At 39.4% G+C, this 120,137-nt stretch overlaps 4 protein-coding genes across 6 annotated transcripts in view; 3 read left to right on the top strand and 1 right to left on the bottom strand.

Annotated features, from left to right (window-relative positions):
• The window catches only part of LOC124152053 (toll-like receptor 4), a 12,695-nt gene extending 11,326 nt beyond the window's left edge, over nucleotides 1-1,369 (top strand). Inside the window, exon 2 of the mRNA XM_046524797.2 lies at nucleotides 1-1,369. This exon is cut by the window's left edge and continues 3,079 nt beyond it. The gene's annotated coding sequence lies outside the window, so the exon portion shown is untranslated.
• Nucleotides 1,370-40,645: 39,276 nt separating this feature from the next.
• Nucleotides 40,646-96,116, bottom strand: LOC124152039 (UBX domain-containing protein 8-like). Of its 2 annotated transcripts, XM_048392332.1 has the most exons (8): nucleotides 96,014-96,116; nucleotides 88,058-88,192; nucleotides 74,750-74,823; nucleotides 73,827-73,946; nucleotides 73,099-73,242; nucleotides 70,671-70,787; nucleotides 65,871-65,929; nucleotides 45,819-45,952 (listed from the first exon to the last, which is right to left on the bottom strand). In XM_048392332.1, exons 1-7 carry the CDS (start codon nucleotides 96,021-96,023, stop codon nucleotides 65,903-65,905), a joined length of 627 nt encoding a protein of 208 aa, XP_048248289.1. In that variant the 5' UTR covers nucleotides 96,024-96,116; the 3' UTR covers nucleotides 45,819-45,952; nucleotides 65,871-65,902. The 2 variants fall into 2 exon arrangements, with proteins under 2 accessions (XP_046380735.1, XP_048248289.1); XM_046524779.2 differs by lacking the exon at nucleotides 65,871-65,929 and having other exon boundaries at nucleotides 40,646-45,952.
• A 214-nt stretch (nucleotides 96,117-96,330) lies between these two features.
• LOC124152038 (S-adenosylmethionine synthase) lies at nucleotides 96,331-104,992 on the top strand. Its single transcript, XM_046524778.2, has 8 exons — nucleotides 96,331-96,513; nucleotides 99,797-99,997; nucleotides 100,765-100,877; nucleotides 101,420-101,563; nucleotides 102,010-102,228; nucleotides 102,719-102,901; nucleotides 103,363-103,496; nucleotides 103,694-104,992. The coding sequence occupies exons 1-8, from the start codon at nucleotides 96,402-96,404 to the stop codon at nucleotides 103,794-103,796; spliced, it is 1,209 nt and encodes a 402-aa protein (XP_046380734.2). The 5' UTR covers nucleotides 96,331-96,401; the 3' UTR covers nucleotides 103,797-104,992.
• A 10,677-nt stretch (nucleotides 104,993-115,669) lies between these two features.
• LOC124152036 (S-adenosylmethionine synthase-like) overlaps nucleotides 115,670-120,137 on the top strand; it is a 19,419-nt gene continuing 14,951 nt past the window's right edge. The window contains exon 1 of one of the 2 annotated variants that reach the window (XM_046524777.2): nucleotides 115,670-115,844. Coding sequence is in view for 1 of the 2 variants with exons in the window: in XM_046524775.2 (XP_046380731.1) it covers nucleotides 118,344-118,452 (109 nt within the window). In the remaining variant the exon portion in view is untranslated. Of the gene's footprint in view, nucleotides 115,845-118,307; nucleotides 118,453-120,137 lie in introns of those variants that run through there. The other variant, XM_046524775.2, reaches the window with a different exon arrangement.

Genomic DNA, 120,137 nt, shown 5'->3' on the forward strand with positions numbered 1-120,137 from the left:
TAGCATATGTGGTGTCGCCTTGCGCGAGTGATTTTGTTCGAATTGTGCCTCTATCAACCCAGCAGTGAATGAGTACCCGGTAGGATGATATGGTAAATATGGCATATATGGTAATGTGGTTGTTAATCTTCTAGCGCCCAACAGGTAGCTTTGGTTGTATACTCCACAGGGAGCTGAACATGATTGTTCAATGCACACTGATCCATTGACCGGGGTAATAAATGTCTGTTCGCTTAGAGTATGCTTATGCATGGAGTACAGCGGCATATAAAATGGACTACTACTACTACTACTACTATTATGATGATGGTGATGATGATGATGATGATGATGATGACTTGTTATAGTGTGTGAGAATATGTGGAGACCATTTCTGGTGTCCCCCCGCCTTGATATTGCTGGAGTGTTGCTAAAAGCTGGCATCAGATCACTCACTCAGTCACGAATAAAGTGAGTTAGTGAGTCATGGTACGTCGTATCAGCTTGATGTGAGGAAAAAGCCCGAAAGGGCAGGTCGTTTAGTTGAAACCCACAAGCGGGGTGCTAACAACGAGAAACACAATCAGAGCGAACCCGGGTTACGAACCACTCTTTCTTGTTCGCCTAAGGGACGCAACTCTGCATGGCCCGTGTCTTACATGTAAAGAGGTAATGGGACGTGTGAGTTACTACAAAGCCTTTTGTTAGTATCAGGGGCTTGTGTTTTGTAATTGTAACTGCAGCCAGACATAATATTACTAATCACGATGTATTCATACGTATGCAATTATTATTTTCGAGTTGACTGACTTTTTCATGGTCGTATATTTGTGTTTCACGCATTTGCTTTATGATTCTGAAAAACGTATTCATGATGGGTCGGAATCGTACACTGCTTTTGGGACAGATTTCTTATAATTAGGGAAATATTTTTGTCGCTTTTAATGTATAAAAATTATTTGCTTTTTTCGTTAATATTTAAAATACGTTTACCCTTAATGGTAGAAGTTTGGTCACGGAAACCATTAGTATTGTGAAGTAAATATATTGAGGCTTTCAGGTACGTTGAGTAAGTTTTTAAATCAGAAGAAAGAATTTATTCAGCACAACCAGACCGCCTGCGTGTGTCATGTTTAGCCACAACTTATAAGTGTTTCAAAATTTAGGTCAACATTTTATTTTTACCCATCTCGATGTATCATTAATCAGTCTCCCTCTGATGCATGTACATGTAGAAATCTTGGAATTTAGGTGCTTCATGCAATGATTTTGAGAAAATGTAAATTGCATGAACATAACATGTATTACTCTCTCCATCTCTCAAATGTGACATTTTTCAGCACATGCGATGGCCTCCTCGCATTTCTTGAATAAACCACTTCTTCTACAATGTAGTAAGTTTATGTGTTTTTTTAATACTGGTAATAAGTCGCTACAGCAGCTGTCTGAAATATAGGGTGTGCGTAGTTGATTACCTAATTTTTTCTATTACCTGTCCATTGTACCTAAAGAAGAAGGAGAAAAAGAAATAGAAAAAGAAGAAGAAAAGATAAGAAGAAGAAGAAGAAGAAGAAATCCATTTATAATTCGCCAGATTCTATTCACCTAGTTAATTCTCATAGCGCTTCACATGTTTTTGCATCTGTTGCTAGTCAAAGTAGAGTGGAACTGGACTGGATAGTGTAGTTTGAAGAGATATGTTTTCAGATGTGCCCTATGAGATGAGTGTAACGATGGCAATTGGAAATCTGGTGACAATTTTTGTCAATGATAAAGCACAGTATTGAAACCATCAATGACCTAAATGTCTTCGGCCGCATTTCTGAAACCTTTCGGAACGGAGGCGTTGCGGTCTTAGATTGTGGCTGTTTCATGGTAGCATGTGAATACCAGTGCTGGGATCTTGAATTCAATTCAGGCTTTGTGAGGTAACCAGTGCAAGTGTTACAGGTGTCCATAGTGAAGTTCTTGCAACCATACACACCACTGTATTCTGTAAATGAATTAGCCTTTATAGTGGTTCAGTCGAGGGGTTGGCCATTAGACCGTTGTAGAAGTTAAGCCATGACATGCATGACCTTTTAGGCATGGCCTCCGTTTCGTTGAGTCATTTGAAAGGTCATGTTCTCCAAAATTCAAAACTGCAGTTATCGATATATTTGGATATTTTAATAATACGTTCAATAAATATGAAATTATGTTTAGTGACAACTCAATAATATTATCACAAGCAGATCTCTCAGTCACCATTTTAAATTAACCCAAGCATAAAACAAAAATATATCCCGACGTTTTCAGAGAATTTATGTCAACGAAGACTCACCATACCAAAGTGTTGGATGGTATGGATTTAGGACACATGACGTGGTCTGGCACAGCCTCTCCTCTCAAGTTTTATATCACTAAATAAATCTAAGCTTCTGTACCGCTGATTGCCTGGTCCATTCTCTTCGGCTAAATGTAATGCTATGAGGTTGAAATGGCTTCGCAAAATCTAAGAACATTCATGCTAAATACCGGATACCTTTTCTATAGTTTCGATGGTCTGTTGTCCATTCATTGTGGAATCTGTAGATAATCAAAACTGTTAATACGCTGGAGTTGATGTTCTGAGCTAAGTCTACATTTGGTGTAGTGGTTGAAAGACTGACCTTCATAAAAGTTTATGCGAGTATCAAACATTATGTTGCCTTATGTGTTGTACGCTTGAGCGACGGTACCTGGATGTTTGTCTCGGACTTTGAGAACCTGGCATTATATGCGAACCTCAGATTAGCGTCTTGCTACACGGTACGCCAAGGTTCCTTGGCTCCCCCCAAAGTTGTGTCAAGGCCTTTTAAGTATAACTAAAACGTATGAATATCTGGATGACCAGAATTGGAGTCCTCACACCTATAAAACGCTTTTATATAATGTACAGGCATTACAGTTAGCATGTCTCATGTTGTCCCAGCCAAATGTCATCCAAAGTCTAAGCGTCCCACAAGAAAATTTGTAGTTGTTCCCACTGACAAGTTCTCAAATAACATAACCGTTATATGTGAGCATCATTACATAACTTGTTTGGTCAGAGAACTTGGTATAAATGACATATCAAATCTCAAAAATTAACTGTTATCCTTAATAAAATCCAGGAATGATGTTTTTATATTCACCAAAGAATATTTGAGACAAGTTGAATCAATACCATGTGGATCCTAAAAAACTCCAGCAGGTTCAATTTTCAAATCAAGACATTTTATTTTTCATTTTGTGTACCACTATCCCACACGACAAACATAAGGGAAAACCTCAGTGGCCAGTATCAAATACAAACATACAATGGTGATAGCAAAAATCAGTGATAATAAAATATATTCACCCAGCGGTACAGTGGTCAAGCTTCCCTTATGGGCTCGGCAGGGAATCAGGGAAGATGAGCGTTCCTCACATGAAAGCTGGTCTTGGCGTGATGGAATGCGTGAGAGATGAAATGTGTGAGAGATGCGTGAGGCATGCTCTTGTCCCCTTATATACTATCCAACTAGCTCCCTCATTTTCTAGACAGTGCTATAAGTCTCTGTACAATGCTTGACGAGTCTCGCCTTTTCCGGAAGTTACAACACCACTCTATCATCTAAATATAGTAACTTAGTGACGAGTGCTTGCCTGAAATAGAATTACAATCCTGACGACTAATCACTATCCAAAAACAATGCAATGAGCGTTTACCGAAGCTCTACAGAAACAATGTAACACAGTTACAACAATACAATACACTGCCATATAACAATAGATATAGTTACATATCTTTCTTCAAAGGTTCGGGGCAAATGAAAGCTAATGCCGTCTGAAGTTTACTGAGAAAACAATACGTGAAATGCCTTACTTTCTGATTGATAACGTACATGTAAAATTTGGGGGTAAGACATTGAGGCAAGAAGTAGGCATCCCCATGGGCACCAATTGTGCTCCCTTTCTTTCTGATCCTTTTCTGTATGCCCATGAATCGAACTTTCTGCTCGAATTGGCAAAGTCAATACAAGGAAATTTGGCCATGACGTTTAACGTATAAAGCTTCAGGCATATCGATGATCTGACATCGTTCAATAAACATCAAATAGCCAATTCCCTTCCACTGATTTACCCACCTGAACTAGAAATAAAGGAGACCAGTGAGACCGCCTCATCTCTTTCATATTTAGATCTTCGCATAAAGATGACAAAGCACTCTCAACAAGACTGTATGACAAGAGGGACGACTTCAACTTTCCCATAGTCAATTTGTCCTTTATGTCGAGCAATATTCCAGCTCTAGCCCTTGGTGTCTACATGTCACGACTTTTGAGGTACAATAGAGCATGCTCTTTGTACCAAGATTTCACAGAGCATCATACAACTCTTTTCGCCTACACCTGATATCATCACTATTAGGGATTCCTTAACATATGCCCATAGTCGGATATAGTCGGATTCGAACAATCGACTCTGTTTTGATCAGATATATCTTATGAATACAAAGGGTTTTGTCGCTTTTATTTACTTTTATTTAAAATATTCCGGTGTCAAATGTCGACGCTTTTTCGGCGCAATATAAACGCTTGAAAAGCGCAAAACCCATCAAAAAACTTTCAAAATTGGGTGAAAAGGACGTTTTAGTGTTTGCAGTGTATCACAAAATCCCTAGGAAGCCTGGAAATACACACCATCATGAATGTTTCACGCTTCAACAAAAGTTACCGAGACGTGCTTCATCTGAATATTGCAATTTGAGTGTCATTTTGGTTTCAATACCCAGGGCATTCTCCCATTCTCCACAAAATGCATGTTTATCACATACAACTTGCGATTTTACACCAAATCATGTTAAGCTACCACGGTTGTATCGAGTTTAAACGCCCCATAAAATTACCCGCAAAAAATGTGAAAAAAGGGGGTACCAGTAACTTTGTTTTTGAGTATAGAGGAAGCCACACATACATGGAACAATCGATACATTTCGGTCTATTGTGTTATGACTACATTTAAACAACGCTGCAATGGTATTGAACTTCTAAATTTGGCATTGTAATAAATCAAATTCTTCTTTCTTGCAAGAATATGCTTCATACATCGCCACTTGTACCAGACAGATCTCTTTACAACTCTGTGTAGATTTCACTGCCTAGCTCATAACCCGAATATACAAAACACATAGTTGAATATAACTATAAAGCCAATCACTTGGTGCATGTACGAAATGTAACCTTTCAGAAATGGAAAATGGTTTACTATCCGTTCTATCTACCAAAGACAATCTATTCAAATTGTGCAGAGTTGCGTCCCTTGGGGACGCCAGAAACCTATGATTGTGGGTTCGAATCCCAATTGGCCCCGATTGTGTTTCTAGGTTTGTCAGCACCATACCAGTGCTCGTGGGTTTCAGCGAAGTGGTTAACGTCTGAGACCTGCATCACTTCGGGCTTTCCTCACACATTAAGCTGACACGCCGCGATATAACTGTAATACTGTTAAAAGCGGCGTTAAACCCAACTCAATCACTCACTCAAAAGCAATCCTTGTTAATATGTTTTTTTAAGGAGACCATCCCATGTCGCGTACTATCAAATAGCATGCATATATCCTTATTCGGCGATAATATGATAGTCAAATGAATAAGTATTAAATTTAGAAATGTTCATGTTTAAAAATGCGGATTCAAATATACCAAGTTAAATACCCATTGCAAACGTCAGCAAAAGCGACCTGGAACGAACTATCAACAGATTCCATCGCCTCGCTTTGGACTTCAGGTTTGGTATTTGCTGCTTACCACTTGTCCCAATGTAATCATTCCTGACGTATCTGTCAATCACGGAACGTATGTTTCAGTACATGGCAATAGATCATTGTTTAGGCGAAACGATATGGATTGCCTAAAAGTCTGGCCAAGACGGGCCAAAGTTTAAGGCTAATTACTCCATTATCGGTGGCCATACCTACATATTATTGATGCAACATACACACATGACATTAATGAACAATCGCCAACCAGAAACGTGCACCATAATTAGGTGATTCGGCGTAAATCACTTGAAAAACAGAAAGTGGAGCTGTGTGTAAGCGTCGCTGAAATAGGTAACATGTAAAAGAGCAATCGTTAAACGAAATAGGATTTGAAACGTATTTATAGGATAGAACTATATCTTACTAAATACCACTTATTAATGTCACTGTTCATCGTATTAAAGCAGACACGTTGGTTAAAGTAGCCAACCTCGCCCGATTAGAACAAGACATCAAAATGGACCAACTAAACCGACAATACACAGTAGGCATATTTCTAGACTTCTCTAAAGCTTTCGATATGGTATGGCATAACGGGCTAATACAAAAGCTAAAAATAGCAGGATTTATAGGCCAAATTATAAACTATATCCATGACTTCCAAACTAATCGCAAAATAACCGTGGGTGTCGACCAAACCCTATCGGACCAGTGTCACTTAGAAAATGGCACACCCCAAGGTAGCATTCTAAGCCCAACAATCTTCAACTTTATGATTAATGACCTATTCGAGGGAATACCCAAAAAAAATTAAACCTTCCAAATACGCGGATGATGGAGCCCTCTGGATCCGCACAAGAAGCATAAATATGGCTAAAACATTCCTGCAGAAATGCATAAAATAAAATTCAAATATAGGCAGATAAATTGGGTTTCTCACTAAATGCCAAAATAACCACAGGGATAGTATTCAAACACGGAAATATGTGTGCAAACATCCCCAAACTACAACTAAACCAAAAAAAAATACAATTCCAAAAAGAAACCAAATTTCTTGGACTAATCTTTCATGAACACCTCACCTGGAGTGCTCACATTAAAAACCTAACAAATAGATGCACTAAAGACCTAAACACACTACGCTGCCTGACAGGTTCCAACTGGGGGGCCTCCACGGAGACCCTACTATCACTTTACAAAGCACTAATTAGATCAAAAATGGACTATGGGTGCCAAATATACAACACCTTAAACTCCTCATTAAGCGATAAACTAAACCCAATTCAATATCAAGCACTCAAGATAATTACACGCACTCAGCATGGCACGCCGCGCATATCGCTACCGGCACTAACAAGCGAAATACCCCTGGATCTACGCCGAGAACATCTAACAATAAATTACTGGGCCTCAGCCCGTACCAAAACTAACAAATCCAACAGGTCCTTAAAACTAACATAAGCCCCAGACTCCAAGCTCTCGCTCGCAAAAACCCTCAATTAACACCAATCTCTCAACGCATAATAAATTACCTAGGTACACACAACCTAAATAATTTACAATTAAACACAGCACCAAATAACACCTTCACACCAAAACTCAAAACTCCCAAAATCGACATATCTCTCTGCACCAGACTAAATAAACAAACTGATCCAAATACCGCTAAATCCATCAAACTAGCATACATTCACGAAAAATGGCCAAACTGGTGTCACATTTACACAGACGGGTCCTTTGACCCGGGCTCAAAACGCACAGGAATCGGCATCCATATCAACAAACTCCAAAAAGAAACACAATCCTAATGATCAGTAAATTTTCACAGCCGAATTAATGGGGGTAGTAACAGCCCTGCACAGCGATCATATAAATAGACAAAACCCTAATCCTTTCAGACTCATTAAGTGGGCTACAGGCCATAAAAAACAAAAACACAAAAAAGCGCCCAAAACTAATACAACAGACAATTAAAAGCGCCAACAATCTACGTAAACTAGGTAAAGACATAGAAATATTTTGGATCCCTGCCCACGTTGGAGCGTTTGGCAACGAACATGCAGACAAAGCAGCCAAATCAGCACTAAAATAAGAAGAAGTAAGCATCAACCTACCAATATAAAAAAACGAAATTAAAAGTATCACAAAGGAGACAATCTTCCAAAAGTGGCAAAATAACCATCAGAAATCTGATTGCAAACTAAAACACCTGCTACAAAAGCCACTCAAAAAAACAAAAATCCATCATAAAACCAAACAAATTGACAGAGTAATAACTAAACTACAAACAGGCCACACGTAAATGCCCCCACGCAACTTAAAAGAAACGCCTGAACACATAATGCTACATTGCACACATTACCAGCAACACAGAACGACACTCCAATCCACACTAAACTGCAACAATCAAATGACACTAGCAACGTAACTAAACCCCCTAAATGACTTACAAACCTGTAAAGCACTAGGTATATATCTAATCAAAACAGGCCTACTTGGCCGCATTTAAAAAAAAGTACAACAAACAAGCTGCCAATTAACCCTAAAATTCTAAACCTATAAAAAACATACAAACTCCTTTAGTCACATAACTGGAATGTTGCTTTAAACAACAAACAAAGAAAACAAAGGAAGAATTGGAACCTTAGGTTAACCCAAGGCTCGGACAACAAGAACAACCAACCCACCACCAACACCTTATCTACCCACCCCACACAACTACCTTTGTTTTGTCACTTATCAATTCGCCGTTTTATTCATTTAATCAGATTACAAATTCGATCAAAATCTGAGGCAATTACCCTTTAGTAAGTACATGTAACTGTGGAATGCATAGGCGCCCAGGGCAGTCTTATGAAATCCTATGACACTATATTCACACTGCAGACGTTGCAACGGTTATACAATTAATTACCAAGCGGTTTATGACGTACTGGAACATATTATCTTGGTGACCTGCTTGGATTGAGATATTTGACACGTGTTTAATTCCTCGGCTACCTGTGAATGTGAATAGGATATCATAAACAGTGTTATGTTCCACGTCACTTCCACCATTACTAACAAATCCAGCTCAATCAAACTGTCAACCTGCAGCACTTGTATCATATGAATTTATCGCACCTCCATGTCACAATGTTGAGATCTGATTGGTTCACGTGATTTTGATAAAAAAAACCTTTTAGGTTAATCACGCCTGGGAGGAAACACATTCTGAGTGCTGGAATAAATCAATACCCGCTCCGAAGTAAAAAGTCACACGTGGTTTACGAGTAAATTAAAATCACCTGTCACAACATAAGTAAAGCTCAGCTCAATCTAACTGTTGTTTTTATCAATTTTTCAATTTTTTTGTTTTTTTGTATGACAACAGATGTCGGTAAGATAAATTCGTTGTAGCGGTATCACTTGAGTGGCTGGCTATCACTAGCCCGTTTTTAGCCTGTATTGTTTTGTATCGTATCTTTGTTCAGATCCATACAAGTTTTATGTCCACATCTGTGATAATCTAGTTTGATTTACTGTCTTTTGTTGACAGGGTTTATATAGTCAACTGTGTTTAGTATCACTGTAGGGGTGGTCGGGTAGCCTAGTGGTTAAAGCGTTCGCTCGTCACGCCGAAGACCCGGGTTCGATTCCCGACATGGGTACAATGTGTGAAGCCCATTTCTGGTGTCCCCCGCCGTGATACTGCTGGAATATTGCTAAAAGCGGCGTAAAACCAAACTCACTCACTAGTATCACTGTATATATTGATCTCGTCACGATATGGCTGAACTATTGCCGATGTGACGTTAAATCTTAACTCACTCACTCACAGTATCACTCGGGATATATGTGGTTTAATGTGTCCCTTGTTAGGTTTATAACACTCGCCTCCAACTGCATCTTATATATCTGCTGTCCTATTTTATAGGATTGTTAGTTCGGTTCTTACCTGCAATTTATTCGTTGTGAATTGTTGGAACGGGCGTGACCTCCTCTCGACTTGAAACTGGACATCAACAATATGTCTCTGTCCGCTATATTCTCTTACACAGGCAGTATGTGTATCTCTATATCCGCTATATTCTCTTACACAGGCAGGATGTGTATCTCTATATCCGCTATATTCTCTTACACAGGCAGTATCTTTCCTCTATATTCCCTATATTCTCTTACACAGGCAGTATGTGTATCTCTATATCCGCTATATTCTCTTACACAGACAGTATGTGTTTCTGTATTTCCGCTATATTCTCTTACACATACAGTATGTGTATCTCTATATCCGCTATATTCTCTTACACAGGCAGTATGTGTATCTCTATATCCGCTATATTCTCTTACACAGGCAGTATGTGTATCTCTATATCCGTTATATTCTCTTACACAGGCAGTATGTTTCCTCTATATTCCTTATATTCTCTTACACAGGCAGTATGTGTATCTCTATATCCGCTTTATTCTCTTACACAGGCAGTATGTGTATCTCTATATCCGCTATATTCTCTTACACAGGCAGTATGTTTCCTCTATATTCCTTATATTCTCTTACACAGGCAGTATGTGTATCTCTATATCCGCTATATTCTCTTACACAGACAGTATGTGTATCTCTATATCCGCTATATTGTCTTACACAGGCAGTATGTTTCTTCTATATTCCTTATATTCTCTTACACAGGCAGTATGTGTATCTCTATATCCGCTATATTCTCTTACACAGGCGGTATCTGTATCTCTATATCCGCTATATTCTCTTACACAGGCAGTATGTTTCCTCTATATTCCTTATATTCTCTTACACAGGCAGTATGTGTATCTCTATATCCGCTATATTCTCTTACACAGGCAGTATGTGTATCTCTATATCCGCTATATTCTCTTACACAGGCAGTATGTTTCCTCTATATTCCTTATATTCTCTTACACAGGCAGTATGTGTATCTCTATATCCGCTATATTCTCTTACACAGGCAGTATGTGTATCTCTATATCCGCTTTATTCTCTTACACAGACAGTATGTGTATCTCTATATCCGCTATATTCTCTTACACAGGCAGTATGTTTCCTCTATATTCCTTATATTCTCTTACACAGGCAGTATGTGTATCTCTATATCCGCTATATTCTCTTACACAGACAGTATGTGTATCTCTATATCCGCTATATTCTCTTACACAGACAGTATGTGTATCTCTATATCCGCTATATTCTCTTACACAGACAGTATGTGTATCTCTATATCCACTATATTCTCTTACACAGACAGTATGTGTATCTCTCTGTCCGCTATATTCTCTTACACAGACAGTATGTATTTCTGTATATCCGCTATATTCTCTTACACAGGCAGTATTTGTTTCTGTATTTCCGCTATATACTCTTACACAGACGGTATGTGTATCTCTCTGTCCGCTATATTCTCTTACACAGGCAGTATATGTATCTCTATTGCCGCTATATTCTCTTACACAGACGGTATGTGTCTCTCTATATCCGCTATATTATCTTACACGGGCATTGTGTGTATCTCTAGTTCCGCTGTATTCTCTTACACAGGCGGTATGTGTATCTCTCTGTCCGCTATATTCTCTTACACAGACGGTATGTGTATCTCTATATCCGCTATATTCTCTTACACAGACAGTATGTGTATCTCTATATCCGCTATATTCTCTTACACAGGCGGTATGTGTATCTCTCTGTCCGCTATATTCTCTTACACAGACAGTATGTGTTTCTGTATTTCCGGTATATTCTCTTACACAGACGGTATCTGTCTCTCTATATCCGCTATATTCTCTTACACAGGCAGTATGTGTATCTCTATATCCGCTATATTCTCTTACACAGGCGGTATGTGTATCTCTATATCCGCTATATTCTCTAACACAGGCAGTATGTTTCCTCTATATTCCTTATATTCTCTTACACAGGCAGTATGTGTATCTCTATATCCGCTATATTCTCTTACACAGGCAGTATGTGTTTCTCTTTATCCGCTATATTCTCTTACGCAGGCGGTATCTGTATCTCTATATCCGCTATATTCTCTTACACAGGCAGTATGTTTCCTCTATATTCCTTATATTCTCTTACACAGGCAGTATGTGTATCTCTATATCCGCTATATTCTCTTACACAGGCAGTATGTGTATCTCTTTATCCGCTTTATTCTCTTACACAGGCAGTATGTGTATCTCTATATCCGCTATATTCTCTTACACAGGCAGTATGTTTCCTCTATATTCCTTATATTCTCTTACACAGGCAGTATGTGTATCTCTATATCCGCTATATTCTCTTACACGGACAGTATGTGTATCTCTATATCCGCTATATTCTCTTACACAGACATTATGTGTATCTCTATATCCGCTATATTCTCTTACACAGACAGTATGTGTATCTCTATATCCACTATATTCTCTTACACAGACAGTATGTGTATCTCTCTGTCCGCTATATTCTCTTACACAGACAGTATGTGTTTTTTGTATATCCGCTATATTCTCTTACACAGGCAGTATTTGTTTCTGTATTTCCGCTATATACTCTTACACAGACGGTATGTGTATCTCTCTGTCCGCTATATTCTCTTACACAGGCAGTATATGTATCTCTATTGCCGCTATATTCTCTTACACAGACGGTATGTGTCTCTCTATATCCGCTATATTATCTTACACGGGCATTGTGTGTATCTCTAGTTCCGCTATATTCTCTTACACAGGCGGTATCTGTATCTCTCTGTCCGCTATATTCTCTTACACAGACGGTATGTGTTTCTGTATTTCCGCTATATGCTCTTACACAGACAGTATGTGTATCTCTATATCCGCTATATTCTCTTACACAGACGGTATGTGTATCTCTCTGTCCGCTATATTCTCTTACACAGACGGTATGTGTTTCTGTATATCCGCTATATTCTCTTACACAGACAGTATGTGTATCTCTATATCCGCTATATTCTCTTACACAGACGGTATGTGTTTCTGTATATCCGCTATATTCTCTTACACATACAGTATGTGTATCTCTCTGTCCGCTATATTCTCTTACACAGACGGTATGTGTATCTCTCTGTCCGCTATGTTCTCTTACACAGACGGTATGTGTTTCTGTATATCCGCTATATTCTCTTACACATACAGTATGTGTATCTCTCTGTCCGCTATATTCTCTTACACAGACAGTATGTGTTTCTGTATATCCGCTATATTCTCTTACACAGGCAGTATTTGTTTCTGTATTTCCGCTATATACTCTTACACAGACGGTATGTGTATCTCTCTGTCCGCTATATTCTCTTACACAGGCAGTATATGTATCTCTATTGCCGCTATATTCTCTTACACAGACGGTATGTGTCTCTCTATATCCGCTATATTATCTTACACGGGCATTATGTGTATCTCTAGTTCCGCTGTATTCTCTTACACAGGCGGTATGTGTATCTCTATATCCGCTATATTCTATTACACAGGCAGTATGTTTCCTCTATATTCCTTATATTCTCTTACACAGACAGTATGTGTATCTCTATATCCGCTATATTCTCTTACACAGGCGGTATGTGTATCTCTATATCCGCTATATTCTCTTACACAGGCAGTATGTGTATCTCTATATCCGCTATATTCTCTTACATAGAGCGGGATGTGTATCTCTCTGTCCGCTATATTCTCTTACACAGACGGTATGTGTATTTCTATATCCGCTATATTCTCTTACACTGGCGGTATGTGTATCTCTATATCCGCTTTTCTCTTACATAGACGGTATGTGTATCTCTCTGTCCGCTATATTCTCTTACACAGGCAGTATGTGTATCTCTATATCCGCTATATTCTCTTTCACAGGCAGTATATGTTTCCTCTATATTCCTTATATTCTCTTACACAGGCAGTATGTGTATCTCTATATCCGCTATATTCTCTTACATGGAGCGGGATGTGTATCTCTCTGTCCGCGATATTCTCTTACACAGACGGTATGTGTATTTCTATATCCGCTATATTCTCTTACACTGGCGGTATGTGTATCTCTATATCCGCTTTTCTCTTACATAGACGGTATGTGTATCTCTCTGTCCGCTATATTCTCTTACACAGGCAGTATGTGTATCTCTCTGTCCGCTATATTCTCTTACACAGGCAGTATATGTATCTCTATTGCCGCTATATTCTCTTACACAGACGGTATGTGTCTCTCTATATCCGCTATATTATCTTACACGGGCATTATGTGTATCTCTAGTTCCGCTGTATTCTCTTACACAGGCGGTATGTGTATCTCTATATCCGCTATATTCTATTACACAGGCAGTATGTTTCCTCTATATTCCTTATATTCTCTTACACAGACAGTATGTGTTTCTGTATTTCCGCTATATTCTCTTACACATACAGTATGTGTATCTCTATATCCGCTATATTCTCTTACACAGGCAGTATGTGTATCTCTATATCCGTTATATTCTCTTACACAGGCAGTATGTTTCCTCTATATTCCTTATATTCTCTTACACAGGCAGTATGTGTATCTCTATATCCGCTTTATTCTCTTACACAGGCAGTATGTGTATCTCTATATCCGCTATATTCTCTTACACAGGCAGTATGTTTCCTCTATATTCCTTATATTCTCTTACACAGGCAGTATGTGTATCTCTATATCCGCTATATTCTCTTACACAGGCAGTATGTGTATCTCTCTGTCCGCTATATTCTCTTACACAGGCAGTATGTGTATCTCTATATCCGCTATATTATCTTACACAGGCAGTATGTGTATCTCTATATCTGCTATATTCTCTTACACAGACAGTATGTGTATCTCTATATCCGCTATATTCTCTTACACAGGCGGTATGTGTATCTCTATATCCGCTATATTCTCTTACACAGGCAGTATGTTTACTCTATATTCCTTATATTCTCTTACACAGGGAGTATGTGTATCTCTTTATCCGCTATATTCTCTTACACTGGCGGTATGTGTATCTCTATATCCGCTATATTCTCTTACACTGGCAGTATGTGTCTCTCTATGTCCGCTATATTCTCTTATACTGGCGGTATGTGTATCTCTATATCCGCTATATTCTCTTACACTGGCGGTATGTGTATCTCTATATCCGCTATATTCTCTTACACAGGCAGTATGTTTCCTCTATATTCCTTATATTCTCTTACACAGGCAGTATGTGTATCTCTATATCCGCTATATTCTCTTAGACTGGCGGTATGTGTATCTCTATATCCGCTATATTCTCTTACACTGGCAGTATGTGTCTCTCTATGTCCGCTATATTCTCTTATACTGGCGGTATGTGTATCTCTATATCCGCTATATTCTCTTACACTGGCGGTATGTGTATCTCTATATCCGCTATATTCCCTTACACTGGCAGTATGTGTCTCTCTATGTCCGCTATATTCTCTTATACTGGCGGTATGTGTCTCTCTATGTCCGCTATATTCTCTTATACTGGCGGTATGTGTATCTCTATATCCGCTATATTCTCTTACACTGGCGGTATGTGTATCTCTCTGTCCGCTATATTCTCTTACACAGACGGTATGTGTTTCTCTTTATCCGCTATATTCTCTTACGCAGGCGGTATCTGTATCTCTATATCCGCTATATTCTCTTACACAGGCAGTATGTTTCCTCTATATTCCTTATATTCTCTTACACAGGCAGTATGTGTATCTCTATATCCGCTATATTCTCTTACACAGGCAGTATGTGTATCTCTATATCCGCTTTATTCTCTTACACAGGCAGTATGTGTATCTCTATATCCGCTATATTCTCTTACACAGGCAGTATGTTTCCTCTATATTCCTTATATTCTCTTACACAGGCAGTATGTGTATCTCTATATCCGCTATATTCTCTTACACAGACAGTATGTGTATCTCTATATCCGCTATATTCTCTTACACAGACATTATGTGTATCTCTATATCCGCTATATTCTCTTACACAGACAGTATGTGTATCTCTATATCCACTATATTCTCTTACACAGACAGTATGTGTATCTCTCTGTCCGCTATATTCTCTTACACAGACAGTATGTGTTTTTTGTATATCCGCTATATTCTCTTACACAGGCAGTATTTGTTTCTGTATTTCCGCTATATACTCTTACACAGACGGTATGTGCATCTCTCTGTCCGCTATATTCTCTTACACAGGCAGTATATGTATCTCTATTGCCGCTATATTCTCTTACACAGACGGTATGTGTCTCTCTATATCCGCTATATTATCTTACACGGGCATTGTGTGTATCTCTAGTTCCGCTATATTCTCTTACACTGGCGGTATGTGTATCTCTCTGTCCGCTATATTCTCTTACACAGACGGTATGTGTATCTCTCTGTCCGCTATATTCTCTTACACAGGCGGTATGTGTCTCTCTATATCCGCTATATTCTCTTACACAGACGGTATGTGTTTCTCTATATCCGCTATATTCTCTTACACTGGCGGTATGTGTATCTCCATATCCGCTATATTCTCTTACACAGGCAGTATGTGTATCTCTATATCCGCTATATTCTCTTACACTGGCGGTATGTGTATCTCTATATCCGCTATATTCTCTTACATAGAGCGGGATGTGTATCTCTCTGTCCGCTATATTCTCTTACTCAGACGGTATGTGTATCTCTCTGTCCGCTATATTCTCTTACACAGGCAGTATGTGTCTCTCTATGTCCGCTATATTCTCTTATACTGGCGGTATGTGTATCTCTATATCCGCTATATTCTCTTACACTGGCGGTATGTGTATCTCTATATCCGCTATATTCTCTTACACAGGCAGTATGTTTCCTCTATATTCCTTATATTCTCTTACACAGGCAGTATGTGTATCTCTATATCCGCTATATTCTCTTAGACTGGCGGTATGTGTATCTCTATATCCGCTATATTCTCTTACACTGGCAGTATGTGTCTCTCTATGTCCGCTATATTCTCTTATACTGGCGGTATGTGTATCTCTATATCCGCTATATTCTCTTACACTGGCGGTATGTGTATCTCTATATCCGCTATATTCCCTTACACTGGCAGTATGTGTCTCTCTATGTCCGCTATATTCTCTTATACTGGCGGTATGTGTCTCTCTATGTCCGCTATATTCTCTTATACTGGCGGTATGTGTATCTCTATATCCGCTATATTCTCTTACACTGGCGGTATGTGTATCTCTCTGTCCGCTATATTCTCTTACACAGACGGTATGTGTTTCTCTTTATCCGCTATATTCTCTTACGCAGGCGGTATCTGTATCTCTATATCCGCTATATTCTCTTACACAGGCAGTATGTTTCCTCTATATTCCTTATATTCTCTTACACAGGCAGTATGTGTATCTCTATATCCGCTATATTCTCTTACACAGGCAGTATGTGTATCTCTATATCCGCTTTATTCTCTTACACAGGCAGTATGTGTATCTCTATATCCGCTATATTCTCTTACACAGGCAGTATGTTTCCTCTATATTCCTTATATTCTCTTACACAGGCAGTATGTGTATCTCTATATCCGCTATATTCTCTTACACAGACAGTATGTGTATCTCTATATCCGCTATATTCTCTTACACAGACATTATGTGTATCTCTATATCCGCTATATTCTCTTACACAGACAGTATGTGTATCTCTATATCCACTATATTCTCTTACACAGACAGTATGTGTATCTCTCTGTCCGCTATATTCTCTTACACAGACAGTATGTGTTTTTTGTATATCCGCTATATTCTCTTACACAGGCAGTATTTGTTTCTGTATTTCCGCTATATACTCTTACACAGACGGTATGTGTATCTCTCTGTCCGCTATATTCTCTTACACAGGCAGTATATGTATCTCTATTGCCGCTATATTCTCTTACACAGACGGTATGTGTCTCTCTATATCCGCTATATTATCTTACACGGGCATTGTGTGTATCTCTAGTTCCGCTATATTCTCTTACACTGGCGGTATGTGTATCTCTCTGTCCGCTATATTCTCTTACACAGACGGTATGTGTATCTCTCTGTCCGCTATATTCTCTTACACAGGCGGTATGTGTCTCTCTATATCCGCTATATTCTCTTACACTGGCGGTATGTGTATCTCCATATCCGCTATATTCTCTTACACAGGCAGTATGTGTATCTCTATATCCGCTATATTCTCTTACACTGGCGGTATGTGTATCTCTATATCCGCTATATTCTCTTACATAGAGCGGGATGTGTATCTCTCTGTCCGCTATATTCTCTTACTCAGACGGTATGTGTATCTCTCTGTCCGCTATATTCTCTTACACAGGCAGTATGTGTATCTCTATATCCGCTATATTCTCTTACACTGGCGGTATGTGTATCTCTATATCCGCTTTTCTCTTACACAGACGGTATGTGTATCTCTCTGTCCGCTATATTCTCTTACACAGGCAGTATGTTTCCTCTATATTCCTTATATTCTCTTACACAGACATACTGTGTGTGTGTGTGTGTGTGTGTGTGTGTGTGTGTGTGTGTGTGTGTGTGTGTGTGTGTGTGTGTGTGTGTATCCATGTGTTTATTAGTATTTTGTTTTAAAAGCTGGACATCCGTCGAGGTATCTACCCGGTGTTCATGTCCGATTGGTTGGAACTGTTTCCAAGAGACCAAATACACGTGATTAACTTCGAAGATTATGTAAGAAATGAAAAAAGGCATCTGGTGGAAATCTACAAATTTCTTAAATTTAGTGATTATACCGTTTCTGTTGAAGTTGTGTACATTATATTAGTTTACAGACCAGTACAATGCCCTTTAAACATTGTGTCAGCTCCCTGTGGGAGGAAAGCCCCAAGTGGCGCATGTCGTAAACATTTACTACTTTGGCAAAACCCTGAAGCACGGATTTAATGCTGACAAACTAATGATCACAACGAGGGCAATTCTGGGATTCGAACCCACGATGAACAGATCCTTACACGAATAAGGGAAGCAACTCTACTTTCCGGATACTATTTTGTCTAAGAACACGACACCGTTGCAATCATTTGTTAACACGGAAACTTGTCAATACGGACAATTTAACTGGAAATTATATCGTCCAGTTTAACGGGATTTAAATTGGGTGTGATCAATCTATGTGGTTTGTGATGTAGCTTACATGTGTTGTCATACATTATTTAGGATTACGCTTAGTAGGGAAGTCTCAATGAAAAGCTAAATGTTGCAAAGACAACCATGATTTACCTGTCAAATTCTGATTGACAATAGCTGGTTTGAACAATACATGATAATGGCGATTCTATACACTACCGGGAAGCTTGAACGCCTTGGTCTTAGTGTCTTTCGGAGTTTTAGCCAAAAATTATGAGCGAGTGAGTTTAGTTTTACGCCGATTTTATAAATTAGACATAAGCTTCACACATAGCACCATGTGGCTGTTGTGTAAAATATGTATCAATAATTCAAGTTTCATCTTACAGGAAAACTGTCTGACGGAATGCTGGAAAACATAGTCAACATGAAGGCATTAAAGGAAAGGAAATATGGGGTCAAGGCTGGGGGTATGATAAACTCTACACGTGCCCTTAGCGACAGATTTTATAAACTGTATAATGAGAAACTGTCAATATTTATGGAAGACCAACCTTGGAATTGGTAATGTGTACCAAGACAGGTACCTGTTGATACCAAGAGGCCGATGGATACCGGGACTAGTTTGGGTGTGACGGAAGGACCTCTACAACACTATCGAATTAAGCTGAACTTTGAACCTGTTTGGTGCGTTGAATCGCGTACCAATACACACATTCCTATGCGTAATGGTTCAAAAGAGAACTTCAAGTGACTTAAACACCTTCTGGATAAGGTACTAGCATCAATACTGAAACGCCGGAAATGGTTGTGCACACAAAATCAGCATGATGTTTTCACGAAAGCACACATTCCGGTGTGTGATGGTTGATTGACAGTTAACACATTCACGAGTGTGATGGTTGATTGACAGTTAACACATTCACGAGTGTGATGGTTGATTGACAGTTAACACATTCCGGTGTGTGATGGTTGACAGACAGTTAACATATTCAAGTGGGCGATGGTTGATTGACAGTTAACACATTCAAGTGGGTAATCGTTAGCAGACAGTTAACACATTCAAGTGGGCGATGGTTGATTGACAGTTAACACATTCAAGTGGGTGATGGTTGATTGACAGTTAACACATTCACGTGGGTGATGCTTGATTGACAGTTAACACATTCCGGTGTGTGATGGTTGACAGACAGTTAACATTTCAAGTGGGCGATGGTTGATTGACAGTTAACACATTCAAGTGGGTAATCGTTAGCAGATAGTTTACATATTCAAGTGTGCGATGGTTGATTGACAGTTAACACATTCACGTGTGCGATGGTTGATTGACAGTTAACACATTCAAGTGGGTGATGGTTGATTGACAGTTAACACATTCAAGTGGGTGATGGTTGATTGACAGTTAACACATTCAAGTGGGTGATGGTTGATTGACAGTTAACACATTCACGTGGGTGATGGTTGACTGACAGTTAACACATTCAAGTGGGTGATGGTTGATTGACAGTTAACACATTCAAGTGGGTGATGGTTGATTGACAGTTAACACATTCAAGTGGGTGATGGTTGATTGACAGTTAACACATTCAAGTGGGCCATGGTTGATTGACAGTTAACACATTCACGTGGGTGATGGTTGATTGACAGTTAACACATTCAAGTGGGTGATGGTTGATTGACAGTTAACACATTCAAGTGGGTGATGGTTGATTGACAGTTAACACATTCAAGTGGGTGATGGTTGACTGACAGTTAACACATTCAAGTGTGCGATGGTTGATTGACAGTTAACACATTCAAGTGGGTGATGGTTGATTGACAGTTAACACATTCACGTGGGTGATGGTTGATTGACAGTTAACACATTCAAGTGGGTGATGGTTGACTGACAGTTCACACATTCGAGTGTGGTTGATTATATATGTTGATATATGTTGTAGTGTTTGCTGTAACGTACTTTAATCGCAGTTTATATTGTGCTTGGTGATATCAAACAATATCTAAGGACCGCACTATCAGTATGGAACAAAACGTTTAAGCCTTTTAATCTCTTTACCACTTATAGCATGGCTCTGTATTACTTGCTGATCCTGCACAATTGATGTCCTGGTTATAAATGCATTTTCAATCCAGTTTACTTTGTTTGGCGATAATCACAAATAATCGCCATGTTTACAAGAAACAAACGATCTTAATCTTTCTATCTACTAATAAATCGGACTTGCTACTGGCCAACCCTGCAAACTACTTATAAAATTATTTCAATCTCGCAGACCAAAAAATAACAAGCGTGACAGTGTACAGAGATTGCTTGGCGTTTTATAAATTGTGGCATTTCATGCTTTTTATGTGCAATAAATGTGCAAAATAAATATCTACCGAGAGTAGCTCTGGATCCAATAAGTTCGACAGTGTTGGTTATTTATAAAGATAAACTACCGGGCAAAAGAAAATGTACACCCATGTTTGATTGTAGCTTAAATGAACAAAAAATGGTTATTCGATAGTGATGAATTTCAGTCGGGTATTATAGATGTGTTTTGGGCCTTATATTTGCCGTGTTCGGCGACTGTTTCAGCCCAGGAACCTGTTGATGACGTTGGTAATTGTTTGTAAACTCTTTTGCCCGGCAGTAGTTTAGTTTTCTATCCGGATTCTGTTTGCTACATCTGCTGTATTGAACAGGTAATTAGGTCTCTCTCTCTCTCTCTCTCTCTCTCTCTCTCTCTCTCTCTCTCTCTCTCGCTCTCTCTCTCTCTCTCTCTCTCTCTCTCTCTCTCTCTCTCTCTCTCATCCATGTTTCCATTGCCAATGAGTAATTCTCAGAAAGCCTTCCTGAAATTACAAGAACAGATCGGTAATTGGTTCTAACATCTGCGTTCACGACAGCTTATACCAGGGAGTCTATATAGGTGTGTTCAGTCGCCCTGTAGATACATAATGTACAGAATGGTCACGACAAGGCTGTCAGTGAAAGTCATTGCGTGTCAGGATTTTAGCGCGCTTCATATGGTAAATGGAAAGAAGCAACCATATAATCATCGCCTTTCCCATTCAGATGCTTATAATTTATTTCCTTTTTACCACAATCTCATTTAAATATTTGGTTTGGTTTGTTGTTTAACGCCGCACTCACCAATATTCCAGCTATATGACGGCCGTCTGTAAGTAATCGAGTCTGGACCAGACAATCCAGCCATTGACATCATGAGCATCGATCCACGCAATTTGGATATGATGACATGCATCAACCAAGTCAGCAGCCTGACCACCCGATCACTTTAGTCGCCTTTTACGACAACCATAGTCGCCTTTTACGGCAGGCATGGGTTGCTGAAGACCTATTCTACCCCGGGTCTTCGCGGGTCCTCATTAAACTAAGATCTTTTACTCCGATACCATACTACTCCGCATGAAGATTTGTCGACCCTACACAGAAGGTTGCATCAGGTGAACCTTCTTGTCAGCGTCAAGTGTTTTTTATTTATGGGTACAATGCAGCGCTATTATATTGTGGATATTTTATACTGTCGTTTCTGAGCGCCATAACATCTACACTCAAAAGGGTTCACTATTGAGGGTATATATGTGGTTTACGGCTCCTCGCCATACTTATTGTCCTGATAAATATCAGCGGGAAAGTGGCGGATTCAAATTGCGTTTTACTTTATTCCAAAGGACCACATTGTCAGAATGTGTTCACAATAAACCAGAAAATGGCACAGACAGCATGTGAACTGTCTTTAAACATTAAACAAATATATTGAAAAAGTCATAAAAATAATATAACGGCTTCTAAACACAGTAACAGATTTCAACACCTTCACACAAAATTCCACTTTTCGACTGGCACCGTGAAGATCCGGGGTAGAATAAGTCTTCAGCAACCCATGCTTGCTGTAAAAGGCGAACATGCTTGTCGTAAGAGGCGACTAACGGGTCTTTTCAGGGACAAGCATATAACTCCTGAGTTTCAACTAATTTTACAAAAATGTTGTGACTCGGCTGTCCGTTATATAGATAAAGCAATATGTTTGTTGAGTGATTGTGTTTGTGCAGCTGATGAGTCAATGAAGAAACAGATAACGATCAAACGTAATGACTCTAAAATATGGTTTGACAAGGAATGCAATTTCTATAAATGTGAAGGTCACAGACTTCTACTGGTTCATATAGAAAGCGTCAAGATAGCGTGTCCCTCAGTCGTTATATAAGAGCAAGAAATGATTATACTTATGTATCACGGGAAAATAAAAAAAGGTATAACGATTCTATTCGTGATGAACCAACAGCCAACATAAATAATGCGAAAGAGTTTTGGAGGACTGCACGAGACATTACTGGATTTTTTGTACACAGTCCAAATATAACTATTGATGATTGATATAATCATTTTGACAATATTTTTCACAAATCAAATGGTAATATTGATGCTATTATTAATGACAACCAATTACACAAGCTGAAATGTATCAATGTATTATGGACTTAATCATCCAAATCTGCTGGATCAGATGATATTATTGCCGAATTGTTTTAACGTGCCGACGACTTGTTATTACCATACCTTGAACTCACTTTCAATATATTGTTTGATTCAGCGCACTTTCCACAATCTTAGTACAGGCATAACTATACCTTTACATTAAATTATATACATCTATATTAAACAAACGATTGACAGTTTGGTCGGAGGCATATGATTCCATTTAGTTGATAGAAATAAACTATGGCATCTTCTAAAATGTGGGGAGTTTCTTCCAAAATGTTTAATGCCTAATAATTGTGTTAAAGCATGTGTCAGAGCTAACAATATATTGTCAGACACTTTTGAATGCCCACTGGGCCTAAGACAAGAATGCATTTTAAGCCCACTATTGTTCTCAATGTTTATTAATGAACTTAGCTTAGTTCAGCTTCATCCTGAATTATTTCTGCTTTTGTTGCTGACTTTGTGGGACAATTATCACAATTATCATCCACCATTATTGGTCTTCAGAAACAGATTGATATTTTGGATAGTTTTTGTTCTGATTATAATGTGTCTGTTGATAAATTAATATAGATAAAACCAAAATACTTGGATTTAAGAATGGTGGCATTTTGTCAAGTTATGAAAAAAGGTTTTATCGTGACACACGAATAGAATGTGTTACATTATATTCGTACTTTGGAATATTATTTTCTATTTTTTTTATGGAATAAGCATGTTGCAAATGCCACGCTGCAGGCAAAGACAGTTATGTGTGGTGTATTTGGGACATTGTCAGCAATTCAACCTCTATCATATTTAACATAATTTTAATATTTTTGATAAAACATAAAATATATATATTGTGATATGATGCGTGCAAACAACAAGGCTGCCAAGCTGACTACTCCGACAGAGATGAGATAGGGTTGCGGCCGTGCCCTGTATTCATTAACTGATAATCAGTGTCTGAACAAGGTCGGTCTTGTTCTTCTGGAATATTAGCGGTTTATCTACAAAAATATGTGGTACAGACTTCATGAACTTTCTCAATACTTTTGATATATGTGGATTAACAGAAGTTTGGACAGATAACATTGATAATGACCTTTTCAGCGATTACATTACTTTTTGTGTTAATACAATTAGAACGGGTTACTCCCATATCGCCTACACACCAATTCGCCTATGCGATTGGGCACACCCCTGTGTCAAAAATAGACTGTTCCCACTTGTCATTAAAACATTTCACAGTATATTACAGAAATTGACCGTTCAAACAGCTTTATCTCACAGTAAAAAAAATTGTCCTATATTGCTTTATGGTTCAGAAATGTTGTTTTTTGACAGTTGTAAAGAAATTGAGGTGATTCATTTATTGGCAAGCAATCGTTTCTTACGCGTAAACGTATCAACTGCAAGTCATATGGTAAGGAGAAAATGTGGCAGATATCCCTTATATATATATATATATATAATGTGGACAAAAATGTTATAATATGTTGTTGTTATCTGCAAATATTGGAAAGATCAAGTGGCCATCAAAGATTAAGCACTTGCCCTTCTCCAATGGTTTTGGTTAGATTTGATACCATCAATCTGTCGGTACCGTTCTTGCTTTTATTGGGGGCACGGGAGGCCCAGTCGTCTAAGGCGCCGCGATTCGCTGTGCAGAGTTGCGTCCCTTGGGCACGCCAGAAACCTGTGATTGTGGGTTCGAATCCCTGTTCGCCCCGATTATGTTTCTAGGTTCGTCAGCACCATACCCGTGGGTTTCACCGAAGTGGTAAACGTCTGAGACCTGCATCACTTCGGGCTTTCCTCCCACATTTAGCTGACACGCCGTGATAAAACTGGAGTAATGTTAAAAGCGGCGTTAAAGCCAACTCTCTCACTCTTACTTTTATTTCAGATTTGCATTTCGATTAAAGTCTTCCTTACGAACAAAACTGGCATGACGCCCTCCAAAACAGTTAAAAAACGTATAGTAATGGCAGTTTGGCATTAGGCGGCCGGGGATCAAATCCCGGACCTTCCGCGCTCCGGGCGGAAGCTCTACCAAATAAATAGGATATTACATGTGTCCAGTGAAATATCATGTTTTTTATCTTTATTTCACCTTTTCCTCCGTCACGAAATGAGAGAAACACGATATTTCACTCGACACATGGAATATCCTATTTATTATATACTTTTTGTGCAGTTGTCTACCGGAAAATTAAACTAGTTCATTACAAATGTAAAAAAACCTTGAAACGTAAATTCTCCCTACCTGACACACAGGGACGGTTCACCACCCCTTGTATTTTCGACTTAAAAAGTAGTTTCGTGTTTGCAACATCTTAAAAATATATAAACAAAAGTATTAAAAGATATTTAGGGTCACGATAATTCTTTATCATACATTTGATATGAATAAATACAAAATCAACTTTTACAAAAGCTATTCTTAAATACTAGGAGACCGCTGAGAGAAGCGAAAGAGAGTATGCTTCGCTTTGCGAAACGAACAGTCTCGATTGACGAGTTAAATGAGAGATTTACAGTTTTTAACAAAACATTTTTCGAGTGAAGAATAAACGGCTAGAAGTGATATTAACTCAATTAATGACCATCCGTAATTATTTTGCCTTGTCAATGTGGAACTAACGTAAAATGAACCTCAACCGTTAGTGTGTATGGGCTAGTCACTTACGACAAAGGGAGACAATTAAAGGGGAAGTAACTCTTGTATGGCAATAGTTCCGTCAAAGTGTTACGTTCACTGCAGTGAAATCTCTAATCTCATTAAAATCAGATCTTAGTTCTCGCTACCGCTGAACAAAGCTTTGTTTAGCGGTAGCGAAACTAAGGTCTGATTTTAATGAGATTGTGAAATATCAACTGTTATGTTCACTGCAATGAAAATATCACTTTTCTCATCGTCAGAAAACTCAGTCTTTCACGCTGAAGTATACAATTAAACGCTATAGTAACACTATGTGATATGGGCCGCTTGTCAATAAGGCCGACTGATATGATGGCATGCAATCAACCAACTCACCAAGGATGGCCACCCAATCTATCTTACGACAAGCTTAGGTTGGTGGGGCCTTTTTACAATAATAGTTAACGATATTTTGATGTATATTCATATAGTCTGATTTTTAACCTCACCATGAACACAGGCGAGTCCATTGTCCTACCAAGGGTACTAGCACTTGTTCAACATGACTCTACCTGGTTTAAACATATTTATTTTCACAAAAGTGTGAAAATGGATTGGTAAACAAGCGAAGCGCTTATGTTAATACCGCTCCATTACACATAGGACATATTATAATGAATACATAAATGAAGGTTAGATGTAACAAATAAATTGTACATACCAAGCTAGATGTGTACATATAATAAATCTATTTGCAGTTTATTTTAAACAATCATTTAACTGAAAATCTGCCAGTTTTTAATATAAAGTGTTGAATAGAATCTAATATTAGCATTTGCTCTTCTTTACTCAAATCCGAATTTCCGCATAGCACTGTTTGTAAAGAATAACCATGTTGGTAAAAATACATTTCATTTCGAAGAGCATAGTAATTTGTACACACAAAGAGAAATGTGTACAGCATCTTCGGAATGATATCCACAGGAACAAGTTTTTGTATTACCGTATTCGACGTAATAAGCGCCACGGCGATATTTGCTGATATATTGGCTAGTGAACAAGCCCAATTTGCATCCCTTCCGATTGATCAATGTACAAAGGACTTATTTATTCGCGTAAAATACGCACTCGTGTGTTATATACACCCTTAATTATGGGCAATTAAATTCTGGAAAAATATATGTGTCGCATATAAACACTTCAGGCTGTCAGCATAAACCACGAAATTTAACTTTCATCAATGTTTTTTTACCAAAATAATATTCTAATAAGAGCCCCCTATTTCTAATTTTGAGAGCGCCCCGGGCGCTTATTACGTCGAATACGGTAAATGACTCTACCTGTCTGGGAACACGGCGGACCAGACTTTAGGACCCTTCATGTGGTATATACGCTATACATTCATCTTCCTACAAGGACACCAAAGATAGATGTCCTGTACACAGTTAACCACCTGTACCACCATAATTATGTCAGGCTTACCGCCTTGTGTTTGTCGACATACATTATTTCCAGCGGCGGTTACTGTATCCTCTCATCAGTTCATCCTCTAAGGTCTGTTGTTTTCTATATCACTCACTATGGGCTGTAGATCGTCCCGTTAGAAAGGCCTGTCAATTTGTGATGTAAGAAGCGCGTACTTCTACGTCTCCGATTGGCTACAAATAATGAAATATTTTTTATAATCAAAATATGTATCTCTTTTTTTATGGATGCGTATTAGGACCACATGGTAAAAACAATATCATCTACGTAGATGTCATTAGATGATACTACTCACATCTACGTGGACGGTATTTTCATCTTCGAAGAGATGATGATATTATAATCTACGTAGAAGAAGAAACGTGAAGATCCGGGGTAGAATAGGTCTTCAGCAACCCATGCTTGCCGTAAAAAGGCATCTGTGCTTGTCGTAAGAGGCGATTAACGGGATCAGGTGGTCAGGGTCGCTTACTTGGTTGATGCATGACATCGTATCCAAATTGCGTGGATCGATGCTCATGATGTCAATGACTGGATTGTCTGGTCCAGACTCGATCGTTTACAGACCGCCGTCATATAGCTGGAATATTGCTGAGTGCGGCGTTAAACAACAAGCAAACAACGTAGAAGAAAGTATCATCTACTATCGAATTATTGACTTTGGTAACAATACTGTCTCGAGTAGTCGACAATTGTTCCGGGTCAGTTTTTTAGAACATCTGGCTTAATTAAAAACGACCGATGTGTTTGACTTTCAACCTTCACATGTCTTTATCTAAACATTGAATAAAGTAATTCTCCATTTAAATGTATCGAAGTTACATACCAAAAGCTAGCACCAGGTCAAACTTGACCTTCCGTTTATGAAGGGCTGTTAACGGATCCACATAAACTCAAACCATTAATAATTTGTTGAGGTAAACATCCAATAACCAAACCACGACGATGTGGCTGCCGGCAGAGGGCGAGAAGGATAACGCATGCCATACCCTCTTATAAATGTTTAAAAGAGAGGAGGGTACAAAATATTCTGAAAACTACGAAGTCAACTTAGTTTTCAAATTATTCAAAAAACGGTTTTGAAATGGATGACGTCATGCTTTTGTTGTTGCACTTGGTTCTGAGCCAGGAATTCACTTTGTTAAATGAATGTATTTGTGTTTTTATTTTAGCTCTGATAATTTGAGAATTTGAAATTATCTCAGAATGTTGTCAAAATACACAAAAGGCCAAATAAATATAAACGATCAACATGGTCCAAAAATGGAAATTTTAATACATTAACAGAAATTACGTTTCTTTAACATTAAAATACTTGTATAAACTACATATAAATCCAACTAGGGTCGCAACTTTATAAGACAATATCACTGTCTGAATAAAGATACGATACGTATTTGAGTTCTATAAGTCCGGGTGTTGGAGGCCGTTCAGTGGCAATGACCCAATTTGTTTAGAGCCCTAAAGGGCTGGCTCCGCACACGAGCTTCGAATACCTGACAACCACCGACAACATTCCACCCCAGACGCGGAACAAATTATGGTTTTCTAGGAACACGTGCGACAGTAAGGTCAAGTGTCAGGAAGTACTTGTACCAGAACTGGGTTGATGGTGCAGTCCGTGACATACCTTGGCAGGAAACACGGTCAGTAGGTCCAAGGCCATGGTCACGTACCGGGCCAGACTGCAGGAAGGACCCTTGTGTATATGCTTTCACTTCATTGGAATATTACATAGACAAGGTCACTTATTGCACTATGATACTGATTTCGTCTGTCATTAAGCAGATTGTGTGTCTGATTTTCAATATAGGAGGTATATTGCCTAACATGTGCGTTTCAAGAGGTTATTCACCTTGTACTGACCTTGTACTAGAAGCCCGTTTGTGTTGTGAATAATTTATCCTACCAGAAAGAATCTCTGGCGTTTAAAGTATTGAAGTGGTATGTAGTGGTACTAAATACGAATCCACCACCACCCAAATAATTCCGCAATACGGGGGAGTGAGTGAGTATGTTTGGGGTGGAGTGAGCGAGTCGATAGTTTATTGCTCGCGTCTTTAACTCCCCATGCCATATCTGCCTAAATACGAATCCACCAACACACCAATCATTCCGCAATACCGATGAGTGAGTGAGTGGGTTTTGGGTGGGTTGAGTGAGTGAGTGAGTGAGCATTGAGTCGATAGTTTTTTACTTGTGTCTTTAAATCCCCATGCCATTATCTGCCTAAATACGAATCCACCAACACACCAATTATTCGCAATACGGGTGAGTGAGTGAGTGGGTTTTGGGTGGGTTGAGTGAGTGAGTGAGTGGGCATTGAGTCGATAGTTTATTACTTGTGTCTTTAAATCCCCATGCCAGTATCTGTCTAAATACGAATCCACCAACACACCAATCACTCCGCAATACGGGAGTGTGTGCGAGTGCATGTGATATGTGCGTGAGTGAGTGAGTGAGTGAGTGTAGCGAGTGTAACCGCCCTGTGCCTGGATGACAGATTCTACCCTTCTCCTCATTCCCCAAGTGAGTCTTCAGATACGATCAAGCGGTAACTGCTGCCACTCCCGATGCGATGCGGCTTCTAAAACTGCCACATTCTGTACTAGTGGATCCATTACCTGCAGCCGACGTCCAAGAATGTCCCAACTATCGCGGGCCAAGGCAAAGTGTCAATGGGGTGTCCTTGCAGAAATGCAGTCACAACACGAAAACGATGAAGTCTAGAGTAGTCGTCCATACACACAGGTCGAGTGGCAAGTGGATGATATGCCGTAACAACAGGATTGCGGGGTGTCCTGGATCTAACGATCGCCGTTGTGATTGCCTCGTACTCTTACCATGTCCAGCTGACAGTCAGGAGATATTGCTCCCCACACCATGACGGAGCCTCCACCATACCTCCACTATTTCTAGGGGTATACACAGTGTTTCATATGTGATGAGCAGCAAGAATTTGCTTTCATCAGGCCCATATATCCGTCGCCACGTCCTCCAATGAAATCGGGCCATAAACCAAGCCAATCGAATCTCTGATGATGAACAGTTAACAAAGGACATCTGATGACCCTTCGTGACTTCAACCCAAATGATTTTAGCCGGTTTCGGGCAGTTCTGGTGGACAGATGGCAGTTGGGAAGCCATTGCTCTTTCAGAGCTTTACTCGAAGCAAAGGGTTGTCGCCTCACAAGACGTGTGAAGACTGTCTTCCCGTGTGGACGGTCCTTCACTTCTCGTGTCTGTCGGTGTTTCTAACGAGTCTGCTGATGACAGTATGGTGACAGCCAAGTTGACGTCCAATGGCTCTGTTTGTCATACCTGTGTCACGCATGGCAATAATTTGCCAACAGAATGCCTCCTGCGTGCCATGGTTACATGTGCTGACTACACAGTCGGATAATTTCCACTTTATAGACCCTTACTTGTATCGGTATCGAAGTGCTTTTCCTGAAACTCGAGGGTATCATGCTTCACGTTCATATGCCTGTGTGTTTGGGCGACAGTCAGTTATTGTCATGACTATACTCTAGATCGACAGCCATTCTATAAATGAGTATCATTAAACTTATTTTTTTTATAAACAGGTATGTCACGGTTCTTTATTTTGCCAGGGGGTGCTTAATTAATTTCTAGGTGTATATGATGATAATATAAAGGATTAATGTAAGGAACCGCCATTTGATATTCGTTCGCTGGGTGCATGGTAGGTGTCAGGGGAATGGCTTGAGATGTATAAAAAACATAATCGTTCGCAATGTTGCTTGACAAAAAATGCTCACATCAGTGGAGATGCTTGATAGGCTGAAACTACTGTAGGTTTTTTAAACCCTTTTTGTTCCTTCTTTCAGTGAATAAAACTGGTTTGTTTTGATGCCAACGGGTCAGTAATCTCACTGTACATCTGTACGCCATCCAACGCCATTTTCGTCTCGACTTCATCTTTATCAGTTGTACCTTTGGTCATCTCCCTACAAGGTCATCAAAGACAGATGTCCTGTGCACAGGTAGCCAGCCACCCGAACCGCAATATGCCAGTCTAAACCGCCCCTTGTTTATCGACATACTTTGTGTCACACACACTACAGCCAGAGGTAACCAGTCTCGGGTGGGTCTTCCTTGTGTCGCTGACCGACTTATGTATCAGGAGATAGCTTTCTTTAAAAATGGTATTGCGTAATACTTATAGCTGCTTTTTAAAGCACATTTTTATGGATGTTGTTTACAAATGTTCCATAAAATTTATATTTTGACAACAGTATTTCCTTCTACCCGCCGACTCTGTTAAATAATTACAGTGAGTGAGTGAGTATTGTTTTACGCCGCTGTTAGCAATATTCCAGCAATATCACGGCGGGGGACACCAGAAATGGGCTTCACACATTGTACCCATGTCGGGAATCGAACCCGGGTCTTCGGCGTGACGAGCGAACGCTTTAACCACTAGGCTACCAGACCGCCCCAAATAATTACAGAAATGAAACAAAATTCAAAGAACAGCCGTGGGAACATATTAAAGTACTCGGCGACTGTATTTACAGACACACGAAACACGTATTATAACACGTGATCGAATAGACTAGACAGCCTCCAGTTTATTATAATAACGTGTAAATAATGTATCAAAGAACCCTAAACAAACAAACTAATGCCCCCCCCCCCCCCCCCAAAAAAAAAAAAAAAAAAAATGAAACATTGTTCCAAAAAGTTATTATATAGAAAGATGTTCCCAGACGTATTTATGCATTTGGAACACACTTGGATAACGAACGAATTATGTAAACCCGATGTTTCATGTCATTTTTTAAAATTCCTACTGGAAACAGTACTGCTTGCAGGTTAGTCGTCGAATGGCCTTAACCTTATGTTTAGCAAGTGACAGGACTGAAGGAACGTTAACTGCGCCGCGACTGACATTACGTTTAGTTATTTTGTTTGTTTGTTCTGTTTGCTTGTTGTTAAACGCCGCATCTGTAAATGGACCAGACAATCCAGTGATGGACAGACATCATGAGCATCAATCCACGCAATTGGGATACGATGACATGCATCAACCAAGTCAAAGAGCTTGACCACCCGATCCCGTTGGTTGCCTCTTATGACAAGCATAGTCGCCTTTTACGGCAAGCATGGGTTGCAGAAGACCTATTCTATGCCGGATCTTCACGGGTCACGTTATTTTGGGCAACATGGACAACATATGCCAACTGACCAGTATTTATATATCCTAAGACTGTAAGTCAATAAAATAACCGTTTGACTTGACTTCAAAAATCGTTTTCCATTATATATTTTTATATTATTTCACTTTCAAATCAATTAAAAAACAAGGTTTAAACATTGTATTGTTTTTTTTCACTCCGATGGATGGTCAGACTCGCTCATGATATCAATCACTGAATTGTCTGGTCAGATTCGATTATTTTCAGACCACCGACACACAGCTGGATTAGTGCTGAGTGCTGCGTTAAACAACATACATACAAACAAATCTGATGTGTCGGGATAATAATACTAAAGATGCAGATTCCTGTTTGGCAACACTATTGACTTATTTGATATACTTTTTCAGTCTTGAAATCGTGACCGAAAAGATATTCTGTCTCGAAGATCTTGACCGGTTTTGAAATGAACATAATCAACAGCGATTACCCAACAGCACGAGGCTCCTTGATAAGGGAACACGTAATGCTGTAACTCGTGTGCGTCTCACTGTCGAGTCATTGTCATCATTACGAAACGTGGTTTGGGCTCGCATGTTATCTTCCAAAAAATAGGATTTGTCGTGGCCTACAGACCTGCGTTGAGAATTCACACATGCAGCCACATACACCAGTGCAATTATCCTGTCCCATATTTCTGTATTTCCATTACCATTGACACTGGGAGCCCTCTGATGAGGGATGATTGTTCGTCAGTCTCCCCTCCCCCCGCCCCACATCAACACCTCTCACACCCCTTTAAACTTAAACTCCAGTCGCCCCCGCACCCCCTCTAAACCTCAACCCACTTCTCACCTCAATCTGTTCAAAACCACAATTTGATTTTCGTCCCTTCCTTCTAAAGCGCCGCTCTTCCCTCATCTCAGTCTGTTAAAAACCTCAACCCCATTCTCAAACCAAACTTTTCAAACTTCAACTTAATTTCGTCCCTCTCTCATTTTTCATCTTTTGCCTCTCGTCTCTAAAACTTCGCTCCGATCCAAATCTCCAGGTGCATAGACACCCGAGTAGATGTAGTTGTGTGGTGCATAGTATAGTATTTGCAAATAAGATACCATCCACCTTCCCTTTGTTTACATGTAAAATATGTGGCGGAAGCATTGGCGACCTAATAATACTATTTCACAATTAGGAGGCCTAGACCAGATGTATCCGCTTTCTGTTATCAGACAGGTCACAGTTGCCAGGTGCAGCATATCGACTATATACTACGTTGTTGACAAGTTCTGAGTCCGTGTGAAGGCCTGCCTCACCTAGATTGCAGTGCATTGAGACGGGGATGGGGTGTGGGTGGTGGGAGTGGGGGGTGTCGGTAGGGTGGATTGGGTGTGACGTCCTGACATAACCGTTCTCCGCACATTTTACTTAGTTAAAAAAAGTTAACGTAGCAAAAATAAGTTCACAGGTTCTGAGACCGTGTGAACGCCTCCCTCACCTCATTTGCAGTGCATTGTGACGGGGTTAGGTTGGTGTGTGTGTGTGTGTTTGTGTGTGTGTGGTTGGGGGGGGGGGGGGGGGGGGGGGTGGAAAGAGGGTGACGTCCTTACGTAACCGTTCTCACACGTCTGTGGTCTCGTTTCGATTCAACGCATGTAAATAATGAAATGATGTGTGTAGTCACCATGAGTAATGTAGTATTTGCATCGACTGTTGTTAAAACAGATAATACGAGCCTGACTGTCTATTACGTCTTACATATATGGTGCCCGCTATTCACCCACCCAACGCGAGTCTGTCGTGGGTCCGGGGATTTCGAGGGAAGAGAAGCTTCCCGATCAAGGTCGGATCCAGCATTTCTTAAAGGGAGGGGTGCAAGATATCAAAATACCCCCTGGACTCAACTTGGGGCTTTTCTCCAACACGAAGCTGACACTCAGTGATCTTACTGAAATATTGAATTAAACGCACTCACTTACTCACTAACACAGTATTGTGAAACATATCGTATTTCCTCTATTAGACGCCGGGCCTCTAATAGAAGCCGGTCAATTGTTCAGTGCAAAAAATAGAAGCTGGACCTCTAAAAGACGACGGGCATCTAATAGACGCCGGGTCGATCAATTGATACAATTAATTACGAACACCAAATATTTCCATTTCGTGACGATTCGGGACATTCGTGGTCATAGTGAAATGGGGGTATTAATAGAAGCCGGGCCACAAATAGACGCCGGGCCTCTAATTGACGCCGGGACAAAGGCTTGTCTGAAATATATAGAAGCCCGGGCGTCTAATAGAGGAAATACGGTAACACATCATCAACAGAACCAGGCCAGTCTGTTAAGGCACCAGCCAATGTGCCTCCCTGGTCATTACTTTTTTCGTCACTAAAACTGTAATATTTTGTTTTTTTGTTTGTTGTCTAACGCCACACTCGGCAATATCCCAGCTTTATGACAGCAGTCTGTAAAAAATCGAGTCTGGACCAGACAATCCAGTGATTGACATCATGAGCATCGATCCACGCCGTTGGGATACGATGACATGCATCAACCAAGTTAGGGAGCCCGACCACCGATCCCGTTAGTCACCTCTTACGACAAGCATAGTCGCCTGTTACCCAAGCATGGGTTGCTGAAGACCTATTTTTACCCAGGATCTTTATGGTTCCCAGCTGTTAGAACACATCGACAGTTATATGGATAATATCGTAATTTCCCATTACAATATGTTTGAAACTGGCGTATCTTGTAATAAATTACTATAAGGGTATGGATATGGTTGCAATTATGTTCAGTTATTCTAGCTCAGTATATTAATGTTTGTTGCATTCTGATTGTTATTGCCAGTTAGTAATTGTGTTCATTGTTTACGATGTTGTTTCAGAATATGACAAATTAAGGCACTGATGGAGAGTCATGGGAACTATCATTGCTGAGAGAGTGCAGCCGGGGAAGAGGAAGACACTTTTGGGATGTGACTGTGTTATCACAGAGAACTTGAGCACTGTGCGTCTCATGACATGACGTGTGCACTGTGCTTCTCATGACATGACGTGTGCACTGTGCTTCTCATGACATGTTGTGTGCACTGTGCGTCTAATTGACATGACGTGTGCACTGTGCGTCTCATGACATGACTTGTGCACTGTGCTTCTCATGACATGACGTGTGCACTGTGCGTCTAATTGACATGACGTGTGCACTGTGCGTCTAATTGACATGACGTGTGCACTGTGCGTCTCATGACATGACGTGTGCACTGTGCTTCTCATGACATGACGTGTGCACTGTGCGTCTAATTGACATGACGAGTGCACTGTGCTTCACATGACATGACGTGTGCACTGTGCTTCTCATGACATGACGTGTGCACTGTGCTTCTCATGACATGACGTGTGCACTGTGCGTCTAATTGACATGACGTGTGCACTGTGCGTCTCATGACATGATAAGTGCACTGTGCTTCTCATGACATGACGTGTGCACTGTGCTTCTCATGACATGACGTGTGCACTGTGCTTCTCATGACATGACGTGTGCACTGTGCTTCTCATGACATGACGAGTGCACTGTGCTTCTAATGACATGACGTGTGCACTGTGCTTCTCTTGACATGACGTGTGCACTGTGCGTCTAATTGACATGACGTGTGCACTGTGCGTCTCATGACATGATATGTGCACTGTGCTTCTCATGACATGACGTGTGCACTGTGCTTCTCATGACATGACGTGTGCACTGTGCTTCTCATGACATGACGTGTGCACTGTGCTTCTCATGACATGACGTGTGCACTGTGCTTCTCATGACATGACGTGTGCATTGTGCGTCTCATGACATGTCGTGTGCACTGTGCGTCTAATTGACATGACGTGTGCACTGTGCGTCTCATGACATATGTGCACTGTGCTTCTCATGACATGACGTTTGCAATGTGCGTCTCATGACATGTCGTGTGCGCTGTGCTTCTCATGACATGACGTGTGCATTGTGCTTCTCATGACATGACGTGTGCACTGTGCTTCTCATGACATGACGTGTGCATTGTGCGTCTCATGACATGCCGTGTGCACTGTGTGTCTAATTGACATGACGTGTGCATTGTGCGTCTCATGACATGACGTGTGCAGTGTGCGTCTAATTGACATGACGTGTGCACTGTGCGTCTCATGACATGATATGTGCACTGTGCTTCTCATGACATGACGTGTGCACTGTGCTTCTCATGACAGGACGTGTGCACTGTGCTTCTCATGACATGACGTGTGCACTGTGCGTCAAATTGACATGACGTGTGCACTGTGCGTCTCATGACATGATATGTGCACTGTGCGTCTCATGACATGTCGTGTGCACTGTGCTTCTAATGACATGTTGTGTGCACTGTGCGTCTCATGACATGACGTGTGCACTGTGCTTCTCATGACATGACGTGTGCACTGTGCTTCTCATGACATGACGTGTGCACTGTGCGTCTAATTGACATGACGTGTGCACTGTGCGTCTCATGACATGATAGGTGCACTGTGCTTCTCATGACATGACGTGTGCACTGTGCTTCTCATGACATGACGTGTGCACTGTGCTTCTCATGACATGACGTGTGCACTGTGCTTCTCATGACATGACGAGTGCACTGTGCTTCTAATGACATGACGTGTGCACTGTGCTTCTCTTGACATGACGTGTGCACTGTGCGTCTAATTGACATGACGTGTGCACTGTGCGTCTCATGACATGATATGTGCACTGTGCTTCTCATGACATGACGTGTGCACTGTGCTTCTCATGACATGACGTGTGCACTGTGCTTCTCATGACATGACGTGTGCACTGTGCTTCTCATGACATGACGTGTGCACTGTGCTTCTCATGACATGACGTGTGCACTGTGCTTCTCATGACATGACGTGTGCATTGTGCGTCTCATGACATGACGTGTGCACTGTGCGTCTAATTGACATGACGTGTGCACTGTGCGTCTCATGACATATGTGCACTGTGCTTCTCATGACATGACGTTTGCAATGTGCGTCTCATGACATGTCGTGTGCGCTGTGCTTCTCATGACATGACGAGTGTATTGTGCGTCTCATGACATGATATGTGCACTGTGCGTCTCATGACATGTCGTGTGCACTGTGCTTCTCATGACATGACGTGTGCACTGTGCTTCTCATGACATGTTGTGTGCACTGTGCGTCTAATTGACATGACGTGTGCACTGTGCTTCTCATGACATGACGTGTGCACTGTGCTTCTCATGACATGACGTGTGCACTGTGCGTCTAATTGACATGACGTGTGCACTGTGCGTCTCATGACATGACGTGTGCACTGTGCTTCTCATGACATGACGTGTGCACTGTGCGTCTAATTGACATGACGAGTGCACTGTGCTTCACATGACATGACGTGTGCACTGTGCTTCTCATGACATGACTTGTGCACTGTGCGTCTAATTGACATGACGTGTGCACTGTGCGTCTCATGACATGATATGTGCACTGTGCTTCTCATCACATGACGTGTGCACTGTGCTTCTCATCACATGACGTGTGCACTGTGCTTCTCATCACATGACGTGTGCACTGTGCTTCTCATGACATGACGAGTGCACTGTGCTTCTAATGACATGACGTGTGCACTGTGCTTCTAATGACATGACGTGTGCACTGTGCTTCTCATGACATGACGTGTGCACTGTGCGTCTAATTGACATGACGTGTGCACTGTGCGTCTCATGACATGTCGTGTGCACTGTGCTTCTCATGACATGACGTGTGCACTGTGCGTCTCATGACATGACGTGTGCACTGTGCTTCTCATGACATGGCGTGTGCACTGTGCTTCTCATGACATGACGTGTGCATTGTGCGTCTCATGACATGCCGTGTGCACTGTGCGTCTAATTGACATGACCTGTGCATTGTGCGTCTCATGACATGACGTGTGCACTGTACGTCTAATTGACATGACGTGTGCACTGTGCGTCTCATGACATGATATGTGCACTGTGCTTCTCATGACATGACGTGTGCACTGTGCTTCTCATGACATGACGTGTGCACTGTGCTTCTCATGACATGACGTGTGCACTGTGCTTCTCATGACATGACATGTGCACTGTGCTTCTCATGACATGACGTGTGCACTGTGCTTCTCATGACATGACGTGTGCACTGTGCTTCTCATGACATGACGTGTGCACTGTGCTTCTCATGACATGACATGTGCACTGTGCTTCTCATGACATGACGTGTGCACTGTGCTTCTCATGACATGACGTGTGCACTGTGCGTCTCATGACATGATATGTGCACTGTGCTTCTCATGACATGACGTGTGCACTGTGCTTCTCATGACATGACGTGTGCACTGTGCTTCTCATGACATGACGTGTGCACTGTGCTTCTCATGACATGACATGTGCACTGTGCTTCTCATGACATGACGTGTGCACTGTGCTTCTCATGACATGACGTGTGAATTGTGCGTCTCATGACATGTCGTGTGCACTGTGCGTCTAATTGACATGACGTGTGCACTGTGCGTATCATGACGTGTGCACTGTGCGTCTCATGACATGATATGTGCACTGTGTTTCTCATGACATGACGTGTGCACTGTGCTTCTCATGACATGACGTGTGCACTGTGCTTCTCATGACATGACGTGTGCACTGTGCTTCTCATGACATGACGTGTGCACTGTGCTTCTCATGACATGACGTGTGCACTGTGTGTCTAATTGACATGACGTGTGCACTGTGCGTCTCATGACATGATATGTGCACTGTGCGTCTCATGACATGTCGTGTGCACTGTGCTTCTCATGACATGACGTGTGCACTGTGCGTGTCATGACATGACATGTGCACTGTGCTTCTCATGACATGGCGTGTGCACTGTGCTTCTCATGACATGACGTGTGCACTGTGCTTCTCATGACATGACGTGTGCACTGTGCTTCTCATGACATGACGTGTGCACTGTGCGTCTCATGACATGATATGTGCACTGTGCTTCTCATGACATGACGTGTGCATTGTGCTTCTCATGACATGACGTGTGCACTGTGCTTCTCATGACATGACGTGTGCATTGTGCGTCTCATGACATGCCGTGTGCACTGTGTGTCTAATTGACATGACGTGTGCATTGTGCGTCTCATGACATGACGTGTGCAGTGTGCGTCTAATTGACATGACGTGTGCATCTCATGACATGATATGTGCACTGTGCTTCTCATGACATGACGTGTGCACTGTGCTTCTCATGACATGACGTGTGCACTGTGCTTCTCATGACATGACGTGTGCACTGTGCGTCAAATTGACATGACGTGTGCACTGTGCGTCTCATGACATGATATGTGCACTGTGCGTCTCATGACATGTCGTGTGCACTGTGCTTCTAATGACATGTTGTGTGCACTGTGCGTCTCATGACATGACATGTGCACTGTGCTTCTCATGACATGACGTGTGCACTGTGCTTCTCATGACATGACGTGTGCACTGTGCTTCTCATGACATGACGTGTGCACTGTGCTTCTCATGACATGACGTGTGCACTGTGGTCTCATGACATGACGTGTGCACTGTGCAAAGACATGCTTCCAATTGCTGTAACATGTATTTAAAGTGAAGTACACTCTGGCAAAAAGAGTTAACAAACGTTTTGATGTGCTACTGTGTTAAAGGAGTGTTTGTTTGTTTGTTTGTTGTTAAACGCTGCACTCAGCAATATTCCAGTTATATGATGGCGGTCTGTGAATAAACAAGTCTGGACCAGACAATCCAGTGATTGATATCATGAGCATCGCTAAACACAATTGAGATCGATGACATGCATCAACCAAGTCAGCGAGCCTGACCACCTGATCGCGTTAGTCACCTTTTACGACAAGCAAAGTCGCCTCTTACAGCAAGAATGGGTTGCTGAAGACCTGTTCCACCCCGGAATCTTCACGGGATACAGAAGCATGTTCATCCAGATTTGTTCCAGTTACAGCCTTGGTTTCCCTGCATAAATCAGGACAATAAGTGTGACATGTAAAGTTTATTTCAATAATTCATTTACAATTAAGACGTGTATAAAAATCATCATCCATGAATTGCTGAAAACAATTAATCCATTTACTGAACATGCCGTTATCTTCACATGGGTCATACAGGCTTTTGATGCCAAATTATAAATCATAATATAAACATTACATGGAGCTTACATCCACAACCACAACTCACATAGTCTCCTCCATGATGGCATCCAATACAAGAACAGGCATACGGTACTAGCACCTCGGTCAGCCATTACTTCAAACAGTGAGTCTTGGTAAAAGGCCACTTTGGAACAGTATTTCAGTTACATCACCGTTACCCATACAGATCTGGGGTAGAATAGGTCTTCAGCAACCCATGCTTGTCGTAAGAGGCGACTATGCTTGTCGAGCGGACTAACAGTATCCAGTGGTCAGGCTCGCTGTACTGGTTTGTAGAAAGCGTCAAGATAGCGTGTCCCTCGGTCCTTATATAAGAGCAAGAAATAATTATATTTACCTAACGCGGGAGAAGAAAAGAAGATATAACGAATCTATTCGTGATGAACAAACAGCCAGCATAAATAATACAAAAGAGTTTTGGAGAACTGCACGAGATATGACTAGATTTTCTGTTCACAGTCCAAATATAACTATTGATGATTGGTGTAATCATTTTGACAATATTTTTTCACAAATCAACTTGCTCGCTGACTTGGTAGATGCATATCATCGTATCCCAATTGGTTGATGCTCTTGATGTCAATCACTAGATTGTCTGGTCCAGATACTATTATTATACGTGTGTGAGTACTTGTTCTGAATTTTCAAAACGTGTGTCATTTATTTTTTTATTTCCCATACAAGAAATCACATATTTCATAAAATCAGGATACACAAACAAACATATCTTTATTATCAAACACTTTATAATTAATTGTCGTGAATATGTTGTGCCTTCTCTATTGAAAATGTTGTGGAGAAGTCAACAATGATAGGCTTTGATGTCAATTACCATTGTGACATCATAATGTATTACCTTAACAATGAGAGTGTGAAATCATTATTACGTCTGTGTTTCATAGGGACCTATATTAACTCCCTCATCCTAAACAAATGGGATGATAACAATATATACAATGTCTCTCTTGTTGACAACCACTGCCTGTCAGCTGACTCACATTTACCGAAGTACTGCACATTCAGCACTTCTACCTACATAAGTACGTAGGGAAGACTATATGCAGAATGAAACATGATACAGCACAAAATCTGACTTGTTGACCAACGTTATCAGATTGGAACAGGATTTCCTCTGTTTACAAGGATGTAACGCAAGGCACATGTCTTCAACATGTCAGCCAATAGCACATATATACTACTCAAAAAAAGTCAAGGACCACCTGATTCTTTCATACTACTGTAGTTAATCTGTCATGGTATGACAAATGAATTATAATAATATGGTATGACAGATGAACTATAGTAATGTAAAAATTGGGTGTTCCTTAACTTGTTTTAAGAAATATACATATTGAACAATTGGATTCTTTATTCTTTTATTTCTGTGTTGTAACAATGTTTGGGTGAAAACGTGACGAAACCCACTCTATGTTACTTCCAGTGCTGATTTGGTCCTATTGTTGGTATTAAAGCAAATGTGTATAGTTGCGATATTTTTATCTTTCATGAAACAAAAATGATTCTCATTATAGGTTAAGTTTATATATAAATATATCTGACATATCTGATTATCCCTATCAAAAGTTGATTAGTATTCAAAACTCATGAATGAAAATGAAACTGTGGTATTAGATAAGGAAAATAACAAAGTGTTTTCAGATCTGAGGTGTTGCTGAGGATTTAATGCACAAAATTTCATTTGGAACCAGCCATCTAAGTCAGGGGTTCAAATGATAAACTTTCCAAGCATTGAATACTTAGTTACTACTGCAAATCTATAAACAGTGACACATACACATGTCATTCTTGAATGCTATGACATCAGAACACAATAAATGACATCACATTCCTTGTCACTGGGATTTAGGCAAAAATATGATCAATTTCTTGTGAGAATTTGTTTTATAAAATAGTTATTTCAAAACAATGTTTTGATTTGCTTGGATTTGATTCATATCTGGCCCTGATGTATCTACATTGATTTGATATGAATAAATGTACAGACTACGTTTTCAACAGCAACATATACTACTCAAAAGAAGTTAAAGAACACCCAAATTTTGCAAGTGACTTTAGTTAATCTGTCATGGCCATGACAGATTAACTATAGCAACTGGAAAAATACTGGTGTTCTTTAACTTCTTTTGAGTAATATACATAAACCATATGACAAATATGTCACAAAAACTACACTGATATACTCTCAGTCACACACACAGTTATTCACATTCATGATAGAAAAATATAAAATAAGAAACATTTCATTAACTGGTACAGTGATGTCAACAAACTTACATGTATTTCACTCAGCAGGCAAAATAAACATAATGCAAAACGGTGGCCCGATATGACTTGAGGGTAATTACCACCAAAAAAAACCTTGAAATATGCATTAATCAACAGGAATACAAACAAATAAATTCCCAAAATAAATATACCAGTATTTTTAATCAACACAGCATTGTAATTTATTTTTATTACTTTACTTATGCAAATGTGTGCTGTCTCCAGAAAAAACATAAAAAACACTGGTCTAGTCTAAAAACTAATGTGGAAGTAATTGCATTAATTCATATTTATAAACCAATGTTGAACAATCCTTTCTTCAGTTTAAAATCCCTCCAAAATTTTGCAAGTCACAATTGGCTGAGTGAGTTGGGTTTTATGGCATTTCATTTACACCATACGCTACTTCACATGTAGTAGCCACTTTTATTCTATACTCTTATTATTTTTTATGCTTCACCTTTAGACATTCTTCCAACAATTAATCAACAATGAGTTATCTCCCCTGATTGGGTACTCGTGTCCTTGAACTAGGACTCTAAATGAGACCTGATATACATAAGTAATCCACTGAGTACATGATATATCTTACTTTATATTCAGGTCAATGACAACATGTTCCATTTGACTTTTGATTAATAAACTAGCCATGTTCATTCCTGCCTTACTTTACATTCAGGTCAATGACAACATCATACATTTGACTTTTGATTAATAAACTAGCTATTTTCCTTCCAAAATGAAGGGTATCATCGTGAACATGATCCTAACATTCTAAAGAAAGTTTATACATTGCATTACATGATAGCTTCACTTGTAAGGAGAATCTCATCAATGAAATTACCTCCCTTGTTTTTAAAAGGACATTGTTTTCCTGAGAAGGTCAAAATATCCGGAAGATATAAAATAATTAGGGCCCTGCCCATAGGACACCATAGTTCTTAGATCAAAACTTTTCCTTCACTGTATGTTGTATCATGGCGCAGCCCAGTTATGGTGTGGTCGCCTAATTTGTAATGTAGGGGAGACAACTCTCTTGCCAGACTACACAATGGGCTACAAGAAGTGTGATGTGTTGCGTATGCCTAACAGAGGATGTTAAACTAAACACAACACTTCCAATGTAAATAGATGCAAATATCTTGTCAAGGCCAGACATATAAAATTCAATTATTGATTTGTTGTGAAAAAATATTTCCGGGAGGTTTTACCACCAATGTCAGGTCATTTGACTGGTGAGACTATAACATTCTTTGTGTAGGAGAAACCATGTCTCCGAGGGATTACTAGAGATTGTAAACCCTCCTGCGAGGTGTTACAATCGTTGTAATACCTCCTACAAGGTGTTACCACAATTTCAAAAACTCCAAACAGCCAGTAGGTTTATAAGCCTATGGTGATAAAAGGCTCTCCATGACAGTTCCCCAGGGGAATGGAGTATAACCCGACCTGGCATCAAGTCTGCATGGACTAATGGGACTGTCATTACAAAGCATGCTTTTTAATTTCAGATGAGTTAATTGAAAAGAATCAGTGAACAATTATGATCAATGTCATGTCATGTCACATCACACTATGTACGTATTATAGCTATAGAGCAAGATATAAAAAGTGATATTTGATTAATAATATATAATGTTCGCAAATATCGGTTTATAAATGAGCTTGTGTTTGTAATAATAAAAAAAATATAAAAAGCTATCTTAATATACTACTCAACAGTTGCTATGGACCACACTTTTGACTAAAGATGACTATTTCGACCCTTATCAAAAGTTGAGTAGTATAACTTTCCTGATGGTGGTTATGGGCCTAGGGCTGTACGTAGGCCATGGAGTTAACTGACTATAAATGTCCAGTTTCCACCCTTGCCGAACTAGGCTGGAACTAAGGAGTCTATGCCAGAGGTGCAACTCGGCTGATTTTAAGTGTAACAAAACCAATTTTACGAGGGCTCGCAAGGAGGGTTTGGAGGCATGCTCACCAAGACATTTTAGAAAATTAGACGCTCTTAAACACTATTTCTTGCATTTTTGGGACTGTTTATGTTACGTTTTATTTGTAACAAATATTGGTGATGTTTTGTTATGATTTTTTATTTGTAATATATATATGTGTTCCACCAACACATTTTCGACTTTCATTCACGAAACATCTATTATGACAAATAAAATATGAACATACAAACAAATTGATAATATTACTTTTTTTGTGTTTTTACATGTTCATTCTTAGTAGGTGATGGTTATTTATTTTTTCATATTATAAAGCGAGCCAACCTGTCAATATAATGAAAATATAACTATGTGAGTGCAGTTTGCTTACCATCTACCACTAAAATCCTTAAGTGTGTAAAAATTACAATTTTCAAGTTAGACAATAAATATCACGTTCAACCCTGTAGAATTAAGAATTTACCGCATAGATGGTAAATTGAGGTTTACTAAGTGTAAGACACTGCTTTTCTACTACAATGGTAGTTTCGCCCTGTATGCATAATCCAATCAAAATCGTGAAATGAAATCGACATCCGGTTCGTAAACTGCAGTGCAGATTTCAGTCGATTGCAGGATTTGTAAAGTTTGGCAAGGGTGGAAACTGGACTTTAAATGTCAGTTAACTCCCTTGCCTCAGGAAGATGTACTAATGTTTAATGCGGTTCACTAAATACAGATGTCACTGCCTCATGTGTCCTTCTCCTCTACATTCAAGGTCACTTGTCTCTGGAAACCCATCTCCCACATCGTCTTGTTGAGGTGCTCCGATAAATTCAGCCGAGGATATGACATTGATATAGTGTAGTACGTCTGGCTGAAGCCTAGAGTCGCCATGAAGTCCAACAACACCTGAAGAGAGAATTTAGAAAAGAAATAATTTCTATCATCTGCATAGTAAACAAAAATGGGTCTTGTATTAATCGATGGCATTGTGACCAGTATGTTTAGTCTTGTGTTATCAGGGACGGGTCATTTACTATGGGGGGGCTATTGGTCTTAGGACTGTATCACGATGTAACATTAATACAAATTGTCATATAATTATAGATCCACAGTAAATAATATACTAGGATTCAGAAAAAAAATGCAGTCATAAAATATTAGTTACAGTTACAGCTTTCTAGCCAAAGGTAACAAACACCCATCTCCCAGGCAAATTATTCAATATGACAGAGAGAGTTGGGGGTTTTACGTGCGCTTTCCATCTATAAGCATATTTCCCACACAGTATTCAATATCCAATATGACAAATATTATGTCTATATAGTTCACAATCTCATTAAAATCATATCTTAGTTCTTGCTACCGCTAAACAAAGATCTGAGGACATCCCATTGCGGGTCATGTCAGAATGACCTTTAATCTGACCAATCAGAGCATCGCTTATCAGATCAGGAAAGTCGCAGTTGGAATGTGACGTTTGATCGTGCGACCTCGAAAAAAGACACACAGGGTATTCCGAACAACAGTTATGCGCTTTATGTCTGTATTCATACAATCTAGACCATCTATTAGCCATTCCAGAATGTTATTTTGTTCAGTTTTAATTCTTTAATGAAGTATATGTCCAAATATGTTTCGAAGTGTATTGGCCAGTTTGAAACTCGTGCCGATTTAGCTGCCTTCTGATTGGCTGTTGTCGACTTCTTGTTAGTCATTCCATTGGTCGGTCAAAGTTCGCGAAAGGTCGTTCTCACATGACCCGTAATGGGATGTCCTCAGATCTTTGTTTAGCAGTAGCGATAACTAAGATCTGATTTTAATGATTGATATAGTTCAATAGATCACATTGAACTATTATGTTTAAGTAAACCTATCATCACCTATATAAGAATAACATTGAGCTAATACTTCAAAGTAGGCTCATTTAAATTTAGCCCCTATACAAGCTCCTCAATTGTGATATGTTATCTTTTTCCAAGCAACCAAGAAATATGTCAATAAGATTAGTGCCAGTCCAATTAACAGGATTAAGTATTTCCCTCTGTCTAGCCATTCATAACCTTTAGGGAACACCCCATTATGTATCAATTAGCAATAACAAATAATATTCCTTATATTGTTTAAATTAAATACATGGAGAATCAAGACGACAGGCAGTAGGGTTTTGACTCTCAAATCAAGGATACTTCTCACCCACAGCCCATAGAGTTGTACTAACTCTCGGTGGCACCCTCAGCTATATTTTTGATATTGTTCATTCTGTTCTTGTAAATAAAATTGTAATAAGTGGCTTGTGACTCCGGCTCTCAGCTGACTATTTCTCCACTGTAGTGTTATCGCTTAGCATAACAGCATTACTTCAATTTTAGTGGTGACTCGTAAAGATGTATAACAGGAGTTATGTCCCTTAGTCCATGTGCGTTCGCCATATTGCTTTTTGCAAAGGAACAATTCCGATGTGTAAACATCAAGGTTAATAAAGCTTTTGTATAAACCATAAACGAACTCACTCATCTGCCCACAGTGAAGGCTTAGAAGATTAGAACCACAGTACCATAATACTTTAAATTAACAACGGTCATTCTGCTCACAATCTCACTAAAATCAGATCTTAGTTCTCGCTATAACGAAACAAAGATCTGAGGACATCCCATTAAGGGTCACGTCAGAACGACCTTCCATCCAACCAATCAGAGCGTCACTTACCAGATCATGAAAGTGACAGTTGGAATGTGTTTTCCAATCATGCAACCATGAAATATTTGACACGGGGTATTCCGAACGACAGTTACGGTTTTTATGATTATATCCATACAATCTAGGCCTTCTTTAAGCCGATTTCTTGTCAGTCTTTTCATTGGTTGGTCAAAATTCGCGAAAGGTCGTTCTGACGTGACCCGTAATGGGATGTTCTCAGATCTTTGTTTAGCGGTAGCGAGAACTAAGATCTGATTTTAATGAGATTGTTCTGCTCATGCGTTGGAGCCCTATGTCTTATCAAATTATATCCATAAAAACACCAGAAATTATTTGGCACTTTTACGCAGTGGCAACCTCCCCATTAACATTGAAAAAATGAGGTACAGTCGTCCCCCTGTCTCCCTTCAGGATATCAGCTGATTGATCAAATGTTCCAAAGACGCTTGTCACTCATTTGATTCTGTGTGCGCTTTTTTCTTCATGTATGTCATTATGCTTGCGAATTGTAGTATTTCTTCTTGTGATCAATGTTATACTTGTAATGTTTATGTTGAGTGTCGGTGAGGATAAATGCACCCCTGTGTTGTGTGTGTGTGTGTGTGTGGCGTATAATGTATGTATGGTGCATGCGTGTGGGTGCGGGTGGGGTGGGGGGTGGGGGGTGGGGGTGTGTGTTGGGGGGGTATAATGTACGTATGGTGTGTGTGTGTGTGTGTGCGTGTGTGTGGTATAATGCACATATGGTATGTGTGTGTGCGTGCGTGTGTTTGTGTGTGCGTGTACTTGTGCGTGTATGTGTGCATGTGTGTGTGGTATGGTGTGGGTTGGGTGTGCGGGTATCTACGCGTTTGTGTATGATTGCGTGCGTGACTTTATAAGTAAGTGTGCGTGAGTGTGCGAGCGTGCATGTTCATAACCCAACCTTAATTTTAAACATTGTGTTAGTATATGTCTTATTTTACCTTAACCAGATCATAATTATTAGATTATAATTTGCTTTTATGTCTAAGTGTCTCGTAGACATCCTGGTCGGATGTTATATGTCATTGTTCGTGTACGTGTTTTAGTATGAAGTGTAGATAACATGTGACACTATAATAAACATTACTCTCTCTCTCTCTCTCTCTCTCTCTCTCTCTCTCTCTCTCTCTCTCTCTCTCTCTCTCTCTCTCTCTCTCTGTAATGCTGATAATGATCACTTGCATATTCCTATATGCTCGGGGTTCTCGGCAGAAAGTGACAGAAGTGGAGCCAGTAGCTTGCAGTATATACAAGTATACAAGTAAGGAAGAGAATTTATGGAATTAATTTATATGTAAATATTATATGTAAAGGTTGTTGTGCTTACAGGTACATATATATGTTCTTTGTTTAATAGCATTTATTCATGTGATGAAAGAATAAGTATATATGTATGTTTCTTCATGATAAAGAAGCTCACATCCATAAATTATCTTCCTTAAGTGTATCACTTCTAAATGCCATTCAAAGACTTTATACAAGTAGACAGATATTTAAGAAATGTAAGCTCAAAGTGGTAGTGGTTGTTGTGTTGGTACCCTGCATCTAGCCTAACCCTTGTAAGGCTAAGGTAGAAAAAATAACAATGTTGAGGGCAAATCATGATGCCATGTCATTTTTGAATACATTGTTTTAATAATAGTAAAGGTTTTATTTCATTTAAGGAAAAAGTGGTTGTGTTTTAATCATTTTCCACACAACAGTAACAAAGAAAGTTTGATCAGAGCTAAAAAGCAATATTTTGACTTTTATAATAACATTGTTATTTTTTTCTAAAAAAGAGCAGTGAATATACGGATTGAAGACATTAATCATTTCCACAAAGTGAAATGCACTATTTGTGGCTTAATAGTTAAATTAAAAATTGTATCAGAGTTTAGTTACAATTTTAAAATATCATGAATGTTTTATTATTCATAATCTCTACACCTCTCCTGAAAATATCAGGTTCCAACCCCACTATATAAACACTATATCACAATGAATAATATATAGGTGTTTCCTAGATACCTGCAGTAAAGGCTACACACAGAGGCCCAGTGCCTCCCACAGCCTGTGGGAAAGTCCCCAGACCCAGGGCAGAGATTGTCCCAGGGTAGTGCTGGAACCTTCACTATATCCCTGTACACAGCTGTGAAGCCTTTGGCTGAGCTGGGGAGGGTGAGGGCTTGTCACATGACAAGACATGCAGGTAGCAAGACAAGTGCTTGCCAACACAATGGGGCTTAGTCCTAGGAAATGCCTTTTTGTGGTAATATTAATCTACAAGTTAGTTATTCATTTTCAAAAAGCAGCTTGTTTTGCAAATGAATATTTAGGGGCAACACGTAAGATCATGCTCCCTTCAAACACACAGGTTTGTTTTGCAAGTTAAAACAACCAAGTGCTTCACCCTCTCAAATGCGTTCTCAAAACTTTCTTTCACAACTTTTATTAATCATGTGTCGAAATAAAGATCAATATAATGTCTTTTGAAAATAATAAAAACAAGGATTTAGATACAACACAAATACATTGACATAATCAACAGAATTATTTCAAAAGCCATTTTGAAATACTTCAAGTTTGTCCATGTGGCCCTATTGTGTCCCAACAAGACAGATGCTTCCTATATTTTATCTTCTAACATGTGCTATGGCGATGACCTACAAAGGGAGACTACTTAGTCCTTACTATGCTAGCATGGCTTGTCAACCTGGCTAGAGCTCCCTACCTACTTATTCCAGTGTTGTTACATCAGCTTTTTTGCAGCGTCACTTGTATAAGTACATATAAGGAAGGGATATGCACTCAAGTGTACTGGAGTAAAAGATAATCTTTGCCATGCCTTTCAGTTTTGCCATGTACCCATTGTATCGAAGACTAGTAAAAGTGCATTATAATCTGATAACAAACATTTTTAAACAGAAAATATCGAAGACTAGTAAAAGTGTATTAAACTCTGATAACAATCATTTTTTACCAGAAAATATCGAAGACTATTAAAAGTGTATTAAACTCTGATATCAAACATGTTTTACCAGAAAATATTATTGCTATGCTTAACATGTTTGAGAAACTACTTTAGATTATTGATGTGGTGATGATAGATTTTTTAGTTCACTAACAAGATAAACTTGTTCTTGTCACAATGTTAATGTAAAGTTAATTTGTTTCTCCACTCACTAACTCACTCATTCACTCACTCACTTTGCTAAAAACAAACAACGATTGAACAACATTACAACAACTTATGTATAGAAATACTCCAGTGCCTGGCACAGGAATCATTTTGACATGAATTCAATAGTGACTCAGCAAGTTAATATGCCAGCTGGTTCAACAAAAGCCACTCAGTGCACATGATTATAGCAACAATGTTGGGTCAGAGTGTTAAACACTACTTGTTACTATGATGCAATTCATGGAAATCCTGTTACATCATCCACATGTCATGTTGTTGCTACATCCTGGTGCTGTTGTTGTTGTTGTTGTTGCTGATGTAGCAAAACATCCTGATCCATCAACAAATCCATCCACTTACACACCAGCCCTTAACTACTTAAGTCAAACCCTCGATCCACATGGTCTAGCACCCCGCCCATCAACCCTTATATTCTTACCTCAACTCCTCCACCCATCCTCCATCCACCCAACCACTCACTCTTCCATCCATCCATCTATCCACTCACTTTCCATCAACCCATCCATTCACCCAAATACTCACTCTTCCATCCACCCATCCATCCATCCACCCATCCACTCTCTTCCATCCACCCATCCATTCACCCATCCACTCATTCTTCCATCCACCCATCCATTCACCCAAACACTCACTCTTCCATCCACTCTTCCATCCATCCACCCAACCATTCACTCTTCCATCCATCCATCCATCCATCCATCCACTCACTCTTCCATCCACTCTTCCATCCACCCATCCATCCACCCATCCACTCACTCTTCCATCCACCCATCCACTCACTTTTCCATCCACCCATCCATTCACCCAAACACTCACTCTTCCATCCATCCACTCATCCATCCACTCACTCTTCGCTCCACCCATCCATTCACCCAAACACTCACTCCTCCATCCATCCACCCATCGACTCACTCTTCCATCCACCCATCCATCCAACCATCCATCCACCCAGCCACTTACTCTTCCATCCACCCAACCATTTACTCTTCCATCCATCCATCCATCCACTCACTCTTCCATCCATCCACTCACTCTTCCATCCACCCATCCATCCACCCATCCACTCACTCTTCCATCCACCCATCCATCCACCCAACCACTTACTCTTCCATCCACCCAACCACTTACTCGTCCATCCACCCATCTATCCACTCACTCTTCCATCCACCCATCCATCCAACCATCCATCCACCCAGCCACTTACTCTTCCATCCACCCAACCATTTACTCTTCCATCCATCCATCCATCCACTCACTCTTCCATCCATCCACTCACTCTTCCATCCACCCATCCATCCACCCATCCACTCACTCTTCCATCCACCCATCCATCCACCCAACCACTTACTCTTCCATCCACCCAACCACTTACTCGTCCATCCACCCATCTATCCACTCACTCTTCCATCCACCCATCCATCCAACCATCCATCCACCCAACCACTTACTCTTCCATCCACCCAACCACTTACTCATCCATCCACCCATCTATCCACTCACTCTTCCATCCACCCATCTATCCACTCACCCTTCCATCCACCCATCTATATAGAAATACTCCATTGCCTGGCACTGGAATCATGAACATTTGACATGAACTCAATAGTGACTCAGCAAGTTAATATGCCAGCTGGTTCAATAGACAACAAAAGCCACTCAGTGCACATGAATGTAGCAACAATGCTGGGTCAGAGTGTTAAACACTACTTGTTACTATGATGCAATTCATGGAAATCCTGTTACATCATCCACATGTCATGTTGTTGTTACATCCTGGTGTGCTGTTGTTGTTGTTGTTGTTGATGATGTAGCAAAACATCCTGATCCATCAACAAATCCATCCACTCACACACCAGCCCTTTACTACTTCAGTCAAACCCTCGATCCTCATGGTCTAGCACCCCGCCCATCAACCCTTATATTCTTACGTCAACTCCTCCACCCTTCCCTCCATCCACCCAATCACTCACTCTTCCATCCATCCATCTATCCACTCACTCTTCCATCAACCCATCCATTCACCCAAATACTCACTCTTCCATCCACTCTTCCATCCATCCACCCATCCACTCACTCTTCCATCCACCCATCAATGCACCCAACCATTCATTCTTCCATCCACCCATCCATCCACCCATCCACTCACTCTTCCATCCACCCATCCATTCACCCAAACACTCACTCTTCCATCCACACAACCACTCACTCTTCCATCCACCCAGCCACTCACTCTTCTATCCACCCAACCTAAACATTTCAAGCCACCCATCAAACCAATTCCCAATTTCGCCACCCTCCAACCCATATACATGTACATCCATTCATCCGTAAATGGATGAGGTGGTCATGGGTCTCTGAGTTGAATGATGGTTTCTCATCAGTAACCATGACGATTTGCAACGTCACTCACTGGTTTGTCTTGTCTAGACCAAATTATTTACAGGCCACCCTCACATCGCTGGAATATATCTGAGTACAGAGTAAAACACCAAAACACATCTGACACACATGATGTTAATTCATCAACAATCCTTTTAGCTGCCTTTTTCCATGGGTCTTTTGTTCCTTAAATAATAGAATCAGTGACACATCGGTAGATGGCAGAATGTGTTGGCGAAGACAATGTTAATATATGTACCTGTAGAATGTTCATATGCATACCAGTACACACATTATCATATTCAAAACACTTTCTGTGGCGTAGTGCGTAAATATAAAGTGCTGTGTCAGCATGAAGTGTCAGTCCCTCGCAGTTACTTCTGATACAAGAGAGACAAGCTGGTTACATGATGTTGTCATAACATGTGCTTGTTTCTAACACTGGGCTTGTTCACATGGTACACATATCTTCATGACTACAGGTTTTCCTCCTTATCTGATATAACTGATCATTTTCAAAATTGATCAACTCACTTACTTACTTTCATAGAGAATACAGTGAATAACAGTGAATACAACAGTGTATACATAACACAGTATATTAAACAATGTATAAAACAGTGAATACAGTATATACAAAACACAGTGTATACAACACTGTATGTACAACAGTGAATACAACAGCGTATGTACCAGTGTATACAACAGTGTATGTACCAGTGTAAACAACAGTGTACCACAGTGTATGTATCAGTGTATACAACAGGGTATGTACCAGTGTAAACAACAGTGTACCACAGTGTATGTACCAGTGTATGCAACAGTATATGCAGTAGTATACAACAATGTACACCACAGTATAAGCAGTAGTATACAACAATGTACACCACAGTATATGCAGTAGTACACAGCAATGTACAACACAGTATATGCAGTAGTATACAACGATGTACACCACAGTATATGCAGTAGTATACAACAATGTACACCACAGTATATGCAGTAGTATACAACAATGTACACAACAGTATATGCAGTAGTATACAACCATGTACACCACATTATATGCAGTAGTATACAACAATGTACACAACAGTACATGCAGTAGTATACAACAATGTACACAACAGTATATGCAGTAGTACACAACAATGTACACCACAGTATATCATGTATATGCAGTAGTATACAACAATGTACACAACAGTATATGCAGTAGTATACAACAATGTACACAACAGTACATGCAGTAGTATACAACAATGTACACCACAGTATATGCAGTAGTATACAACAATGTACACAACAGTATATGCAGTAGTATATAACTATGTACACCACAGTATATCATGTATATGCAGTAGTATACAACAATGTACACCACAGTATATGCAGTAGTATACAACAATGTACACAACAGTATATGCAGTAGTATACAACGATGTACACCACAGTATATGCAGTAGTATACAACAATGTACACCACAGTATATGCAGTAGTATACAACAATGTACACCACAGTATATGCAGTAGTATACAACTATGTACACCACAGTACATGCAGTAGTACACAACAATGTACACCACAGTATATGCAGTAGTATACAACAATGTACACCACAGTATATGCAGTAGTATACAACAATGTACACAACAGTATATGCAGTAGTATATAACTATGTACACAACAGTATATGCAGTAGTACACAACAATGTAAACCACAGTACATGCAGTCGTATACAACGATGTTCACCACAGTATATGCAGTAGTATACAACGATGTACACCACAGTACATGCAGTAATATACAACGATGTACACAACAGTACATGCAGTAGTATATAACTATGTACACAACAGTATATGCAGTAGTACACAACAATGTTAACCACAGTACATGCAGTCGTATACAACAATGTACACCACAGTATATGCAGTAGTACACAACAATGTACACCACAGTATATGCAGTAGTATACAACAATGTACACAACAGTACATGCAGTAGTATATAACTATGAACACAACAGTATATGCAGTAGTACACAACAATGTACACAACAGTATATGCAGTAGTATACAACAATGTACACAACAGTACATGCAGTAGAATATAACTATGTACACAACAGTATATGCAGTAGTACACAACAATGTACACAACAGTATATGCAGTAGTATACAACAATGTACACCACAGTATATGCAGTAGTATACAACAATGTACACAACAGTACATGCAGTAGTATACAACAATGTACACCACAGTACATGCAGTCGTATACAACAATGTACACAACAGTATATGCAGTAGTATATAACTATGTACACAACAGTATATGCAGTAGTATATAACTATGTACACAACAGTATATGCAGTAGTACACAACAATGTACACCACAGTACATGCAGTCGTATACAACGATGTACACCACAGTATATGCAGTAGTATACAACAATGTACACAACAGTACATGCAGTAGTATATAACTATGTACACAACAGTATATGCAGTAGTATATAACTATGTACACCACAGTATATGCAGTAGTATACAACAATGTACATCACAGTATATGCAGTAGTATACAACAATGTACACCACAGTATATGCAGCAGTATACAACAATGTACACCACAGTATATCATGTATATGCAGTAGTATACAACAATGTACACCACAGTACATGCAGTAGTATACAACAATGTACACCACAGTATATGCAGTAGTATACAACAATGTACACCACAGCACATGCAGTAGTACACAACAATGTACACCACAGTACATGTAGTCGTATACAAATTGTGTTTAATTACAGTGTTGCTGACTGCACCTGGAATCAATACACAGCTGTAGCAGTGTGTGGAGTAATCCCACATAATGACTGTGTCAGCTTGCTAGCCTCAAGTCACACAGACAATATGCCAAACCACAGAGAAAATATGTGGAATAACTAGAGATTCTCACCCTCGTGTCTTTTGATATCAAATATATCAACACGAGTTGATAAAAGTGGCAAAACTCCAAGGCTTTATGTATCATCCAACATCATTCTTCCAACTTTTTTAGTTTGTAGACAGTAAAAAGCAGTGTCTTAAGTGTAAAAAGTACTACAACAGCTTCAGTAGCAGAGCCATTAGTAATGTCATTTGATTGTGACGTCATGGTAATCAATGGTCTGCAAAGCATTGTGATGCAATTTCATTGCAGTGATATCCACACTGTAGATAACAATGGTCTTCAAAGCATTGTGATGCAATTTCATTGCAGCGATATCCACAGTGTAGATATCGCTCGATCTCACCCAAGCCATATCTCCTGATGAACCAGTTTTGGATGATAAATCCCACTACAAGCTACATTTAACATTTAAAACATTTTACCCATTGCACAATCTTGCAATGTTGTTTTTGTCAATGAGCAGTTAAGATGATATTCGCATTTCCCATTGGACAAGAAGTCAGAACCTGAAAGTGATGTTCATAAGCTTATGAACGGCACATTTTTCATCATATTTTAGAGTGAGTGAGTGAGTACGGTTTTACGCCGCTTTTAGCAATATTCCAGCAATATCACGGCGGGGGACACCAGAAATGGGATTCACACATTGTACCCATGTCGGGAATCATACTCGGGTCTTCGGCGTGACGAGCGAACGCTATAACCACTAGGCTACCCGACCGCCCCTGAAGACTGCAGAAGTCCAAGTTACGACAATATTTGGCCCTACATAGCATCTGTACTTCAAGAGCTGGATCAACCAATGTGTCTCCAAGTACCTTTGCCTCTGCACATGAGAGGGGCGGTTGGGTAGCCTAGTGGTTAAAACGTTCGCTCGTCACGCTGAAGACCCGGGTTCGATTCCCGACATGGGTACAATGTGCGAAGCCCATTTCTGGTGTCCCCTGCCGTGATATTGCTGGAATATTGCTAAAAGCGGCGTAAAACCATACTCACTCACTGCACATGAGAGAGTGAGCTGGGTTTAAAGCTCCTTTGAACAGTATTCCAGTCATGTCAGGGCAAGTCAGCAAGTGATGCAAATCTTAGACGGTTAACCCACGAGGGTATGGTGCTAGAAACCTAGAAACATAAGTGGTGTGAACCAGGATTCGAACCCATGATCATAGGTTTCTGGTTTGCCCAAGGGACACAACTCTGCACAGCTAACTGCGGTGCCTTTGAAAACTAGAGCATGACTTGAAATATCTCTCATTAAAACTACAAAACAATGGCACCATAAAATTGGTCCATTTTAGATTTGCATTGCAACATGTCCAATTCAGATATTCGTTTGTTTACCTGTTTAGTACCATATATTATATACACATAAGCATTAGTTACTGTGATAAAAAAAATAACAGCATCCTGCGTTTTTTCTTAGGCTGAAGATGGCGTCCCACAAACTTCTGAAAGTTCAAAAATTTCAAATCCAACCACAAAGAAGCTTCTATTATACATTCTGCCTAAAACTGTTTTATGCTTTACATAAGTTATTATGAAATATCTGATTATCTTTAAACACATTAAAGATGCACATGAGATTGAAATGGAGGAGACTTTGAGGTGTGGCTTCCCTCGCAACTCTAATACTCTAATATAAGTAGATCACATTCTTCTACGCTAGGTGCACTTTTTAACAGTGCCTAATTCTTCTCACTTTTAAATAGAGACATATCGGGCAATCGAACAACAGGTCACACGAATAACACTTTCACATAAAAGTACTATTAGTACTGATTAAGATAATCTAATATTTTGAAATATCTTTAACCACATATGGATAAACTGTTAAAGAAACTTCAATATTTTAGCAAAAGGATAGATAGTATACAGCTATGTATTTATGCCAATGTCTAACACCCAGTGGCATTCCATCAAAGATGTCATACAGAGCTATGGCGTCACACAAAGGGGTAACAGTGTCATGGTCTCCTACTTAAGGAACATTGCTTAGGTGAATAAAGTAACATCTCTGTAAAGTTTCACTACATGATGACTGGAGTATTTGGGACAGCAATTCTGAGGTAATCCCATTCACCTTTGTCATAAGTGACTTGAGCACTTCATTCATGTATAAAAGTAAAAGCATGATTCACGCACACGATACGCCCATTACTGATATACCTTTAAAGGTGAAGGTCATGCAGTGAGTGAGCGTGTGCTGTGTGTGACAGAACATTCCACTTGACTTCTCCATACATACACACTAGTATGACCTGTGTCCACGCACTGATGAGATTGTTAACGTTTGTGGGTCAGAGCATAAACTCCATGTGCAGTGATGTGTAGACGAACAAAAGAGAGCCTTCAAATTCCCTAAACTTAAAACAACATATTACATTTTTTTTACAAATTTCAAATATTCCAAAAGAGAGAAAAAATCAGAATAACACGAACCAATTTAATCACAGTCAGGCCAGACCAATTTAATTACTTGTTTTAACAATAATTATTCCTAAAATACAAGAAGGCAGGAGGGGAAAATAATGAAACTAAACAGCACTTTTTAAGATAAAAAAAATGACAGTTTTTGCATAGAAAATTATGTCCTCCTTTCACTTTTCAGTGCAGATTTTGCTGAAGCAAGTGGGAGAGAAAATAAAACATAATCAAAAAGTCACATGTAAGTAGTCCACCTGTGATCAAGACCTAAAGTTCATTGTCCTCTGAGCTAGTGATTACACAGAAACCTGTCAGCATATTGTAGGACAATCTTCATTCATAACTAATCATACGACTACCTCTGGTGATAAATCCAGATAGATAAAAAGCGAGATTTTCCTACAGCCAGCCCGAGTGAGAAATTTTCCCTTCCTGGAGGTGAATTACTGTGTCAAGGCATGTGCAATCTTCCTTCACCAGGGAATGCTGGGAAATTCATCATACAGTAACGTATGGTTATAACAAACTCAAAGGGACCACTGAAATTAGTTGGATATAACCGTAGTTCATTATAAGCATATATTCAGCATATACAGCAAATGTTTGTTATATCCGTCAGTTCGTTATAAGCGTGTTCATAATAAACATAGTTTACTATATGTAGTGATCCAGGTCCCTTTGAGGAATAGCTACATTTACCTAGGTGTATCTAGTCATACCATGCTTGTACAACTAGGATCATTAATGGGCAATCTTTTTCTTCCAAAGGGCAATAAATCTGCTTTTGAATGATGTAAGCAATGGTCCAACCTGTCACTTCCGGTCTGGTTCCCGGATCAATGTGCGCTGCGACAACTACTGACATGTAGAGACGGAGCCAAGCTAAAGCGTAACCAAGATGCACCTTCATTAAAAACGGTTGTTTACAACTGAATATTTTTAACGAGCACATATGTTGTAGTGAGTATTTTTAGAATATCAACACTTGTTGAGTCTTCAACTAAAACACGAATTGTCACGTTTGAAGATAAACGCCATGAAAAACGGTACATTGCCACGGTATTTTCTATGTCAGAAAACAGCAAGGCATTCTGTCCGTCCAGGCTGACATATCACATCCGTGAAATACAATGTAATGCAAACTCATTTTATATATCATCCTTTGTGTTATGTCCCATGACAATTCCAAGCATTCAAGCATACAAATCTTAACAAATAGTTCTCATACACTACCATGGACTTTAATGTAATAAAATTGGAGATACGCCTACATTTGCAGCACACAGACATATTTGACAGGCCTTTACCACTGATCTTTGGTTGGTATACATCTGTGCCTTTACAGATAATTGAAGAAGAAATAACGTTCAGAATAAAACAACTGATTTTAAAAGTTACCTTTATATCAAAACTTCCTATTACATCTGATTTTTAAATTTTTATTCTGACACGATGTTTTAGAAATATGTCAAATGAAAATCTACCATGCATCTATCAAGCAATCAGTTACTTAGTTGCAATATACATATTAGTCATCATACTTTGAAATAAAAGATTCCCCCATATTATTCAGCCCCTTACAAAATGTGTTCCCCCATAAGTGCTTTGAGTCATGACAGGTGTTTATTCATTTATCCATCATTTCTTACAGAAGTCTGATACTCTGATCTTACGACAGTAGACATTTGCCCCAACAAACAACAAATCATACTGACTACCCCACAAGATGTGTATGATACATTAAAAGATTTAAATCATAGTTATATCTTCTTGTTTTAGTAACATAATATTTATTATTATGTTGACAAGTTATTTAAGAATTGACTTTCACTTTGTGTGAGTTCATTGGAGTATGAACCTTCACAGAGAGAGGGCCAAACTGTATGAACATCAGAGCTTGCTTGCAACACATATTTGTTGGTGTAAAGAGAAAAAAGAATAACATTAATAATTTGTTTATGTGGGAATTTGAAACAGTCCAGAATAAGGAGACAAAAAGCAAGGCCTCATTAAATTAAGTTAGTGAGTGAGTGAGTATGGTTTTACGCCGCTTTTAGCAATATTCCAGCAACATCACGGCGGGGGGACACCGGAAATGGGCTTCACACATTGTACCCATGTCGGGAATCGAACCCGGATCTTCGGCGTGACGAGCAAACGCTTTAACCACTAGGCTACCCGACCGCCCCCTCATTAAATTAAGAATGAGCTTTATCTGTATTACAAACATCCGACGATTGTCAAGGCAAACTGGATGTAGACACTGCAATGTTCATACAATCATAATTATAGAGATTGAACATTAGTATGCATAAATTCTGTTAATTTTTAAGATGAAACTTTGTAGTTGGTATAAGTACCCTTGAATATGTATTTAAACTAATATATAGGGTATTCTGTGTCTGAAAGAAATTATAACTTTCTAATTTAAATTTTTTAAAAAGACCATAGAAATATATATCTTTTATTTATGATATTGAAATATAATCATGGTAGTATTTGGCAACAAACAGCTACCATTCATCCATAAAATCTGTTTATACAACATGCACTAATTAACCCTTAAATATCAAAATAGATTTCAGTGATTTCCATTTCTTTTATATTGAACATTGTATTATGATGTGAAGTTGATGACTGAATTTACCAGTGCCTGTTTCTTTTACAATTTCTTGAAAACATTTCTCACTTGTCTCAGTTATATACCTGATAAATATTTACATGTGTTCCTGTGAAAATTCACAACATTTAGGCTACTGGCAATTTAATGTTGCAAAAGACTTCACATTTCGCGTACCACATCACGAAACCGCTGTACTGAAAAGCATGCATATGATGTAGTCTGCTCGGCGATACTACAACATAGATATGGGTACGAAAATCTACTTCGTTTTTAGAAGTGACATATTCAAACATCAAGGGCAACACTTTCAGTACCGATTGCAAAACGTCAACAAAGCGACCTGGAATGAACGATCAGGTGATCTCACCACTTGCTTCGAACGACTATCTAGTGGTTAACTCTACAATAAAAGTAGTCGTGGTCATCCCTGAAGTATTATTGAATTAAGAAACATCTATTTCTGGACATGACAACAGATAGATCATTGCTTAGGCGAAAAGATATACTGTCCATACACCAGTATGACCATTGCCGATAGAGGTGAAGGCAATACTGGTTAACTGTCTATAGGTGTGACAGTAACACATACCACAACAACACAGTAACTAGAGGTGGTAATGGACGTGACATGTGCCTAATATTTACAGTTAACTCAAAAGATGTATAAGAGCTCTGTAGGGTTTACTTTTCTAAGTCGTCAGTGGCAATCGACAGAACAGCTGACAAACAAGATTATTGGTTGAAGGGAAACAGTAGCTGCAACTACAATATGTCAATATGCGCTAAGTTAACACAGAAGAAACCCATCAGTTCTAAAAACGTCGACGCTAGTGAATCACCATGTTGCCACTGATCACATCAAGATCCGGGTCCGTTCCTGTGATGGATACAACATGTGAAGTTGATTCTTGGTCTTGCTTCATTAGGTGTTTGTTTGTTTGTTGTTTAACGCCTCACGCTGCAACATTCCAGCTATATGCCGGCGGTCTGTAAATAATCCAATCTGGACCACACAATCCAGTGATTGAGGTGAGGTGAAATGGGGTTTAACGTCAAGTCCAAGATTATTGCACTTATATAGCGACGTGCATGCACGTGTGTGTGTGTGTTGCTGCTTGTACTAATCCGGACTGACGCCTATTTATAGTGCTAGCTCACTGAGATATCATGCTGCAGTTTAACATGAATACCCCACTCAGACACAGTATACTGACTCCGAGCCGACCAGTCCTTGTTTTAGCCCCTTAATGCCGAGCGCCAGACAGGGTAACAACAAGTACCATCTTTTAACGTCTTTTGGTATGACGCGGTCGGGGATCGAACCCCGTACCTTCTGCTCTCCGGGCAGGACGCTCTACCACTAGACCACGGAGGCGGTCTCTCCCGTGATTGACATCATGAGCATCGATCCATGCAATTGGGATATGATTAGGATGACATGCATCAACAAAGTCAGCAGGCCTGACCACTCGATCCCATTTGTCACCTCTTACGACAAGAATATACATACACTGAAAATCAAACTCTTCCTCACTCACTCACTCACTCACTCACCCATGTTATCCACCGAACCACCCACCTGATGACATCATGCTGTCAGCTTCCATTTTGTGAGGCATAAAATGCCACAGAAACACGTCCACGAAAAGCTTGTTAAGGTAGTCCTCCACTGCTGTTTGTTGTTTATTCAAGGATTCAGTAAACACACTTAACGTCCTTCAATGAAAACAGCTGAGTAATTCCTGTTTACCTCTGACTTCATTGAGCTGATGCAATAGGTGGATGAGCTTGCACTATGGCAGCCCTAAACATGTATATGGTGCTTTGTCTTCAGAATCACTGGGTCACACAGAACAAACAAGCCAATTACCATTGACCAATATCATAGAGATCTTTATATACATCTTTACCTGTATGAAGTAAAGGAGACACAGATTGTTTAAATACAACTACCAATCCGAATGCATGACACTTTTTTATGGATAGCAACTTCTTTCATTCTTTGTACGACATTTCAGAGCTACTCTAAGCAAATGACATAGGATTAATATACAAAGATAACAATGTAATGACGAATCTGACAATATAATGACGAAGCCGATGAGACAGGATAAATGTACAAAGATAAAAATATAATGACAAAGCCGATAAAACAGGATGAATGTATAAAGATAACAATATAATGATGAGGCCGATGAGACAGGACTAATGTACAAAGATAACAATATATTGATGAAGCCGATGAGACAGGATGAATGTATAAAGATGACAATAAAATGATGAAGCCGATGAGACAGGATGAATGTATAAAGATAACAATAAAATGGCGAAGCTGATGAGACAGGATAAATGTACAAAGATAACAATATACATGTGTGTAATGATGAAGCCATTGAGACAGGATGAATGTATAAAGATGACAATAAAATGACGAAGCCGATGAGACAGGATGAATGTATAAAGATAACAATAAAATGGCGAAGCTGATGAGACAGGATGAATGTATAAAGATAACAATATAATGACGAGGCCGATGAGACAGGACTAATGTACAAAGATAACAATATATTGATGAAGCCGATGAGACAGGATGAATGTATAAAGATGACAATAAAATGATGAAGCCGATGAGACAGGATGAATGTATAAAGATGACAATAAAATGACGAGGCCGATGAGACAGGATGAATGTATAAAGATGACAATAAAATGACGAGGCCGATGAGACAGGACTAATGTACAAAGATAACAATATACATGTGTGTAATGATGAAGCCGTTGAGACAGGATGAATGTATAAAGATGACAATAAAATGACGAAGCCGATGAGACAGGATGAATGTATAAAGATAACAATAAAATGGCGAAGCTGATGAGACAGGATGAATGTATAAAGATAACAATAAAATGACGAAGCCGATGAGACAGGATGAATGTATAAAGATAACAATATAATGACGAAGCCGATGAGACAGGATAAATGTACAAAGAAGACAATATAATGACAAGGCCGACGAGACAGGATGAATGCATAAAGATGACAATATAATGACAAAGCCGATGAGACAGGATGAATGTATAAAGATAACAATATAATGAAGAAGCCGATGAGACAGGATGAATGTATAAAGATGACAATAAAATGAATAAGCCGATGGGATAGGATGAATGTACAAAGATAACAATATAATGACGAAGCTGATGAGACAGGATGAATGTACAAAGATAACAATATAATGATGAAGCCGATGGGACAGGATGAATGTACAAAGATGACAATAAAATAACGAAGCCAATGAGACAGGGTGAATGTACAAAGATAACAATAAAATGACTAAGCCGATGAGACAGGATGAATGTACAAAGATAACAATATAATGACGAAGCTGATGGGACAGGATGAATGACCAAAGATAACAATATAATGACGAAGACGATGAGACAGGATTAATGTACAAAGATGACAATAAAATGACAAAGCCGATGGGACAGGATGAATGTACAAAGATGACAATATAATGACGAAGCTGATGGGACAGGATGAATGACCAAAGATAACAATATAATGACGAAGACGATGAGACAGGATTAATGTACAAAGATGACAATAAAATGACGAAGCCGATGGGACAGGATGAATGTACAAAGATGACAATATAATGACGAAGCTGATGGGACAGGATGAATGACCAAAGATAACAATATAATGACGAAGACGATGAGACAGGATTAATGTACAAAGATGACAATAAAATGACGAAGCCGATGGGACAGGATGAATGTACAAAGATAACAATTTAATGACAAAGCCGATAGGATAGGATTAATAAACAAAGATAACAATATAATGACGAAGCCGATGAGATTAACAGGACAGGATTAATTAACTACAGTGAAGTGTAGTGGTGGTTATCTCCCATTAGTTACACGTCCCATTTGTCACACACCTCTATAGTCCCACTAGTTACACATCCCGTTTGTCACACACCTCTATATTCCCAGTTGTTACACAGCCAGGGAGGAGGCCAGGAGGGGATTAATTAAGACACCACCTACCGAGCAATGGACCAGTCCTCACTGGAGTACATAGGATTACCACAGATACCAACGTATTCATTCTGATTGTCAAGCTGGAGTTTTAGCACAAATTGTATTGTGAAATGATATGATATGACTAAAAGGCACTTAATCTGTATTGAGAGTATAGTTAATCTGTCTTACAACAATATATATGAATCAATAAGATATTCTTTGGTGAATTAATTGTTAATGTATTTATTTTACCTCACTAGAGTCAGGTCTGTACTCCAGTCTGTACTCCAGTTTTAATCTAATTATTCAATTTATGTTACCTGGGTATATAGGGTTGGTTTCAGCAGCTTGGGCGAAATACACATCAGTCGGAAAGCGCACGTTAAATCTCCAAAGTAAGTAAGTAAGCTTGGGTCATAACCATGGCGGGTTTAAGGTTAGTGGAGTATGTAACATCGCAGCGAGGCACACAACAGGTTCTTTTTTAGGTTACCTGTACAACAAGAGCACCACTCGAGAGAAGTGTCAACACTGGAGATGCATTAATAAAACCTGCAAAGGAAAATGTACAACAGTCGGAGACGGAATACATGTATCACAGACCACACCCATCCCCCTGAAGATATCGACCGTCTCGAGTTTGTGAGATACCAAGTTTGTGAGAAACTTGAGGAAGAGGGCCAGAGGGGAGACAACCCATATGCATGTTCCTTAGGTAACATACGGTAGACCATTCAGGGCATTCAGCCATGACCTATATTGATTTAAGGTGTGTGACAAATGGGACGTGTAACTAATGGGAGGATACCGCAGTGGTGACAAGGATCTGGCCATAGTGGCTAGTAGCATTCACCCGTTGAAGGAGCAAGAAGCAGCTCCGAAACGTCATACAAAGAATAAAAGAAGTGCTATCCATAAAAAAGTCTCATGTATTCATGTTCTCCTAACTCCAAAATGCCTATCAAAGACTTAACTACCAATTCTTTTAAATCAATGCAAGCCTGCATGACATCAAGGCAATATTTACAGAGGCAAACAAAAGCAACAAAACTCTGTCCATAATCATAAGAATTTTCTGCTGAAAGCAAAGTTCATTGTACGATTCCAATGGCTTCATGTGCATGTGTTTATGAATCACTGTCAAATAGTGATGATTCCAGATGTTCGCGAAAAGCTGAGCATATCCTGCCCCACCAATGGGCAGGACACCCATCACAAATACATGCAAAGGCAAGTCAATTGTTACCTGATAAAACATGTTAACATATGGTACAACTCAAAATAGGGAATTGCATCAGACATATTTTTTTCACTGATGCGTCAAATGTAGAAAATGTCCTCCACATGTCCACCATAACACTTTTTGAAAGCTTTGCTGTGGCCTTGAATGTTTGAAATTTTTGGCAAGAGTTGTATGACACTTTGAAATCTTTGAAGAAAGAGCAATCTCGATTGTAGCATGTCACGAATACTGAGTAATACAGTCATACAGACAATCTTAAGTTAATACAAAACATATTGCTATTACAATTTGAATTTACAATTTGTTTACAATTTCATCAAGGGGATGACTGTCCACCAGAATGCCTATTTGGCGAGATGGGATGTGAAGGAGATTAAAATAAAACATTTAGCTGAACTGACAACACTAATATTCCCAACTAAAATAGTTTAAACAAATACCAAAAACAGATAGGAAAAACAACATGTTCAAGCTGGTGCATTTAAAATATCTGTCTTTAATATCTAATCTGTGTCATATCCTTGTCTTCTCATTAAGATCATCTTAGACATTCTGGTATATACACATTCCAATGTTCATTTCACACGCCCTAGTTCCTATGAGACAATGTCAATGTGCCTGTAGTATGACAGAAAGAATGGGACTGTTTAAAGCAACACCTGTTGCATCTATTCATTACAAACAATTTACAAGAAACAAATAACTACTGAACTGATCACTCAGGGATACTTGCACTAACCAGATGACACAACATGGCATGCAGGTATAAAAAATATATACCATAACCTCCACACTCTTCCATGCTAAGAGTACTAGCGTTAAGAGTAATCAGCTGTTTTGTGTGATTATTTCACACAGAGCTTGCAGTAAACTCATTGTTACTCTACACATCATTTTAAGTTTGTTGTTGCACAAATGTTAATAATAAACCAAAAATGTGTGGAAAAAATATCTGTTCCCGTAATTCCTACATTCCTATGTGGTGTCAACCTACTGGACTCCTTCGCTCGATGTGTGAAAACTGATGTGACATGAACTCAGATAAACCCACAGGGTAACATCACCCTCAGTGTTAACACTTTTTGTACATATATTCCACTGTCTTGAGAAGATCTCTACTATCACACTACCCAGTAAGTGCTTGCTGAAATTCCACAACTCTTATCAAACCATTTTTCCAATCTGTCAAAAATAAATTAGGTCAGTTTCCTAACTGGAGTGTAGTTTGCGTTCAAACATTTCCACTGGGTCACGCTGGCTGTGAGGTGTAGAGACCTGTGCACGAGATTACCTGGGGCTGATGCAACTAGCAGGCAGCATAATGAACAAGCTACCTCTGTCTCAGATTTCTATACAAATGTATTTAATCAGTTAATGTATGTTTTATACATGTCATTGTGGGAGATTGGACAAAATCTATTACCGGTAATGACTTGTAATGGCGTACAATTCATACAAAACATACTGGCCTTGACATACACATAACATATATATGTATATAGTGGGGAGATTCACTAGTGTACAGTAGCATATATATAAAGAAATTCACAAATAATTACACAACACAAATTGTTCTCCTACATGTTTCAGCTTTATCTTCAGGGAGAAGTGATAACAGTTACTGATTATGTTATGACGTCACTATGTAGGAGAACAATTCGTGTCGTGATCCATGATCACAGGTTCCTAGCATGTCTAAGGGACGCAACTCTGCACAACGAATTGTGGCTACTCAGCTGAGCTACCTGTTGCTTCATTAATGCAGCAAAAAGTATTTCGTCACACCTGGGGCCTGACCTTGTTCAGTTTGTGAGACAGTGCATATCCTCCTGTTGAGGACAAAGCTATGCTTATATACCTACACTTCAGACTCATGATGATGAATCTGTGTGAGGCAACCAGCTCAGAATAGGTCACCAGCAGGCTACACTGGTCGTAAGAGGTGACGAACGGGATTGGGTGCCAGGCTTGGTGACTTAGTTAATGCATGTCATTGTATCCAAATTGCATAGATCAATGCTCATAATGTCAATCACTGAATTGTCTGGTCAATATTCGATTATATACAGACTGCTGTCATACAGCTGAAACATTGCTGAGTGCAGCAAAAAACAACAGAAAACAAACATAATTATGAAAGTCGGTCTCTCTGATATTGTGTGTTTTATTGTTTAACATGGATTCAGCAGTATTTCAGCGATATGACGATGGTCTGTAAATCCAGTGATTGATATTATGAGCATAGATCCACACCGTCAGGGTACATTGACAAGCGATTACCGAGCCCGACTACCCCGTCCTTTAAGTAGCATCCTAGACCTGCATAGGTTGCTGGGGTTCAATTCTAACCCGCTGATAAAAAAAAATAACACAGTACTTTATTATCCAAATGTAAAGGACTTTGCCTTTATAACATTCATAGTGGCTAAAAACATGACATACAAAATCAAAAAAATATATAATATGTAATTGATTTTGTCGGTGGTGCTGCACTTCTATTATTTTCAGATGGAATATTAGTTTATATTTATTATACTACCTGATGTTGGTTTTTATGATAACAGCTTGCCAGTCAAAACTGATGAATACAGGTTTTCAGAACTGGCAGGATATTTCTAGTTCTTGTGTAAAAGACACACAATCAGAACATTCTAAACACCATTAATAGACTGAAAAACTTGATGTCTCAACACAATGGCTTTCTAATACTGTCTAAATCTGAGAACAAAACTGCATCACTGTCACTGTCTTAACCTCCTGGCACTAAAGCAGGGACAGGTAACATGGGTACTCGGGTCGGGTGGGTCTTGAGTAGGGCCTTGGTACCCACAAGACTACCCGGATCCGTGGTTAGTCAAGTGATTATATTGTTTAATGGCAAAAATTATCTAGAACTCTATGGTTACATTATTAGTGAGAAATGTTCACATTTCTTTCTCACAATGCACACATTCCTTCTGACTTTATATGTTTGAATTAAGTAAAACTTTAGTCAATTTCAGTGTATGCATGATCAAATCGTTTTATACCTGTATCTAAATACATTTTGACAGGAGTACCGTCAAACTATTCCCAATCGGACATTTTATACTATCTCTTGAGACCTAAAAGGGGTACCCGAGTAGTGTCGGGTAATAGGGGGTTGGGTACCTGGGTAGTAAATTTTGTCTCGTCCCAGCCCTACCTGGCACCACAATTTCCGGAAACGGGTAGCCTTTAAAAAGGCCAGTCTGGTGCACAGCATGCCGGTTGAGTTGTAAAAAGAGTTAAGAGCTTGCTAAGCCCCCAACCCTACCAAATAGATGATAATTGAATTATCACTATGATGCCTGCAATTCAGTTCATCATAATGGTACAAGATGTTTTAATTCATTCTTTGACATTATCTGAAATACCAAAATAGCTCGCTGCTCAAATTAGTTTCCTCAGAATATATTGTGACAGAGAAACATAGGGTGATGCAGCATCATAAACTTTATGAATGTTTTCCAAGGTCACAGACTTGACACAAAATATTTCACTATTACCCAATTATTTCTATGGGAGGCTCAGAACTACAAACTCATATGAATAAAAACAGGTAGGGCACACTCCTAATAGCATACAAGCAAACACTAAGACTCTTCACTGTGTGTATATGGAGGGATCTAGATTGGGGGCCAACTGTCTACAAGCAAACACTAGGACCACAGGTCTACTCAGCAGTGCCCTATCTTAACTCGGTGTGGAGGGATCTGGATGGGGCCCCTGCAAGCAAGCACTAGGACCACAGGTCTACTCAGCAGTGCCCTATCTTCAGTGTGTGTGTGTATGGAGGGATCTAGATGGGGCCCCTACAAGCAAACACTAGGACCACAGGTCTACTCAGCAGTGCCCTATCTTCACTGTGTGTGTATGGAGGGATCTGGATGGGGCCCCTGTAAGCAAACACTAGGACCACAGGTCTACTCAGCAGTGCCCTATCTCCACTGTGTGTGTATGGAGGATTCTGGATGGGGCCCCTACAAGCAAACACTAGGACCACAGGGCTATTCAGCAGTGCATCATTACCTTCACTGTGTGTGTATGGAGGAACCTCCTGCTGCATTGTTTCCCAATAGGAGTTCTAAGTATTACATTCACACAGTTTTTCTCCCCTTCTTCTGGTTCATCAGGTAGCTTTATCACCTGTGAGACAAAAACAAAATACTTTTCATGTATCCTCAAAATATTACATTTTGATATCATTAAACAGACAGAAACTGAAATTGTCCTAAATCCATCAAGATTAAATTTACAGAATCAAAAATTGTTCTAAAAGCAGTGGGTACTACTGGACAGAACCAGTCCCTAGTAACCTATGCTTGCAGTAAGAGGAGATTTAAAGGATCAGGTGATTAGATTCAGTGTCATTGTACCCGACGTCATGACGTCGTTACTGAAAATATGAACCACTGGCTTTCATAATCTGACCCTGACTCAGCTATATTAAGGTCATCGCGATACACATGGAACACTGCTTACTGTGACACTGAACAACAAAACAACTCTTGCTGATTTAGCCTGACCAAGTGACCATTGACCAACATAATATTTCCTTATTTGGCTAGGTATGAAACATTACAGTATTTTATAAAAACCAAATTTCATCTTCATTTCAAGTTATAGTCCTGAAACTAGTCCAGGTCAGTGTAGGTCATGGTCATTTGACATCTGAACTCGTTAATATTGACTGGACTCACCATGTGTCTGTACATAGGATATCTACTGAAGGAACTGAGATAGATTGTGTTTAAGTTGTCATCCAGATGACTCAGTTGTGCTGTCATAATTTTACAGATATATAATTCCTCATATTTTATTCTTTCCATTTTGTCAGCCATGTTAACCATGACGCATGTATCATGAGTGAGTTGGGTTTAATGCCGCTTTTAACAGTATTCCAGTTATATCACTGGGAGGAAAGCACGAAGTGATGCAGATCTCAGACGTTTACCACTTTAGTGAAACCAACAAGCACGGGTATGGGGCTGACAAACCTAGAAACATAATCGGGGTGAACCAGGATTCGAACCCAAAATCATAAGTTTCTGGTGTGCCCAAGGAACGCAACTCTGCACAGCGAATCGCGGCACCTAAGACGACTGGGCCACATGTGCCCCAATTCTTTGCAAATGTCACTATACATTGATGTTATCATAAATCATAGTACTAAATCATAGTACTAGTACTAAAGTAGTAAACTATGACTTGTAATTAAATGCTGATCTTAACTAACACTTTATTGGTTTGTATTGAGAAATCTGAGAAAGGTAATTCTGAGGCCCCCAACGCCCTTTGGTACAGGGACTATTTGGAGAGTATTCGGGACTCACCAGTGTGGTACACAGGATGCAAAAAAGATCATAGTTGGTATGCAGATTTAACATTGAACAAAAAAGATTTTCTTTATGTATTTTGTTTTTTGATATTTATTAGGGGCGGTCAGGTAGCCTAGTGGTTAAAGCATACGGTCGTCATGCCGAAGACCCGGGATTGATTCCCGACAATGTGTGAAGCCCATTTCTGGTGTCCCCTGCCGTGATATTGCTGAAATATTGATAAAAGCAGCGTAAAACCATACTCACTCACTCACTGATATTTCTTAAAACAATTAACTACATTTAAGTAAATCGGACCCTGCCTTTGAGATTTGCGCAAAGTAGTATTCAAGATTCAGGGGTAAGCAATGAGACAATGAGAAATTAGATGGTATTCAGGATTCAAGGGATTAGGGGGTTGGCACATTACAGGGAAGTACCCTGAAACAAGCAGCTTTCAATAAACATTTAACATTCTTTAATGTTGTGTGTTCAGGAGAGTGGTCATGAAAACATTGGTCCCTGGTCCCTTTCTACATAACAGACTTCTCTGCACTATTCCAAAGCCTAACACATCCCCTACTTCAGTGTTCATACATTCAGGACTAACAAAAAAACGTTGGTGGGGAATAAAGGGTTTTATGCCACACAGAAAAGTGCATGCAGTATGCACAAATATATGGAATGGACACAGAAAAAAATATATATTGCGTCCAAAGGGACACATAATAATATTTATTGTACAAATTCTTGACAAAAAATATGAAGGTCCTGTAATTAAAGTATTTATCAAATCCTTCAGTACAGTACACTTCACTATTTTATTATTCTACAGAGCCCATATATTTCCTGTAAGGACCCTTGAAATTAGTAATTAGGGGTCCTCTGGACCCCTAGTTTTATAGGTCAAGGTTAAACCTTGTTGTCAGATATTAAATTATCAACATGTTCTGAATGTTTTCATACTTGTTTTCAGCAACATGTATTTTTGCTAAAACTAAAGTGAAATACTATCAGTTTTTATTCATTTTATCAAACATATAGAAAATATTGAGCAACATCATAAAAAACGTTTGACATATTATGTTGTCCTCCATGGGTTGCCCTGAACTGTGACAGTCCTGCCAGTCATTACTTACTGGTTTAGCTTTCACTGTCTTGGTCTTGACTTCCCCGGGTGATGATGTGGGTTCTTCCAGCAGCTTTCTCCGGCGTGCTGCACTCCTATTGGGTGGACTTTCCCCGCCCACACCAGCACTGTCAGATTCCTTGCTATCAGCACCCTGACAGACAGAGGGAGTAATATCATTCCTGTTCATCAGTGAGCTCAATCATCTATCATCTTATGTCTACAGAGGATGGTTTGTTTGTTTGTTGTTTAACACCGCACTCGCCATTATTCCAGCTATATGATGGCGGTCTGTAAATAATCGAAACTGGACCATACAACTGAGTGATTAATATCATGAGCTTCAATCTATGCTATTGGGATATGATTTCATGTATCAACCAAGTCAGTGTGCCTGACCGACCGACCCTGTTAGTCACCTCTTACAACAAGCAAAGTCTCCTTTTTCGGCAAGCACTGGTTGCTGAAGACCTATTCTACCCCGGATCTTCACGGATAAGAAAGATGTTGTGAGGAACTTGGCAGTTATAGCAGAGTATCTCTTGTTAACTTGTTAAATGCTGCATTGAACAATAATCAGTAGTCATGGACATTTACACCTGGTGAAACCCACAGTTAGAGTGCATGGGGTATAGGCAACTTGCCCTCCTGACAGGTATTCAGACATCAGTGACCATTGCAACAATAGTTAAGGTGAATGATTAACTAAACAAGTGGTCGTTCTGATATTTCACGTACCCCTAATGAGTGACCTTGACCTTTCCAGGCTGGTCCTAGAAACTTTTCAAATTCTTCCTCTTTCTGCACCCTTTTGGCTTCCTCCCTTGGTGCCAGAATACGTTCCTTGTAGCTGTTAGCCTGGCCAAAATACATCACATGTCTACACAGGTTATCCATATCAGCCTACAGATGAATAGCAGAAACAATAAATATCATGACACACAAAGACACACATACACAATATATGAGTGAGTATTGTTTTAGGCACTTTTAGCAATATTCCAGTGACATCACGGAGGGGTACAACAGAAAAGGGGTTCACAAAGGGTACCCATGTGGGGAATCGAACCCGGGTCTTCGGCGTGACGAGTGAAGACTTTAAAATTTAGGCTATCCCACCACCCCGCAATATATGGAGAAATGAAACATTCATGAATATCAACTTTTTTTTATTGTTTGTAACATTTCAGGACTTTTCCTTCTACCTTTGTTAGGTCCTTTCATTCAAACTCCTAAATGCCTATCAAAGACTTGATTCACAGTACAAACTATTCAGCTTAAAAATAACTCAATATTGTTTGTTTGTTGATTTACGCTGCAAGCGTCAATATTCCAGCTATATGACGGCAGTCTATAAATAATCGAGTCTGGACCACAGAATCCAGTGATTGACATCATGAGAATTGATTTATGAAATTGGGATACAATGACATGTATCAACCAAGTCAACGAGTCTGACCACCCGATCCCATTTGTCACCTCATACAACAAGCAAAGTCGCCTTTTTCAGCAAGCATGGGTTGCTGAAGACCATTTCTACCCCGGATATACACAGGTCAACTGAATATTGAGACACACAGCCACTTACAAAATATCATTTATACTAAGTTTCTATCCACAACCACGTACATGCCAACTTTACATTCATATTTATATCCTACCTTTTGTGTATGCTCTTGTTGTAGCTTCTGCCTCATTCTGGTCTTCCTCTCTTCATCTGAGTTATCTCCCCTTCCTGAATTTCAAAGAAAAGTATTCTTAGGTTCTGTGAGTGAGTGAGTTGGGTTTAACACCCGTTTTGGACAACTGTTCCAATACAATCCTTCATTCTGGAGGAAACCCTAGGTCATCCAGATCTAATTTGAAACCAATAAGCACAACTATTGTGCTGACAAATGATTCCATGTCAGTCTTGGATCTTCGCATGTCTAAGAGGCACACTTCACACAGTGAATTACTTCTTAGAGAATTTCTCCCACACAATATGTACAATGTCATTTGACTGGACAAATGCTTTTAGCGTTCTGTCGCTCGAATCAAGATTGTAAAAGAAGCTAAGGTAGTGAATGAATGAAAGGTATTTGTCACAATACAATGGAGACTTGTTATAAAATTGGAATTAAAAGCGTCAAATCTATGAGCACATAAGATCCCTGTCTCTGCCAGGTTGTGATGAGCTGATATCATCACTCCGAAGGCCTCTCATGTCAGCAACACCAGAAGGATCCATGATAGGCCATCCAAAGTTTTGTGTTTGTTTCTCATGGTGATGTAACGATACGTCGATACAGTATTCGATCCCGAAACAAGGCCCACAATACAATACATCAATTTACAACCCCTGTATTACCATATATAAGATACAACAGATTTCAAGATATATTGGTGTAAAAACAAGTGAATAATAAGAGAAAATGTTCAACAACCTGCATAACCAGATTCTCCAGTATTTCCTGGTTAGCTATAAATAGTATAATATTCACAGTGCCCTCTACCAATATGTTTCAGCCCTATAATATCTCACCTTCGATCTCTTAAATTTTAACAACAATTGATTCACCTGCAAAAAGAAAGACTATCAGCTTATGAAGTTTAAGTTCTGTATCGGGATACAAATCATATTGCACCCTAAGTATCAGGATATGTATCATATCGAGACTGCACCTTATTCTTACACCTCTAGTTTCTCATCTCCAACCTTAACCAGCAAGAGGGGGCGGGCAAAAGAATATATATATTTTAAGATATTTTAAAGTCTAGAATACTGTAAAGTGAAATATGTCACCATTAGGTGTCTTACTAGCTTGCAGGACCGCCTCCATGGTCTAGTGGTAGAGCGTCCGCCCGGAGAGCAGATCCCCGGCCGCGTCATACCAAAAGACTTTAAAAGATGGTTCTTGTTGTTACCCTGTCTGGCATGGACATTAAGGGGCTAAAACAAGGACTGGTCGGCTCGGAGTCAGTATACTGTGTCTGAGTGAGGTATTTATGTTAAAACTGCGGCATGGTATCTCATTGAGCTAGCACTATAAATCGGGATCAGTCCAGACTAGTACCAGCAGCCACATTAACACACACACGTACATGCACGTCGCTATATAAGTGCAAAAATCTTGGACGCGACATTAAACCCCATTTCACCTCACCACCACCTCAAAGCCTGCATGTGACTCAACCCAAAAAGTAATAGACTCCATACTTTACAACAGAGAAACTGTAATCCCAAATATAACCAGAAATAGAACAGAATGTATTCAATGTTCAAATAACAATACATTGCATTGTGAAATACTCTTCACGCCTTACAATGTCCTTGTATGTACTTAAGAATCGACTTTCACTTTGTGTGAGTTCATTGGAGTGTGAGCCTTCATAGAGTGAGGGCCAAACTGTTAAACATCGGAGCTGGAGAATCATGTTAATGCCTTCAGGTCAAGTCTTTCTATAGTCTGGAAGGTAATTTAAGGTACCGACGTTTACTGCAATATCTGAAAAACTATTGGGCCTACTCCAGTCAAAGTTGGTATGAGATTATTAAACAGTCATACATAACTGGATATTACATTTAAGACAATCGGTGCATGAATAAAAAATATGTCTATTCAGATATCACTATATTTCATCAACAACCAGACCTGTTTGTCATGCATTGAAACAGGCAACTGCAAAATGCTACCCCTGCGTCACAGGGCCATATGACACAGTTGAACCAATCAACTCAACTCGAAAGGCTGCACGGGAATCACCCACTTAGCGTTGGGCGTCTCAACGTGTGTGATTCCCTGGGAGTAGGTCAAATAGTTTTTCAGATATTGTAGTAAACGTCGGTAGCTTAAATTACCTTCAAGACTATATGTGAGGCTGAAAACTTATCAATCACCCCCTGTACTGGAGTCAGGATCACTAAAATTGCATTCTGGAACAGGAGCCCTGATGATGTTTAAACTTATCAATCATATGTAGGAAGACAGACGGTCAACCATTTTCACCTGCTAAATATATGTTGACTACTACTATCTAAACTATCTTGCCACTCAGCCATAAGATGATATGATTCACAGTGCACTGTACTCAGTGTTACAATGCCTTTCACACCATCAACAGGCTCGTATTAATTGAGCCCTTTGGGATGGTTCATTGACGATGAACTGTGCCCTGACATGCTTCATAAACTCGCAGATCTGGAGGGAGGGTGCAGGGATGCGTACACCCTCTTTTGGAAACAAACTAAACATTCAGATGCTTCATAGGTGACCTAGACTGCCTCCGTGGTCAAGTGGTAGAGCGTCCGTCCAGAGAGCGGAAAGTTGGGGGTTCGATCGCCGGCCAATTCATACAAGAAGATGTTAAAAGATAGTACTTGTTGTTACCCTGCCTGATGCTTGGCATTAAGGGGCTAAAACAAAGACTAGTCGGCTCGGAATCAGTATACTGTGTCTGAGTGGGGTATTCATGTTAAACTGCAGCATGATATCTCAGTGGGCTAGCACTATTAATCGGCATTAGTGTGGACTAGTATAAGCAGACACACACACACACACACACACACACACACACACACACACGTGCATGCAAGTTGCTATATAAGTCCAATAATCTTGAATGCGCCGTTAAATCCCATTTCACCTCACCTCCTAGGGGACGTAACAACTAACTGACATAGTTTCAACAAAATGACATGATAATAAGAAAAACGGCCATATCCATAAAGCTATATCTGAGTCAGGTACTTTGCAACAGGGTGCCATTATTGAACTTCAGACCCTCCATTCTAAACCGGGGCGGTCAGGTAGCCTCGTGGTTAAAGTATTTGATCATCACGCCGAAGACCCGGGTTCAATTCCCGACATAGGTACAATGTGTGAAGCCCATTTCTGGTGTCCCCCGCTGTGATATTGCTGGAATATTGCTAAAAGCGGCGTAAAACCATACTCACTCACTCACTCCATTCTAAACCCCATTACACTCGGCTCCAGATAAGGTGAGGTCAATTAAACATAATTGTGTCTATTTACAGGTATTACGGTATTATGGTAGGTATTATGGTATTATGGTAGGTATTACAGTATTATGGTAGGTATTACGGTATTATGGTAGGTATTACGGTAGGCAGAGAGGCAACCCATGATGCTTACGAATGCAGCAACCCCTGCCCTGTAACTCAGGTAATCGGGTCGGGTGGGTACTGCGTAGGCCCCGGGTACCCACAGGACTACCTGTGCCCCCATTATGGTAGGTATTACGGTAGACAGAGAGGCAACCCATGATGCTTACGAATGCAGCGACCCCTGCCCTGTAACTCAGGTACTCAGGACAGGTGGGTACTGAGTAGGACCCGGGTACCCACAGGACTACCCGGACCGGTGGTTAATCACATGATATATTGTTTTATGACAAAAATTATCTAGAACTAGATGGTTACACTATAAGTGACTAATGTTTGCATTTCTTTCTGACTATACACGCATTCCTTCTGACTTTCTATGTTTGAATAAAGATAAAACTTCAGTTTATGCATGACCAAATCGTTTTATACGAGTATCTAAATCCATTCTGCCAGGGCTACGTGTACCAAAATACATTTTGCCAGGGCTACGGTCAAACTATTCCCAATTGGACATTTGGACGTATCTCTTGAGACCTACAGTGGGTACCCGGGTAGGGTCAGGTAATATGGGGTGGGTACCCGGGTAGTAAATTGGGACTCGTCCTAGCCCTACCCTGTGACTACCATTGCCAAGCCACCCATGTTTCTATGCTGCTAGCAAAGCCAGGCAAGTACTTTTGATAAAATGTCATTAATATATATCATTAATGTGAATGAATATGATACACATATCTACAATTCTGCAATACAATTATATATCACCTAAATGGGAGAAAAAATTGTTCTCAATTATATACTACATATAATTGGTCAGTTACTATTTCACAAGTGCATCCAGCTGTTGTAACATGTTGTGTTCTCGTCCATGGCTTCTAGATACTTGGTCAACATACACACAGTTTTAACCCTGAGACTGGGATAACTCCAATACTCACTGCTTGCATCCAAGCAGCCATGGCAGCCGTTGTACAAAACAATCTTAGCCCTAAGACTGTCATAAGTCTATGTTAATGCATGGGAGTCTAGAACACCTTAGCCCTAAGACTGTCATAAGTCTATGTTAATGCATGGGAGTCTAGAACACCTTAGCCCTAAGACTGTCATAAGTCTATGTTAATGCATGGGAGTCTAGAACACCTTAGCCCTAAGACTGTCATAAGTCTATGTTAATGCATGGGAGTCTAGAACACCTTAGCCCTAAGACTGTCATAAGTCTATGTTAATGCATGGGAGTCTAGAACACCTTAGCCCTAAGACTGTCATAAGTCTATGTTAATGCATGGGAGTCTAGAACACCTTAGCCCTAAGACTGTCATAAGTCTATGTTCATGCATGGGAGTTACGATCACCTTAGCGATAATATCACTTGGTTCAACAACGCCTGTTCAAAAAGTATATCACAGAAACATAGGGCAGTAGTGTTAAAAGTTCGATCCCAGCAAGGCTATAGTTCTATATCCATATCACAGCTATGCTACAGACAAACAAATAAGGGAACTGATGAAATGATAGTGAAGTTATTATGACAAAAATGTCTGTAAAAGGAATTTTGGGCATGTAGATTAATGTCTCATGTGTCCACCATGTTTGGCGATACATGCACGACTCCTCTGTGGCATACTGTTGATTTACTTGCATATGGTTGCCCTTGGTATTGCCTGCCATTCTGCCTGAAAAGCTACCCAAGCTGGGCCATGTTGGTGAGTGCTGGGACTATTCTCCTCAACCCACAAATGCTCTGTTGGGGACATGTAAGGGGACTGAGCGGGTCAGTCTAATGTCTGTGTATGTGCCTTCTCCTTGGAGATAAGGTGACAGGCTATATCACAGTTATACTACAGCTACATAACAGTCATATCACAGTCATACTACATCTACATAACAGTCATATCACAGTCATACTACTACATACTACAGCTACATAACAGTGATATAACAGCAATAGCACAGCTATACTGCATCTACATAACAGTCATATCACAGTCATACTACAGCTACATAACAGTGATATAACAGCAATAGCACAGCTATACTGCATCTACATAACAGTCATATCACTACTATATCACAGTTATACTACAGCTACATATCAGCCATATCAGTACCATATCACAGTTATACTACAGCTACATATCAGCCATATAAGTACCATACCACAGTTATACTAAAGCTACATATCAGCCATATCAGTACCATACCACAGTTATACTACAGCTACATATCAGCCATATAAGTACCATATCTCAGTTATACTAAAGCTACATATCAGCCATATCAGTACCATACCACAGTTATACTACAGCTACATATCAGCCATATCAGTACCATATCTCAGTTATACTTCAGCTACATATAAGCCATATAAGGACCATATCACAGTTAAACTACAGCTGCATATCAGCCATATCAGTACCATATTACAGTTACACTCCAGCTACATATAAGCCATATAAGTACCATATCTCAGTTACACTCCAGCTGCATATCAGCCATATCAGTACCATATCTCAGTTATACTTCAGCTACATATAAGCCATATAAGGACCATATCACAGTTAAACTACAGCTGCATATCAGCCATATCAGTACCATATTACAGTTACACTCCAGCTACATATAAGCCATATCAGTACCATATCACAGTTATACTACAGCTACATAGCTGTGTACAGTGACAACTATGTCACAGCAATGTCACAGCCATATCACAGCAATGTCACAGCCATATCAGAGCAATGTCACAGCCATATCACAGCAATGTCGCAGCCATATCACAGTAATGTCACAGCCATATCAGAGCAATGTCACAGCCATATCACAGCAATGTCACAGCCATATCAGAGCAATGTCACAGCCATACCACAGCAATGTCGCAGCCATATCACAGCAATGTCGCAGCCATATCACAGCAATATCACAGCAATGTCACAGCCATATCAAAGCAATGTCGCAGCCATATCACAGCAATGTCGCAGCCATATCACAGCATTGTCACAGCCATATCACAGCAATGTCACAGCCATATCACAGCAATGTCACAGCCATATCAGAGCAATGTCACAGCCATATCACAGCAATGTCGCAGCCATATCACAGTAATGTCACAGCCATATCAGAGCAATGTCACAGCCATATCACAGCAATGTCACAGCCATATCAGAGCAATGTCACAGCCATACCACAGCAATGTCGCAGCCATATCACAGCAATGTCGCAGCCATATCACAGCAATATCACAGCAATGTCACAGCCATATCAAAGCAATGTCGCAGCCATATCACAGCAATGTCGCAGCCATATCACAGCATTGTCACAGCCATATCACAGCAATGTCACAGCCATATCACAGCAATGTCACAGCCATATCACAGCAATGTCACAGCCATATCACAGCAATGTCGCAGCCATATCACAGCAATGTCGCAGCCATATCACAGCAATGTCACAGCCATATCACAGCAATGTCGCAGCCATATCACAGCAATGTCACAGCCATATCAGAGCAATGTCACAGCCATACCAGAGCAATGTCGCAGCCATATCACAGCAATGTCACAGCCATACCACAGCAATGTCACAGCCATACCACAGCAATGTCGCAGCCATATCACAGCAATGTCACAGCCATATTACAGCAATGCGACAGCCATATCACAGCAATGTCACAGGCATGCAACAACCATATGACAATTATACTCCATGTATATATCACAGCATTGTCACAGCTATCTCACAGCTATCTCACAGCCATATCACAATCATACTGCATGTATACAACAGCCATATCACAGCCATGTCACAGGCATGCAACAACCATATGACAATTATACTCCATGTATATATCACAGCATTGTCACAGCTATCTCACAGCTATCTCACAGCGATATCACAATCATACTGCATGTATACAACAGCCATATCACAGCAATAACACACGCATGCAACAACCATATGACAGTTATACTCCATGTATATATCACAGCATTGTCACAGCTATACCACAGCTATCTCACAGCTATCTCACAGCGATATCACAATCATACTGCATGTATACAACAGTCATATCACAGCAATGACACACCGATATCACAAATATATGCTATGTATATCACAGCAATGGCACAGTCACAAGACAATTATACTCCAGCAATACCACAGCTATTGCACAGCAATGTATGACACATCTATGTCATATGCTGCAGCTATGACACAGTTTTCAAACTTTTACTATTACCAGAATTGCCATATCAAAGATATGGCATAGCACACCGTCTTTATTATATATTCAACGCGACCCAACTGCATCTTTATAATCCACCTGGAGATGTATCTGCAAGGCACTGTGCCACTGACAGCCCCAGCCTGTGTGGATGTTCCATGCATGAGCAGGCCAGCACAGTAAACTCAGGTCACACCCTGATAGCAAGTATCTCACACAACACAATCTATTAACCTGCGACATCGTGAATTGCAGAAATTTACACAAGCCTTACAATCATGAAAATCTCTATCGGGCTATCTTTCCATTTGTAAAGTTAGATAAATTCCCACCCAAATATAGTTTCTGTAGCCTACATGGGTAACATTTCTGATATGTTTACTGTAACTGAAACAAATTAGCACCAATCTGCTAATAACCTCCCCAATTCCATCATAAGACCCCCGTGTGAGTTCAAGGTTAGAAAAGGGCTGCAGCAACAAAATGGTCGTAGAGGCAACAAAATGAATTGCTGGGTAACGTGGATGACTGCATGTCCTTGTACCCTGACAGCGTGGTCAGTGTTCATAATGTCACTGGATTGTCTGGTCCAGAACCAATTATTGACAAGGCATATAACTGGAATATTGCTGAGTGTGGTATTAAACAACAAAGTCCTAGATTCCTGTCAACGGACATTTTTCAGCTTGTAAGGAGACATACCAAGAGCTTAAGAAGCTTGTTTCAATTGTTTATTAATGGTATAAAATGGTTTTCCTCTTCCTGCTTCACATTGAAAGAAATTATACACCTTAAAAATCAACTGGAGTATCACACCTTGTCAGTCAACAATGAGGTATATTATGTAGCACATGCAGTATGTGTTTGTGCTGTTCCTCCTACCCTAGTGCCCCCCTCCGTTCAAGATGTGAACTTGTACAGATAACAATGATAGTTCCTTAAACAACTTTTTCTTTTGATGAAAACAAAAATAAAAAACAGCAGAGATTGTTAGGTACAGGATATTCATTGCCATGTACCGTATTGACATTTAGGAGACTATTGCTGATCTTGAGTTATTTTGCAATTCAGCGTTCTCATTTGGAGCCAAACGGACTGTAACAGATATGAATATACTCTCGAACAATCTGGCTGCAGTGATATTCCATGGTGATAATATGTGACCCAGGGGAAACCCTGCATAGAAACACATGACAACAGGTGAACTGTTGTTGTTGAAATACAGCTTGTTGTTGGCTGCAAGGCTGAGTGCTCCTGGTGTCTGACAGCTTTGTACAATCAAGTGAAACAAGTTTGTTTGTCCGAGGTACAGTGGTAGGATGTGCAAAGACAGTTCTGTGTGAACAAACACACCTGACTGAGTGTATGACATTGTCTGTGACATTTTTATTACAGAATACATTCTAACCTTGTTGGAACTAATATTTTTCTGTCTCTGCTTCCAGATTTCTCCTTGTATTTCATAGAGTAAAAACACTGGCTACCTAAATCTGAAATCTTGTGACAATATCCAGCTAGCCTGGCTGGCGAGTGGTGATGAATACCTTTTTCATACACTGGTTATAAGAAAACATTGAGCTTTGAAAATTGAAATAAATAATAGTTATACCTACACTTTCCGAGGTGTATCTGTCAATATTGCAGTTTATATACAGTTTGGGTCATGTGGCCTTGGAGGCCTCACAGTCAAAACTGTAAGGATATTTGCCGCGAAGGAGGGGGCCTCACAGTCAAAACTGTATTGATGTGGCTTGGCAATCACCTTCTTCAGTCTCCCGTGCCATCTCTCCAGCCTGGTGTATAAGCAGGGTCCATCAATGAAACACTTGCTTTGGTCACACAGTTCCATCAGATCTAGTTTCCCGCCTTCCTCTTGTTTGCCCTAACCATCTGTACACAAATACCTACCACTGCAGGAGTCAGAATGGACGTTTAGTCCTTCTTCAGTCTCCTGTGCCATCCCTCCATCCTGATGTATGATCAGGGTCAATCAGTGAAACACTTGCTTTGGTCATACAGTTCCATCAGATCCATTTTCCCGCCTTCCTCTTGTTTCCCCTAACCATCTGTACACATATATCTACCACTGCAGGAGTAGGAATGGACGTTTAGTCCTTCTTCAGTCTCCTGTGCCATCCCTCCAGCCTGATGTATGAGCAGGGTCAATCAGTGAAACACTTGCTTTGGTCATACAGTTCCATCAGATCCATTTTCCCGCCTTCCTCTTGTTTCCCCTAACCATCTGTACACAAATATCTACCACTGCAGGAGTCAGAATCGATTTGTAGTCGAACTTTGCCTTAATGAATATGATACTGTCCACCAGCATTTGGATAGAACTTATACTTTTCATGTTGATTTATGACATATATTTCATCTTGAATTGAGAGAACGGTTTATTTAGTCACATCTTTGATTGAACTCAACTCACGACATATGACTCCATACCTTCTGAATTAACTCTACTCACTTAATATCCTATTTCAGTTCCTGAGTGAATACATTTCACAATTTTACAACAGCCAATGTTTTAATTCTGTTAAAAAACACAACATGCAACATCAAAGGCATTTTACCAGAACTCCAAAGGTCTAGTTAAAGGGAATTGACAAGAGGCAACACTTAATTCTCCACTGAGGGTTTAACATATTAGAAAGGCAGGGTATTAGCAGGACAAGGGAACAATTAGATACCTACATGATACAGTGCCCTGCATAATCTTTATCTTCGTTAGGTGAATGGCATGTTTCAAATGGTAATATACTGCCTAAGGCTTTGAACATAAGGAGAGTTTACAACATTTGGAAACAATAGCATATTTTGAAACAAATGTTTGTTAATTAAGAACTAAATGATGAAGGGGAATTGTTGATCATACAACAAAACACTGCTGGGAGATTAAACCAAGGGGGGCCCAGCCCCAAGTCGTTCTCCTTGCAGTGTTTTATTGTACAATAAACAACGACCACAAGTTGTTATTTCGTATATGAGATATCAACATTATTTGCCCCCTCCTAATTATCAAATTATAAAATCTACAGGTGGCTCATTTGAATACAAACCAATCTGGGCAAGTCGGACAAATCCACTTTATTAACAGGAGGGTTAAGTTTGGTATTTCCTGGCCATTCTCACAATTCTGACGTCAATTATCTGTAACTTTTCTCCCAAAACTGATTGTGATATTTCACCCACTTTTGGAAACATTGCGCTTATCTGCACTGCCCAGCTACATCTTAGTGAAACAACTCACTACCCTCTCAAAAATAGCGTTGTGCAATTTACAATGTCATCTCCAGAAATGACATCTTGATAGAACAATGTTTCATCGTGAAATAATCTACGCCTCATTCTTCATTATTCTTTCCAAATTAATCTCATAGCTATCTTATATAGTTAAATAATTAATATAATAATAATTTATTTACAATGATATAATTATAAACATGAATTGACGTGAAACGTGTTATGTATATGCTTAGCATATTATAAGATATTATATGCTTGTGATTCATATGCATACTACGTGTATATGAAATAGAAAATGCTGATACATCTAGTTAACGATATCGTCAACATTTGAGGGTTGATTGATAAGTTCTAAGCTTCACTTAACTGTATATTAATTAAATTCTTTCGTTGTGGACATTACATGATGTCATAGAGGTATATCCACAAACACTTGAGTCAACTGAGCAGATTGTTTCACTGCAACAAGTCAGTAAAATATGCAGGAATCTGTGACCTTTGGAAATGGAAAAAACTTGAATGACTTGCATTGATCTTCCTATGCCACCAGAGGTGGGCGGCAGGGTTAAAGTGTGGCAGGGAGAGCCTTCAAGACAACCCCCATCCTGGAAGACCTTTCACATCAGCAACACCAGAAATGATCCAGAGAATTCATGATATGGTGATGGCCGACTGGTAAATGACTGAGTGTCATAGTGTTAGTTAGATAAGCATTTCCCATTACAGTGTACACTCCATTACCACAGAAACTTTGGCAATAAAGAAAATGTCAGCTTCTTAGGTTCCAAAGTTTCTGAAATCTGATCAAAAACATATCAGGCACAACATCTTGTGATAATCTAGCTCTGTTTGAAGCTGATTCAGAAAGGTTCTTGCAATAATTTGTGACTTTGGATTCAACCTGGGTTCACCACTCACAGCCTGAGTCCAAACAACAATCAAAACAGTGGAAACATTTGACATCACCACCAACAAAGATGGCAAAGACTGTCCAATTAGCTGGAAAGGTTATGGCCTCCATGTTTTGGGATGCTCAGATCGTCATCATGAGAAAAAGAAGAAGTGTATTCATGAATGAAGGCCACATGGCCTGGAGTTCATTTACAGGAATAATATATACTATGCACATGCACAAATGTTCTTACAACAAACGTTCATCTTTTTTGACATTTGTATTTGCATAGGTAGAATCATAATGGTGGATTATCAAGAGAAGGACTTCTATAAAACTGGGATAAAATACCTCCGTCGTTGTCAGCAAAAGTGTATCAATGTTGAAAGGGATTATGTTGTAAAATAAATCATTTTAATGTCTTCAGGTCAATCTTTGAATGTGAGGCTCAGAACCCTCATACATCAACATACAGACCAGCGTGGAAATTGGCACTAGTCCTGTAGTCCTTACAAAACTGCCCAATAGTTAAGGTATCACAAGGACAAGAAGAAATTTGCTATTTTTAGGGGTTTTGCTATATGGTATCATTATAAATACCAGTGGACTAAAAATGTTAGTTACTACCGCTGCAGGCAGTTATGATTACTTTACTAAAAATACAGTTTCAAGCAGAGCTTTACAAGAAAAGCATAATCTTAAAGGTAATTCATGCACAAGTGTAAACATCTCCGGGAAACCAGAGTTCCAGATTATTCTTAGTAGATTGTGGTTTTGCTTTCAAATTAACATACATGTAGTTCAGTTCTTTTTCATGTTATATGTTAATGCATCTGTTGTTAATATCATAAATAATTTATATTCAACAAATGGGACAATGACAGCCAAAAACTAAATAGTGCACACACAAAAAAAGATTTACACTATATATCAAAGCCATGAATGCCACATTAGGCATCAGGTGATGCATTATTAGCATTGAATTAAATACAAAAATATTTGTGTGGCTGAATATTCTGTTTTATTTGGGAGTTGTTCAGCATGACTTTAGTGGGGAAAGACAATGTTTATGCTGTTCAAGTTAATAAATATGGTTTTATATCACTTTTAGTTTTAGCAATATTCCCCCACCAGAAATCCGATTCAACCGATTGGTTACCCCAACATATGTTGTACTGTTTAAAGTGCAGGATAGTTAGTTTTGCTGGAATCATAGACACATAGTGATGCGGGGGCACGGGTTTTGCATCCCATTGGCACGCCAGAAACCTATGATTGTGGGTTCGAAATCCCGGTTCACCCCGATTATGTTTCTAGGTTTGTCAGCAAACCCGTGCTCGTGGGTTTCACCGCAGTGGTAAATGTCTAAGACCTACATCCCTTTGGGCTTTCCTCCCACATTAGGCTGACACGCCGTGATATAACTGGAATGCTGTTAAAAGCAGCGTTAAACACAACTCATTCACTCACTCATAGTGATGCAAAAATCAAATCACACATACCTGTTGTTGATTCTTCTGATGATTGTTGATATCGAAAATATTTCCTTCCCCTTGGTAAAAGCCACTGAATGACGAAGGTCAAGGTCGCCAAGGCAAGAAAGCCTTGTGCCAGCCATCTGCACACCAACCCAGCATCTGTGGGGAAATAGCATGGAGATCTGTTGAGAACCTATTATCCATTACTTGATTTCCAATAACAATGTATTATTTCCTCTCAGTGGCATCATGCCGATTATGTTGTTCTTTCTTTATTACACAAGGCAGATCTTTCATTTCTTGTTATCAGTTTGGTTATATGGTGGTCAGTTTATCAATCTGATACATTGCTGGAAGTATTTACTCAATAGTTTATCAATGTAAGTCAGTCCACAGGGAGCCTGTTGTAATTAGATTTTGGAAAGTGTTTGACGACGCTAGTTAACTTTGAACAATATAGGCAAGTTGTGGGTCTGTTCTTGAGAAATATTCTTCACAAGCTTGATCAAATTTATCACAATTGTATATTACTGTGCCTATATAGCCTCTCCTAGAAAAGTCTTGCAATTATGTACAAATAATTCATCTTACCTATATTCAATTACTGTAGTAACTTTGGAATAATTGTACTTAGATCAAGAATTGATACTGGAAAGATTCAAAATCTGAAACCATTATCGCTAAGGTGCAGAAATCAATCAATATCTTCATCTTTATTCTGCAAAATGGTAAATAATTTAGCACCAGCTTATCTCTGCAAACTTATCCCCGACAAAGTTAAATAAAAATATGTTTAAACCGTTTTCAATAACATACTACATACAATGACAACTGCATATGGCTGTCATGCTAGATCAGGCCATGTTGTTTTCTTGACTCATGTGTGGAATTTCTTCGGCAACATCACCCATGAAGATCTGGGTTAGAATAGGTCTTCATCAACCCATGCTTGCCATAAAAGGTGACTTTGCTTGTCACAAGAGGCAACTAACGGGATAGGGTGGTTAGGCTCGCTGACATGGTTGAAGCATGTCGTATCCCAATTGTGTGGATTGATGCTCATGATGTCGATCACTGGATTGTCTGGTCCATACTTGATTATTTACAGAACGCAGGTGGACAGGCGGGCCAGCTAGTGAGTGACCACTAGACTACCCTGCTGCCCCTCTCAAGGGATGAAGGTATTTAATCTTTAACACCTAGGCGAACCCCACTAAAACAGATGTGGTGCTGACAGAAACAAGGCCAATTATATAACAATAGTGACTGAGTTTATGTTTAACACTACTTTTGTCTCAGTCTGATGTTGAAGGAAAACCTGAAGACCATATCATATGGTGACACCAACATGCATCAGAATGTTGCTGACTAAGCAATGATTATAACCTCGCCAAATCTTTTATTCAAATCAGCAACCTGTAGAACCCGCACAACTCTTCACAGCAATTACCGTATTCGACTTAATAAGCGCCCTGCTCTAATAAGCGCCCACAGCGACATTTGCTAATATATTGGCTGGTGAACAATCCCAATTAGCATCCCTTCCGATTGATCAATGTACACAAGACTTACTCATTCGCGTATAATACGCACTCGTGTGTTATATGCACCCTTAGTTATGGGCTAATAAATTCTGGGTTATATATATTATATTTGTCGTACATAAATATTTCAGTCTGTAAAAAACACGAAATTTATCTTTCAACTCTGTTTTTTTCACCAAAATAATATTCTAATAAGAGCCCCTTATTTCTAATTTTGAGAGCGCCCTGGGCGCTTATTATGTCGAATACGGTAGTTGTATTTAGATCCCTGGGATCAAGTGCCTGATGATTGTGTATTATGAGCATACATGATCTGCATGCGGTGAAGCAGTTATGACAGGAAGGTAGCAACAGTTTTATATAGAACAGTTAACATGGGTATAAGTTGTGTTGAATTTTCTTATTTCCACTATGGCTAAAAAAAATAACAGTCTTGGTTCTCAGGCACCGCTATCATTATCAAAAAGTCTGCCGCACGTTTTGCTTTTATTTCCATCTTAAAAAAAGAAATTCCTTAAATGTTCCTTGTCTCGAACACACGATGCTGGCAGTGAAATGCTACAATACTTAAAAACAATACAGTTTTAGAAAGACCGAAGACTATGTATCTCTAAGGACTAATGTTCATTTCAAGGCGAGATCATGGCGAGTTGATGTCATTTGCCGATCAGTTCATACATGATTTCGCCGAAATTAATGTGAACAAAATGGAATGAAATCTTGGATAAAAGTAATATAATGGATTACAAATGTAAGCCCAGATACCGAATGAACGCTTTTATAGCCAGATAGTGTAATAACAGGACTAACTTGTGTACTTCAGTACAGATTTGTTGAGATGCTTCTTCTTGTATTGTGTGCTCACGACGACGTCTTTGTGTTGTGAAATATAATCAAAGCTTATTGAATGCATGTTTTATGCACACATTGGTTGTCCAACAGTTGTCAAATATTGTATTCCATTATTTCACTCATAAAGGAATACATTTAGCTAAGGAGGCCCTTTCCCAGGTTGATTGTACACAACTGTATATTTGGTTTCATACTAGTTTGAATAACCAAAAAAAATAAACACTGCCTGCCTACACTATATTTTCAAAAGCCTTTGCCTGAGAACCAGTTCTTTTATTTTTTAAGCCTAAAAATATTACTCTACATCTGCCATATAGGAGCTGCATCTATCGACTCTAAACAAACTTTATCTCGAGTTCCATATACTCACAACATAGAACTATGGTTTTCATGTTTAAAATCAGATAGAATTCAGGTTTCACATTTTGGAGACGTAAATGCTTGGAATCTTGGAAGAAATCACACTCCTTGCGTTTTCAAAAAAAACCACTTCAGTAAACCCACGAGCACGGGTATGGTGCTGACAAACCTAGAAACATAATCGGGTCGAACCGGGATTCAAACCCGCAATCAAAGGTTTCTGGCGTGCCCAACTCTGCACAGCGAATCACCTTTTTTATAATAGTCGCTGCAAATGTATATTTAAACTCGAAGCAAAGCGAAATATTATTCCCTTGCACTAAAAATAGACAAAGGGAAACCCTGATGGTAACAGACAAGCTGGCTTCATTCGAAAAATATACTTATATGTATATCACTGATGTTTTTTTCAACAACAAAGATTTATAAGGTACTTTATTTGCCAGTCCACAGTTACTGCCAGTCAAATAAATTACCGGTCCAAGCCTATAGTCTGGAAGGTAATTTAAGGTAACCCTAACACCGTATTCGTGTGTGCGTGATTCCCGTGCAACCTTTCGAGTTGAGTTGATTGGTTCAACTGTGTCATATGGCCCTGTGACGCAGGGGTAGCATTATGCAGATGGCTGTTTCAATGAATGCTCGTTCCCCCCTTGGATGAACAGGTCTGGTTGTTGATGAAATATAGTGATAGCTAAATAGACAGATTTATTATTCATGCACCGATTGTCTTTAAATGTAATATCCAGTTATGTATGACTGTTTAATAATCTCATACCAACTTTGACTGGAGTAGGTCCGATAGTTTTTCAGATATTGTAGTAAAAGTTGGTACCTTAAATTACCTTCCAGACTATAATTTTAACAGTAAAAAAATGGTAATTAACGGTAAACCGGAACACTTGAGTATGTATGGGCACGGGTTTGGTGCTGACAAAGCATTGTGTGGTGTAATCAGGACTAATCACAGATGTCATCATAGACTTGTTGCACACTTAGGGAACTGCACCACCTAAAACAACTGGGACCACCATGCATGACCCTCAACACTTTGAAAAGCTGTTTGAGGTTGGGATTAAGGGAAACAGAATACAAAGAGTTTGTTTCTTATATCAAAACATAACACTGACAATAAAGATATATGCAATTATTCCAAAAGAACAATCAAAGGCTTGTTTTCCTTTTTAGAAAGGAAACGCATATTGCCACTTTATATTTTTTTTATTAATATGTTGCACTATAGATTTGTCATGGACTTTATTGCCTTTTTCAACATTTTTGATATTTTCGATGGAGCTACTATGCGACAACACAACATATTTCAACATTTAAAAATTTCACATCACATTGTTGGTCTGTGGTACAAATCACAGATGTTATTCTAAGAGCAACAATGTGTCCAAATGTTGCATTGTCACATTGCTTTGTTGCCCTTTAATTTTGTTAATTTTGCGGATAATTTTCGATTTGTAAAGTGCGAAAATGCAACACTACTTCTACAGTATGCAGTTTTAGCCACTAGTCCAAGGCAGAGTCAAGTAAAATTCTGTTCAGTCTAGTAAGCTCATCTAATGATAGTCCGTATAATAACACCAAATCCTACTGAAAATGACGTCAAGAGCCAAGTTTGGGGCAAGAAGTCATAGACATTTTTGGCAGAGACTGCTTCCAGAATTCCATACACATGTGATTGTCCTCACTTGTATGTATACTAGGGGTGTCACGATAAATCGAAATATCGAAATTTTGCTATTGGTAAGCACTTAAAGTCAATAAATCGATTGTTAAATCAGTTTTCGATCAATAGTATTGATTTCAGTTAGGAATATCGATAGTTTCGATTGTATTTACCACATCATGCGATTGAGTCACCGAAACACGCACGCAGTAAATAAAGTATCATGGAAGTTTCTTTTTCTTAAATTATTACGGTAAAGAAAAAACTGATCAGTAATATCTCAAACTTTACTTTTTATTTGTTGTTATGGTTATCTCATTGAAAGGAAACTTTAGTTCCAAGGTTTCATTCAACTCTAAAATCCATCTAAAATGATACACTGAAAACTATCACTATTTATTGCAATAGTTTCTTTCAATATCAATAGTTATCGCAGCAGTGATTTCCAGACAAATAGTCACCCCTAATGTTTACTGATTTTGACACTCCAATATCATAGTATGAAGTAATCAGTGCTATTAATACATTACTAATTACCTGAATTCTTTAAATCAAATGAAAGAAGATTAACACATTGGTGTAAAAACATTGTAGAATTTTTTTAATGGGTAACCAAACTATTTACAATATCTTTATATTAAAGCCTATTATAGAAAGATATCTATGTAAACAATAGGGTAAATTGTGGATATTTCCAAAGTGTTTGACAGTACTAACCATATGAAATTGTGGACAGTCCTAAAAGAAAGAGGTGTATCTCCAAAAATGATAGGAAGTTCAATCAATCTATAAATCAGCAGAGTGTGAAACAAATGGTAGACCTATGCCCAATAGCTATCAAAATTCTGATCAGTTTACAATGTGAGAAACTAAGTTAGACCGATTATCTATAATGATTAAATTGAAGGATCAGTTAGAGCTTCGCATTGATACGTTTGTTTACACATTTCGTCATTGTTGAAACTTTGTTCATCTTGTAGATTTGACAACATCTATCCATTTATCCAGCTTAAAATGCAACAAGAAATATTTTTGAAACAGGTCTTTAATTCTTGCTTCCGAGTGAAACATTTACAGTCTAGATTTTAAGCCTTTCAAGGGATGCATGCCCCTGGGCCCCCCTGGAGGGCGGAATTACATAGTGTTTTACACCGTTGGGGGGGTCCACCTTCAAAGGTTCTCCGGCTACCAGAATATATTTCTTGATAGCCCATTGGGCTATATGTGATACTTCTTGGTGTCATACACTGAAATCAGTAAAATCTTGTGCAAGCTTTCAGGACTTATTTTCTGAAATGTTTCAATGTCAACGTGGAGTATATCAGGGCTGCAGTTTAAGCCTGTTTTTATTTTTATTCCTGTTTGTTCATTTGTTGTTTAACGCCACACTCAGCAATATTCAAGCTGTAGGACAGCGGTCTGTAAATAATCGAGTCTGAACCTGGAAATTCAATGATTGACATAATGAGCAAGGATCTACACAATTGGGATACGATGACATGCATCAACCAAGTCAGCTAGTCTGACGTCCCGATCCCATTAGTCGCCTCTTACAACAAGCATGGGTTGCTGAAGATCAGTTCTAAGGCGGGTCTCCAGTAATGAGTTAGTAAGCAGAATGGAGGAAAGCTGCCGTCTAGTTGTTATTTACAGATGACGTTATCCTTACTTCAGATACTATTGGGGGTTTGCATAAAGGAGTTAGAGAAATATTTGGCATTCAAAACCCATTTTATCAGAATTCATGTATGTCTATGAATAGGACTGGCATAGCATGCGTCAAAACAGTACCAAAACATTATCATATTTATGGTTTAAAGTTACTTTTTTTACAGAGTTGTACCAAACTTTTACAGCTGTCAAGAAATTTAAAGTGGCCAATTCAAGCACAATTTCATTTTTTTTTATATCAATTGCATACTGAAAATGATAAATATGTTAATATACCACAAAGTGATTGACTCTGTATGTAAATGTAACCGGTATGGCTACCAGTATATGTAGGATGAATACCAATTCCTTCTAGTTTGCTCTGCAAATAAACAGTTATGCACAAAATATATACAAGAGAAGTAGAGCCTTCATCACAATAAAAATTAATTTGACCTGTTTATGGCCACAAGAAGCAATATGTGTGTGTGCGTGTGTGTGTGTGTGTACCTTTATCATGCAATGATCCAATGTAAAACAATTCCAAGGGAATGTCATAAATCCTTTCACTGATCAATTCCATTTTTCAAGTATCTTGTATGTATTCTGCATGTCATGTAATTAAATGAAATAAAATGTTATATAATGGGGGGTCAGCAAAATATGATCCAGTCCTAAGACCAATTGCACACGACCGAAACCCCTATAATAAATTACCAGTTAAACCAGTCCATAGATTATAGGGCTGGGACGGGTAACTTGGGTACCATGGGTACTCGGGTTGGGTAGGTCCTGAGTAGGACCCGGGTACCCACAGGACTACCTGGACCCATGGACAGTCACGTGATATATTGTTTAATGACAAAAACTCACTATAGCTTAGTGGTTACACTACAAGTGTAATGTTCGCAGTTCTTTCTGACGATGCATACATTCCTTTTGACTTGTATATGTTTGAGTAAAGATAAAGCTTCAATCAATTTCAGTGTACGCATGATCTGATCTTTTGATACATGTACTAGTATTTAAATAGTTTTGTCCAGGGCTGCGGTAAAACAATTCCCAATCAGACATTTTGTTCCCAACTCTTGAGACCTGCAGTGGGTACCCGGGTAGAATAGGGTAATAGGGGGTCAGGTACCCGGGTAGTAAATTTGGACTCATCCCAGCCCTACTAGTTTTAACCCAATTTACTTTTGTTTCAACATACCCAGGCTAAATAATAAATTGTGTACATTGCCTGTTGGTTCTGCCTGCTCTTCTGCTCTTGGTACACCTTAGCCTGTCTCACAGTCCCTGAACCATATTATTTTTCCTTCCATCCATCCCTTAATTATAGTACTAAAACCCATAAGAAGGGGATATACAACTCTAAATGAAGAAAATCTAGATTTTCCAAAGATTCAGTTGAAATGTAACTGCTTGTTTCCATTAAAATTACATATTTTCAGAGGCTAAGCGATAGTCTAGTCAAACCGTGTCAAATGTCTTATAAAAGTGATTGTACTGGCGCTCCCTTAACTATGCGTTTTCGAAATCACGGCGACAGAATTGTGACAAAATAGTGAATATACAACCATATGTCACAAATTAATATGTCGCCTCTTCATATTGAATAACTGTCATAAATGAACTACAGTTTTGTGTCGTTTACTATTCGTAATACCATATAGATCTAGCCGCAAATATAATGAAATGTATAACGCCCAGTTAGGCGATAACACGTAGCACAGTGGTGCAAGTATTATTCCAGACCCCAGGCGGTGAAATATCTCACAGTAATGTTTCAGTTTGAATAATTGGTGTCACAATTCTGTCACATTATTGGTAATGTATTTTCACAATGGCAATTATTCGAGCATTGTTTAGAATAGGATTAGTCGCAGTTAGGCTTACATTGCTCCATGTCACTTTCCTGTTGTTTACATCGCCACAATGGACTCGTCCGTTACGGCTCATTGGCATCACCGTGCGATAGCTTTTTAGCGTATACTGTCTAATTGAGCTGTGTGCCAATACTGACAGCATCTGCTATTGTGTTAAATTGCCAATATTATTACACAGGACTCTATATTTCTGTGTTGTTATTGTTGTGTAGAAAGAATATTTGTTCCCCCATTGTGGGCGAGTCTAATGGCTTCCATTAGGTCGACGTGCCAATCAAAGGCGCCAAACGCTGTCACATGGTAAGGCGAAGGTCTATAAATTGAAACTCGCCGACAGACTCGACCTCTTTTCCACCCAGTTATCAGGGAGAAAAGCACTACAGCCTCATCTGGCAATCATGAATGGCGATCACTACAGAAATATTAACCAACATTATGCAGAAGAATGCAGTCAGGATGACATCGGATCATTCCTCTTTTCATCCGAGTCTGTAGGGGAAGGACACCCAGGTACTTGTTTCGATTGTTTTACCTCGCAAACGCACATGGTCTTGAGAGACGCACTTTCGGTGTCATTTTCTTACACCCGATCTTAATGCAAAAAAACTCTGCAATTATGTCAGTATCCGTAAGGACTAGGTAGTAAAATCGGACCAAGAATCATCATTACTTGTCGAAATGCATTGATGAGATTAGCATAGACAACGTTAGGCGTCTTCAGCTTGAATGCTTGGGTCACATGAGTTTGTTTTGACTTTGGCTAATTGACAGCTAAACATTTTGGCAGAGGGTAGGTCTATCTGAATATTATTAATGCAGGCATCTTTTTTTTAAATGATAGCTGACTCTAAACAGGCGAAGGCTTTGACATATTAGTTTGGCCAACCTTTAGAATTCAGAACCACAAAGTTTATTATTATTGCACAGGAATGTAGTTTATTATGTATTTGTCATGTTTGTACTGCTGGAAACTGTCACGTAACATCAATCCAAGCCACCTTCACTTGCTACATTTGATCAGTAATGATTCAAAAGCAGACTCATCCTTGTGGTGCAAGTAGCCATACCTTTCACATTTTTACTGATCCATGTTATTGTAGTGTAGTGTTCTGTCCAAAACTACCCAACACATTTTATGTACCCTGTCATTCATGTGTACTCGTGTGTTCAGTGACTGGCATCTGGAGCCGTTTTCAGTTTGTGTCATTGGCATATTCGTTCCGTCAAGATCACTCATAAGTGTACGTAGACTTTGGTAACAATGTTGAGTGTTCAGCACCATGGTGTTAAGGCATGGCTTAGTAAATTTACACTCTGTTTACCTGTCTGGGCCGAGGTCAGTCGGTTAACTTGTCGAGTACAATTGATTTTGGTTAGTGACATGTGACCATAGGCAGAGAAGTAGATCTTGTGGTGAAGAATATTAAAGGTGTAGCATAAATAGCCTTGCTGTTGTATACCCAAATTTCAGCATATATATATATGAATAGGGTATACCGTATTCGACGTAATAAGCGCCCAGGGCGCCCTCAAAATTAGAAATAGGGGGCTCTTATTAGTATGTTATTTTGGTGAAAAAAAACAGAGTTGAAAGATACATTTCGTGGTTTATGCTGACAGCCTGAAATGTTTATGTACGACAGATATATTTTTCCAGAATTAAATGCCCATAATTAAGGGTGCATATAACACACGAGTGCGTATTATACGTGAATAAATAGGTCTTGTGTACATTGATCAATCGGAAGGGGTGCTAATTGGGATTGTTCACAAACCAATTTCTTAGCAAATGTCGCCGTGGGCGCTTATTAGAGCGGGGCGCTTATTACGTCGAATACGGTATATCTTTTTCATATTGAAATCGTCTGATTATTTCTGAGACAACAATAATTGTTTTTGTCTGTTAGTTTCATGAATCAACTTAAAAAGATACAAGGGCTTAACATGGTTGATAGGCTTTGATGTAATCGTAGTGTTCGCTCTATACTCACTACTCAGCATCGCTAAGTCTAAGAGTTTGGTAAATTTCTCTGTAACAACATGACCTAATTCCGTGTGAAATAAATTTCTTGACAGAATACCTTCTCATTACCAAAGTAGCAGAATTGTATTGAACACAAGGATTGTTGGAAAATCAACCACTCAGAATTGCTGATGCAATCATAACTAACTATGACAGCAGTCACATTGTTGGAAATTACATGACAAATTTGCAATCTCTAGTTAATCCTTACTTGATAACACTGATATACCAGATCTCATGTATATGAATATGTACAGAAGATAAGGTACAGTTTGGTAATCATCATTGCCAGAGGAGATGGAGTTGGAAGATACCAGGGGTTCGAAGCCCAAATCAGGATAGAGGACTGCAAAGGTTTTGTCACGGACAAGTTGTGGTTATCGTTTTTAGTCTTGATGAAGTTGTGACCCTGAACAAGGAATCAAAGCTAAATTAGTAAATAGGTGAAGCCTTTTCCTTACTTGTATAGTAATATATGGTACCTGGGTGTATCTGGAGTTACTACCTTTTACTATCAGCACTGCAATATCACCTTAATTGTTAAAGAAGCTGAACCGTTTGCAAAATAGAGTTTTTGTGGCAAAGTCGTCTTGTTACTGTGGACTAGTATTCTAATAATATATTCTTTTATTCTAGTACAAAAAAACATTTGTGTCAGAAGTGATACAAATAAATCTTTTAAAAAGGTGATTTTGAATTATTTTTCTTTCTTTTTTAGCATTTTGGTATCAGTAGGTCCATAAACCAATAATGAGACAAAAACCTGCAGTGAAGGTCACATGATCATGATTATATAGCCAGACTTGTATGTACCGATGTAGGTCATGTCTAATCAGCATTTCACCTTGATAACCTCAATAGATTACCAAATGTTCTGTTACTTACTTAAAACATTTGGTCTAGTAATATTCAGCATGTTCAGTAGACTCCTAACTTAGTTTTGTTATGACTCTTATGATATTGCTTCTATTCCCATGATTACTAGGTAGTGTTCATAATTCTGAGAATCTTGCTGCTTGTGATTAAGACAATAATGCTAATGCTCCTTGATGTTAAAATTGATGTGGGTTGGTTATGTAGCCTAGTGGTTAAAGATTTCACTCATCACGCCGAAGACCCGGGTTCGTTCCCAGACATGGGAACAATGTGTGGATAGGGGTGTAATGCATGCCTCAATCTCATATAGCCAAATAATAACTTTAAAAATGTAAAGGCCAGAATGTGTTTGGCTCTCCTATATATCACTTGCAGTGTGAAGAGTTAGATATGAATTATGTAATACCATAGAACAGGAAAGAATAATTAATATTGCCAGTGTTTTGACATGTTGAGACAAGTTGTTACTAGACGAGAGTTTTGTACTTGTTCACTCACTTATATTTCCCTCATGTCACGGACAGAAGTAAAATGATGGATCTGTTTTTATAAACATTTCATTCCTACATTTCAAAATATACGAACATTTTGCCGTCATGATCAGGGGTCAGACTCAGTCCAGTTATAACTCAATTATTTCAGTAATTAAAAGGCTCAAGTAATGGTGATTTTATTACTTCATTTATAAGAGCTAAATTTTTCAAGAAAGCTGAAGAGAGAAACGATGAGAGACCAATGAGTTAAATCTCAACTCATCCTTCCAAGGTATCAAAATGTTTAGTAGTCTCCAAGCAAACTAGTGGCCCTGTGTCACCCTGAGATACATTTCTCTGAAGTAACCAGTGAATAGTGTGTACATTAATTATTTATTAACGACAACGTTTTGCTTTCCAGACAAAATATGTGACCAGATCTCTGATGCTATCTTGGACGCACACTTAAAACAGGACCCCAACGCCAAGGTAGCATGCGAGACCGTTGCCAAAACTGGCATGGTTCTGGTTGCCGGGGAAATCACATCCAAAGCTCATGTTGACTACCAGAAAGTCATCAGGGACACAATCAAACAAATCGGTTATGATGATTCTTCAAAAGGTAGGTCACTGCTCCCTTCTAGTTGTACAGGAAATATAAGCCGCTTTGCTGTAGTAGACCTCAAAAGTTTGTTTTTGAAGAGAACCACTTGCCCTTAATGTTTGGACTGGTAATGGTCATGTTAAACCGACCCTGTATGCGTGTTGTATAAGTCTTATCCAAGCTGCCTCTGATAAATTAACAAGTAAAATTAGTGATTCTTCATATGGTGTCATAAAGATTGGTTCGCAAGGGTGTAGATATGGTATCTAAAAGATTGGTTCACAGGGGTGCAGAAAATCAATGCCCGACCTGTCAGACATGTATGTGAGATCACTGGACAAAGAAAGAAATTCAGCTTCAGTTGCCTGCGGGCAGCCTTAAATGGCCATTAGACAATTGTTGTAACTTGTTCTGAACTAGTACTGAATATAGCTTTGAAAAATGAATGCATGAAAAGTGCATCCAGCGAATTATTGATTTTGTCATTAAAAACAGCATTTTTGCCCAATAATCTGGATGAGTAGACTTTGTGTCTAGACAAGTGATATTTTTTTTTCCTGTTTCAAGTTCACAATATTGATATTTCCACACCCCTGGTTAAAAACAGTTTGACTGTGGTGCAGATGCCTATCATTATAGTAAGCCATGCTTTTGGGCTTGCCAATGTACTATAGGTGTGCCTGCCATAGTGTCTAGACATGCTCGGACATGTTATATGCATGTACACATGGGAAGGGATATGTTTAAATGAACACAGCATGATTCTCATTGTCTCTCTGCCTCAGGTTTTGACCACAAGACCTGCAATGTATTGATCGCCTTAGAAGAACAAAGTCCAGATATCGCACAAGGTGTTCATGTTGCCAGAAATGATGAGGATATTGGTGCTGGAGATCAGGTATGTCAACAGTTATCTCCCCTTGAATCTACAGATATTTGAGTTCTTGAGTTTTGGATAAGGAATTGTCTAAGCAGGATAAGCACACAAACTGTTTCAGCTGGATACTGTAAACTTTGATAGGTCTGAATTTGATTGTAAAGTCAGAGATTTATCTGGACCTGCAACAGTTGTTAGTAAAAGTTACAATTTTCTCTTTTTGTCTTAATCTTGTCGATATAGTTGTAACTAATATTTATGGTTTTCTTTAGAGGTCACTTGTAACAGGACCAATGAATGGGAAGAGGCATAACTGTACTGGATATTACTTTTGTAATACCTCTGTACTTAAGAAACTATGGACATATTATAAAACATTCCAAATTTTTACAAAATATTAGTTTTTCCCTATTTTCCCTTCCAAGGGAACTTTGTTTGGAATCCAACATAAATTCCTGGAAGTGGCTCCATGGGACCAAAAGGAATTGTTTGCATGTTTACCAAGGGTTTGTTATTGTCTGGCACTGGTTGGACTTGATGGTAACATGAGCTGCTTGTTTCAGGGTTTGATGTTCGGCTATGCCACTGATGAGTCTGAGGAGTGCATGCCTCTCACCTTGGTGCTATCTCATCAGCTCAATGCACGCATTGCTCAACTGCGACGATCCGGTGAAATGGCATGGGCTCGTCCAGACTCCAAAGTACAGGTACGATTAGCTATTGATATGAGGATACTTACAACACACATGATGGTCGCTTTATTCCACATGTATTAAATAGGATCATAACTTCACCTGGAATGTATTTCCTAATATATGTACTCTGAATGATCTTATTCTAAGCCATTGTATCAGTGTATGTTAGTCAGCTCGGCTCCCAAGTTTCTGTAATGGCTAATTTACTGCCCTAGTTCTGTGGTTTGTTGCCCATAGGCTGTCAAACATGAGTCTTGCTTAGTCTCTTGTTTAGTTTCTAACGATATGTCTGATATTAGTTACTACTGTGAAGCTGAAGGCGTGGGTTCGACTCCCCAAATGGAAACAACGTGTGAAGCTTATTTCTGGTGGCCCCTGCCGTGATATTGCTGGAATATTGATAAAAGCGATGTAAAACCATGTTCACTGACTGTTGATGCCTCTGTTGTTATTTCCAGGTGACGATAGAGTACAAGTATGTTAAAGGTGCTGCGGTTCCCATCAGAGTACACACAGTCGTGATCTCAGTCCAGCATGACGAAACCATCACATTGGAGAAACTCCGAAAGGATCTGAAAGAGAAGGTTTGCGACAGGGTCATTCCAAACAAACTGTCTGATAGTCAAACAATCTACCATCTACAGCCTTCTGGAAGATTCATCATCGGAGGACCACAGGTAAGGGTTGTCTTTCTACACACATTGCAGTGTGTTGTATGTGCTTGCAACTTTTTAATAAAACATTTGGTTGTATGTGAGCGATCTGGTAACAGTTTACTAAAACATGATAAGTTTCTGCATAATGCTATCCCTAAATCTTGAAAAGAACTGATATATGGCAATTGAAATGACAGTATTCACTGGCCTATTGACAGTTGGCACTGATAAATGTCTCAAATATAATTCCCAGGTATCAAATATCCAGTATATATAGGATGCACATACTGTTACTTGTTCATAACCTAAAGATGTTGATATGTAGCACTGAAAGTTTTACTTTTGAATCTGAATTGTATGATTTTCTGCAGTTAAAATGTCATGCGTAAAATCAAGACTTGTTTAATTACTACTGTATTTAGTGAAATAACTGCATATAATTATTTCAAGGTGAATACAAGTACCATAATTAATCAGGCAATTGTAACTATGTGATGTCTGTTGTTGCCAGGGTGACGCTGGTCTGACAGGCAGGAAGATTATCGTGGATACGTATGGCGGGTGGGGTGCTCACGGAGGAGGGGCCTTCTCAGGCAAGGACTTCTCCAAAGTGGACAGATCGGCTGCCTATGCCGCCCGATGGGTTGCCAAGTCACTTGTCAAAGCAGGACTGTGCAAACGTGTTCTTATTCAGGTAAAGGAATCCTCTTTGACTGATGAGGGGAACTGTACATGCTAATCTTAGTTGTAATTTACAGTTCAGGGGACACAGGTGGCCATGCAGAGTTGCATCCCATGGGCATGGGTTCGAATCCCGGTTCTGCCTGATTATGTTTCTAGGTTTGTCAGCACCATACCCGTGCTCGTAGGTTTCGCCAAAGTGGAAGACATCCGAGACCTGCATCACTTCACTATTTCCACATCTAGCTGACATGCCATGATATAACTGGAATACTGTTCAAAGCAGCGTTAAACCCAACCCAACCCAACTCACTCACTTTGCAGTTCAGTTGGTTACACAATACTTACATGTTTGAATAAACAGGTTCAGGCTGAGCTAGGAAGTTTCCTAGGATTGTTGCAATATTTTGTTCTCTCGACTTGAAATGCTTGTGATGAAAAGTTCCTCATTTCCAATGTATTGTTCTGTATCAGGTGTCCTATGCCATCGGTATTGCTGAACCCCTGTCCATCACAGTATTCAGCTATGGGACATCACACAAGTCAGAAGCAGAACTTCTGGAGATTGTCAAAAACAACTTCGATCTCCGACCTGGCAAGATTGTCAAGTATGTTCTCTACACTTTTTCCATGCTTATCTTCTCTACTTTACAATGTTCCATATTTTAGTTACATTTGCAAAATAAATTGTTTGATTTTATTGCTTTACATAGCAATAGAAACGTGACCATTAACTGTTTCTGATCAAAATCACACAAAAAGGGCTATCGTGAAATATTCATTGTATTACATTACATTGTTTCAGGGAACTGGACCTGCGTCAGCCTGTCTACCAGAAGACCGCCTGCTACGGACATTTTGGCCGACCTGAATTCACATGGGAGCAACCTAAGAAACTAAAGTTTTAAACTTGTTATATTTGCACATTTTTTTTTATAAATGAATAATTTTATTATATGACTATTTTACTATTGTAATTTATATGTGCATGGAGGATCTGGGGATTTTTCGGGAGTTTTTCCCGGTAGGCCACAGTAGCTTGAAGGATACTTCGACACTGTTCTTGCCCACAGGCACAGGGGAATGCTGGGGTCCTGGCAATACAACGTCCCTCCTGCTGCTCTGGCAATTACAGTCTCGGATTTCGCCTTCTTGTTATTGCAAATGTGCAATTTACCTTGACTTTTTATTAGCACAATCTGGAAGCACATTTGTCTTGTGTTTATAGAAATTTATGGAAAAGAGCACTCTTTATAAACACTCGGGCCTACTATCCAGCTGAATCTTCTCTTACAGAAGTTGTTCTTGTGAATGTGAGGGACATTATAACAATCATAATAACAGTAACATTTCATGATTTTTGTTGTCTGCTGGGTTTTATCAATTTTTTACACCCAAGCGGAGATTGACCAGAGATATGTATATTCTGAAATAGTGCCGACATGCGATATGCATCCTAGTGAGGCTGCATTTCACATAAGGTGTTGCAACTATAGGTGTATAAGCTTATTGCAGGCTGTCAACATTATTTTATTGCCATTAATATGGTCAATGACCTTGGTTCTGAAACTTGTGTTCATATTGTCCATATATATGGCTTTGCACCTTTTTTGTAGTGCGTCTGTTATGTAGTCTTACACATTATGATCAGTATTCTAAGATGTTTAGCGTACGTTTATGATGTGTGTTAGTCAAAGATTATTTTTTTTACTTAAAAATCTTTCATTCCTTTTTGTCTTGCCAGTATCAAACTTGATTTTGTTTGAGCTCCTGGCAGCCTGTTGATGAAGCCCATGGTGTTTAATGAGGGGTGTCATGCAAAAGTATTGTACATTTGTTGGTTGAAGATTTGATCTTTGAGATGAACACCTTCATTAAATGTAGAACTGGTGCAAAATGGGTTGTGTGTGAGTGCAACGTCACATGTTGTATCATCTGTTGTCGTCACGATGGGGCAATACCTCATACCGTTGTCACTACCGTGACATCTTGTGTGATTGAGACTGTATGTGTGTGAACAGATAAGCTGCAATATGTTTCAATTCTCATTCTCTTGCTGGAGGGCTTTGTACAAGATGGTAACAATAAACAGGTATTAAAACAACTGATTGTGTTGTGTTGCGTTCCTACAATGAGATTTGTTTGTTTGTTGTTTAATGCCGCACTCAGCAATATTCTAACTATATGACGGCGGTCTATATATAAAATCGAGTCCAGACCAGACAATCCAGTGATTCACATCATGAGCATCATTCCATGCAATTAGGATCGATGACATGCATAAACCAAGTCAGCTGGGATTGACCTATCCCATCCTTTAAGTCGCCTCTTACTCCTACAATGAGAGTTCATGAACCAGGATGTGATGAGCTACCATCCTTTGCTTAAATTGTTTATATAACTAACATGCTCTTGACTATATTCCAGTTATGACATTAAGCTGTATATTATCAAACCTCCACAATCCACACACACACACACACACACACATACATACACATACACCACTTGAGTCATCTGTCATACCACTTATATTGTCTTTCAATCCAATTAAAGAAATCTTATCAGTGTGTTTGTTTAACACTGCACTCCGCAATATTCCACCTTTATTATGGTAGTCGAAATAATAGAGTTATTGACATCATGAGCATCTAATTAGGATATGATGACTTACATCAACCAAATCTGACCACCCCAGGCCCTTCAGTCATACGCCTCTTCTGTGTACTATTTCATAAATACTTTTGCGATTGCCATAACTTACATTGTCTTGAATTCTGAGCATATATAACTGTAAATAATGAATGACAAAAAAAATGTCCTTGTCAAATTATTATTTGAAATATGGTTTATGTATCCTTGACCCGATAGTGGGGCATTGCGGGAGTTAACATTGAGATCGAGGGTGCAGCTCAGCTTATATAAGTTGATAAGCCGCTCAGGCCATGTCCACATTCCTCTAGGAATAGTTGTCTTTACAAAATTAAGAGGGACGATTCTCACGTCTCAACTCCCTGAGAAACACGTACAACATGAATACGTTGTTGTAAACTGACTATGGCATTACAATCTGAATTTGCTACCAGATCCCGCTAGCAAGATGCGTTATATTTTAAGCACCTGTCCACACCGATACCTGGATTTGTTGGAAGGTACTATTTGCCTGCCCCGGTCGGTTTATCACTAAGTAGTCCCTCACAACTTTCTTTGAAACATTTGATGTGCACCAACCTCACACAAATTCTCGTTCAATTAACCGTATCAACAACTAAATTATTCCCATCTTGCTGATATAAATTCTGTACATATTCATGTGAAGAGCAACCTTAACTAACCATTTAAATAACCAAATTATTTACAGCTTGCTGATTTAATTTCTGTACATGTTCATGAATGCGTCAGGGAATGCGTGTTGTATGCACCACACCATGTGTTTCTTATATGATCGATCTCACCCTGTGCTACAGCCGTTCGTGTTCAATGAATCTGAAAACTGACAATGATTTCGATTTTCATAGTGTTTGATCTACACATCAGTTGAGTCTGAAGTGTTTCAGATAGTTTATGATATCCAGCTTAAAATGAGAAGAGCAAAGTAGTGGTTCTGACAAAGGATTATCAGCTTGATCACCGAATCCTGACACAACTAAGAGACGCAATTCTGCACAGTGGATTGCGACGCCCGAGACAACAAGACCACCCGTGCACTGGACTTGAACACGACCGGGTGTTGATATTCAGATCACCAAGTTACGAAGAAAAACAGCAGGAAAACAACGTCACACATTGTCTAATACATATAAATGTGCGCAAGTAATTTTAATCTTATTAAGATAATACATTTCACTCCAAGATACCTCTGCTTGAACTTTTAGTTGTCGTAAATCTTTGCCGTTAAAATGTATTAACGTTCTGTGTAACTGAGTCACTATGTATGTAGTGGGGGTAACCGCAGTTATTGCTGGATTGAACTGTTATAAATTGGAGTTTACAGTGCACTGACCCTATACAGACCGGGAAGAAACTATCACACCCTAGATCCTGTATGCTTTCGTTCCAGGTGATAATAGGTAGAGTGAGTGAGTGTGGTTTTACGCCGCTTTAAGCTATATTTCAGGATTAATCACGGCGGGGGACACCAGAAATGGGCTTCACACATTGAACCCATGTCGGGAATCGAACCCGGCTCTTCGGCGTGACGAGTGAACGTTTTTACCACTAGGCTACCAGACCGCCCCGATAATAGGTAGACAGTGAAGGTTTGCATGAATCTTTCCAAAAGTACAATGACCCACTGACGAACTGACATGAAAGCAGACACACACCCTGCCATTACCGGTTATATTACTGGTACAATTAAGACTACGTAAACCAAACAAGAGTGTTTGAATACGCCCAAAAGATGCCTCCTGGAGGAACAGACATTTGAAAATTCACGACAAGCGGAATAGGATTTAACGTACAAATTTAGCAGTTACTATGCAGTTAATATATATGCGTAATTTAGTCGCCTCGAAAATGCAAAATTTAATTTAATTCAAAAAAAGACGATATTATAAGGGGTAACAACACTTGGTGGCGACTAGTTAAACATTATTTTCAAGCATCAAGAAAACGTAGTCGCCAGTTTTCCCCCATAGAACAGGTAGGAGTGCCACATCTGGGCCCCGTTTCACATAGTGATCTTAGCGCTAAGTCGATCGTAACTCCCATTCTTTAACACTGACTTACTACAGTCGTAGCACTAAGATCGCTTTGTGGAACAGGGCCCAGTACAATATCGATAAAGCTAATTCTCGTAATGACTATTTTGTCGATCAAGTTTGAGATATAGATGACGTCATTAATGATAACTCATTTTCGGTTAATGATTATGCCCTAGAGCAAATATATTTATCTGAGAAAGAATCAGAGGGTGTATTACTGACACTTGGCGTATCAAAGTCTACTGGCCCTGATATAAGTAATACAATATTAAAGACATGGGCTATTGTTCTATCGAAACCACTTCTAAAGTTATTTAATATAATTCTGTCCAAACATATCTTTCCCGTGTCATGGAAACAGTCGTCAGTCATCCCAATCTATAAGAAACATGACATTGTTGTAATAATAGGCCGGTCGGGCTCACAAGTTGCCTATCAAAAGTATTTGTAAAGTGTGCCCTGAAACATTTCTTGGATGATTTAGTTATTTCTAGTTTGCAATCCGGGTTTACCGCCGGTGACCCAACTGCACACCAACTGTTAATCTTTATGATTTCATAGGAAAGGACACACAGGATAACACCTGACCTTCTCAGATCCTGTCGACCTTGTATGTATCACTACCGGAGCACAGGACAGATACACGCGGCTACGTCACTTACGTGAAAGAACCACCACGGCCACCTCTACAACTACGGCAATACCAGCATTGCGTAGGATATCAGCTCAGACAGTGAGGAACCGTTTACGTGCTGAACGTATGTGTATGCGCTAGACGACCAGTTTGAGGAGTCATTTTGACGGATCTGTATCGTCGGCTGCGACGTCAATGGTGTCAAGGTTACGGAGTATGGCCAGAAACCGCAATGGAGACAATTTTGGTTTTGTGGCGAGTCACGTTTTATGCTTTGCTGTGCGGATGATAGACGTCGTGTTTACATGCGTCGCGGGGAAGACTGACAACAGCCTTTTTCTGAAATCACAACGTCCAGGTCCTACCGTGATCCTCAATTTCTCAAGATGTAAACCCAATCGAACATTTATGGGATGCACTGGATCAACGACTTCGCACACGTCAGCAACCACCACAGAAATTCTGACAGTTGGGAGGGGAGAGTTATAGTTATAGTTTTATTACTTACTTCCGTGTGAAAGACTGAGATTTCCTAAGTTGAGAAAAGTGATATGTTCATTGCAGTGAACATAGCACTTGATATTTCACTGCAGTGAACATAATACTTGATATTTCACCGCAGTGAAAATAACACTTTGACGGAACTATTGTCGTACAAGAGTTACCTCCCCTTAGATTATCTCCCTTTGTCGTAAGTGACGAGCCCGAACACAAACTTTTGACGTCCTTTTTACGTTAGGTCCACATTGACAAGGCAAAATAATGACAGACGGTCGTTTACGGAGTTAATATCACTTCTTGCCGTTTGTTATTCTCTCGAAAATGTTTCTTTTATAAAGTGCATATTTCTCATTTAATTTGGCAATCGAAACTGTTCGTTTCGCAAAGCGCCATTTTTGTTACTTGACCAGCGGGTATTCTTTCGTTCCGTCTCCTAGTTTTCAAGAATATTATTTTGTTATTAAATTTGATTTCGTATAAATGTATGATAAAGAATTTTCGTGACCCTAAATAATTTTTTTATACTTTTGTTTATATTTTTTAAGATTTTGCAAACACGAAACTACTTTTTAAGGCGCAAATATAAAGGGTGGAGAACCGTCCCTGTGTGTTAGGTTGGGAGAATTTACGTTTCCAGGTTTTACATTTGTAATGAAATAATTAATATTCTGGTAGACAACTACACAAAAAGTATATAATAAATAGATGTGGCGCGTTGCAAGCCACGAATCGCCAAGAGAAAGCAAATTCATCGCTCATCCCGGGGTCTGCAACAGTTCGAAGCGCTTGCGCACTCTTCCAAAATGGCGGCGCAACTACCGCTTGGTTGCCTTGGCGTTATGAAGAACGAAATTAAAGAGGCTCGGTGACGATTTGATGAAATTTATGACTACTTTGAAGATGTGGAGCAGACTGAGGATGATGGGGTGTTAGCTGCATTTGCTCATTTCCTCGTTGATCCAGTCAAGAATTTCTTGTTCCGCTGTCAAAGTTAGCCGCCATTTTGGTTTGAGAACGATTAAGCGACCTCAGCCAGCGATTGTTTCCCTTGCAAGCGGCCGAAAGTTAGCGCACTGTTGTAACGCGAATCGCTGTACATGGCTTGCAAGTGACTGGCGATTTGCAACGCACCCATGAAATATCCTCTATATAAAGTTATAGTTTGTTTAAATAAAACATGTCTTTGTAAGGCATTTAGAAGTGATACACATATGGAAGAGAATTTATGGATGTCAACGTTTCGGAGTATAAGCTTACTCCTTCATCACCTGATGAAGGAGTAAGTATATGCATGGACACTAAATACGTCTATATTGAGGCTCCATGGTATATGTACTCCGAAACGTTGTGTTCCTCATAATAAAGAAGTTGACAGCCATAAATGCTCTTCCTTAAATATAACATATTTAGAAAGCCTATGTGAATTCAGTCCAACACGACAATTCATATTTACTGTTTTATCCTCAGAGAAATAGTTTTCAGTTATATACGTGTACCTCTAAATAATAATTTTGTATAAATAAGCACAGGGTAACGGTTAAACTTTTGTATTTGAGATTCTGAAAGATGTGTACATATACATCAATGTGATGTCGTGGCCAGTCCATCTTCCCGAGGCAAGTGAGTTAACTGACTATAAAAGTCCAGTTTCCACGTAGAAACTGGACTTTTAAAGTCAGTTAACTCTCTTGCCTCGGGAAGATGTGGCCAGTCAGTATCCGGTAGCAATTGACAGTACTTCCGAAATACCATCAACCATCCGCGATATGTATGTATGCATGTGTCTTCGTTGTATAACGCCGCACTTCAGCAATGTTCTAGCTACAGCGGCCTGTAAATAATCGATTCAGACAGATTATCCAGTGATTGATATTGTGAGCAACAATTAACGCCGTCGGGGTACGATGACACACAATCAACCAAGTCACCCACCCCTGACCGCCCGATCCATTCGCTCGCCTCTTACGACCAGCATCGGTTACTGGGGACCTATTCTAACCTGGAATCCACGTGGGATCTGCTCTGCGTACGATTTCTACATACGTGGAGAGTGTAGGGTCATTTCTACAGAAACCATACTGTTCTTTGTTCCCAACTGTGAATGTAATGTCTCCACACGTGTTGCCACAGGTATTGTTCACACACGTTACCAGTATTCAGAGATCTGTCTTAACCTCAGCTCGAACCCATACAAGTGATATTGATGCCAACTCCAATCAACCACCTTCTCAGGCGGACGGGCACAGAAAGTTGCACAGCTTATCCAACAAATGGCATTTCTTGGTCAAGTCCAATGTTCTTTGAGAATTTCACCGGTACTGCATAGCATTTAAATGGTTTGACAGATCAATCTTGGGATGGGACATTGAGCCAAATAGGTCCCACTTAGTTAATGTAAATTATATATACTCACATGAGGGATTGAATTGTACCGGGGTCATAAATGTCATATTAAATATATAATATGGTACCGCACCATGCTATATGGATTGTATAGCCTATATTTTAGCAATACAATGTATATAATAACAGATGTCACTATTTAAGGTCAGAAATATAGTAGTGTATCACTATTCTCTTTGGGGATTCGGTGCCAGAAGAAGCCTCATTTCCTCATGCTAGGCGTGTATAAAGATCCTACTGTTAATGGGGATCCGGTGTTCAGGCGTATAATCCGTCTAATTGCCTGTCATTGTATAGACCTTGATAGCATGTTTGTTTGTTTGTTTGTTTGTTTGTAGGTTAACGCCGCACTCAGCAATACTCCAGCCATATGACGGCGGTCTGTAAGTAATCGAGTCTGGACCAGACAATCAAGTGATTGACAACATGAGCATCGATCCATGCAATTGGGACCGATGACATGCAACAACCAAGTCAGCGAGCCTGACCACCCGATCCCGTTAGTCGCCTCTTACGACAAATATATAGTCGCCTTTTACAGCAAGCATGGGTTGCTGAAGACCTATTCTACCCCGGATCTTCACGGACCCCTTAATAATACGGATCCTGTTTTTATAAATCACTGCATGGTCTCCACTCGATTAAAGAATATATTTTCATGCAGCCATCGTGGTATATGTTGGATATTGCTGGCTGTACTGCATAAAACCGCATTCACTCACCACTCGCTGTGAGTCAGATTATCACAGAGCATAGGCGGACGGCGGATCCTCTGTGTGTGTGTGTGTGTGTGTGTGTGTGTGTGTGTGTGTTTTGTGTGTGTGTGGGGGGGGGGGGGGGGGGGGGGTGGTGGAGGAGGAGGATTTTGATATTTGGGACCCCTCCCTTTTGAAAATGCTGGGTCCGCCCTTGCAGACCATATGAGTGGGTGAGTACACTGGCCTGATTGAAACTTGCTACAGCCACCTGGCCCGAGTCTCCCTGTCTCCCTTTATGTTTACACCTCGGACTGATCTGAAGGGTCAGATATGAACCTGATTTACCTCTTCGATATTGCTACTCAAGGGCCATACTGTGACACAAATCGCCATATTAACATAGGACTACTGTTACACGTACACATGATTGCCTAGGCTTTCTACGAATAAAGAAAAGTGGGTCCAAATTCAAATTTTGCAAATGACAATATTTTCAGTGTAACTCATAAACATAATTTTAACGTGCAATATGAACTCTCTGGGGTTGTTTTATATACAAAGCTATGAAATTAAGAGAAAATATTTTGGGGTTTGAATATGTGTGTAATATATGTACAACACTTTGCATATGAACCAGAGGCCTTAGTTACAATAAAATGTCTTCTTCTCGCAGCACGCGCACTTTGGTTAAACAACATGTCGCTAAAATTTCCACTTAAATTGCATGGCTGCCATATTGCCAAGATAACGTTGCATTTTTTCCGCACCACTCACCCTTTTAATCGGGATCCGCTTATATGATTGTGTATACCTGTCTGATATATAGGTATGTTTGTGTGGAGTCCACGGTGCAGCTGATGACATGCGCACCTCAGTTATACAATCCGCGGTTGCAAAACTATCTACAGGGTCAAGGTCGTTTTACCTCAGTCGCGTGATGTCTCAAGATTAGATCGACAGACAGTCTCACCTCATGTTTACTTACTCCTTTTTTAATGTGAGTTATGAAAGACGAAAAGTATATACAAAACGTGCTTAGAAAAACAATCTAATACATAAAATACAGAATAAATTGACATAAAATACTGAATAAACAAGAAAATATTAACTCTGATATACAATGGAACAAAGATTATCTAGTTCTGGTGGTAGCAATACGCTGTTATTCTAATTAAACATCGAGAGACACAAAACGCTTCATACTACACACAAGCATCACGCTTTTCGATCCTTGACTGGGCACCAAACAACCATGGAGCCTCCGTGTATTGTATTTTATGTTCAAGTCGACAAACGTCTATAAATAAATAAATATTATTATACTTTTATAGCGACGTTTCGGTGTAGATCCTAATAACGTCAAGCAAGACTGGTCGACGTTTTTCATCCGTCAACTTCTAATAAATGACTATCAACCGATTCATGTTTCATGTTATTGTAAACTTTTTGATCATTTACTGGAATTCCTGGCTCTAGCCAACTGACAAAACCGCCTGCACTGGTTACGTTACATGGTGTAATAATTAATAATTAATCATAATTATAATAGGCTATTTATATTTCGCATATTTCCACACCACTCGGGGGCATGCTCAAAGCGCTATTTTTACTCTTGTCACTGGATCAATGTGCACTCAAGAATCATTCTCAGCTCCCTGGGGAGTATGCTGAGAAGCGCTAGAAGGTTAACAACCACATTGCCTCCTCAACCTACCGGGTACCCATTCACTGCTGGGTGAACAGAGGCACATTTTGAACATTTGAGTCACTTGCCTAAGAAGACGTCACATATGTTACATGTGCCAAGTTTCTGAAACGCGGTCACCCATCCAAGAACCCTCCGCGTCCAACGATGCTTAACTTCACCTAATTTGTGACCTGTGCGCTGTGCACAGGACCACATGTTGTGATATACTACTCCACTTTTGAAAGGGAAATGATTCTCATAATATGTCAAGAGTATATCTAAATAGAACGACACGCCCGATTATCCCTATAAAAGGCTGAGGAGTGTATTAATCACCGTCTAGTCTAATGACGACACGCTTGTATGTATTTCTGTCAACCGTTTACATAATAGAAACCTATACAGCGATCACCCGAGCTACACGACTCCTTAATAATGTCACACACAGTGCTTTATTGCTGAAAATACTTTTATAATGTTACCGAATTCCTGGCACTATCAACCCGACAAAACCCTGTGTATTGGTTACATTACTGTGTGTAGTTAGAGTGAGTGAGTGAGTATGGTTTTACGCCGCTTTTAGCAATATTCCAGCAATATCACGGCGGGGGACACCAGAAATGGGCTTCACACATTGTACCCATGTCGGGAATCGAACCCGGGTCTTCGGCGTGACGAGCGACCGCTTTAACCACTAGGCTACCCGACCGCCCCGTGTGTAGTTAGAGAATACATGCATGTCTTACGTCATGTCGTGATATTAATCAGTGTTGACTCTATTGTGGACACCCATGAATGTATGTCTGGCTGCTGCACATATAGAAATCTACAGGAGTGTCAGATCCACACAACCTCTTGATAATGTCCGTGTTCACACAAACCAAGCAAGTAATATGTTTGGGCAAACAAGGACTTCAATTTTCGTCCTTGTCAAATAAAATGCAAATTAATTTGTATATCATTTCAGTTTTTGTTTGTGTTTAAGTACCTTTGTGATATGAAACGTAAAAGCTTGAATTGTACGTGGTGGTATTTCGATGATATAATAGCACAATATCATCTGTCAAAACCGGATCTTGCCTCATGCGCATTTCTTCGTGAACCGGAGAAAATTCTGCTGTTCTTCCATTCCCCACTCGAATAACATCCTGAATCTTAGATTTAGTTTGGAATATATATATATTACAACCAAATAAAGTCTATAACACTAAATCTCTACATGCACGTTCTCATACCAGCAGACCGCCTCCGTGGTCTAGTGGTAGAGCGTCCGCCCGGAGAGCGGAAGGTCCTGGGTTCGATGCCCGGCCGCGTCATACCAAAAGACGTTAAAAGATGGTACTTGTTGCTACCCTGTCTGGCGCTCGGCATTAAGGGGCGAAAACAAGGACTGGTCGGCTCAGAGTCAGTATAGTGTGTCTGAGTGGGGTATTCATGTTAAACTGTGGCATGGTCTCTCAGTGAGGTAGCACTATAAATCGGCATCAGTCCGGACTAGTACAAGCAGTCACACAAACACAATCACGTACATGCCTGTCGCTATATAAGTGTAATAATCTTGGACGCGACGTTAAACCCTATTTCACCTCACCTCACAATCTCATACCAGCAAGGGAGTGGGCCACGGGTGGCCTTGTCGCCTTAGGGACCGCAATTCGCTGTGCAGAGTTGTGTCCCTTGAGGACAAAAGATACTATGATCGTGGGTTAGAACTCCAAACATGTTTTTAGATGTGTCAGCATCATAACCGTGCTCGTAGGCTTCATCACAGGAAAACGTCTGAGACCTGCATCACTTCGGGCTTTTCTCCTACATTACGCTGGCACGCCGTGATTTTAACTGGAATATTGTTCAAAGCGTGTCTCTCTCTCTCGTCACCCATTTCACCTCACCCAAGAATGTTACTGATGCCATAACATTGCACATGCTCGGAATCGCTAAGACTATATAATAGATGGAATCCAATGTTATATTGAAGATAATCAAACAAATTTATTTTTTACCAGTTTTATGCAACATGCAATATTATCCATAAGGATAAAATGATGCACGTGTACATTTAGTGATGCTCAACGCTGGTTGGTCAATTTAAGCCATATGACGTCACAGTGCGTAATTGTTGAGAATGATACGACATGATGTCATTGAATCGGGAAGTTGTACCTTTCTCCGTCCGTAGGAATTCGCAATGTAAATTATTTGGGTTCATTCCACATGCGCATAGGACGTTATACATGTATTTCAAAAACACAATGCCCGTGTACTGTGTACTAACGACAGTCAAACTACAACTAAGTCTACTGGTCAGCGGTCACACCTGTGTACAGGTGAGTACTTATCTCTGTTACGCAAAACACTATCAGAGTTCACCGCGTCAACATCCACACACCAAGGCATGTGTACCGACAGCTGTCTCAAGGAGAGTCACCAGGTCTGCGCTATGCTACATACGCTGGCATACCTCAACTGTGTCGTATTATTTATGGTAACAATTCATCGAAAGGTTGACCGGGTGTTATGTTTGCTTTCTAGGCCACTTTCTATTTATCATACATCGTCAACAACACCACTTGCAGATCGCATATACGTCAGCGAACACTCTACATATCAATAAGACTCAACGAACGAGTACATAATCTGTCACGCGCCTGTGGGTCTGTTATATTGTTAGGCGTGGTGTATACATTTTCCTGAGGATTAAAGATTTTATTGGACCGTGTCGAAAAATATTCAGGGATTTTACTTTCGCTTTGTCCAGATAAAAGTTAGAGTTGTGCCCCTTTGCACAAAACATTACATCAACCGAGAGTGTCGTTAACTTTGTCATGGTTATCCGGGTATCCGCACCTTGTTGATGCTATTGCAACAATATTATTTTAATTCTGGTTTCTGGTTTCGACACATAAGGAATGCATATTTATTTGCATGTCATTTTTAGTTTTTGTTTGCATAACGGTTCTTTAATTCCCCATTCGATTAAAATAACACTTTATGTCCCAGCTTAGACTAACATCTAGTCTCTGAAATGAACATATCATCCAGAAAAAAACAGTTGTTCAGTTATCTTAATAAAAATGTAATAAAAGGGAGCCCAGTGACTCTTTTCATTTTCAGGCTGATACTGCAGTTATCTAGACTTGCCAAACATTATATAGACTTGCATGGGCTGTATTTGATATATATTTGTATCAGGATCTGTAAGACAGACTAGTCCCGGCTAGTCTCTCTCACAGAAACAGACCCGTGAAGATCCGGGGTAGAATAGGTCTTCAGCAACCCATGCTTGCCGTAAAAGGCGACTAGGCTTGTCGTAAGAGGCGACAAACGGGATCGGGTGGTCAGGCTCGCTGACTTGGTTGATGCATGTCATCGATCTCAATTGCGTGGATCGATGCTTACGATGCCAATCACTGGATTGTCTGGTCCAGACTGGATTATTTACAGACCGCCGTCATATAGCTGGAATATTGCTGAGTGCGGCGTTAAACAACAAACAAACAAACACAGACACTTCGCATTTCGGGCAAAGTTTATTCAGAAAGCACATGTACATTCTATAGACAAAGTTGGCTCTCCATGGAAACTGGTTTGTTTATCTGGTGATCTGAAAACATTGTGTCACTCCTGAAAACATTGTGTCACTCGTGAAATTTTGTACATTGTGTCACTCGTGAAAATATCAAAGGTGTCATGTCCCCAACATCATGAACAATGAGAGACATCAAGATTATTGTCTTGTTCTCAACATTATATAGCAATGTACATATTTCTTCACTTGACCAATCATCTATTCGAATTATTAGTATGTTAATAACATGGGTATAATGTTTACATAAAGTAAAAAAACCACGAGTGTGGCAACAGTCATAGAGCTATGGTTGCAATGTACATGTTCCGATTTTTACGAATTTGTAATCCAAATGACAAATTAAAGGTTTTATATATTCTACGTATAGACTCATATACACGGGATCACTGCATGTTGCTCATCACCTGCATAACATTTGGTAATCATGTACATACTACTGTTCTTATTAAAAGCTTATTTGTAATGAAATTTTGCTATTGTATACAATTTGTGTTTGTTATCCTGCGAAAAATACACCCAATATAAATAAATAAATAAATAAATAAATAAATAAATAAATAAATAAATAAATAAATAATGATGTTGTGAAAGGGCTTACAGATGACTGTGAATGGACATTCCTCAATGATATCAAGATAAATACCGTGACAGGTTTTGTTTTTCAGTCTTTTTTTTCTCCACAATATATAAAGTGCTTCAAGGGGGAACAATGTTTGGCCGCTTGGCATCCCAAGGATGTTTGCTTCACGTTATTCAAAACCTATGTTTTTGTGTCCTCTTGAGCGCACACGAAGAATCAGGGAATACACAGATTACGACTGGGCTACAGAGAACTACTGACGTGTGTTAAAAAATAAATACATATTCTTTTTTTTAAATTTAATTTCAAATTTGGACAAATATTTTCGTCACCATCATATTCCTAAAGTCAAGAACTTAAAAAGTGAAGGCTGATAATGTAAACCACTTTCACGGAGCGGGGGTGGCGGGGGTGGCGCTTAGTTGTAGCCTAGACCAGAAAAATGTCCTTTCAATATACTGTCACTGGAGCATAAACTATAGTCATGGATCTGCTCTGTGTGTGTGTGTCTTGATAAGCAATCCTTTCTTATGAAATCAATTTGTGTATGTTTCTTAACAGCTGCTATTTGTAATGTAATGTATAGTAATCAATACCTAGTTACCATCTGTTCGTTTTACATTTGTTCAATCTTTTGTAACATTTGTTTGAAGTCACATGACGTCAAAAATGGCGGCGTCCAAGTCGGATGTAGTTGTTGGTGTTGAACGAAATTCTGAAGAGACGTTTTTATTTACTTCAGAATCAGTTGGAGAGGGGCATCCAGGTAACATAACCTTTGCATTTAATATCGCTTTCTGTAGACCGCGAATCCAATAATCCATAGAAACAGACCGTTATAGAATAGACGTATTCAAGTTTTTGTCTACGCATGAACAATGCCATCAAGGTCCTCGGTTTCTGTGCATAGATCTACGCATAACATTTTCACGTTTTCAAAAGGTTTCATTATAGTTTTTCAAAATTATTTTCGTCAAAACATTTTATTAACGTTTTGGAAATGTTTTACAACTTCAAAATGTTATTGAAATGTTTTCAAAATGTTATTCAAGAACATCATGCTGTAACATATGCGAAATTTTTTCATAACATGTTATTACAATGTTTTCAACACGTTGCAGAAATGTGTTGCCAGAAGATATTTAATGAAATGTTATCATCGGGTTTCAAATACATTGTGTACCCATATTAAAGGGGCACTGATCTAACGCAATTCCCCGGGACTGGTTGTTGCCTTTGGTATTGTTTTTTCCCAGTGAATACCCGGATGTATAGCAGAAATCTAGACTAGTTCGCGACCTCTGCTGCGCCATTCGTAAGCGCATTAGTCACTTTTATGGGTAGTAATAAGGGCGTATGGTCACATTGATCAACAAAATGAAATACAGTTTTCGAGATAATAAGGAAATGTAGGTATCTTTGTGAGTAGCATCGGTAATGGGGACGGAGTTTTGATAAGTCACTTGCTTGGTAATTTTGCAATTTTCGTTTACACTATTTTGACTTGCAACACAAAGTATATATTTCACCTGAGCATATGCTTTTTTTATAGTGTGTATATTTTTTTACTGTCAAATGTGTAACAAATTTATTAAACGTCTAAATATTCAGTTATTTTACAAAGTGACTGAAAAACATTTCCATCTGTATTATTATGACAACGAATTCCAAACATTTTGATGTTTAATGTCATCACGAAGAGACTGAAAATGTAACGTTGAAAAGTACATTTCTAAGTTGTTTGGCTTTTAATCCTACATAATAATCTGTTGTGATGTTTGTAGGCCCTTTTGATCGTCTTGATCAATCTGGACAGATTTTTTAGTCAAAATGACTTAAATATTTACACATTTTATAAATTGCCTGAGAGAATCACATTTTACAAATTGACGGTAATATATACACGCTTACAAAGGAAAAGACCTGTGACAACGTCTATCGCGCATTGAAGAATTTCCCAACCAAGACGTAGAGAAACAAGAACGAATCGGTTCAAATGAAGGAAAACAAAATGCAGATATCATAATTACAACCTACCAAATTTATGTGTATAAGTTTTAGGCAGCTTCCTTGTTCGAGGAATGTATCCGTGAATATCCACACAAAGGAACAATATCCCACTCGTCTGCAGCTGTACAAAGAAACTTATTCGATGTCATGTGTCTTAGTAACAATCAAATATCTTAAAAGATATATATCGTTTCGGGATATTATAACCCGTGTTCGTTTCTCAACTGATCGCTTGAATTGTTTCAGGTGTTTTACATAGGTGTCAAGTCTCAATGGTCGGCTGAGAAAGCCCACGTGACAGCTATTTTCATAGCGTCCACGGTTCCTAAAAATTCCATTGAGTGATAGATAACAATGATCAATCAATCAACGTATTATCAGTTAACCCTTTGAACAAAGTATGTTGTTTTTACATCGGCACTTCGCGCCATGATATGCGTG

This window comes from Haliotis rufescens, unplaced genomic scaffold, assembly GCF_023055435.1.
Source record: "Haliotis rufescens isolate VD_foot unplaced genomic scaffold, xgHalRufe1.0.p SCAF_11, whole genome shotgun sequence".
Lineage (NCBI taxonomy): Eukaryota > Metazoa > Mollusca > Gastropoda > Lepetellida > Haliotidae > Haliotis > Haliotis rufescens.

Coding starts and splice junctions, on each gene's coding strand:
- LOC124152038 (XM_046524778.2), top strand. CDS start 96,402: ATGAATGGCGATCACTACAGAAATATTAACCAACATTATGCAGAAGAA. Junction 102,229..102,718: donor TCATCATCGGAGGACCACAG/GTAAGGGTTGTC, acceptor TGTTGTTGCCAG/GGTGACGCTGGTCTGACAGG. Junction 103,497..103,693: donor CGACCTGGCAAGATTGTCAA/GTATGTTCTCTA, acceptor ACATTGTTTCAG/GGAACTGGACCTGCGTCAGC.
- LOC124152039 (XM_046524779.2), bottom strand. Junction 70,788..73,098: donor AGACAGTGAAAGCTAAACCA/GTAAGTAATGAC, acceptor TTTGTCTCACAG/GTGATAAAGCTACCTGATGA. Junction 45,953..70,670: donor TCCATACACACACAGTGAAG/GTAATGATGCAC, acceptor TTCTCTCTTCAG/GTGTTGTTGGACTTCATGGC.